At 33.7% G+C, this 144,179-nt stretch overlaps 6 protein-coding genes, 4 long non-coding RNA genes and 2 pseudogenes across 18 annotated transcripts; 6 read left to right on the top strand and 6 right to left on the bottom strand.

Annotated features, from left to right (window-relative positions):
- Window positions 1-952: 952 nt before the first annotated feature.
- LOC112020382 (uncharacterized) lies at window positions 953-1,393 on the bottom strand. Its single transcript, XM_024052944.1, has one exon. The coding sequence runs from the start codon at window positions 1,391-1,393 to the stop codon at window positions 953-955; it is 441 nt and encodes a 146-aa protein (XP_023908712.1).
- Window positions 1,394-8,978: 7,585 nt separating this feature from the next.
- On the bottom strand, window positions 8,979-10,603 carry LOC136063562 (uncharacterized). Its single transcript, XR_010625195.1, has 2 exons — window positions 9,447-10,603; window positions 8,979-9,307 (listed from the first exon to the last, which is right to left on the bottom strand). It is a non-coding gene; the product is annotated as an uncharacterized LOC136063562 (long non-coding RNA).
- Window positions 10,604-14,326: 3,723 nt separating this feature from the next.
- Window positions 14,327-22,452, bottom strand: LOC136063559 (uncharacterized). Its single transcript, XR_010625193.1, has 2 exons — window positions 21,993-22,452; window positions 14,327-14,655 (listed from the first exon to the last, which is right to left on the bottom strand). It is a non-coding gene; the product is annotated as an uncharacterized LOC136063559 (long non-coding RNA).
- Window positions 22,453-26,235: 3,783 nt separating this feature from the next.
- LOC112020381 (uncharacterized) lies at window positions 26,236-30,435 on the bottom strand. 6 transcript variants are annotated; one of them, XR_010625175.1, is made up of 4 exons: window positions 30,409-30,435; window positions 28,262-28,752; window positions 27,888-27,968; window positions 26,236-26,681 (listed from the first exon to the last, which is right to left on the bottom strand). XR_010625175.1 is itself a non-coding variant. In XM_024052943.2 (2 exons), exons 1-2 carry the CDS (start codon window positions 28,414-28,416, stop codon window positions 26,400-26,402), a joined length of 432 nt encoding a protein of 143 aa, XP_023908711.1. In that variant the 5' UTR covers window positions 28,417-28,531; the 3' UTR covers window positions 26,236-26,399. The 6 variants fall into 6 exon arrangements, 1 of the variants encoding a protein (XP_023908711.1); XR_010625182.1 differs by having other exon boundaries at window positions 26,236-26,676; XR_010625178.1 differs by having other exon boundaries at window positions 27,888-27,953.
- An 8,297-nt stretch (window positions 30,436-38,732) lies between these two features.
- LOC112035064 (probable leucine-rich repeat receptor-like serine/threonine-protein kinase At3g14840) lies at window positions 38,733-50,860 on the top strand (annotated as a pseudogene).
- A 16,297-nt stretch (window positions 50,861-67,157) lies between these two features.
- On the top strand, window positions 67,158-67,495 carry LOC136063561 (uncharacterized). The gene is made up of 3 exons (XR_010625194.1): window positions 67,158-67,205; window positions 67,302-67,370; window positions 67,446-67,495. It is a non-coding gene; the product is annotated as an uncharacterized LOC136063561 (long non-coding RNA).
- A 1-nt stretch (window position 67,496) lies between these two features.
- Window positions 67,497-68,037, top strand: LOC136063557 (uncharacterized). The gene is made up of 4 exons (XR_010625192.1): window positions 67,497-67,517; window positions 67,604-67,675; window positions 67,813-67,884; window positions 68,002-68,037. It is a non-coding gene; the product is annotated as an uncharacterized LOC136063557 (long non-coding RNA).
- A 2,567-nt stretch (window positions 68,038-70,604) lies between these two features.
- Window positions 70,605-92,751, top strand: LOC112025408 (probable LRR receptor-like serine/threonine-protein kinase At1g07650). The gene is made up of 42 exons (XM_065764205.1): window positions 70,605-70,923; window positions 72,480-72,657; window positions 76,320-76,391; window positions 76,488-76,556; window positions 76,632-76,703; window positions 76,787-76,858; window positions 76,997-77,068; window positions 77,185-77,256; window positions 77,338-77,409; window positions 77,527-77,598; window positions 77,687-77,758; window positions 77,984-78,052; window positions 78,722-78,787; window positions 79,513-79,578; window positions 79,695-79,730; window positions 79,893-79,933; window positions 80,128-80,504; window positions 80,570-80,765; window positions 81,105-81,245; window positions 83,000-83,225; window positions 84,290-84,361; window positions 84,458-84,526; window positions 84,602-84,673; window positions 84,757-84,828; window positions 84,967-85,038; window positions 85,155-85,226; window positions 85,308-85,379; window positions 85,497-85,568; window positions 85,657-85,728; window positions 85,954-86,022; window positions 86,692-86,757; window positions 87,483-87,548; window positions 87,665-87,700; window positions 87,863-87,903; window positions 88,098-88,474; window positions 88,540-88,735; window positions 89,075-89,215; window positions 90,128-90,246; window positions 90,386-90,596; window positions 90,713-90,950; window positions 92,009-92,159; window positions 92,398-92,751. The coding sequence occupies exons 1-42, from the start codon at window positions 70,800-70,802 to the stop codon at window positions 92,749-92,751; spliced, it is 4,875 nt and encodes a 1,624-aa protein (XP_065620277.1). The 5' UTR covers window positions 70,605-70,799.
- Window positions 92,752-105,285: 12,534 nt separating this feature from the next.
- LOC112025424 (probable LRR receptor-like serine/threonine-protein kinase At1g07650) lies at window positions 105,286-115,465 on the top strand. 3 transcript variants are annotated; one of them, XM_024058096.2, is made up of 24 exons: window positions 105,286-105,694; window positions 106,632-106,806; window positions 107,066-107,137; window positions 107,230-107,298; window positions 107,380-107,448; window positions 107,533-107,604; window positions 107,723-107,794; window positions 107,911-107,982; window positions 108,073-108,144; window positions 108,273-108,344; window positions 108,435-108,506; window positions 109,534-109,602; window positions 109,929-109,994; window positions 110,491-110,556; window positions 110,670-110,705; window positions 110,819-110,859; window positions 111,029-111,411; window positions 111,488-111,683; window positions 112,151-112,291; window positions 112,391-112,509; window positions 112,648-112,858; window positions 113,000-113,231; window positions 114,075-114,225; window positions 114,756-115,465. In XM_024058096.2, the coding sequence occupies exons 1-24, from the start codon at window positions 105,571-105,573 to the stop codon at window positions 115,107-115,109; spliced, it is 3,006 nt and encodes a 1,001-aa protein (XP_023913864.1). In that variant the 5' UTR covers window positions 105,286-105,570; the 3' UTR covers window positions 115,110-115,465. The 3 variants fall into 3 exon arrangements, with proteins under 3 accessions (XP_023913864.1, XP_065620171.1, XP_065620169.1); XM_065764099.1 differs by lacking the exon at window positions 105,286-105,694 and having other exon boundaries at window positions 106,693-106,781; XM_065764097.1 differs by lacking the exon at window positions 105,286-105,694 and having other exon boundaries at window positions 106,712-106,798.
- A 1,109-nt stretch (window positions 115,466-116,574) lies between these two features.
- LOC112025425 (dynamin-related protein 4C) lies at window positions 116,575-119,508 on the bottom strand. 2 transcript variants are annotated; one of them, XM_065764093.1, is made up of 2 exons: window positions 119,307-119,508; window positions 116,575-118,762 (listed from the first exon to the last, which is right to left on the bottom strand). In XM_065764093.1, the coding sequence occupies exon 2, from the start codon at window positions 118,738-118,740 to the stop codon at window positions 116,773-116,775; it is 1,968 nt and encodes a 655-aa protein (XP_065620165.1). In that variant the 5' UTR covers window positions 118,741-118,762; window positions 119,307-119,508; the 3' UTR covers window positions 116,575-116,772. The 2 variants fall into 2 exon arrangements, with proteins under 2 accessions (XP_065620165.1, XP_023913865.1); XM_024058097.2 differs by lacking the exon at window positions 119,307-119,508 and adding an exon at window positions 118,925-119,276.
- A 6,695-nt stretch (window positions 119,509-126,203) lies between these two features.
- Window positions 126,204-128,193, top strand: LOC112025415 (probable LRR receptor-like serine/threonine-protein kinase At1g07650; annotated as a pseudogene).
- A 2,081-nt stretch (window positions 128,194-130,274) lies between these two features.
- LOC112025414 (putative dynamin-related protein 4A) lies at window positions 130,275-137,115 on the bottom strand. The gene is made up of 2 exons (XM_024058089.2): window positions 136,251-137,115; window positions 130,275-130,880 (listed from the first exon to the last, which is right to left on the bottom strand). The coding sequence occupies exons 1-2, from the start codon at window positions 136,953-136,955 to the stop codon at window positions 130,275-130,277; spliced, it is 1,311 nt and encodes a 436-aa protein (XP_023913857.2). The 5' UTR covers window positions 136,956-137,115.
- Between the last annotated feature and the right edge of the window lie 7,064 nt (window positions 137,116-144,179).

Here is a 144,179-nt window from a genome sequence, read left to right as displayed (position 1 = left end):
TGGAATATAAGACTGATGTGACACAAAGCATAATAAGCCTAATCCATTTTTCAGCAAACCCCATTTTCTTCATCACTGCCTCTAGATATGACTACTTCATCCTATCGTACGCCTTGCTCATATCCGGTTGTATTGCCATAAAGTCATCCTTCCCATTATGTTTCTACATACTATGAAGAGATTCAAAAGCTACCAAAACATTATCAGAGATTAGTCTACTTTTAGTAAAAGCACTCTAGTGTTTAGTGATAATTTTTGGTAGAATTTGTTTTAGTCTATTTGCCAAGACTTTTGAGAAAATCTTGTATAGGACATTGCATAGACTGATGGGACAAAATTCTGAGGCAAATTCTGGGTTCTTGGTCTTTGGAATCAGGGTGATATAAGTGTGATTTAAATGTTCAAGTAAGGAAGTAGTATTCAAGAACTTAAGAACAGATTGACATACATCATCACCAACTAAATTCCAATAGTGCTGATAAAATAATGGAGACATACCATCAAGTCTTGGGGCTTTGAGAGGATCCATCTATTTGATTGCTTGTTGAATCTCCCACACCTTGAAATCTAAGGTCAGTTGGGCATTCATCTCTTCACTGATTAAGTTGTTAATGGAGTTTGTAGCTACTTCATTTAGTGGGAGATATGCCGTAGTAAATAGCTCTTGGTAATAGTCCACCAGACACTTTGCTATATCTTTAGGATTTGAGGTCCATACCCCGGAAGCATCACAGATCTTTTGGATTGAATTCTTCCTTTTTCTTTGTGTGGCTCGAACATGAAAGAACTTTGAATTCTTATCACCATTTTGTGCCCAAAGAACCTTGGATCGTTGAAACCACATCCTATTCTCCTTATCAATGAGTTCAGTAATTTCTCTTTTCAACTTTTGGACCCTGTGGTTTATTCCAGATCTCATTGCTTCTTTTTCAACTATTACCAATAATCTTCTCTATTTTGCTAATTCTTGCCTTACATTCCCAAAGTGATCACAATCCCATCTCTTCAACTCCTTGCCACACTTCTCTGTCTTCTTCATGACCTTGATAACTGGATCAGTAGAACCATATGATGGCCACACTGCTTCAACTACATTAGAGCATCCTGGATTTGAGAGCCATATCTCTTCAAAACGAAATGGCTTTGTAGACCTTACAACTTCTAGACCGTTAGGAACAATCCAAAGAGGGTAGTGATTTGAAGAATCAGAAGTAAGATGATGAACTCGAGTCCCAATGAACTTCATTAGCCACTCGTTTGTTGCTAGACCCCAATCTAACATTTCCCATATAGAGTGACCATCTGCAAAATGCTTCTCCCAAGTGAATGGTAATCCCACATAACCAAGATCCATGAATCCACACTCATCCATGACATCCCTAAATAACTGCATTTGAGTCTGACTTCTATTACTTCCACCTAACTTTTCAGTGCTTCGAGCAATCTCATTAAAATCTCCTGTGCAAAGCCATGGAAGATTGTATTTGTTGTTCAGTTGGTGAAGCTTATTCTAGGATTCAAAACATTTATGGGTAATTGTCTCCTCATAGAAACCAATAAATCTCCATGCCTCTTCTATCCCCTTATCGTCTATATGATTCTCCAAAAAAGTGTCAATACTCAAATCCAAGGAATTCCTCCAATATAAAGCTAGACCCCCACCTCTATTATTTCTCTCCATAAAGAACAATTTTTCAAATTCTATCTGTCATTGAATTTCTTTTAGCCTTGCTTCATTTGCCTATGTCTCAGTTATAAATACTATAGAGGGATTTTTTGCTTGGATCACTACTCCGATATCCTTTTTTGTACATAGGTTTCCAAGCTCACAACAAATCCAAACAATGAGACTCATTTGGATTGGCAGAGCTACTTCACAGCCTCCACCATTGAGATATCCTGATCTTCAACCTTTGAAACCTGAATCTTCTTCTTTGGTAACTCGGGTTGGCTTGATTTTTCCTGACTACTTGTTCTTTTAGTCAACACAGTTAATTGCACAGGTGTGTAATCTGAAATGATGTCACGTGCAATCTTTTTCCATTTACGTACAGTGGAGGGTTCAATGATACAATCCTCACGTGTTTGTGTTTCACATGTCATGTCAGAGCCCACGTTCAAATTTTCCAGATTTCCTTTATCCTTTCCTATGAATTCTCCCTTTGAAACCGTATCTGAAATCTCTAGGTGGTTATCCGATAGGGATTTGTTTCTACTTTCAAATTTCTGAATTTCCGAGTCTATCTCTTTCAATTGATTTTCAAAGTTATCGGCTAGACTGAGGATAAGAGATAAGTTGTGATTTGGATCAGTCTCCTCAGTTTTTGAAACTTCTCCATGGAGTGAATATTGCGATAAGTTGTGATTTTTGTTGAGTACATCTTACCTGGATTATGAGGAAGTGCTCGCAGCCAAGTACCATATCCTTGTTGGTCTACATTAAGCGTTCCTTTGCTGACCTGCCACTTCTCACAGTCATTCTCAGTGTGTGATATCATTCCACACCAATAACAGAAATTTGAAAGCTTTTCATACTTAAGACAGACCTAAACTTCATCCTTCTCGTTAGGTGCAACTCTGCGACCCCTACAGAGGGGTTTTGTGACATCAACTTCTACTCTCACTCGAATAAAGTCACCTCCAATCATTTCTTCCGAGTGTTTTGTAGATAGGACAACACCTATCTTTCCCCCCAGTTCCATGGCCGTCTCAAAGTTTAGTAGGCTAACTGGCAATCCATGCATCTGAATCCAAAACTTCATAGAGGTAAACATTTGGTTTTTTGTCGGAATCGAGTAGTCATAGCACTGGAATAGTACCACATGGTTATCAAAAGACCAAGGTTCCGTTGCTAAAACCCGTTCGGCATCCGTTTCTAGTTCAAAGACAAAAAGGAGAACATGATCACCTGCCTCCCTAATTTAAAAACCTTTCCGTGCCCTCCAAAGTGGTTTTGAAAGTTCTCCCCACTGCTTCCACGTTGAGAGCTCTTCGTGTCATAAACCTTGCTGCTAACACATGTTCGTTTTTCTTACTAAACTGAGATTTTGTCAGCTTAACTTTTCCCTCTTCCTCGCCAATCAGAGAAAGTTTTTTCCAATCCTTAAGAACTTCATCCATTCTCACACAAAAGAAAGAGTGCTAGAAAGAAGAGAAAATAGTGTAAAAGTAAACAATTTTTTGCGGAGATGATCACAGTACGTGTTTCCCCACCCCAAAAAGCTAAAGACCTCACAAGCCCTACTAATAACGTTGGAAACATAACAAAATTTAATAGTTTCTCCGCAATGACAGCATTTTTCTGGCTATTTATTTAATTAGACAATAAGAAAGAAAAAAAGAAAGTCCAAAATTCATCCAAAATGGTCATTAATTCATTCTAGTTTATTTCATAGGACTAAATTTTTTTTTTTTTTTTTGAGAGAAATTTAATAGGACTAACTTCAGTATGTTAGACTATTTCAGAATATAAACAATTGCTATAAGGAAGACAAAATTAAAGAGTACATTATAACCAGTAGTACAAGATTATTATTATTTATATTATATATATATATATAGGTGCCTATGAATCTAAATGTCGTGGCAAGCCATTTTCAAAGGTATGGGTGGATCTGAAAAAGCTCCGGTTGAAATTTGATCAAAAACAAAATTGTTAGCAGCCTCTATGTAGTGAATTCCACCCCAGTTTACTCTAACTAAGGGGCATTCACATGAACCAACAAATATCTGGCTTCCATTGACTGTAATTGTTCCTCCGCAGCCAACATTGCTGCTATAATTGTATATGCCACCATAGCCACAACAGGCAATGAGGGGGATTTCAAATCTTGTTATTTTCAACCAAACAATTAATAAACATGAAATTATGCTTCATTAATAAAATATTTTAAACTAATGAATAAAAATGATAAATGTTAATGATCATTTGAATCTACAAGATTGATCATCATTAAAAACAGGGACAAAACTACATTTGGACCAAAGGGTCGTGGCACCTTGATTTTTTTTTTTTTTAAATAATATGTATACAATTAAAATTAAATTATAGTATAAACTTAAGTTTTTATGGTATTTGGTTAAAAAAAATAATTGACAACTTATTAAAATTTATAGTTTTTTATTTTATTTTATTTTTCAAACTTTATTAAGCCGCAAATAAATTCAGTAGATCTTTGATTATTAACCAATTCAATCAACGATGAATTTTCCTGTATTCAAGTTACAAAAACAAATTGGCCCAAAGAGACCTCATGAAATAGAAGTAACCAACTGGCCTAAATCCATATATATATTCCCCTTAAAAAAAGGTTAATTAATACATGAACTGTCAGATGTGGATTCATGCAATTACTGCATTGTCATGTGAGAGGTAAAAGTTAATTGGAATTTTTTTTTTTTTTACTGCGTTTTTAAATGTTGTCAATTTGTGCATGAATCACTAGTGTTATGACAAAATCAATAAGGCAAAGCTCATCGTCTCTCTCTTCATAAAAAGAAAATATTTTGGATTGATCTAAGCATTAAAAAATAATAATAATGGTTAACTATGTCTATAGTTTAGTGTGAATAAAACATAAAGTTGAGTATTTTCGATTGAGTAAAAAAAAAAAAAAAAAACTATTTTTATGTCAAAATATTGGTCTTTTACATTTTCTCGAAGTTGTATTTTTCTCTCTTCTCAAGGTTATATTTTTCTCTCATTGTCATAATCATAAATTCATTTCAATTTTTTTTTTTTTTTTTTTTTTTTTTAAGTTTTTGGGTTTAGAAATTAGATAGTAGATTAAATGTGACAACAAAATTTATGGTAGTCTCTTGCTTTAGAATCAATAGAAATTACCATGAAATTTTGAGGAGTGATTGGGCCTAATTCACTACCAAGCTATGCCCAGTCTAGCTGAGGTTCTCTACCATCGCTAGCCAAGCAACCCTGGGATTACTTTTCACCTAAGGAGGCCTCATAAAGGGTATCTTGTGGAAGACAAGGAGGAAGCAACTCGAGTTAAAAGACAAAGAGCTATAGAATGGCATGGTGACGGGTGTAGGCAAGAGAGGAAGGAAGCTTCCAAGTAAAGCAATTATCACCTCCGCATTGAGTGCACCACAACAACCCAGCCTGTAGCATTAATGACAAAATGACCCTTGAATAGTATCCATACAGCCTCTATCCTACTCTACCACCTCCAGCCAAGTAAGAATGTGAGAAATATCTAGAAGTGGAATAGCAGCCCTTCGAGTGGAAGGCTGGGATGTAATCAAATGGCCATAAAAGTGGAAAGATCCCACATGAACATGGATTGGAAAAAAAAAAAAAAAACAAAGGAAAGAGTTGGAGAACTGAAATTGTAAAGTTCAATCAAGTGTAAAAATTGTCCTCAACCAGCCCGAAGATAAAATACAAATTTAGATGTTATTAAGACTTAGAAATACAAGAGCAAATCTGGAAGTTCATCCTTTCATTTTTTATTTCATCTAGCTAACATCTCAAAAAAGCCTAAGTGTTGGTCTGTATCCCTACTATATAATTTAATTGTATTGGGCCCAAGATCTATCGAAAGCCCAACCACCAAGGCTTACCTTGGGTTTTTGATCCCCTACATTTATTATTACTATTATTATTACCTTAAATTGATGTTAGTTTTATTTTTCATCTATTAATTTAATGTTGAATCTTTTTATAAATTGTCATTCTTAAATGGTTAATTTTTTTTTTTTCATACTTTGGCCACCAAAGGTTAAATTTTGGTTTAGCCCACCATTTTTTTTCCCACCATTGAAAACATTAAGATGACTCCTTACATGATTATTAATACTTTTATGTTATATAATTTTGGTAAGTGCACGTTTTACTCCCCAAGCCCAAATGAAAGGTCAATGGCCCAAATAACCAAAAAGAATGAATTTGTAGAGAGTGGACTTGGAACTGAACTTTCAATGAATTAAGTGGACAATGATCACAGTAGGTTAGTTGTTACAGGAAAGCATAAACAAATAGTTTGGACAAGAAAAGTCCTCCTTGGCCAAGTCCAAGGAAGGTTGTTCTTATATATTTCTTTTAAACTTATATAAAATTACAGTTTAGCTTACAGTCCTTTTTTCTACAAAATATCTGATGATCCCTTTGTAATGGGATTTTTCTCCTTTATATTCCCCTTCCTTACTTCATCTCAGCCCTCCACATGTAGATCAGATTGCTGATTTTGATACTTGTCCCATCAGCATCTTCCTGAAATCTTTATGGGTAGCTGTAAGGCTGAATGTTACTGTTTAGATATCACATCCACATTAATGCGGTTAAGGGGTTAGCTGCAAAGTATTCAATGCGGTAGTAGCAACTTTCTTCTCAAATATTTCCCAACTCTCTTTTGTCTTATCCCTATCTGATGTTTATCCTTGCTAGCATGATTGTCTGTTGCCTTGTTCTTGACGAAAAGTTGAACCTATGGCCTCTACCCTGTTTAGCCGAGGAGGTACTTCTCCTTGGACAACATTTCCAATTCCTCATGACCAAACTCCTTCCATGGACCATTGTCTTGCAGGCCTCCATTAGTATTACTTGTCCTCAGACCCAGTCCACGGCCTAATACCTATATCTGGACTCTTTATCCTTACAATTTTCAATATAAAGTATAAATTATCATAAGGCTTACCCTATTTCTTGGATTTACTAAAGGTCTATTTGGGATCCGTTTATTATTACTGAAATTGAAAACTTTTTGCTGATAATACAATAGATAAAGGTAAAAATTAGCTGAAATAGTACAGTAGGACTCATGAATAGTTTCAAAAAATTGTAATGGGACCCATAAATAGTGATAAAAATAAGCTGAATAATAAAATAAGTTAACAAAAAATAAGCTATTGAAACGCAACCTAAATAGAGAGTACTTGACAGAGTAGACATCCATATATGTGAATGCAGCTAAGATCCTTCCTGAGTCGAACTATGGCCTCCTTCAATTTGTGGTTGAAATATTGAGCTACATCATTATAACTTATAAGGCTTTGTGCAACCATAACTATCCCTTTGAGTTGATGGAAAATTGGCCAAAATAAGGAGAAGGCAGCCAATTGGTCCCATGTTGTGGATCCAAAACGATCTTGCTCCCAAGTTATATATATTCTACATGATAGCTTCACTTGATTAGCGCTAATAAAACAAAATTTAGTTACCAAATTTCATTTTTTTTAAATTTATTTTTTAGTATTACCAACTCAGCATCTCTTTTGATGTTTTCTAACCAACAAATAATCAACACCTGTCCCAAAAAATCCACATCAGCCTATTGTAGTGAACCAAATGAAAAAGACAATTTTATCCCTAAAAATTTTCAAACCGTGCCACTTTCTCCCTCGCTTACTAAACCTGAAATTCCAAAACCCATTTGTTTGTCTCTGTTTCTCAGGTGCTCCCTCTCCCCCTCCTTTTTCTCTCTCTTAAGTGCTCCTTCTCCTTTCTTTCTCTTAACTCCGAATTTTGCTGCCAAACATAGCCACTGCCAAGCATCCAATGAGATTGGAAGTTCTTTCTCTCAACTAGGATTTTGCTGCCAAACACAGCCACTGGCGAGCATCGCAGGTCCTATGAGGCTGGAAGTTGAATCCTTTGAAAACCCCAAATCAAGCATCACAATATCTGCCTAGCATCGCAGGTCCATCGTCGATTTTGAGAATCTGCCGCAAAGGAGTAATATTTCTTTTCATCTGCTTCCTTTCATACCTATTCACATCTTCTTTTTCATTTTAGTTTTATTTGTTTGCAACTACAGAATGGTTTTTTTCACTTATTAGTTGTACCAAAAAAGAAAGGCAGAGGCACATTTGAGTGTGGAAAGGAGATATTTTTTTAGTTTCTTTTTATTAATTTATTTGCAAATATAGATGGTTTTTATTTTTTTATTTTTTTTTACTTATCACCAAAATAAAATTTATAAAAAAAAAAAAAGAAGAAAAAGAAAGCAAAGACACATTAATGTGTGAAAATGAGATAAATGGGAATACGAACCTAAAACATGTTGCATATGTGATAGCCTAAATAGGAAGTTTATTTTTTATGTATATCCTAGCTTTTGTGAAACAAAGAGTTGAAGAAACAGGGTATAGAAACTGATTCGTATCTCTTTCAATTTGGCACTGGTGCAGGGATGTGATGCTTCTGTTCTTTTGGGCAACATATTTGACATAGATAGCTGCTTTTTAGATGGGATATCTAGCAATTTGGATAGTTGATATCTTTTGTAACAACTCTTTCAAATACCTTTTGTAATTAATGAAGCTACAAAAATATGTTAGATTCTATATTTGCATTTTGAGTAGCTTCTAGTTTAACACAAATTCTATATGAAAATAATGAATATTTTTAAATGTGATGGTTAAGTTCATTTATATAAGTTCATCTTTGAATAAGACAATTGTAGATGAATATTTTTACATGTCCTCCCATTTGGACAATTTGCAAATAGCTGTGGAGATGGATTTGGAGTTTTCATTTTCTTTTGTTTAAATTAACCTTACAAAGGGCATTTGCAAATAGCTGGTGGCTTTTGCAACTAAAGAGCATTATTGTCTAATAATGCCAGTTTCCAATACTCAACTTGGTCAATTGTCCATTGTCTTTTGTGAAGAAGTGAATACTTATACATTGTTGAAGAATTGAATATTTTTAGAAAGTGGAAGTGAATTACAATTATTGTGAAAGGCACACTTCTAAATAGGTAGTCATGCTATTTGCTTGAAACGTCAAGTCCAAACTCTCATTTTTATGTATTATATTCTTAGATGGATAATAACCATTGAAGTTTATAATGATCTCAAATCTACGTAAATTTTTCTTTACTTATTGATATGAGCCCACTCTTTTAACATTGGTATAATGGAATGGAAATTGTTAAACAAGTCCAACTTATTAATATGAGTTCAATCTTATAACATTGGTAAAATGGAAATGAAAGTTGCTGAACAAGTTGGCCATACCATTCATAACTAACATTCACCTTTGATGAAGGCTTATATTTGCATCTTCTACCTTTGCATAAATAAGTAGTATTTAACTAGAACCTACTAATACAAATAATCCATCATGTTTAAGTAACTTCAGTAGTTACAACAATTTTCCAAAACAATTGCTACAAGTTGAGTAATCAATTGTCTAAATTTTCAGCTATGCTATCTAAAAAGATGTCCAAGTCAAATATGTTATCCAAAAATATTAGTCCAAAATGTTGTCCCCCAGCTGTGCCAATTGCAGTAAAAAATATTGTCCAAAAATGCTATCCATCATACTTCAGAATCTTGTAGTAAGGTCCTAAAAAAAATGAAACACAATATTAGCAAATAAATAAATAACCAAAAGCACATGTAACATGTTAAAGTTTTTGTTTTTTCCTCTAAAATAAAAAGTTTACAGTTATACTTGACTCAAGTAAGACATTGAGGTGTAGAACCTGACGTTCCTGGTAGTAGGATTCACTGTATCTCAAGCTTGCTTGGAGGTGGTTCGAAGGCTAGCTCTCTCTTCTTCCTTTTCTCTTAGTTTCTTTTTTCTTTTCTTTTCCCATTTTTCCGGGGCTTGGGAGACACGAGAGTTGTGAGGGGTGTGAGATATGGAGAACCTTACAAAACATTGGCAAAGCTTGTCTCTGAATGCCGGGGAAGGTGATGAGTTGGGGCTGGATGATGAGCTCTCAACAATGAGCTTTACTATGGCGGCGAAATTTTTGACAAAGCGAGCACTCAATGTGGAGGCAGTGACAAAAACCTTCAGCCCTCTGTGGAGGTCAGTGAAGGGTTTTGAGGTTAGGAAGATCAGTGACCATGTTCTACTGTTTACTTTTGAAAAAAGGAAGAGGTGGAGAGGATAATGAGTAATGCCCCTTGGAGCTTTGATAAACACCTGGTGGTTCTGCAGTGGTATGACAGGGCAGTTTCCATCCGGGACCTAGAGTTCAAGAGGATTCCGATTTGGGTCCAAATACACGACGTTCCGTTTAAGTTTAAGAACAAAACTGTGGCGTTGAAACTCTGTGAAGTGGTAGGGGCGGTCTGCCAAAGTAGTGATGAGGGGGAGACGGATGGGGGGAGTTTTCTACGCATGAAGGTAGTTATTGACATTAGCAAACCTCTGTGCAGGGGACGACTAATATCTCTGTCCAAAGGCGAGCAAAGTTGGGTGTCTTTCAAGTACGAAAGACTCCCCAATATCTGCTACTGGTGTGGTTGTCTGAATCATATAGATAGTGATTGTGATTTGTGGATTGAAAGTGAAGGTAAGCTCAATAAGGAGAACCAAGCTTATGGCGCATGGATTCGGGCTTCACCGTATGTGAAGGGCAGAAACTCAGTCCTCAAAGTTCCGGGTTTTTATGCTGCAAAGAAAGCTGAAAAGAAAGTGGAGGTTGAGGCCGAGAATGTGGTGGTGCCGCCGGTGCTTCTGGTGGATGATTTTCTTCCCACGGTGGTGCAGCGACAATCCGAGGTTACAGCTCATTTTCAAGGTGCAGTCAACGAGGTTTCAGAAGTGTCAGAAGGGGAAGCTATGATTCATGATGGGGCTGTACTGGAAAGCCATGATTCAAGGGAAAGTTTTGATGAAAGGCTAGCTGAGATTGATAGGGACCTAAAGTGGAAAGATCCCACATGAACATGGATTGGAAAAAAAAAAAAAAAACAAAGGAAAGAGTTGGAGAACTGAAATTGTAAAGTTCAATCAAGTGTAAAAATTGTCCTCAACCAGCCCGAAGATAAAATACAAATTTAGATGTTATTAAGACTTAGAAATACAAGAGCAAATCTGGAAGTTCATCCTTTCATTTTTTATTTCATCTAGCTAACATCTCAAAAAAGCCTAAGTGTTGGTCTGTATCCCTACTATATAATTTAATTGTATTGGGCCCAAGATCTATCGAAAGCCCAACCACCAAGGCTTACCTTGGGTTTTTGATCCCCTACATTTATTATTACTATTATTATTACCTTAAATTGATGTTAGTTTTATTTTTCATCTATTAATTTAATGTTGAATCTTTTTATAAATTGTCATTCTTAAATGGTTAATTTTTTTTTTTTCATACTTTGGCCACCAAAGGTTAAATTTTGGTTTAGCCCACCATTTTTTTTCCCACCATTGAAAACATTAAGATGACTCCTTACATGATTATTAATACTTTTATGTTATATAATTTTGGTAAGTGCACGTTTTACTCCCCAAGCCCAAATGAAAGGTCAATGGCCCAAATAACCAAAAAGAATGAATTTGTAGAGAGTGGACTTGGAACTGAACTTTCAATGAATTAAGTGGACAATGATCACAGTAGGTTAGTTGTTACAGGAAAGCATAAACAAATAGTTTGGACAAGAAAAGTCCTCCTTGGCCAAGTCCAAGGAAGGTTGTTCTTATATATTTCTTTTAAACTTATATAAAATTACAGTTTAGCTTACAGTCCTTTTTTCTACAAAATATCTGATGATCCCTTTGTAATGGGATTTTTCTCCTTTATATTCCCCTTCCTTACTTCATCTCAGCCCTCCACATGTAGATCAGATTGCTGATTTTGATACTTGTCCCATCAGCATCTTCCTGAAATCTTTATGGGTAGCTGTAAGGCTGAATGTTACTGTTTAGATATCACATCCACATTAATGCGGTTAAGGGGTTAGCTGCAAAGTATTCAATGCGGTGGTAGCAACTTTCTTCTCAAATATTTCCCAACTCTCTTTTGTCTTATCCCTATCTGATGTTTATCCTTGCTAGCATGATTGTCTGTTGCCTTGTTCTTGACGAAAAGTTGAACCTATGGCCTCTACCCTGTTTAGCCGAGGAGGTACTTCTCCTTGGACAACATTTCCAATTCCTCATGACCAAACTCCTTCCATGGACCATTGTCTTGCAGGCCTCCATTAGTATTACTTGTCCTCAGACCCAGTCCACGGCCTAATACCTATATCTGGACTCTTTATCCTTACAATTTTCAATATAAAGTATAAATTATCATAAGGCTTACCCTATTTCTTGGATTTACTAAAGGTCTATTTGGGATCCGTTTATTATTACTGAAATTGAAAACTTTTTGCTGATAATACAATAGATAAAGGTAAAAATTAGCTGAAATAGTACAGTAGGACTCATGAATAGTTTCAAAAAATTGTAATGGGACCCATAAATAGTGATAAAAATAAGCTGAATAATAAAATAAGTTAACAAAAAATAAGCTATTGAAACGCAACCTAAATAGAGAGTACTTGACAGAGTAGACATCCATATATGTGAATGCAGCTAAGATCCTTCCTGAGTCGAACTATGGCCTCCTTCAATTTGTGGTTGAAATATTGAGCTACATCATTATAACTTATAAGGCTTTGTGCAACCATAACTATCCCTTTGAGTTGATGGAAAATTGGCCAAAATAAGGAGAAGGCAGCCAATTGGTCCCATGTTGTGGATCCAAAACGATCTTGCTCCCAAGTTATATATATTCTACATGATAGCTTCACTTGATTAGCGCTAATAAAACAAAATTTAGTTACCAAATTTCATTTTTTTTAAATTTATTTTTTAGTATTACCAACTCAGCATCTCTTTTGATGTTTTCTAACCAACAAATAATCAACACCTGTCCCAAAAAATCCACATCAGCCTATTGTAGTGAACCAAATGAAAAAGACAATTTTATCCCTAAAAATTTTCAAACCGTGCCACTTTCTCCCTCGCTTACTAAACCTGAAATTCCAAAACCCATTTGTTTGTCTCTGTTTCTCAGGTGCTCCCTCTCCCCCTCCTTTTTCTCTCTCTTAAGTGCTCCTTCTCCTTTCTTTCTCTTAACTCCGAATTTTGCTGCCAAACATAGCCACTGCCAAGCATCCAATGAGATTGGAAGTTCTTTCTCTCAACTAGGATTTTGCTGCCAAACACAGCCACTGGCGAGCATCGCAGGTCCTATGAGGCTGGAAGTTGAATCCTTTGAAAACCCCAAATCAAGCATCACAATATCTGCCTAGCATCGCAGGTCCATCGTCGATTTTGAGAATCTGCCGCAAAGGAGTAATATTTCTTTTCATCTGCTTCCTTTCATACCTATTCACATCTTCTTTTTCATTTTAGTTTTATTTGTTTGCAACTACAGAATGGTTTTTTTCACTTATTAGTTGTACCAAAAAAGAAAGGCAGAGGCACATTTGAGTGTGGAAAGGAGATATTTTTTTAGTTTCTTTTTATTAATTTATTTGCAAATATAGATGGTTTTTATTTTTTTATTTTTTTTTACTTATCACCAAAATAAAATTTATAAAAAAAAAAAAGAAGAAAAAGAAAGCAAAGACACATTAATGTGTGAAAATGAGATAAATGGGAATACGAACCTAAAACATGTTGCATATGTGATAGCCTAAATAGGAAGTTTATTTTTTATGTATATCCTAGCTTTTGTGAAACAAAGAGTTGAAGAAACAGGGTATAGAAACTGATTCGTATCTCTTTCAATTTGGCACTGGTGCAGGGATGTGATGCTTCTGTTCTTTTGGGCAACATATTTGACATAGATAGCTGCTTTTTAGATGGGATATCTAGCAATTTGGATAGTTGATATCTTTTGTAACAACTCTTTCAAATACCTTTTGTAATTAATGAAGCTACAAAAATATGTTAGATTCTATATTTGCATTTTGAGTAGCTTCTAGTTTAACACAAATTCTATATGAAAATAATGAATATTTTTAAATGTGATGGTTAAGTTCATTTATATAAGTTCATCTTTGAATAAGACAATTGTAGATGAATATTTTTACATGTCCTCCCATTTGGACAATTTGCAAATAGCTGTGGAGATGGATTTGGAGTTTTCATTTTCTTTTGTTTAAATTAACCTTACAAAGGGCATTTGCAAATAGCTGGTGGCTTTTGCAACTAAAGAGCATTATTGTCTAATAATGCCAGTTTCCAATACTCAACTTGGTCAATTGTCCATTGTCTTTTGTGAAGAAGTGAATACTTATACATTGTTGAAGAATTGAATATTTTTAGAAAGTGGAAGTGAATTACAATTATTGTGAAAGGCACACTTCTAAATAGGTAGTCATGCTATTTGCTTGAAACGTCAAGTCCAAACTCTTATTTTTATGTATTATATTCTTAGATGGATAATAACCATTGAAGTTTATAATGATCTCAAATCTACGTAAATTTTTCTTTACTTATTGATATGAGCCCACTCTTTTAACATTGGTATAATGGAATGGAAATTGTTAAACAAGTCCAACTTATTAATATGAGTTCAATCTTATAACATTGGTAAAATGGAAATGAAAGTTGCTGAACAAGTTGGCCATACCATTCATAACTAACATTCACCTTTGATGAAGGCTTATATTTGCATCTTCTACCTTTGCATAAATAAGTAGTATTTAACTAGAACCTACTAATACAAATAATCCATCATGTTTAAGTAACTTCAGTAGTTACAACAATTTTCCAAAACAATTGCTACAAGTTGAGTAATCAATTGTCTAAATTTTCAGCTATGCTATCTAAAAAGATGTCCAAGTCAAATATGTTATCCAAAAATATTAGTCCAAAATGTTGTCCCCCAGCTGTGCCAATTGCAGTAAAAAATATTGTCCAAAAATGCTATCCATCATACTTCAGAATCTTGTAGTAAGGTCCTAAAAAAAATGAAACACAATATTAGCAAATAAATAAATAACCAAAAGCACATGTAACATGTTAAAGTTTTTGTTTTTTCCTCTAAAATAAAAAGTTTACAGTTATACTTGACTCAAGTAAGACATTGAGGTGTAGAACCTGACGTTCCTGGTAGTAGGATTCACTGTATCTCAAGCTTGCTTGGAGGTGGTTCGAAGGCTAGCTCTCTCTTCTTCCTTTTCTCTTAGTTTCTTTTTTCTTTTCTTTTCCCATTTTTCCGGGGCTTGGGAGACACGAGAGTTGTGAGGGGTGTGAGATATGGAGAACCTTACAAAACATTGGCAAAGCTTGTCTCTGAATGCCGGGGAAGGTGATGAGTTGGGGCTGGATGATGAGCTCTCAACAATGAGCTTTACTATGGCGGCGAAATTTTTGACAAAGCGAGCACTCAATGTGGAGGCAGTGACAAAAACCTTCAGCCCTCTGTGGAGGTCAGTGAAGGGTTTTGAGGTTAGGAAGATCAGTGACCATGTTCTACTGTTTACTTTTGAAAAAAGGAAGAGGTGGAGAGGATAATGAGTAATGCCCCTTGGAGCTTTGATAAACACCTGGTGGTTCTGCAGTGGTATGACAGGGCAGTTTCCATCCGGGACCTAGAGTTCAAGAGGATTCCGATTTGGGTCCAAATACACGACGTTCCGTTTAAGTTTAAGAACAAAACTGTGGCGTTGAAACTCTGTGAAGTGGTAGGGGCGGTCTGCCAAAGTAGTGATGAGGGGGAGACGGATGGGGGGAGTTTTCTACGCATGAAGGTAGTTATTGACATTAGCAAACCTCTGTGCAGGGGACGACTAATATCTCTGTCCAAAGGCGAGCAAAGTTGGGTGTCTTTCAAGTACGAAAGACTCCCCAATATCTGCTACTGGTGTGGTTGTCTGAATCATATAGATAGTGATTGTGATTTGTGGATTGAAAGTGAAGGTAAGCTCAATAAGGAGAACCAAGCTTATGGCGCATGGATTCGGGCTTCACCGTATGTGAAGGGCAGAAACTCAGTCCTCAAAGTTCCGGGTTTTTATGCTGCAAAGAAAGCTGAAAAGAAAGTGGAGGTTGAGGCCGAGAATGTGGTGGTGCCGCCGGTGCTTCTGGTGGATGATTTTCTTCCCACGGTGGTGCAGCGACAATCCGAGGTTACAGCTCATTTTCAAGGTGCAGTCAACGAGGTTTCAGAAGTGTCAGAAGGGGAAGCTATGATTCATGATGGGGCTGTACTGGAAAGCCATGATTCAAGGGAAAGTTTTGATGAAAGGCTAGCTGAGATTGATAGGGACCTGACCCGGTTTGACAAGGAGAGGGACGTGAGTTCAGGGACTTCCAAAGAAGGAAATCTAGATGGGAATAAGGTTGAAAGTACAGTTAGGGGGGCTGAAGTCCCATACACGGCAGTGGAAAGCTCAAAGGCAAAAGCAAAAGTAGGGGTTGAGATGGTGACTACTCAAACATGTGAGAAGGAGGGGGTCTTGGTAAGTGTTCCTATTACCCAATCTGCTTTATCTGATATTTCTAATATTATGAGCTCTAGGAAAAGTAGTGTTAGGGTGGAAAAAGCCAAAAGGGTGAGGAAAAAAGTCCATGCACGGCAGGTTGAGAATGTTATTCCTAGGATAGTCACAAAAAACACTAAAAGGCTAGCATCTGAGGGGGATTTCAGTGAGTTACCTAATAAGAGGAGATTGGTTTCTTGCTTTGATCAAGATCAAAATATTTTAATGGTGGAGGCTGCGGAGCAGCCCCGCCAACAGCTATGAATATTTTATGCTGGAACTGTCGAGGACTTGGGAGCCCTCAGACAAAGCAGGAGCTTGGTGATTTAATTCGGGCTCATTCTCCCTCAATCGTGTTTGTAGCCGAAACATGGTTGAAAAAAGCTAGGCTAATTTATTTATGTGACAAGTGGAAGTTCAATGGTATGATTGAATTTTCAAGAGAAGGGAGAGGCGGAGGGGTGGTGATTTTTTGGAAGAAAGATGTGGATTTCTCGGTTGATTCTTACTCACCAAACCATATTGATGCGATCATTAATAAAGGAAAGGAGGGGGAGTGGAGATTTACCGGTTTCTATGGGGAATCCGAAACAAGCAATCACCATATTTCTTGGGCCACCCTAAGAAGATTAAAAGCAAAATTTACTTTACCTTGGATATGTGCGGGGGACTTTAATGAAATTATTCGAGCCCATGAGAAATTGGGGGGGGAGACATAGACCAAGTAGGCAAATGGAGGAGTTTAGGGACGTGTTGGATGAATGTGGTTTTCAAGACTTGGGTTATAATGGTAACAAATTCACTTGGTGCAATGGGCATGCGGAGGGGCATACAGTGTGGGAGAGAATTGATAGAGCAGTTGGAACGTCGGATTGGCTCTCTATGTTTCCGGCTACGAAAGTTGTTCATTTGGAATGTGGTACATCGGATCACAAGCCGATTTTGATTCACTTATTGGGTATACCCAAGCGAGTGAATAAACCTTGGCGGTTTGAGCAAATGTGGATGAGGGATGAGGGGTGTAGAGAAGTCATTGAAGATGCATGGTCCCATGCATATCATGGTAGTCCGATGAGTAGAGTGGAAGGTAAAGTGGAGAGGTGTCACAAGAACTTGAAGTGGTGGAGCAAAGTTGCCTTTGGTAATGTGACCCGTAGCCTTAGGGAGAAAAAAGTCCTCTTGAAAGTGGCCGAGGAAGCGGCTATAAGGGGTGGAAGTTTCTCTCGGGTTCAAAGGTTGAAGTCAGATATTTCGAAGCTTTTGGTTAAGGAAGAACAAATGTGGAAACAACGATCTCAGGCTCTATGGTTGCAAGAGGGTGATAGCAATACTAAGTTCTTCCATAGTAGAGCGTGTCATCGGTTTAGAAGGAATTGTATTGATGCTCTTGAAGATCCGAGTGGGGAGATGTGCACGGATGAGGATGGGATTTCCCAGATTTTGGTCAATTATTACCAACTCCTTTTTAATTCATTAAATCCGTGTAGGGTGGAGGAAGTCGTGGCTGGTGTGCCTTGCTCTGTAACGGAGGAGATGAATGCAGCGCTAAATGGGGAATATACTAAGGAAGAGGTGGTCACGGCTCTGAATCAAATGGATCCATTGAAGGCCCCGGGTCCGGATGGACTCCCTCCCCTTTTCTTTCAGCATTATTGGCCTTCAGTGGGCGCCGATGTGACGGAAGCAGTGTTGAGTTGTCTTGCTTCGGGTGTCATCCCTCCATCCATAAATCAGACTTTCATCACTCTCATCCCAAAGGTAAAATGTCCCACTAAAGTCTCTGAATACCGTCCTATTTCTCTATGTAATATTATCTATAAGCTTGTATCAAAGGTGATTGCAAACAGGCTTAAAAGGGTGCTACCCTTGATTATCTCAGAATCCCAAAGCGCTTTCCAATCGGACAAAGCAATTTCTGATAACATTCTTGTAGCTTTCGAGACTTTGCACCATATGAAGAACCAAAAATCCAAAAAAGGGGGTTTTATGGCTTTGAAGCTTGATATAAGTAAGGCTTTCGATAGGGTGGAGTGGAGTTTCTTGGAGGCCACTATGTTGAAGATGGGATTTGATGCGCGGTGGGTGGCCTTGATTTTGAGTTGTATAAATTCTGCTTCTTATTCAATTCTTGTGAATGGAGTTCCTAAGGGCGATATCCGGCCATCGAGGGGTATTAGGCAAGGGGATCCCCTCTCCCCATTTCTTTTCTTAATTTGTTCTGAAGCCCTCAATTGCCAAATGCAGCAGGCAGCCAGGTCCGAAGCTATTAGAGGTTTCTCTCTTTGCAAAAATGGCCCAAAAATTTCTCATTTGTTCTTTGCGGATGACACCCTCCTTTTTTGTCGTGCTACTAAGAGTGATTTGGATGTTATCCAAAATATTTTGGTGTTGTACGAGCAAGCCTCTGGCCAAAAGTTGAATAGAGAAAAAACTTCTGTGTTCTTTAGCAAGGCTACTCCGGCTGAAAGGAAGATTGAGATAATCAACGAGTTCGGGGTTAGTGAAGTGCGGGAATATGAGAGGTACCTTGGTCTCCCGGCGGTGGTGGGGAGGAATAAAAAGGCAAGCCTCAATTTCATTAAGGGGAGAGTTTGGAATAAGCTTTAAGGTTGGAAGGAAAAGCTTCTCTCCCAAGCGGGTAGGGAGGTGCTTCTAAAGGCGGTTGTTCAAGCTATACCCACCTTTGCGATGGGTTGCTTCAAGCTCCCATCCGGATTACTAAATGACATAGAAATGATGATTAGAAAATTTTGGTGGGGCCAACGGGGTGACCAACGCAAGATTCATTGGAAGAATTGGGAAACAATGTGCAAGCCTAAGGCGCTAGGGGGTATGGGGTTTAAAGACTTGGAGAAATTTAATGAGGCTATGTTGGCTAAATAAGTGTGGAGATTACTAGTTGATCATTCCTCTCTCTTTTTCCGGGTCTTTAGTGCGAAGTATTTCCCAAGTGGGTCAGTCTTTGATGCTAAGGTAGCGTCGGGGTCGTTTGCATGGCAAAGCATCGTTAAGGCCTCAAAGCTGGTTCAGTCGGGTTTACTTTGGCGAGTAGGGAATGGCTCTAAGATTAACATATACAAGGACAGATGGCTGCTTGGAGGAGCCCCGGCGTATGTTGTTTCTCCAAGAATTGAAGGGGTTTCAAATTGGTTGGTAGCAAATTTGTTAGAGCCGGGTGGAGGTGGCTGGAATGAGCAATTAGTGGATGACATTTTCCTGCCTTTTGAAGCCCAAAGAATCAAGAGTATCCCCCTGTGTGTCACGGATCAAGAGGACTGCCTCTCTTGGCCGAGAAGCAGGTCAGGCTCCTACTCCGTCAAAACCGGTTATCAGCTGTTGTGCGAGACTGAGATGAACTCCCTACCTTCCAGCTCAGATTTGGGGGTGACAAAATGCTTCTGGAAGAACATTTGGCGGCTGAAAGTGTCAAATAAGGTGAAGGTATTTCTATGGCGTGCTTGCTCTAGAGCTCTCCCAACAAAGATTAATCTTCAAAAAAGAAGGGTGGTGGACAACCCAACGTGTGACCAATGTGGCTGCATGGCTGAAGATGAATTCCACGCTCTTTGGGATTGCGAGAAGGTCCGTGAGGCGTGGACACCTGTCTTTGAGGAGGTGAGGAGAAAAGGTCAGCGCCTTCTTGTTATGAGCGACCTTGTGAGTTTTATCATGGCAGAAGGTTTATGTTTGGAGTTGTTTGCGATGACGGCGTGGCTGATCTGGATGCGGAGAAACAAGCTGAGAACGAATGATAATCCGCTGCCATGCTCCAGGATTGTCTACTCTGCCTCGGCTCTGTTGGCTGAATTTCAACAAGGAAAACAGAGCTCGGTGGGAAGAATCAATTCCAATCTGGTGCGGTGGCAACCTCCGTCTGGTTCTTCTGTCAAAGCTAACTTCGACGGAGCGGTGTTTGGTGGGGACCAAGAAGCGGGTATTGGTGTAGTCATTCGCAACAATGAAGGGCAGGTGTTGGCGGCGCTATCGGAGAAGGTGCGGATGCCAGTATCGGTGGAAATTCTTGAGATGTTGGCGGCTAGGAAAGCTGTTATTTTTGCCAGGGACCTCGGTTTCAGCCAGGTGTGTTTTGAAGGCGACTCTGAGCTTGTGGTGAAGTCCTTACAGTCGGGTTTGGTTTCAAATCCTTTGGTTGGCCATTTAGTAAAAGACATTATGTCTATAAGGGGGCACTTTCTGTCCTCAAATATCATCCATGTAAGGCGGCAAGGCAACAATGTTGCCCATGCTCTAGCTAGGGATGCTTGTCTTTCTTTTCCTTTAAGGGTTTGGATGGAGGAAGTCCCTCCAAATATCTCCTGTTTTGTTGTAAAAGATTTGCCTTAGTTTAATGCAGTTTGCTCTCCCCGAGTTAGGGGGTTCCTAAAAAAAAAAAAAAAAGTGAGACATTGAGGTACTTTCAAGAAGCATTCTTGTAGAGCCAACATGGAAACTCTAAAAATGCTGGCAGAGTAACAAAGCCATGTGCAATGAAGTTTAAGATGACATATCTGACATAGCAATACAAATGGTTTTTAATATTAATAATGTCACTAGAGCATTATTCAATAGAGGGAGACTGTTTGGAAAATACTTTACCATAATCAAGTTTAGAAAATTTTAGATACAAGATATGTGTTGTCACAAATGCAATCAGTAGAGCAGCAACCATTAAAATCTTGGAATATTGCTAAAACGAGGCAGGCTGAACCCAAGGCCACAACAGATGAATAATCTAGCTTCTCTGTCAACTCCACATCTCTATAAATAACTAAATCAACAAACATTTAACAACCTAACGTAATAAAAAGAAATTAATTCTCATCACAAATAACTCTGCAAGTTTAAAATGAAAGTAGCTACAAAGTAAGGGACCATTTTTTCCCTCTAACATGAAAGGTGCCTGGCTATTTATGTGAAAACAGATTGTAAGGATGGCCATAGCAATTCCTGAATGAATTCAATCACAAACTCAAATCATCAATTCATCATGAAAATCTAGCAGTGATGCTAAGAAAAACACTAGAGACCACTTCAAGAGCTTTTCTCCGAAAATTATAATCCAAATATTAATGAAGTCATACACTTCAAATGAACTTGTTCAAGACCAAAATTTCAACCGTTGTGTATTAGCAAATTTATATCATCATGTAAATCTAACTATTTTAGAAGGCAGAACCTTCACAAGGTAGAATCCAAGCATCATCCCCTAGACTAAAAGTAGCCTTTGCACCTTTGCATAACCAACATAGCAATTGATCATGTAAAACTATCATATTTCATTACCATAAAAAAACAATTGAATACACCACAACTTCAAAATACCTTCTAAACTCAACGAAGTACGAGATTAGGGAAACCACATATACTGCACTCAACAACCTTCACACACAAAATGAAGTTGTTCAAGACCAAAGATTTTAACCATCGTATCTGCAAAGCATTTATCAGCAAAATGAAGGCAGCAAACTATTTGTCACACAAAGAGAGGAGCTTTATGTTTCTACATATGAAACTATAACAAAAAACCCAACTTTAATCTGGGATCCAAAAGAACATTTAAAAAAAAAAAAACAACCCTTAACAATATATTATATATATTTTTTATTGATAGTTGTTTAAGAACAAAGGAGTGCATCCATGTCCATTGAGACATTTTATCAAACAGGTGCAAGTTTCCTTTCTACATTCAAACGTTCATCTGGATTTTCTTTTGTTTGTTTAAACATGTGTAATTTTGAGAAGAAAAAGCGTACAAGAAAGATGTGAAAAATAAAAAAGAGAAACAGAACAAGAGGAGGAAAAAAAAAAAAAACCTGACGAGATGGGTGTTGAAAGCAGCAAGAAAACTTCCGGTGTTGGGTGGTGATGCTAGAAAGAGAAGAGTTTGGAGGTTTTCTGACGAGACAAAAGCTGATCTTGCCGGAACTGACGATGTTCAACAATGTTGTGCCGGCGGAGACACTGGGCAGTGGCTGTCGGGGTTTGTGGTGGTCGGAACTGGATATTAGGGAGAGCGGTGCGGTGATGAAATGGAAGCTTGTAGTTGCAGGTGCAATGGAGTGTGGGTGTGAGAGGAAGAGCTGAGACAGGGAGAGAAGAGCTAGAGAAGGAGAGAGATAAGTCGGTGGGCGGGCTTTTGAAAAAATTTCAGGGTCAAGATGATCATTTTGTTTGGATTAATGGAGTATTCTTATGTAATTTTTGGGAACAGGTGATAGATAGAAAACAGCAAAATAAATTCTGAATTAGTAATACTGGAGCATGGTATATTTTCTCCGATCTAATTTTTTTGGAATTTTCAATTTTAGGATCAATAAAAAATTTCAGTTTTCGCTCAAATAATAAATTTTATATTTGAAGTTAATAGGAATAGAATATACACACGCTCAAACTCAAAAAGCTGACAAAGAAAAATAAAGTAGAGAATGAAGAGCAAAAATACTCAAATTATCTATATTTTATTTTCCCAAGCAATATTATTCGTATCAATAAAGAAGAAAATAATTTAAAAGTACATAAGAAGTTAATAACCCATGGTACAAGAATTTATTTATTTATTTTTATGTATAAGTGCCTAAGAATCTAAATGCTGTGATAAGCCATTTCCTAGGGTACGGGTGGATCGAAAAAGGCTCCGGTTGAAATTTGGTTGAAAACAAACTTGTTAGTAGCTTTTGTATAGTGAATTTCATCCCAATTTACTCTAAGGCGTTCACACGAATTGACAAATATTTGACTTCCATTTATCGGGAATTTTCCTCCACAACCGTCATTATTGTACGTGCCTCCGCATTCACAAAGGTTTTGAAACCTAGACTGTTCATTGAATCGTAAAAGGGAGAGATTAAGGGTTTTTAAAGTTGAACTGAGGTTGAACCAAAGTCTAATCGTAATGACATCATAATAAATTTAATAATTATTTAAATATAAATAAATATATTAAATTTGTAAATATTAGCAAAACTTACTAAAAATATCTTAAAAATTGAAACAAAATGCATAAAATAGTACATTATAAGGTTAATAAAAATAGTACAATATAAATAAGCATAAAAAGAAATTTTTATAATAATCCTTTAAGAGAAATCATTTCAATTAACTAAAAACGACTTTTAAAATAAATTCTTAAATTGCGTAGGTATTATTTTTAAATAAAAAGTTAATTTAGTAATATTCAATATGTTGAGAAAGATGACATAAAAGTTTAGAAACTATAAATCATGTAAATTTATTATAAATTTAATAATATTGCATATTAGCTCCCAAGAAAAGCACTCGGTTCGTTGATCATGACTTCAGTCTTGCTTACAAGGCAAGGAAATCAATACCGTTCCGGATGTCGTTTCGTTTTAGTCATGAAAACGAAATATTTCGATACCGATTAATACCGGTGTACCGTTTTGAAATTATCGCTAATTTGATATATTTATATATATTAAGTTAAATCCCTATAATTTGTAAAAGAAATTTAAATTTAGAAATAAAAAATTCACTTAATATGTTAAGCTTTAGTTAAAGTGTGAGCTAACTAGTAATATTAGGCCATTGATGTATTTACTATTCAGTTGATAATAATAATAAAATTAATGTCTTTTTCAATCTGCCGTTGGAAACTTCTAAGGTTTTAAAAAGATTTTAATTAAAAAAAATAAAGGTTTTTATAACTTTGAATTATCAGGTTCACGTGGGTTAGTGTCCCATCAAAGCCACACTGCCCAAACTTCAAATTTAAAGGCCATAAAAGCTACACATGTCCTCCAAAAAAATAAAATTTAAAAAGCTATTCCTTGAGCCTACCGTCCATAAAACCATAAGATAAAGTAAGAAATAGAAAAGAGGGAAGAAGTCTGGCTTTTGGAACTCTGCGCGAAGGAGAAGAAGATTAGAAGGAGGACTAGATGAGAGGATGAACGGAAAAATAGAGTCACTACCAGAACATCATGGCAACAGTGAGGATCTGAGCTATCTGGTTTTTTATTCTTATCCACTGATTTCGTTTATTTTGGTTTTTTTTTTTTTTAAATACCAGCCAATTTTTATTTTTCAACCGGAATCTGATATATTTCCCATTATGGCCGGTACAATCCGGTATGCCCCGGTACGGCTGGTCCTGGCAGTCGCATTTTTCTTTAATTTTTTCCTATTCTATGACCGGTTGAACCGACCTACTGTTCGTCCAGTTGAACCCCGGTTTGTCCGGTTCTCTCAGAACTCATATATAGCCGGTTCTCTATGCTGAAAAAACTAAATTTTAATTAAATTTTCGGTTTACCCCGGTCCGGGTTTCAAAACCTTGGACTCACAAGAAGCAACAAAGGGAATCTCATATTCTGATATTTTCAACCAAACAATTAATAAACTTTGAAATTTTATTTCATTAATAAAATATTTTAAACGAATAAATAAAAATGATAAATGTTAATAATCATTTAAATCTAAATGATCGATCATCATTATTAAGGATGATCATCATTAATAATAGGGATAGAACTAGGTTTGGACCAAAGGCCGGTGGCACCTTGGTTTTTTTTTTTTTTTTTTTTTTTTTTTTAAATACATGTTAAAAAATAATTATAGTATATAGTTTAGTTTTTATAGAATATAGTAAAAAATTTAAGTTAACTTCTTAAAATTTATGCCTGATTCCCTATGAAAAATCAAATTGGCCCAAAGAGACCTCTTGAATTAGAAATAACTGGCCCAAATCTAGACCCCTTAAAAATACAAGGGTTAATTTAATACACAAATGTGAGTAATTAGCATAATATTGAAGGTGTGGGACGTGGATCTATGCAATTAAAACAAATTTCTGCATACAAAAGAAAATATATTGACCAAAAGATATTTTTAAGATATGCAATTTGCCTCCAAATATTCACATGTTCAATTATGAATGAATGAAGTCACTAATCCATTTCTTGATACTTTTTTTTTACTAAAAAAGATAAGATAGCCTTCAATTATCACCTAAAAAAAAAGCATAAGATAACCTTTGTGTTGCAATCTCATCATCACAAGTTGTTTAGTTGACCTAGAGTTATATATTTTATTCCAAATCACATCTCACATTATTTTTAATTCTCTTCCACATTATAATATGTAAAGCTGAATGGAGATGATAATTCTTCTGATCATGTCACTTATATTTATTTATATAAAAGAACTGGTTGAAATTCCTCACAAGCTTCATTGTGCATCAGACATATGTTGGCATTACCAGAAAGGCAAGGGTCATCGTATTGAACAATGCATTAGTTCATTATTTTTATTCATTTTCTAAAACGTATAGTCAATAGCATATAGGAAGTGATTTTTCTGATTTCTCCACAATGAACGATTATCCCAAACACAAAATCAATATAAACCTTATCATATAAGCAATGTTCCTCACAGATAGACAAGATGGAAAGAGAAGCACACCAATATTGTTTTCCCAAAGATATATAATGAATCCACTTTACATAAATTTGGAACTATTGTTTTCTCAAAGACATTATAATGATAGATTGGTGTTAAATATGCAGAATTCCTGAGGAGTTTGTGGATCACCTTTTGCTTCCTTGCCCTATAGCTTCAAAATTGTGGAATGTGGTTTTCAATTTATTTGGTGTTCAGTGGGTTATGCCACTAAGAGTTTTGGATATGTTATCTTCTTGGCAAGTTCGATTTGGGCATCACCAGTATAAAAGAATTTGGGAAGCAGTTCCTCATTACTTAATGTGGTGTTTATAGCAGGAACGCAATGCTAGAAGTTTTGAGGACCGTAAAAGGACCATTCCTAATCCGAAGTTGTTTTTTCAGAATTCCTTATTTCATTGGCTGCCATCTTTGGGTTCCTTTTCCTTCACTTCTCTTTTAGATTTTATTGATCATTGTAATTTACATATATGACCATGATGGTCTCTAGTATACTCCCTGTATACAGTGTTTTTCCTTTTCAATAAGGTACGTTATTAATCAAAAAATTAATTAATTTGGAACTAAAAGAAGGCTTTTGAGAATTAATTGGCTAGCTTATGGTCATAGATGGGTGCACGAGAAACATACATTCATGCATCACGAACAAAGGACTAAAGTTTTTATTTCAGTAAATAAGAAGTCACATCAAAGTAGTTCATCAAAATGAGTTTCTTCATTGTGTATCTTGTATAGGTTAAGTGAGATTTAACCACTGAACAGAGAGAGAGAGAGAGAGAGAGAGAGAGAGAGACATGACTTACTCATTGTATATATTTGGGGATTTCACCTTTTCTTAGAAGGGAAAGAGAATACTCAGCAGTGTCAATAAGGTCTGCAATGTTATGCAGGGATGTCTCTTCAGAAGCCAACAGGAAGATAGCACGAACCTCTGCTTTCTTAGCCAATCTTGCTGCAAAAGTGAGTGGAAGCTTTGGGGAGTTGATGCTCCGCAATATCTGGCGATAAAGAGAGACAACTCGTCCTCTATTCCTTGCCAAATCCTCTGCTGTTGCCCATATGAGACCTTTTGCCATTTCTCTGCACTGGGAAAAATTTAATGCAGATTATTAGTGTCCCTCTTCTGACAGAAAGAACCTTCACATAGCAAAAATAGAAAATTTTGATTGTGTCCTGTTTTGGTTTTTAAGAGACCCCCAAAATCACACTAAAGTCTTCATAGATATGGTGATGAAATTAATAAGGCATAACAGCAGAAGTACTGGCTAGACTACAAGCGTAGCATCAACATTCAAGATATGGAAATGTACCCGGGTCAGGCTCCTCTCTCGTTAGAAACCCTCCCGTTCTCTCCCTTTTTTGTATAGATAAAGGACACGTGGCAATTAAATGATCTAATAGTTCAAAATAAGCCAACTCAAACTATCTTTATTTCTGCAATCTTCTACCCTTCGCCTTCCTCTACTCTCTGAAACATCACCATCGCTGGACCCATTCTCTCCTTGTTTTTTTACAAACTCATCATCGTTTCAAACTTCATCACTTATGAACTTGAGCTTTTCAAAGGAATCAACAAAAAGATCCCTTTTTTACTATAAGAATGCAGGTATAAAGGTTTAATACCACTTTAAAAAACTTAAGACTTGTTATAATCACAGCCAGAAAATTTTACAGAAATTCAACCCATTTGGCTAACTTTTACTGTCAAAATATGATAATGAATGATGAAATCTTTAATCTTCTCACCATTTTGCATCCTAAGAAGCAAAAATACCGAAGCAGCAGTAAATTGGGTTCTAAAAAAAATAAAATAAAATCATTCTCTGCCATAGTGTTCTTCTAATTTGAAAAACAGAGTGTAAAGAAAGCTAGTAGCCAAATCAATCTCCAGGCTTCTGTATGGATTTCATTTATAAGGATAATTACAAGCATTTGAAAAATGAAAAAGATTACAACAAAAATATATAAACTCTAGTTATCTGATGTTATGTGCAACTTTATCTTTTTCTCTAATTTTATCTTCAATAGCTTCAACAAATGGTGATTTACTAGGATTCATATTCTTAACACTTGTACCCATCAGAAACCCACAAAACAAATACAAAACAAAAACAGAAAAATTACTTCTCTGTTGTAATCCCATCTTCATAACCTTTCTGTTACCATTGACACCACAAAGAAATTACTCACATCGGAAATCACAAACAGAGGTTACCCATCCCTCAACCCAAAATCACTATTTAAGCCATCTTTGGCAGAGAAACCCAGGTAAAGTCAAAGTGAACGCTTACCCTCAATCCAGTCAAGCCAATCCACGAAGTATCGTGCTGCCACTGAGATCCTGCCGGAAGCCCTTCCTACCCAATATGCCACTTAAAAAACAATGAACTATCATTCAATTTCAAACAAAAAAACAATGAACCAGGACTGCCTCAAAGCATACTTGACACACACACGGTTGAGAGCAAGACGCACCAACTACCTTCCCTCCCACCAAAATAAAAGTAACTAGTATACATGGCTGAATTCAGCATCATTGACAACCAAAATTGTCACTAGGCTCTGCCCAATTGATAGGTAAGGTTGTCTCCATCTAAAACAAGTGTATGAAACTGAATATTTGCGTGAAACACTTCTTTTTGAACAAATCTAAGTCAACTAGTACCTGTCTACAAAATCAGTGCTCTGTTTCTGAACTCCATTATCATCAGGCCCATGCAATGCACTCTTGTTGAAGACATTATAATGTTTAAGGTCCACTTCCAGACAACCTCTCACTGCATCATAGCTGGAATTTTCTATCATCACCAACAGAATCATGCAGTTTACCTCATTTTATCTCCTATTACACATTTCTTCATCCAAGCAGAATTAAAATATTTGTATCATCTCTTTTTTTTTTTTTTTTTGGATAAGTAAATAAATTCATTAAAAATTAAAAATAGAAAAGCACTGCCCAAGTTCACAGGCTGTATACAATAGGGAACCAAAAAAAAAAATTCTCAGTTTTTTTTTTGCAAGAAGTTAAACTAACAAGGACAAATAAATTATCAGTTTTTTTTTCTTTTAAAGACGTGGAAGGCCCTTTGGACCCACTCCTGAGTAAACCACTGATAAAAAATTATCAGTGATGAACAAAGAACAAAATAATCACACCTGTCCACATTAGAAAAAACACAATTACAAACTATATAATGTAGAGCCAACAATCACTAGAAAAAGGAAAAAAAAAATACTAATTGTTTAACTGTACATATCAATAAATAAGATAACCCATCACAATTGCTTTTTCATTGACTAAATAAGATTTTCAACTAATGGTAATAATTTCTTATTTATGATAGTGCAGGTGCATGTGGTGATTGCTGAACTATCTGTCAACCAACATTCGCATGGTTAACTATACAAACTAGAGTCAGTTATTTCTCAAAAAAAAAAAAAGAGTCAGTAACTCCCACAGTCTAACAGGAAACAACTATCAAATGGCCAAGAGGCTAATTTTCTACATGGCCACCTAATGAAAATAGTGCACCACAATGAGATAATATTCTCAATTAAAACATTCAAAAGAACATTAACTTCACCGCAATATACATAGCTAATGCAAATTTGAGTTTTTTTGGGGTAACTGGGTAAGTTTACTCACAACGATACACTCTCTTATATGGAAATGAGGTATCATTTGAGCTAGAACTCATTGACTTTTCTCTATTTTTTTTCTCAGTTAGATTGAACCAAAAAAATTGCACAGCCAAAAAATCATGAACAAAGTATTCATAATCGCCAACTCTGATAATTTCTCAAGACATCATGACTAAAATGAGCAATAAATTCCTCATAACAAATCAAATGCAATTTGAACAATAAGACTCTAAAAACATGTGCACACTTAAAATGCCTCATTGAAGACGTTCATTGAACCTAATGAACAATAGCACAACCCTATCAAAACGACACAAGACTAAAACTAGCTCTACCGATGGGAAATTAAATCAATATAAAAATAGAAACACATCTATTCATAAGTATATAATATAAATGCTTACTTATATGCGTTTAACCCTTCAAACCCATTAAGACAGCCCCGAAAAAGACCAAAGCAGTACTCAGACTCCACTTTTAGTCCATCAAAAACCTCTTTCTTAACTACATGATTACCCTAAATGATATGAAAACCCAATTTTTTAAATATTAAGTTAAACCCCTCTAACCCCAGCCCTAAAGACCACTCAAATAAAGTCTCAGAATGTGTTTTAGGAGTTCAAATACAGTTTATGTGGCTTATTTTGATTTTACAAACTTGCTTTACCAATATTGCACTAAGCACAAGACTTTTCTAGGCCTAAAACCCGATTCTTACGAACTCCAAATAAATATAATTCTAAAATTACCTAACTTCTCACTAAACATCATTTTATACTACGCAAATAAGTCCCTAAATACTGTTTTTGAATTCCCAAACTTTCATCTTGAACACACCAATTTTTTGATATCTTAGAGATCCATTTTGAGAATTGTTGGCCAGCTTTAAAAGGAGTATAAAAACCTTGTTTTTATATCACAATGAAAATCATTTGAAAGTTACTCACATCCCAACTAAAAAGCTGCTACGGTCTAAAACTATGGACTTTTTGGTTTCAACAATCTGATGGAAGGCTTAAAATCCTAATTTCTCAACACCAATCCAAGCAATCTAAACAGAAATTTGGTATTTTTATTTTGAGCCCACTAAACTTTTTAACTAATCCAAACATTTCATAATCAAACCATTCTCCTTTTCTATGATTAATTTGTTAGAAATATGGATCTTACCTTAAAATTTATTGGTTGCCGAAAGTTTTTTTTCTTCCCAAGGTTGTTTTTTTTTTTTTTTTTTTTTTTTCTCACCACCTGCGAGTGAAGAGGAAAGGATGTGTGTTTTTTTTAAGAGGTTTTTGGGCTTGGGTTTTATTAGTCCCCCTTGTCGTAAGCTTTTTTTTTTTTTAATTTTTTTTATGGGCCTTATCGTAAGCTTTTTAGCCCAAGTCTTATAACAAAGGACATTGGACTCCTTATAAGATGTATTTCACTGTTTCAGCTCCACCGTAGACTAAGTGATATTTTACCTTGTGATTTTGGTCTGAGGTGTACGAGAAACAAGAGATTTAAACGTGTGAGAAAGGGAGAACAAGAGATTCAAATGAGAGAAAGAGAGAGAGGGTTCTAAAAAACTGGTGTGGTTTGTTTATGAGAATATGTATTATAATATATTTTGAATTTCAGAACTTTTCTGCTTGAATTAATCTGATAAAAAATGTGACATTCTTCTTGTTTATGATTACTGGATATTTGATTTAAGTTAGGGATAATTAGAGTAAATCCACCTGTAGTATAACCCGTTTTCACTTTACCTACCCGTGGTTTAAAACTTTACACTTTGCCCACCTGAAGTTGGTCCCGTTAGCCTTCCATAACTCACCTCTTCGTTTGCTGTTAGAAAAACACATTTTTAAGCAAAAACAAATATAAAAAGAATCAAAAAGTTAGGGTTTTAATATTTATGGAAAAACTCTAAAATTAAAGAAGGGAAGTTTGAGTGATGGTCAAAAGCAAGATTGTATAGTTTCTCAAGAACAAATAATGGAAGCTGTTTTCAAGTAATACCAAGTCAAGCCTCAAGAAAGCAGACATCCAGAGGTTTGTTGGCATCAAATCATCTCTTTCCCAACTTCCGGTATAATATCTATGAAAAAGCTCTAAAATGAAGATCGCATCCTGCAAGATAATATTCACAAAATCATCACTACTCATGCTCTGCAAACTGGTCTCTGCATAGCAACAACGAATCATTGCTTCCATCTCCTTTGTAGTGCTTTGGAACTTCTCCAATTCTATATTAACCTGCTACTTTATGCTTTTCCATGGTTTGCAATTTTTCATCGAAGTGGTGAATAGGGCCAATTGAAATAACCTTAGGAGTGTAAGCTTGTGGATTCACAATGCGAATGTGATCTAGAACTCTGGTGATACAATAGTCAATTGATGATTTTCATTTATTGTTATCTACCAACCATTTATTGTGATTTTCATTTCCACTTGAAGGGTTTGCTTCCTTGTGAGATTCAGTACTTTGATTCTGATTTTCTGTTGAAGTGTCTGCTTGTTGTTGAATTCCCCTACTTGCTGATTCTTCCATCTAGTTGCGTTTCTTAAATTTCATGATGACGAAGATATATAAGACTATAAGAGAGCAATGAAAAACCCTAGCTTTTTGATTCTTGTTATATTTGTTTTTGCCTAAAAATGTGTTTTTCTAACGGCAAACGGAGAGGTGGGTTACGGAAAGCTAACGGGACCAACCTCAAGTGGACAAAGAGTAAAGTTTTAAACCACGGGTAGACAAAGTGAAAACGGGTCATACCATAGGTGGGTTTACTGTAATTATCCCTTTAAGTTAATAGGAAATATTATTTACCATGAAATTTTTGCTTGAAGTGATGTGATGAATTAGACAGTATGACTTATTATCTTCCAGGTGTTCTCTGTCTGCACCCACACAACTGTTTGTTTCGTTGTTTATTTTGCTTTTCCATAGGTGGTTGGTAATATGAGTGTTTAGAAAGACCAGTTTGGTAATGTTGTTCATATTTTTGGAAATACGTGTGAGTGAAAAAGTGTGTGAAAATACGGGTAATATTGTTTAAATGTTGAAAACTATTGTTTAAACAACTGTAACAAACAGGCCCTGGTCTCGTAACTAGTAGCTTGTGTCATTCTGGAATGTAATTATAATTTTATATTTATGTTTCTTTCACTACAAGTAGGACTAGCACTTTGTCGTCGTCGTTTTTTTTTTGTTTTGTTTTTTTTTTTTTTTTTTTTTTAATTCTTTGAAAAATGACTCTTTTTTTTTAATTTTTTCCCCGGAAAACTAACTTTTCTTTTTTAATTCATTAATTCAAAGAATGGGGATTTGAATTTTGAATCATGAATGTCACCATATAAAATGGCAAATGATTAGAAGACATAAATTTGCATTTCTTGAGGATATAAGATTCAATGTTCAAATCCCAGCAATTGAATTTCCTTTCAGTTTTTTCATTGGACCTATGCAATGCTTGATGAGCTCTAGTCATTGGGCCCATTCTTCCTAGAAAACCCAATGTGAATGCTATAGTTAAATCGATAATGTTGCATACATGTGTACCAAAGTCTGCTGTAGCACGATAGCAATTCTATATATTGATGTATCAATTAAATATATAATGAAATTTAATGTCATTCCAAAAAATAATTTAATTTCAATTAAATAATATATTAAAATAATAACGATGTATAAAATCGTGAAGTTTGAAAAATAAAAGTGGCACAATATTATGAAATCAATAAAAATCAAATGTCTTTAGTTAATATCCAAACATTGTGATTTTTTTTTTTTCATAAAAACAAAGTGACATTCTTTTCAAATTCCTTTCTATCTACTCAAAACAAGTACTACAAGAAAAAATTGTTTATTGCAATGAAAAAATCATTGCAATAACATTAGATTTATTGCAATAGTTGATACGGGGTATTGCAAAAAAAATTTGAGGTGATAGATTTGTGTAACAACTTTTTTTATTGCATTAGACTCCAAATATATATATTTTGTTGCAATAAACAATTTACTGTTTCAAATATCTTGTAGGTATAGGTATAGGCTATTACTTCACAAATTTTATAGTAATAGATTGCAAATAATTGACCAAAATAAGTCGGATTAAATTATTACAATGATATTTTCATTGTAATAGATAATTACTTCATTTTTTCATTGCAATAGAATATGAAATAATTGATACTTAGTTATTACAATGATATATTTGTTGCAATTTCATGTTGCAATTTCGTGTTTGCCATTGCAATAGATTGTAAAAAAATTAATATCAAATTATTGCAATTAACTATATCAACTGTATTGTTTTATAGTTATTAAGTATTTCATACATATGTGCCTCAACGACTTCACATTACCTATCATATAAAAATAAAATGCATGATCAACAAGGGAATGTTGGAGCTAGGCACGATGTGCGAGGATATAAAAATAAGTCTCTCTCATGATCTTAGCTTGTCCAATTAATTTTGGATATGTGAGGAATATCACTTAGTTTGATCCCACTTGCTCTAATGCAAGCTCTATAATTTCTAATGAAACTCAATGCTGTCATACAATTAAATCATTGTTTTCCTTAGGCTTAGCATGACACTTATACGTGTCGTCAATGTTTTTACTTCTTGATAACCATACTTTTGTGTCTTGTTTGAAGGACTTCCTAGTAGAGTTGGCTTCCTTGGAAGTCCCAACTCACTGGGGTTCCACTTGTTTGGACCCAAAATATTTTGAATCTAGTCCTAACTTTTGTGATAGGATTGAGTAATTAGATGGTTAGATTAGGATTGCAGTCAAGAAAACATCAATTGATTCTTATTGCAAAGATAATTTCAACCTCTCTGATAATCATTGCGTCAATTGTTTGACTGCAATTAGATTAACTTATCTAAATGGGTTAATGCCGATTGACCATTCTAATGCAGAATCTTGCTTACTATAAGCTCAGCTTTATGCAGTTGGTTCAGTGAATATCCATGGCCCTAAGAGAAAAAATGTTGCAAGTTGTATTTTTCAATTGAATTGTACTATTGTAAATATGTATTATCATAGCTTTTGTACTAAAAATAAATATGCAAGTAGATTTGTAATTTTACCTTCTATTATACTCTTAACGTTAGGGACTTGGTTTTCTTTTAAAAATTGGGTTATTAGGAAGTATAAGATTATGTAAAAATTGGGCTCTTGGGTCTTGTATGCTTACACTTCTAAGTTTTATAATGAAGTTGGACAAATTACTATTCATCAATCCTATTAGGTTTGTTTTCTATCTTTTTATTTTTACTATTATTATGATTGTGGAATGCAAGTAGACTTATTTCTAGTGTTAAGAAACAAAAAATGGTAAAACTTATTGAACACATTTTATTCCATATAATCGTATACACACAAGTCACAATTTCAATGCAAAATGTGTGTGTACAGTTGCGTGAGATAAAGTGTGTAACAAACACCGGCCAAAAAAATATATAAAAATGGGTTTGGCTTGTGATGTTGTTTTCTTTTCTTTAAATTCTATTTACTTTTATTAATTATTATCATTATTGTTATTTGTTACGATTATATGATAGGTAATGTGAAATCGTTGAGGCACATATGTATAAAATACGTAATAACTATAAAACAATACAGTTAATATAGTCAATTGCAATAATTTGATATTAATTCTTTTACAATCAATTACAATAGCAAAAACGAAATTGTAACATAAAATTGCAACAAATATATCATTCTAATAACCTAGTATCAATTATTCTGTAATCTATTGCAATGAAAACATGAAGTAATTATCTATTACAATGAAGATATCATTGCAATAATTTAGTTCAACTTATTTTGGTTAATTATTTGCTATCTATTGCAATAAAATTCATGAAGCCATAGGAATATACAATGGTCTAGGTTAATTTAATAGCATATTAGCAAGCAAAGGCTTTTCCTCAAATTAGATGGTCCAGGTTCATTTTGTCAACATTCGCACAACAAATTTATGTTAGAGCATTTAAAATGGCAACAAAGAATAGTAAATATCATTAACAACGATGATTTGCAAGAAACTATTAAGGGTAAATAATGTATTTGGTCAGTAACTTTTAGGATGTATATATGTCTATCAGGGCATTGGTTAAGAAATTACGTATTTGGTTAACAAATATAACTTCTTTTTTACTTCAAAGGATTGAATTTCCCTAGGTTTAAGATGGCCTAGGTTAAGATTTATAACCAAACTTCAATGCTGTTTTGCAAAAAACTTGACCTAAAGGATGTACTTGACCATGTAAGCTGAACTAGAAGAAATTATGCCTACACTATGAATCGTTGGTTCATGAATAACAATCCTTTAATTTACATGGAAAGTTTATGGACATACAATGAAATAGTTCTAGCAAAAAATAATATTACTAATAGCGATAATAACAAAGCATTTTAGCTACCATTCAAAAAGAGATAATTGATTTTGAATAATGAAGCACTCTAGCCACCATTATTTTCATGGCCCATCAAAGTAATTTAACACTCTATTTTGAGATTTTTAACGGCATTCAAAATTTCTAGCAAAGCGCATTTTGAGAGAGAGAGAGAGAGAGAGAGAGAGAGAGAGAGAGAGAGATTATACCAACATTAGCGTCATCGTCAAAAATCACCACCGTGACTCATTGCCACTCACTGATCTCTCTGTTAGGGGTTTTTATTATACCAACATTAGCGTCATCGTCACAAATCACCACCGTGACTCATTGCCACTCACTGATCTCTCTGTTAGGGGTTTTTGATCATGAAAGCTAAAGGAGCCCCATGAATTGTCTAGAGTTTAGAGTCTTTTTATCCCAAATCTCTGCTAAACGTAGGCATTAGTATTTGGGGGTATAAACTATAAACTGAAAATGTTAAAGTGAGTTATGAAATTATATGATAAAATAGATGAGAATGATATGTAAAATGACAAATGTTTGAAGAGTATACGAATACAGGTGCCTAATTAAAGCAGAGAGATGCTACGTCCATAATATTTTTACAATATTTTCACAATAAATCACAGTTGGTTAGTGTTATTGGTTCAAATTTAAATATGACACTGAGATTACTTTTTGGCCCCAACAATGATAACCAGTAATAACTTACTATTTAAGATTTGTTGTAAAAATATTATGAAAATAGTAATAGCATGTCAACAACCACTCAAATATGATCAAAAAAAAAAAAAAACTACTGCAAAAGAGACCGCCAAAAAGAAGTTTAGATAGACAAGTACACCGCAATAAAAGCTATATTAATATCTCTCAAAGAGGTTTTTGAGTGATAGAAGACTGCATTTTTAGAGACGTGAGCTTTAAAAATCTTACACGTGTATATAAGGGCTTCTTCATTATACGTGTGGGCCAAAGAAGACAAGATAGGGCAGAAATCATCAAATCAAATAATAAGAACATAGAGTCATAGACTACGCATGTAGCTAGCACAGTTCTAAGAGGGTTTTTTTTTTTTTTTTTTTTTTTTTTTTTTTTTTTTTTTTTTTTTTTTTTTTTTCGGATAAACAATATGGTGTTGGTGTAGAGTTTAGCTAGTTTTGGGTTATTATTGTTGTGGATGAATATATATATATATATATATATATAGAGTCTGGCTCCCCTCCCGTTCAATTATCTCCCGTTCTCTCCCATTTTAAAATAAATGAATGACGTGTGGCACATAAATGATCTAAAGGTAGGAAAAAGGACACATCAAACCCCATTTATTTCTCAAGTTATCTTTTCTTCTTTGCTCCTCTCTTCCTTCTGCAACATCGCCTCTGTGCCGACCCATTGCCAATGAATTGGGCAAAGTAACACAACACAAAAACTCAAAGAGTTTTTAACAAATTCATCATTGTTTCAAACTACCTGAGCTCTTCAAAGGAATCAATAAAAAGATCATTTAAAAATATATATATATATATATCTATATATATTACATGAGTGCAAATATAATACTTTCAAAAACCGAAACTTGAGTAATAATCACAGCTAGAAACTTGTATATAAATTCAACTCATTTTGTCAACTTTTACAATCAAAATTAGGAAATGAGTAATGAAATCAATAACCTATCCCCACTAGAAAACCCATACCCAAAAAAAATTTTTTTTAAAAATCAACAAATATTCTTCCGCGTTGTGTTGTTATTACACCCACTAAAAAACCCATAGAAAAATCTTAGTATCACCGTAATTCCATAATCAAAACAACTATAATACCTTGCTGTCACCATCAATACCCAAAGACATCACCCACATCGGAATCACAAAACAGCAGCGCTTACAAATTACCACCAACTTTAACGTGGATATTCAATGACATGTTCGGGTGTTCCCACGATGCCGTTGCGTCTTTGACAAATGAAGCGAACTAAACATGTCTTTTTTTTTTTTTTTTTTAGTTTATAAAATAAAGAAAAAGTTATTGGTATATAAAATATTCTTAAAATTTTTATAGACAAAGAAAAAAAATTATTAACTTTTTTTTAGACTTTTTATATATTTTTTTTTATGAAATTGGTATTTAAACATTTCTAAAATAATTTATTAAAAAAGTCTTAAAGGAATGTAAATAAGACCCATAAAATATTACAGTAGTTTCTTTTTTACTATTAATAACTTGATATATACCATACAACTTATTAAAATTTTATTTTATTTTCCAAATACATCTTACAAATTTAATTTATTATAAACAAAAACAAATAAAAGTACTATACTAAAGATGGATGCAATGTAACCAAAATGATAGGCCTATGCTTATTGACTTTTAACGGTAAAATCTAAGAGCACTTGCATCAATTCTTATATAATAGAAAAAAGGCAACATTAATCAACCAAACTTAAAATTCACCTACATTAGCCTATGCAAAATTGTGTAAAAATCATGATTTTAAAAAACGGGCCAGTTAAAGAATCAAAATGGTCTGGTTCCTAGTTTTTACTGGTTGAATTGATGGTTTTTATAGTTTAATCACCGGTTTAAGGTTTTTACCAAACCAATTGAGGGTTTGGTTCTTGGGTGAACCAATTGGTTTGATCTGGTTCTTTAAAATCATGGAAAAAATACATTGTTGCTACACTAGCCGTGTAAATTTATTCTAACACTATTGTGGTTATTGTGTGTGAAGAAAGAGAAACAAATAAAAAAAATTAGATATTTAATTGAAATTTATATATATTATATTATATTATATTAAAAGCCAAAGTTCAGAGAAAATCCAATTATATTTCAATTGAATTCTCAAATTTGTGTCATGTGTCCCATCTAATTTATAATTTTTGTGTCAAGTGAATTATTGAGTGTAAAAAATGAAAAGTCTAAATCCAATTAAATTTTAAATTGAATTTCAATTGGAGTCTAATTTTGTACCACGTGTCTTTTTTTTTTTTTGGTAAGTAAATTATTGGGTGCAAAAACCAAAGAGTCTAAATCCAATTAAATTATATATATATATATATATAATATGATAAACCATTACATATTTAAAAATGTATGGTTTAAAAAATATATAATCTAATATTGTGGGGGGAAAAAGCCCAAAGCTGCCTAACGGGCCCGGAACCACCTGTTAAGGACTATTGCATTTTCGAGGATTGATAGGTGGTTGGGGCAGCCCATCTAAAGCAGGAAGCCCAGAAGCAGAAGGAGAGTGTCGTTTGAGGAGCTCACCATTTGTCCGAGGATGTCTTGCTCCTCGGCTATGATGAGCATTGATTAAACGAACGTGTGGAGGGTCCGACTGATCTTCCCAACGGTCCCAACGGCCATGATAGATCCTGGGTGGATCCGGAAATGATCAGAACTAAAAAATATCTGAAGGAGAAGCTGGTACCACCACATTTAATGCGCTGCAACAGCTTTTCTGGCCGCATTTATGTGGAGAAGACCCCTGAACAGTGCAATCTTAGCTACCGCCACTCACAAAGAACTAAAGTAGACACACGACGTAACATGCACTCGAGTGGATGCGTGGATGAAGAACAAGTGGACGATGGAGATGATAGGAAGGGATGCTATATAAAGAAGAAGAGTCCCTGATAATAGGGGATCGGAAAAAGGAATGAGAAAGAGAGAGAAAAACTTTACTGTAACTCTGAATATTATAATCACAGTTCATTCGATAAAACGCCTCTTCGGACATTCATTCATAGAGTTATCTAACCTTCAGTTTATGTTATCATCACTGCACGTAACCTAGCTAACTGTTTTGTGCTTCATATCCAGCCCAGCTCTTTCGATCCACTCTCTACAAATTCATTGTTCTGGGTTCGTTGAGCCTTTAACCCATATCCTTTGGGCTTAGGCAACAAAAACCGACCCTACAAATACCATGTATAATTTGAACATTTTATCAAAAAAATGTATGACTTGAACGATGTAATTGTGATTATTTTTAATTGTACCCATGCATATGCATGTAGTTACATATTAATATAGTGCAAAATAGATAATTTGACGTAGTATATTTTGAAAAGTGACTATGTGAAATAAAAAAAATTAAAAAAAAAGATAAATTCTTATATTAAAATAAATTTGATGTAGGGCATTTTTTATAGCAGAAGAAAAAGTAAATTCTTATGCTAAAAAAAACCCTATATCATATCATGTGACTCTAAATCATGATTTTCAAGAGTATGTTAGTTGTGTGTAGGAGTTATTTCCTTTTTTTTTTTTTCTAAGATGAAATCAAAAGTAAATGTTATCAATTAGACGCCATGAAAAGTAGAACACTAATAATGATTATTCCCAAATCAATATCGATGGGCCTTCCACGCATATGACAATTCAAAATTTGTTCGTATATTACATTTATTACATGTTTTACAATTTTTTTTTTCAAATTTGAAATATATTTCTTGAAGTGTCCAATTATTTTTAATCCTATAAAAGTTGTGAAAAATGTCATTTGTATAGACTTACTGATTTTAACTTCTTGTGAGCACACCCAATTTGTTCGTATATAGAAATTAGAATTGTAGAATATTATTGCAATTAACAGGGGTTGAGGTCTTGAGGCCGAATGGAAAATCTGTGAAGACCTTTATTTATTTATTGGGTAATAAACAGACTCAAATATTGAACATTAATACACAAAACAGAAATTAATTAATGGAAACAAAAAAATTGATGAGTCTGATGTAGTCCTATTTTGCAGTGCAAGCCCTTCGTGAAATAGCCACACAAGTGGGGAAGAATGATTGGAATTTTACAGTAGACCCATGTAGTAATGAATCAAGCTGGGCAACACCACATTCGAATTTGAGGCCATTGTACAACAATTCTCTTATCTGCAATTGCTCCAATCATTCTGGTGTTTGTCACGTGATTCATCTGTATGCACACTTCATTTCCCTTTCTGTTATGTTTTAAAGTAAATATTTGTCCAGCTTTAATTTTATCTATACAATTTATATATCAGGTTACTGACCTCCCTGAGGTTTTTCGTTATTATACTGAACTCGCCTTTAATTTATAATAAGACGCTCAACTCCCTGAAAATGTAAAATACTCTAGTTTAGAATAAGACGCTCACCCCCTCACAAAAATGTAAACTATTTACACTGACTAGATGGTTGATAAGTGAAAACTATGTGACAAGTTTCTGAAAAAGTAAAATGTAAAATCTGCTAACAAGTTTCTGCAATTTACACTTTTTTCTCTTGTAGCTTACTATCCTAAGCCTAGTAGCGTCAGAATGCTGAGAAGAAATACGAGTACTAAAACATAATCAAAAATCGAACTAGAGAAACCAATGTGAAAAATGACTTGCTATGTTTCACCGGCCTATCTAATCTGGAGTACTCTTACATGAACCCAAATGGCATCATGTTCCCTTCTTTACAATAAAAAGAATGGAGCAAAAATTCACAGGCTCAATCACATCTTGTCGCATGAATTGTATTCACACATATAAAAAGACTTTTAATGTTGAATTATAATCTCTACCCAGTGTTTTTAATCTACCACGAGTTTCTTCACTTCATAATCTGCAATTTGAACATCATATGTGGTATTTCCTTCCTTCCATACATACACAGTAGCATGAGCTGCACATGCTGTTTACGTAGTCTCAATAGAACTATTTCCTTTTCATTCAGCAATTGTCCAATTAAATCCATCTTCCCAACAACCAAGTTGTTTATTCAATGCAACATGCCTTAAGGAACCATCTTTTCCCATGATATTCTGGAGCGAGCACAATCATGGTATAGACGATCCCTGAATTTGTAAACCAATTAAGTTTCCACTAAGAGAGTAACTAGCACTAGCACACCTACTGGCACCATCAAGGTGCTGTAAAGCTCAAGTACTAGTCTTAGTGTTCTGATATATGCTCTTTAATCCTTGCTCTAGTGAAATTTTCAATTTTCTCATCTTCTGCTCAAACATATACGTGAAGATTCTGATTGTAATCCAAATATATGAGCTAGTACATTTAATCTGTTACCTATTTCATACAGCTTTCTTAAAGGGCAAGATCTCTATGGCGTGCTTCCACCATCCCTGGTGAAGCTACCCTACCTTAAGACAATGTAAGAAGAGTAACTAATTATTAGTTTTACTTATTAGCACCTGAATGAAAATTGATTTGACCTTCAGATCTAATAGCACACTTTCCTCTTGCTTGAAGTGATTTCACTCGAAACTACCTTTCTGGTACAATACCACCTGAATTGGCTTCTACAAAGTTGGAATACATGTAAGTTACTTATCAATTAGTGTCACAAGTAAGCCAGTAAATGCTCATTCTTTTTATTAAACTAATTCACTGCTGGTCCATTGTTGTAAACAATTTATCAGGACCAATCCCAAGCTACTTGGGAAACATTACCACTCTTATATATATGTATGCTCTTCTTATATCCTTCTTACTCCTCCTTTTGTTTAAGTAGTATTTTTTTTTTAGCTTAGCCCTTCTTAAACATTAAAGAAGATTGTATACTTTCAGGAGCATAGAGAGCAATCTATTTTCTGGAACTGTTCCCCCTGAACTTGGGAATCTGGTTAACTTGGAGAATCTGTCGGTGTTTCTTTCTTCCCTCGTATTCTTTTGCAAAACACAATTGTCGATTCATTTCTAAATTCTCAATGATTTACTTAGTCAATCGACAGTAAGTAAGTTGAACAAGTCTAAACTTATCATTTGGTGACTGCAGCATTTTTAGTGCTAATAATCTCACTGGTGAATTGCCAGTTGCTCTCACTAATCTAACCAAATTAATAGAACTGTAAGTGGTTGTAAAATTTTCCATTTCTATACTAAAAGTGATTTTATATTTTTCTCAGAAAATTTCAAGTTTCTATGCAATTTAGTCTTCTTTCAATTTTCAGCCATATGCAGTAGGATTAGCAGTAACAACTTCATTGGAAAAATACCTGATGTTTTCCAGAGTTGGAAACAACTTCAGAAATTGTATGCATTTTTTGCCCATAATTTTATTTAAATCTGTTCTAGTAAAACTTTTAGGTGTAATCTAACACATTGGAGTTGTATTTTCAATAGAGAGATCCAAGCTAGTGGTCTTGAGGGTCCCATTCCTTCTAGCATTTCTGTCTTGAGTAATTTAACTGAGCTGTAAGTTATACCTTCTAAGTATTGTTTTGTTGCATAATCTTTGTGATACTTTTATGTCATATTCAAATTCTTTATTGCATAATCCATTAACAATTATTGATGATCCAACTTTGTGCAGAAGGATAAGTGACTTACTTGGTAATGGTTCGGAATTTCCACCCTTGAATAACATGACAGGAATGAACAGCTTGTAGGTCATTCTTTTTGGTATAAGGTTATCAACTAAAATAATACAAGGTTATAGAAATTTTCTGAGATGACGTCAGTTTGTGTTGCAGGATGTTGAGGAACTGCAATCTCTCTGGACCTATCCCAGCATACACTTCACAAATGACTAGCCTTCAAACTTTGTACTTTTTCTATCCTTTCCATCTTCCTTATAGGATTTTCTTCTTTTGCTAAAAAACTAGTTAACTGCAAAAACCCAGATAGTTGGATTAGACCATGTTAATTATCTCTATTGAGAACATTATACCTGCATAAATACACGTGTGTAAGGTTTACTATATTTCATTTTAATTTTTTTAATAAACCTTCTTTTGTATCATTATAACACTTCTTTGTTATATCCTTGCAGAGATCTCAGCTTCAACAAATTGGAAGAAAATGTTCCAGATTTGAGTGGTCTATCTTCCTTGCTATATATGTAAGTTAGAGTCAAACTGTAAATCAAGTTTCATGTCAGAGAAGTTCAAATAAGAAATTAACATAAGTCATGTGTCATGATTTGGTTTTTGCCATATGTCCACAGTCAAAGATTCTAGGAATTTCTCTATAATTAAGGAGATTGTAGTGCTTATCTCTCACACAAATCTTAAATGAACCCTCTTAGAACTTCATGTTTTCTATGTGCAGCTATACTTTTTCCCAGCATATTTAGAACTTCATGTTTTCTATGTGCAGCTATACTTTTTCCCAGCATATTTTTAAAGTCCTATAAGTCAATAGAAAAAAGCTCTGTCAAACAAGGACATCACAGTGTAGGGTGGGTTGGCTTGGCTGGGGGATTTGCCTCTTGACTCCCGTGTGATACTTTGAGGAAGGCCCATTACATGTGTAATGCAAATCTAGGGGTTGAGTGACAACAAGACTAAAATAAACATTTAGATTCATGAGGGGACTAGAATACAAAGTATGATGAATAGGGGCCTTTCCTGTGATCCTATAGATAATGTCACTATATGAAAAAAGGAAATTTCTAGATTGTTGAACCATATAAGTATTTTTTCTATCGGAGTATCCTTTTTATGTTAATCCGGAGGCCTACTTTCTGAAACTTAGGATACAAGTCAAATACTCACCATCTCCCACAAGACGTCAGTTCACCGATGGATGGGCCTAACTTTCCTATGGCTGTGGCCATCAGCCTATTATGTCGCATCATAGCACCAAGTCATATATGTGGGAAACACTTCATATATACATGATGCATCATAGCACCAAGTCGACAAAAAGTATTTTACCTTTGAATTTCCTCCATTATCTTCTATTATTTTTTTATTTTTTTAATAAGTTTTTCTTCCATTAGTAATCTTATAAATCAGCTTTAACTATAACATCATTACTTTGCTATTTGAACAGGTTTCTGACAAGCAACTTGTTCACTGGGAATATTTCAAACTGGATCACTAGCAGAGATAGTGGCTAGTATACAATTCACCTTAAATTTTTTTATTAGTTTTGCTTGACATGTTTCCTTTTTATTGTTTAATTTTTTATGGAGTTTGTGGTTATTATTAAATTTAACAAAAATGCATAACATTCAAATATACATTTCTTTGGATTTTGATCCATCTTGTAACCTCTTTAGGATCAATGACAGATCTCATTCAATCATAAACAATAGGTGAATTGACCCAATTTCCTTGCAGCTTTGATTTGAATCTTGCACCATTCGACTCCAGTTAAAAAGACTTGTGGACAAATTTTTTTTACATTCTTATGTTGGTTATCTGTTCTCTGCAACATTATAAGGGCAGTAGAATTTTGAGTTGGCCAGACAAGTTTGTGGTCTGAACCTGATTTGACCTAGGATTAGCATTGACAAAAACATGGTGTTTAGTTTTAGAAAGTGCAATATGGTACATAGGTTAAACTCCGAATTTAGATACAGTCAATAATACTACTACTGTAAGTATTGTGTGGATTAGCCTAAATCATCCATTGTGTCAGATTAACGGCAGAAAGCTGCAAGGGTGATTAATTAATTATCAGCCCAAATGAAAATTTTTATCTGTCTAGATGTTTCTAAAATATTGAAATAATTTTCTTTTACAATTTATCTGCTGATGTTTATCATTTATAGTTGTACAAATTTTATCAGAATTATTGTAAAATGTAGATTTTTTTTTCCCTTTTTGAATTTATAATGACCAATTAACAAATATTATGTTTGTGTTCAGCCAAATAGATCTTTCATACAATAATTTTTCAGAAACCTCTGTGCCACCTACTTGTACAGGAAGCCAATAAGAACTTTTTCCTGTCCTTGTCAAATTCAATTTGGCCTTACATAGGCTTTGTGTACTTTTGTCTCTTCAAAAGCTTCCTAGCTTTTTTAATCCAACTATTTTCTCATTTCATCAGAAATTTTTTTCAGAGCTTTTCTGGACAGGACAACTCGTAAGCTCCTAACTTGTAAACTTATAAGAATAGAAAATTTTCGTCTTCTTTTTCTTTGATTTTGCAGAAGTATTTCCTTTTTTTATTCGCTTTCATTCTGCATAAGCTCACACTTCTTTCTCTTGCTACACCAATTAAGATTACTTGCCGAGTGTCTGAAGAACAATCCTTGTCCAAAAGGTGATTATATTACCGAAGAATCAAAACTTAGGGTGTATGCTTTAACTATGTTTTCGGCTTCTGATAACTCCTTGTAAATGTAGAAAACAATGCAGTTACATATTTCATCTCATATTAGGTAGCTATGCAACAAACAAGACAATATTGATCTTCTTTAGCTCTACGATGTTTGCTTCTATCTAATTTCCCTTACAAACCTACTTTTTTTGTGTAGAACAATATTCATTGGATATAAATTGTGGTGGAATTGCAACCACCATTGGAAACATAGAATTTGAAGAGGATCAAGACCCAGCAGGGGTTGCAAAATTTGTCACCGTAGGAAATAGTTGGGGACTCAGTAGCAGTGGGAATTTTTGGGATGTTGACAGTAACTCAAATCAATATGTAGCAACTGATGTATCAATACTCAGAATGAACAACTCTGAATTATACACGAGTGCATGGGTCTCTCCTCTTTCTCTCACATATTATGCACGTTGCTTGGCAAATGGAAATTATACAGTGAAACTATACTTTGCAGAGATATTATTCAGAGATAACAGATCTTTCTACAGTCTTGGAAGACGGATATTTGATGTTTACATCCAGGTAAAGTCATATTTGTTTTTCTGTTTGCATAGAAAACAATTTTATTGAGTTAATTTGTTACAGGAACAACTGGTCTTGAAGGATTTTAATATTGAAAATGCTGCTCAAGGTGTTGATAAAGCAAAAGTTATGGAATGTAAAGCAATTGTGAGGAACAAAGTTTTACAGATACGCTTTCATTGGGCTGGGAAAGGGACAACAGCTGCGCCACAGAGAGGAACATATGGTCCTCTCATATCAGCAATCTCTGTGGAAGCTGGTAACCAATTCTTTCACGCACGTTAGTTGGTGAACAATAAAAGCATAGGGATATAGTGGAAGTAGAACCAATGATTATTTGCCATGAGAACTTATTATTTAAAAAAAAAGATTCAAGTGCAACTAGTGGAAGGCATCGAAATTTTATCATCTTTTTTCAACCTACCCTTACACTGCTAATTTTGTATTTAAAACATCTATTCCTTCTTGTGGCTTGGTCTAACTATGCACATCCGTATGGTGCTACTGCTACATATGTTACAGAATGCGACTTCATATTCACTTTCCATGGATATTTGTTTGTTCTGCAGATTTTAGTCCACCTGGAAATAGCAAGATGAAGATATTAATTGGAGTTGGAGCTGGAGTTTTAGTGTTATTCCTCTTCTTTATGATTTTAGTCATTCTATGTTGGAAAGGCTACATAGGAAGCAGGATATCAAGAGAAAAAGGTAATTAGGATTCGCATATTCTGATGTAAAATTTAGATAGGATTTTTTTTATCTTCTCCAACTATTGCGAGAAGTTGGAACAATATAGAGAAATTTCCCTAATGCTTATATACAATTTCCGTTTATATGTTTTATCATTGTACCTCTTTTCATAGATGACAAATCAGCAATCCAATGTACAATCACGAAGGAAAAAATATTTTGTTTGATTGCAGTGCATACAAAGCTATCTTCATAATAGCTTTCCTGGAAATTTCCACTCTGCATAAATTGGACTCATTTGCCTCCAGTTATGATAAGAGAATGATCTCACGAAATCATGCAAAACTATGAGATCACTGCTTATTATAAAATATAAATAGAGTCATCTGTACATGGGAGATGAAATGATGGCTTAAGGTTAATGAGGAAAGCAAATGTCTAAGAAGGATCTGCCCAATCAAGCCTAATTTGTGGCCAACTCTACTCTACTCCTCTACAATCCAAACGGGCCCAAAATGTTTTCTAAGTCACATGAGAATTAGTTTTTTTGATGACTATTCATTTTTAGCTCTACAATGATCTTATTTCAATTTTCAAGTGTTAATAGAGGCACAAGGCACATCTCATCCTAAGATTCTTCAGGGAATTATTTTCTCTTTCATTTTGTTTTTTGACTCCCAATACACTTGCGATTCCATGACTGAAGTAGGAAAGAAATGAAACTCTAAATCTTGCTGCAACTTAGGTTTAAGTAGCTGATCAACTGGAGCCTGGAGCCTTCGTATGGCATTTGCTTTGTCTCATTCTCTCTAACTTTATCATATATAATATGCAGTGAGACATCTTAGCCCCACCTTTATATTCCTTTGACAGAGCTGCAAGGATTAGATCTGCAAACTGGTTTTTTCAAATACAGGCAAATCAAAGCTGCCACCAACAACTTTGATGCTGCAAACAAGCTTGGGGAAGGTGGTTTTGGAACTGTATTCAAGGTATCCTAGTCCCACAATGTCATTCTTTCTGATACATGTTTTTTTCTTTATTCTTACATAATAAAATACATACCTGAATATATATTTTTCTATTCTGATGCAGGGTATTCTGTTAGATGGTAGTATAATTGCTGTTAAGAAACTTTCTTCAAGATCAAAACAAGGAAATCATGAATTTGTGACTGAAATAGGCATGATATCTGCATTATAGCACCCAAATCTTGTTAGACTGTATGGATGTTGTATTGAAGGAAATCAACTATTCTTGGTATATGAATACATGGAAAACAATAGCTTGGCACGTGCTTTGTTCGGTAAGCTCAATATTTTTATTTGCATATTTTATATCTACTTTGGAAAGAATATAAGCCTAACATTCCAAATGATATGTATCAAGACCTAAGTTGATCTATCCCCATTGGACAATCTGTGGAAAATGCAGGTTCAGGTGAACACCAATTGACATTGGACTGGCCTACAAGGCAGAATATTTGTGTTGGCATAGCAAGAGGTCTGGCTTTCTTGCATGAGGAATCGATACTAAAAATTGTTCATAGAGACATCAAAACCACCAATGTGCTACTGGATAGGGACCTTAACCCAAAGATTTCTGACTTTGGTTTGGCCAAGCTTGATGAAGAGGAAAACACCCATATCAGTGCCCGAGTTGCTGGAACAATGTAAGCTACATTTTTTACTCCTTCCTTAAATTGTAGTCTACTTATGATTCTACTCTTCCTTTCCATTTTGGTCCCCTGACTTATTAGCTAAGGGTAACTAGTAACAGCGACTATATTTTATGTTTGTATGAGATGCTGCCCTAAAACTAAAAACCAGAACACAGCCGCATTTTAAAGTCTGTATACCAAAAGTTTTCGATATGGAAAGTAGTATGGAACTCCTGCATTTAGTATTTCTTAGGATTGATGCACAACCATACTTGTAGAGAGATTCAGATCAACATGATTCCAGAATTATCAACCAATTTTCATGCTTTGAAAACAAGTCCAAACGTGAAATATGTACTAATAATTTGCGGTAGTTTCATATACCTCAATTCTTGATACAACAAACAATCAGCTCTATTTCCTCATAAAATAAAAAAAAAATATACAACATAAAAAGTCACACACACACACACAGCCATTAGATAAATGCTAACTTTAAACACTGACTCCCTTAAATCAAGAAATAAATAGCATAGAGAATAATCTTGTGTTCAAATATTCTGCTTTCCCATACTGTTAATTTCTATGCTGTGGCCTCCATTTACAATAATTTCAAAATCTGCTCCATTGTTACCCAAGGAAAAAAAGAAATCTCAGATCTTGCCAAATCATAATAACTTGAGCTTAATGACCAAACAACTCGTGTGGCTCGAATGGCTGTTCCTTAGTTGTTGACCTAAAAATCTTCCTCACTCGTTTCTAGGAACTCAGTTAGGTGTACATGACTACATCAGTTGTCACTTGAAAGTTGCAAAAGAGACAATTTGATTCTTCCCTGCGGATAAATTTTTTTGTTATCTCTGATGGAATGAAATTTACCAATCAACTCTGGTACCCTTATTGATTGCATAATCTCATGCTAACTGCAAATGAAATATGAATTGGTACCTAAGTTTCTATTCATATTTGGCTTTGTTGAAGAGAAAAGACCAGTGCTTCATACAAGTGAACCATTAAGTCATAATATAATCTTTACTTTGCAGAGGATACATGGCACCGGAATATGCGTTATGGGGTTATTTAACCCACAAAGCAGGTGTATACAGTTTTGGGGTCGTTGCATTGGAAATTGTAGCTGGGAAGAACAACATGAAATATCGACTAAATGAGAATTATGTTTGCCTTCTAGATTGGGTAAGATCTTTGTTTTGCTTTTAGTATATGCAACAAAAACAGTCGGGAGAGCTGGTTGTTCTTTGTGCCTCCACCTAACCTGATCTATTAATCTAGCCTTGAGAAGCAAAGTAGCCTAAACTATGTTGAAAATTGCTTGACCAGTACACTTCAGGCATTAGTTCAGCTAGTTGACACGTTTATTTTGTTTCCTATGTACGTTTGGCTAATTTGTTCTCTTTTGGTAACTTGCTACTTTTCATTTCCATCATCTTCTCTATGCGTATTGCAGGCCCTTGTTCTGCAGCAAAGGGGTAATCTAATGGAGCTGGTGGATCCAAAGTTGGGATCAGAGTTTAATAAGGAAGAAGCAGTTAGATTGATAAAAGTAGCACTCTTATGTACTAATCCATCACCAGCACTTAGACCCAACATGTCTGCAGTAGAAAGCATGCTTAAAGGCCAAACAGCTGTTCATGAACTTGGCACGGATCCAAGTATATATGGCGATGAATTGACCATTAGAGCCTTAAAAGACCAGTTTGGTCAGATCCTACATCAACCGATGAGCTCAAATGAAGCTGAGAGCCTTATTCAATCATCAGATGCAACATGGGGTGGATCTTCTTCTATATCCACCCGGGATCTCTATTCAACAAATCTGAATTATCGATAATGTGACACTGGCTATTGACACCATTGGGAACTTCGCTGTTCACATATGCATCCTGTATGGCTGTATGTGCCCGTGTCCGCGTGCGTGGTATGCAGCTGGTACTAATTAAGTTCAACAAAATCCTATGAAAAATCCTAGCTATTGACACCATTGACCCCCTAAAAAAAATCTTAGAGCTGCCAATGTGAAAGACCATTTTTGCAAATCTGGACATTTTCCTTTCTTATTATTTATGAATAGAAGACTTTATTTGGTGCTTGAAACCTAAAACACAAATTCAGTCTTATTTATAATTTTATATACGTGGTCCTAGGCCTCCTGGTCATGTGTGTGGACCATGTGGTGAAGTGGGTGGAGTCGGTGAGATCTGTGAAAAGCATTAAAATTTGAGGCCAATTTGGTCATTCATTGAAACATGAGTTTTCTCTCTGATTTGGAGAGATGAATTTTTCGTGGGTTAGACAAAAAAGGATTTTCATATTTTCTCTCTTTATTAAACCAGACCCAAACCTATTTTCTTTTCTTTATCTTCCATCCTTCCTATTCTATCTCCAATCAAACATACCCAAAGTGAATGGGCAAACCATGGGGGATAAATTTTTTTTGCAAAAATCACCCTAAAACCTAGTAGTAGATTTGCTAATTGACCTTTTTCCTCGTGTCAACTAAGAGAAAGTGTGTTAGGGTAGTAGCTCCAATCACCATAAAATTAGGCATTAAGTTTGCCAACTAGTTGTTCCCTTGGGCTGGTTGGTGGGATGTATATACTACTTTAATATGTAGATGAATGGACAAGTAGCATAAAATGCGACGGTCGATTATTTAGCCACTATTTTTGGCCATAGTCCTTAATAAATCAATTTCTTTGTTTTTTCTAATTTTTTTTCTCTCTTTTAGGAGGTCTGGCTAACCTCGAATCTAGCCAATTTCATAAATTTCCTATCAATAACCTTCCATTTTCAAGACATTAACATTTGGTATTTACAACCAATCTTTCCTGAATCATGACAGAAATTCAATCTACTTCCCACGTGAATGAATCCATTACTAACCTCAAGAAAACCATTGATCATCACAATCAATCAACCAATAGCTGAGTTCTATCAATCAAGAATTGAGCTCCATTACCCTTGCATAGGAAGTTAACTGAAGCAAACGAGAGGAAACCAAAGCAAAATTTTCAAGAATCCGTGACACCAGGATGCATGGCAACACCAGAATCTGCATTGGTTGCATATTACATCCCAACCTGTGAATTTAGATTTTCCCAGATTCCATCAGCTTCCCCTAAAAAAAGGCCAAGTTTCATCGTCGCCATAGAAAAAACATTGTAACTGCACACAGCTCCCCCGCATTTTTGACCAGATTTAGATCTAAATAAAGCTTCAAAGAATTCCATGAAGTCTTGCTCCACGCTTGCATGCTTTTTTTTCTGTACCTTTCACGCTTGCATGCTTTTTTCTGTACCTTTCTTGTGCTCATTCACCACACAACTACTGTATATATTTGTGGGCTATTCAAATCCAAAGGCAATGCATCATTGCTTTTCTCTCACCCTGGAAGCATATCTGATAAGCTAGAGGAGTAGGCAAACACAGATGGAAGCCTTGCATGGGTTCATTCCACATCCACATGCCATTTTCTCATCTCATTGGTACAATATGCAGGTTTGGAGCATAATTATCTCCAGGCCGGCCCAAGGCCTAAGCCTAAGGCCCTATAACAAAAAGGTCCACCCTCTATTATAAAATAGCCCAATTTTGTATTTTGATAATAATTGTTTTTTTTTTTTTTAAATAATTAAACAAAAGAGTTCTTCAAAATATTATACCAATAGAAACTTAATTTAATAATCCTAAATTGTCTGGAAAAAAAAGGTTATAAATATGTCAAATTATAAAAAATAATTAGTTTTCCTTAACCTATCGAGCTTTTCATTTTATGGTTACACGCCAAATAATCTCTATCTCTCTTAACACCACATCCAAAAATTAAAAATTATATTACAATGTTACTTAAACATGCATAAAAGAAATTTGTTTTTTATTAAATTTTATGTTTTTTAGGAAGTTTAATTTTATGCTTAAACCATATTATTTGATTTCTAAATGAAATTAATCTTGGTTTGGTTAGAACTAATTCATCAAGTTATGTTCTTAATTTATCCAGTTAACCTTGATTTGGTAAATAATGTATTAAATAAATACTATTTAATTTATATTTTAATAAAATATCTTAATGTCTTGCTTTAATTTATCACCTTAGATCTCAAACTATATAGAGCTAGCCTTGATTCAGATTGTTACCTTGGCAACCAGATATTCATTCATACTTTATACCTTTACTTTTCTCACTACCCAAATTCCATTTGGCCCGTAACCGTAGCACTAGCACCTCTTTAACCATAAGGATGCTTCTCCAAGTATTAAGATAATCTCAAGCTTAGACTAGACTCAAAAATGCTTCTCCAAGTATTAGAGGGACTCAAGATCAGAAGGATGCATACATACATACATACATACATTCATGTGTGTGTGTGTGTGTGTATTTACTAGGTGTGTTCTTTTAATTTTATAATTGGACCCCCTCTTCCAAAACCTTAGGCCCCTTCCCCTCCAAGATTATAACCGCAACCCAATTATCCAACCCAAAAACTTAAAATGACAATAACAAATAGCATTATATCATATAAGCTATTGGATCATCAAAGACAGATATTCTCCACTATTGCTTATATATTTGCACCCAAATGGTGTCGTGGAAAAGGATATGATTTTCTATTGTGATAGTTACATATATCTACAACTCATAAAGAAGTGAAAAATATGTTGCAAATAATGCATCCAATTCATTTGAAAGTCTAAAATGCTGCCAAAGGTGATCAAAGAAAAGCTAGCAAAACATTGGAAGTTAGTTTCTTTTTCCATATATAATTGTGTGAATTAGAATGAATTTAGACCGCTGCATATCTACTTAGCTTTTGCAACTCTGTATGTCTTGACATAGGCTATACCTAGATTTTTTTTTTCTATGTCTTGACATAGGTTATACCTGGAATTTTATTTTCCTTCCTTGTCTCCCTGCCAATCTTTCTTACTTATGACTAAACTGTATGACTTGATTTGACTTGGCCAGCACTAACCATATTTAATTTTCCAATTTAACCATGATCAGAGTCTCTTGCCAAAATTATTTTGCTAAGGATTGGAATTATATATAATGGTACCAAAGAGTATTTTTACATTTATGAAGAATTTATTTACTGAAAATATATTGTTATAAACTCTACTAAAATAGAATTAGAAGGAATGGACTACAAGTTCTCTAAGCGTGAGAGGTCTAAACAGGAAAAAGTTGAGCTTTAACAGAGCACAAAAAAGGTCAAGGAGTCCTTGGGACCCCTTGAGTTTGGCTCTTCGCCATCCTACAAGGACAACCTTGCGGGTGAGATACTGGGTGCCTTTGCCCAAGCTTTCAACCTAAGTATAGACAATGAATGGTCGGCATCTAATCCTGTGGATTTGGGAGATGTGGCTGAGGGTATGATAGTAGTGACACTCAACCCAGACACGAGGAGGGCCATTTGGGCCAGGTGGACACACGCCTTAATAATGAAAGTATTTGGATGGACGGTGGGGTTTCATTATCTCCACTCCAAGGTGATGAGTCTATGGAAATTGGTGGGGAGGCTAGACTGCGTGGACCTAGGCAAGGATTTCTTCCTCATAAGGGTTGGTCTCGTAGAAGATTATGAAAATGTGATTAGAGGTGGGTCATGGTTTATTGGCAAGCATTTCCCCACCATCAGAGCATAGGAACCCAACTTCAAGCCTTTTAACGCCACCTGCAGCTTAGTTGCAGTTTGGTTAAGATTGTTGGAGCTCTCTATTGAGTTTTATGACCCTAGTGTTCTGAAAGAAATTGGGAGTGCCATTGGTCTAGTGTTACGAGTTGATTCACACATGGTGATAAAGGCTAGAGGAAGGTATACGAGAATTTTTGTGCAAGTGGATTTGAATGAACCCTTTACTAGGAGCATCCTTCTTGAAGGAATGGTCCAGAAAGTTCAGTACGAGGGCATAAACTCATTGTGCTTCTCTTGTGGTTGCATAGGTCACGGGAAAGAGGGGTGCCCTTATACTATTAAGGCAACCGCTCCAGACTCTATGCTAAAGTGGGAACCCATGCTTGAGGGAAAAGGGAAATGATACGATGGAGGAAAAAAAATTCCCAAAAGGCGGGAACAAGTAGCATAGACCCAAAGGATGAGTATGGGCCTTGGTTGCTTGTCAGGCACAAGAAAGTAGGGCAAAAAGGTGGAGTTCCACGTACCTTTAGTAGAAAAGTGGATTTGGGCCTAAAGCCTGGTACTAAGCCTCCTTCAAAAGGCCAAATTATTCGTGAGCCTCTCCCTAGTCCTAAAGTTAGCTCTAAAGTGGCTCGCAGGCTTGCGAATGGTAATAGGAGAAGGGGAAGATTTGACAACCCCAAAACAACATTGGATAGTGGGGAAAAGGCATTTCCTATCACATCTAAAATCACTCTACCCCAGGCACGTTCCTTCAGTTTCCTCTACCCTCTCAGTTTTTGTTTGGCTCAAGAAGCTCAAACAAGACCTCTCCTGGTCCAAGCCATCCTCCTTGCACAGAGATCGGTGGACCATCTGTGAAGAGTCGTCAACCTCGCCCATCTAGTGTAACAAGAAAGGAAAAGGTAAGTGATCATGGAAGCAAAGCAAAGACAAGAATGGGCAATCCTTTGAAAAGGGAAGATTATGACTTTGTCTCCAAAAATAATGGCATAGATAAGAGCAAGTCCAACAATGATTTGGGGGTGGTTCGATTTGGAAGAAATGAAAGCGTGAAGCCACATATTCCCTCTAACTCCAAAAAGCAAAAAGATGGGTTACCTACCCTTGTTGAATCCAACGTGGTTGAAGTGGGCATACCTTTAGGGGACATTTCCTTTAGACAGGCCAATGATGGTGGAAGCAAAAGTTTTCAGATAGAAAGCCCTACTACCACATTCATTGGAGCAAAGTTTAAGCGAATTGGGTCTGGAGGAAGAAGACATGGGAAGGAGAATATGGATATCCAGGTGGACACATCAATGCCAAGTTTCGGTCTGATGTTATGCTCGAGGAAGAAGCCTTTATGGATCTTAAAGCATGCAGTGAGACTTACAAAGGGGGTGACATGGCCCAAGAAGATGTTGAGGGAATTGGGATGGAGGTTGCTAAGTAGTATAGAGGCTCAGAATCAACTTGATACCAGTCCCCAACCCACAAATTTTTGCCTAATGAATATTGTCCTTTGGAATTGCAGAAGGGCATTAAACCCTTGTTTTCACACCGTTTTGATGAACCTAATCAATGTCCACTCCCCCTTTATAGTGATCATCACAGAGACAAAAGTGGGTGGGGACAAAGCAAAGGACATCACTAATAGGCTATCTTTTGACGAAGCTTTGCATGTTGATACTATTGGCTACTCTGGTAGCATTTGGGTTTTGTGGAACTCAGATGAAGTAAAGATTACTCAGCTAGCCAAAACTAAGTAGGAAATCCATGTTGAGGTTAATGGTACGTACCTCTAACTTTTCCTGGGTCCTTTTTTCAATTTATGCTAGCCCTAGATTAGAGAAAAGAAAATTGTTGTGGAATAACCTAATTGCTATTGCCTCTTTACATCATCTTCCTGGGCTTATGCTGAGGGATTTCAATGAGTTTTTTTTCTTGTAATGATAAACTTGGTGGTAACCCTCTAAACCCAAGACGTGTACAAATGTTCAGAGAATGCCTCAATTCGTGTGAGATGGTAGACTTAGGGTTTCATGGACTTAGATTTACCTGGGTAAATAAGAGAGAGGTGGGACATTTTATCCAAGAAAGGCTTGATAGGGGGTTCCCAACATTGAATGAAGGGAGTTATATCTTGAAGCAGCTATTCACCACCTGGCCCGCACCCACTCAGATCACTGCCCTGTTCTCCTTAAATTGGACAGCCTCCTTTATCAGATCGTTTTAGACCTTTCCGCTTCCAACCTGTTTGGATGTCTTATCTTCTATTCCCAAAGGTTGTTAGTGACTCATGGGAGGAAGATAGGGCCTTGAAGGTAAATATTGAAAGTTTTACAAGGGATGTGATAGTGTGGAATAAAGAAGTGTTTGGCAACATATTCCATAGGAAGAATCGGGTAGAGGCAAGACTAAGAGGTATTCAGTCTAGCATCGCTGAAGGCCCAAGTGCGTATCTATTGAACCTTAAGGAAGTACTGAGAAAAGAGCACTGGGAGATTCCATAACAAGAGGAGTTTTGGTCAGTTAAGTCCAGGCTTAATTGGCTTATTCAAGGTGATAGAAACACAAAGTTTTTTCACTCATCAACTCTAATTAGAAGAAAGAGGAATAGAATTGCTTGTTTAAAGGACAATCAAGGCAATTGGGTACATGACGAGAGGGAGGTGAAATCTTGATTAGGAAAGGGTTTTGTGATTTGTTCTCTACAAGTGCTGTAAGCGTGCAAAGGAACATGTGGAATATCCCTTCCTAGCCGTGCTTTTGAGATAAGAAGGAGGCAAATGGGCTGACCATGAAGTTGTCTTTGCAGGAAGTTAAAGAGGGCCTTTGGTGTCTCAAACCCCTCAAAACTCCGGGGCCAGATGGCTTCTATTCAGGATTTTTCCAATCATATAGGAGCACAATGGGTAGCTCTGTTTTTGAAGAAGTGAGCAAAATATTTAGGGACTCTACCTATATAAAACCTTAATCACTCTTATTCTGAAATGCCCAAGGGTTGACTGCTTAACTTCTTTTAGGCCAATTAGTCTTTGTAACACAGTCTATAAAGTTGTTACTAAGATTATAGTCAAAAAACTAAGACCAATGCTTCCTAAGCTTATCTCCCCCCCCCCCCCTCCGAATAGCCTTTGTGCCAGAAGAATGGGGTTGGACAACATGATTATAACTAGGAAATTATTCACTCCATGAGTCTCAAGAAAGGGAAGGTGGGCTATATGGCAATAAAAATTGATTTGGAAAACATATGATAGATTGGAGTGGCATTTCTTCAGGATGTCCTGAATTTATATCGGCTCCCAACCTCCTTATGGACCTCATTATGAGTGTATATCTAGTCATATATATCAGTGCTCTTTAATGGAGGTAAACTGGATCTCTTTCAGCCTTTAAGAGGTATTAGCGCAAGGAGACCCCTTATCTCCCTACTTGTTCATTATATGTATGGAGATTCTAGGGTTTCTCATCTCTGGAAAGTGTGAGGAAAAGTTATGGGATCCTGTGAAAGCCTCAAGAATGGACCAATTTCTCGATTTGTTCTTTCTAATAACCTGGTCTTATTTGCCAAGGCTGACATGAAAAATTGTAGGAACATCAGAGAAACTTTAAACCCATTTTGTGATCCTCGGTCAGAAGGTCACTTGATAAAATCCAAAGTGTATTTCTCCCCAATGTTGATCAAGATCACGTAGAAAGTTATGTGATTCTAGGCATGAACTCTACTTCCAACCTAGGAAAATATTGGGGGTTCCCTTTAAAATTCAGTTGCATCCTCTCAAGATTTCAACTTGTTATTGAGAAGTCCAAAATAAGCTCTAGGTTTGGAAATCTAGCTCTATCTATGGTGGTTGGGTGTTCTATCCCAAGCAGTCATTTTTGCCACCCCAACCTATGTCATGCAAGGCTCATACTTCCTCAAAGAGTCCTTAACAGCATAGACAAAATTAATTGAAACTTTTTGTGAGGGTAATTGACGAGGTTAAGAAGATGCATGTGGTGAGTTGGAAAAAGATTACAAAGCCGAAAGCAAGGGGGTCTAGGAGTTCACAATGCTAAAGGAAGGACATGTCTCTTGTTGCAAAGCTATGCTGACAGATGGAAAATTCCAAGAATGCAAACTGGGTAAAGTGTTGTAAAAAAAATACCAGGCCAGACTTGCAAGAAAAAGGGTTCACTCTAGAGTTTGGACAACTGTGATGAAGGGCAAAGAAGTGTCAATAAGGGGTCAAAATTGGACTATTGGTAGCAATACTCCTTAAGTTTTTGGCATGACAATGGATGGGTGCTGGCTGTAAGAAAGCTAGTGGAAGGTCCCCTAAACAGGGGGAGGACTCTTTGACAATCATGGATGTAACTTGATGGTGGTTGGAATTTGGCCATTCTATCCTTCAACTTCCCAAACTTTTTCTAAGTGACATCCTCTCTACCCCCTGCTAGATTCTGGTAAGGGAGGATCTAAAAAGTTGGATATCTTGCCTAAATAGAGGTTTTCATCCCAAGAATGCTTATTTTTTTATTGTTGAAGAAGACCTAAAGGTGGCTGATTTCAGTGGTAAATGGCTATGGAAACTCACCCCCCCCCCCCCCCCAAAAATCCATATCTTCTTGTGGAAATGCCTTCACCACAATTTGTCCGAGTACCCTCGCCCAGAGAGGTAATGAGGGTTTAGGTGGGTGTGGATACTACCCAGATATTGAGGATACTATAATCCATATCCTAAGGGACTACCCGATTGCTAAGAGATTTTGGAGGATGTCCAGATGCCCCCTCTCCCTCGAGCCTTCTTTCAGTGAGGATATGGACACTTGGTTGCAATGCAATGCCAAATCCACCAACCTGGCAATTGGCTAAGACTACTTGTGGAGCTCCTTCTTCCTTTATGGAATTTGGAACCTGTGGCTTTAAAGAAATAAAAAGGCTTTCAAGCAACAAGATGCTAATCCAAATCTCCATAAGTTTGTAGAGATGCAAGTTAGAGAGTTTATTTATTGTGTGGTTGATCCAAGTAAAGAGAGAGCAATGATTGAGAAGGAGGTCCGATGGCTGAAACCAGCAAATAGGTGGCTCAAGCTAAATACTAATGGCTTGGTGGTGGGAGCTAGTGGGTTAGCTGGATGTGGTGGAGTGAATATGGATAGCATGGGCTGTTGGGTTGGGGGTTTTGCAAAGTCCATAAATGTTACCTCCAGTATCGCAGTTAAGCTTTGGGCCTTAAGAGAAGGCCTACTCTTTTGTTTAGATGTGCAAGCCTAAGCGGTAGAAATTGAACTTCATGCATCCACAGCAATTTCCTTAATTGCTAGCAATATCAGTACTAATGGGGACCTTTTTGGTCTTGTTGATGATTGCAGGAAACTGTTGCTGCAGCTGCCTTAAGTTGTCTCATGTGTTCAAAGAAGCAAATTTCTGTGCTGATGCTCTTGCACATATGGGATTTGCTGCCTCTGCTATTGACTCCCGTTTTGTCCCCCCCCCCCTGTGTTATTCCCCTTTTGTACTCTAATTCAATGGGAATGTATCGTAATAGGCTATATACTGCTATTGCTAATGTATTTGGTTCCTAATGTTTAATATAGTTCATTGTTTACCCAAAAAAAATAAACTCTACTAAAATAAGATTAGTCACTCTCCACTATAGATATTAAATAAAATTTAGATAAACCATTTGTGAATATGTTCTTTTCAACCATTTGTTATCTTCTTTCTTTATCTTCTTTAAGCCTTTGTAGATTTTCTTCTACTATTCCTCACATAACTAATGTAGAATGAATACTGTTACACAATATTTCTTTCTCCTACTAAAACATTGCAAATGAAATTTATATTCCTATGAGAAGTAGCTAAGAGATGGAATTTTTTTATACATCTATTACCCTCCCTTAACCAAATACATTTCACTTTTGTCCCCATCATTACTTCACCAACCTTTTCTAACTCAAATTTTATTGATAGTTTGTTAATACTAAATAGATGCCTATTTAGAAATCTTGGCTTCGTCCATGTCCTCACATCACCTATGGTAAAATGGCATAAATGCCAAATTTTACCAACTAACCCTAAAAATCATCGACATCAATTTATGCATTTATTGCACAAAATGCATTTTTACTATTGCACTTGTGCAAATATACACAAGCACTGCAATTATACATTTCAGGTTTTTATTTTTATTTTTTGTTTTTCAAGAATGAGGGAAGATAGTAGATAATAGTTGTACCTTGTAGTGTGTGGAGAGAGAGAGAGAGAGAGAGAGAGAGAGAGAGATGAATTAATATTTTTTTTAAAAAAGAATTTTAATAGATAATTTGATATGGCTGTTTTGAAAAGTGGTTAGGTAAAAATAGAAAATGTAGAATTTTATGCTAAAATAGAGAGACATTTTTGCACACGTCATACCTGATGATTGATGAATACTCTAGTCAAAGAAATTAAAACAAAAAGTGGCAAAAAAATAGTCTTATTAAAAAAAAGTTCCGAAACCCCAGTGACAAACTCTCTTTTCTTTTTTCTTTTTTGCTGAATATAGATAAATAATGTAGCTTGATGTTTTTTATCGTCCCTTTTCATTCAACTTTGAATGAAGAACTCAGTGCATAACAAGTTGGGGGAGTTAATATAGCAAGAAATGCTCAGAATCCAGAGATGGACATTATCCTTAATACGCTAACACTGCTTCTATTATGCACCGGAGTATTCCAAGTTAGGGCACAAGTAGGGCGTCTTCCTAATGATGATGGCAATGAATTACGTCTTCCTGATGATGAAGGTAATAAACTATCTTTTTTCTTCTTCTTCAGAATAATTTATTAGTAAGTTGAGGTTGATAATGTCGTGATGAATTTGGATAACAATTATACATGCATTATTTTGTATTGCTTCACATGATTCTTGACATGAGTTGATGATTTGAGTAGTAGCACTTTAACAAATATATTGAAGTTATGATGACAATCTCATCAAAGCCCGGTGGTACATGTGGTATTTATTTATTGTCGTGCCATAGGATTGATGAGTCCCTATATGCATTATTGGTCCCATCTCAATTGGTAAAAATTTTTAAACCGAGGCATTATCCCTTTATTCTGTAATGTGAGTCTCTGATTAAGAATGAGAATTTAAAAAGTACAAGGGACCAGACCAGTGTCGTAGTTATTGTGGTTTTAGCTCTCTAACCCCCAATCTACCATGATCAATGGTATTGAACCTCAGTGTCGGTTTGGTCAAACACAATGTTAGGGACATGAAATTTTGACATGGAAATGAAATACCATCTTGTGATTTACGTGGTGGGGATGCACTTCTCATTATATTCTATCGATTGGGTTATACTTGCTTTGAATTTTTATCAACCAATTGGCTTTGGCAATGTCTTTGAGTAATTTCTAAATACAACTTACACAATAACTTTTTTAAATAAAAACCAATAAAAATATATAATCAAATCTACTACGCTAAAGATGAAAGCAATTAAAGTATCCAAAAAGATAACAATAAAAAGAAAGGGTTCAAATTGGGCCTACCGCCTATGTCTGATGTATTGAGGTTGAGTTTTACCTTGCAAAGTTAAGAACATTCACATCAGTCTTCTCAAATTTTTAATTAAACTAACCTAAAAATCACTACTATTTCTACTTTAGCTATCTATGTTTTTTATGCACAAACATCAATCTCAATACTCTATTTTTTTTTTTTCATTTAAATAATATATTTTATCTCTCCAAAATCCCATCAACATGAGAAATATTAGTATCACAAAAAATATCACAATTTTTGCCTCACAACTCATCACGTAACAAGTTGTAACAAAAATTGTGATTTTTTTTTTTTTTTTTGTGACACTAGCATCTCTCCATAAACAAACACCATATACGGATAAATGTTCTTGTTTTAATAATAAACTGTTACATTACCCGCTAACTAAATAAAATGTAAAGATTAAAATCCACCACTACTTGTCATATTATATTTAAAATAAAACGGCATGTCCAATTAAAAAAGTACTGAGAGTAAGCAAAATCTAAAAGATAATTATTGCAATTAAGGGGGTTGAGGGCTTGAGCTAGATATTTATATATTTATGTGTGAAAGCCCATTTCATTATTGTTTAACAGACTCCAGTATGGAACATTTATAAAACAAAAAATAAAGGTAAAAATGCAAAACTGGCCTTCTAACTTTCAATCCTTTTTTTTTTTTCTTCAGTTCTTTAACTTTCAATTTGGTACTCCGTTAAACCCCAGTTATATCCTGCCATTAATTGAGACAAAATGACGTCATTTTGGCTCTTTTTTTTTTTTTTTTTTAAATAATAATTTTGGAATTAAAAGAAAATTAAAAAAAAAACTGATATTAAAAAAATTTCTATTATTATATTTCTCTTCTCTCTCTCTCTCTCTCTCTCTCTCTTCTCTCTCTCTCTCTCTCTCTGACAACATGATCGACAGCGCTCAGATCGAATTCTGACCAGAGAAACAAAACCCTAAAATCTCTCCATCTCTCTCCAATTTCAATTCCTCCCAAACCCAAAAAAAAATTTTCAAAAAAAGAAAAAACCACCCAAGCTTTTTTGCTTTTTCTGAAAGAATTCGATACCAAAAGCAAAACACAAACTACGACATTTTGGCTCAATTAACGGCATGACATAACTGAGGTTTAACGAAGTATCAAACTGACAACAATTGAAAGTTAGAGGAGATGAAGAAAAAAAAAAAGGTTGAAAGTTAGAAGACTGAAATAAAAAAAAATAAGTTAGAAGATCAGTTTTGTATTTTTGCCAAAAATAAATTAATAAAGGGAAAAAAAATTTGATGAGTCTGAGTCTGATGTACTACTAACTATTTTGCAGTGCAAGCCCTTCGTGAAATTGCTATGCAAGTAAGGAAGAAAGATTGGAATTTCGGAGTAGACCATGTAGTCAAGACCCAAGCTGGTTAACACCACAACCCAGTTGGTTACACCACAAGACCCAAGTGTTTTATTCCATATAAGAGATGAGGCTAGTGTAATAATAGAAAACCTAAGGAGAGGTCAGTGCAATTTTCTTATTTACATTATTGTACTATACAACTTACTTATACTATGCTGGTTCATGTATGTTAAGTCTCTTATGGCATACTTCTTANACACACCTCACCACTATGCTGTCATTAGTCATTAGTTGATGTCTTCCAACTCCAATGAGCTATCTTAGCTGATGCCTTCTAGTAAACGGTGTTGCCAAAATTTTGTCCAAAGTTACACAAAGTTTTCATAAGTAACTGTGCAGAAGCTCATTATTTAAGTTTCACTAAGTTTTTACCAAAATTTGTCCAAAACTTGTTAAAGCATTTTCATAAAGATTTCACCTAGCTTTTTTCTGGAAACATTATTGTAGGGACTCAATTTGGATTTTCTACCCAACAAGCCCAAACAATAAATTTGTAGAAAATAGATTGAAGGTTTAGGCGCTGGCCGTCGTTCACCAAGCATGAACTCTCTTTTTTTATTAAAAAATACTTAGAACTATTTTTCAACTGGGGATGCTCCTCGGCCCATGGCAGCCCCTTTTTTCCTTTTTTTCCCCCCCTCCCCCCCCCCCCCCCGTGTTCGTGGTCTACCAACGGATTACTGTGCTGAGAGCCCTAGACTCTGCCTGGTGCTGATTAGCATCCACCTGTTGCGGGCCCGTCAATGGTTGCTGCGGTGCTCCCTCTTCCATTGTGAGTATCACACCTGCCTTTCCTTCTCAACAGATCAAGTTCTTCTCACAGACGGCGCCAATTGTAGGGACTCAATTTGGATTGGACCCAGAGTATGAATGAGTTTTCAGCCCAACAAGCCCAAACAATAAATTTTTAGAGCATGGGTACAAGAACTAGTACCGTTTGACAGGAAAGGTTATACTCATCAAGTAACAAGAGATATTTTAGGTTGATTCAATGAGAAAAACTCTCTTCGGCTATGTTTCAGTCCGTCTCTCTTTTCTTTTTTTATGGAATCTCCCCCTTCTTATCTCATTCGTTTCTATGTTATATACTCCGTTCTCTCCTCCACTTCCATTGTACACGTGTAGTTCTTATCTTGGGAGCTCCTTTCTGTCTCATCCAGTACCTACCGGAACTTTTGCTCAGTAGCCATAAAACTGCTTAGTCACTGTTCAGGTATCACCTCCACATTAATGCGGCCAGAGGGTTAGCTGGAGAGCATTTAATGTGGAGGTGATGGCCTTGGAAGATATTTGCTACCTTCCCCGACTCCTCCTTAGGTTTATACCTAATTTCCAGTTTAGATACAACTTGGCGGAGTCTCCTGAATAAAATGAAAGTTACATTCACCTCGGACTTTGGTGTCCTCGGACGTGCGTTATGCCGCAATATACAATATTCACTCCTTTCTCCTATATTATCCATTTAATAATAATAAAAAATTTTAAGCTATCCTCGGATAACTAAGCGTCCTCGGATTGGGCCATTGGGCCCCGACCCCACTTCTGAGGATTCCTATATCTTTTTAACTAACAGGCCCCACAATTATTTTAGTAAAGTTTCTCAAAAAATTTCACCAAAATTTTGTAATTAAACTACTAAGCAAGAGTTTAGATAAGTTTCAAAAATTTTTTTTGTAGAATCTCATTCACGAAGTTTCACAAAGTAGTCTACAAAACTTTGGGATGAAACTAGTTGGCAAAGTTTTTCACAAAATTCTCACCAACACAATGTGGAGAAACGTGGGAGAGCCATTTTTACTGAATTTTCATTAAATGAGGAAAACTTTGTGAAACTTCATTTGGAGATTCTTCACGAGTTTCGGTGAAAATTTTGTGTAAATCTGCAATCAAGTTTCAACTTGAAGTTTTAGTGGAATCTTTGTGAAGTTTGGACAAGAATTATAGCCAAGGCTTTGGAGAAAATGATGTTAAAATTCATACTTGAGTTTCCATAAATGATGTTTGCAAAAACTTTGTGAAACCTCATGACAAGTTTCTAGAAAGTTGTTGGTTAAAAGTGAAATCTTTGTGAAATTCTATGACGCAAGGATATGTATTAATTTTTTGACCAAACAGGTTTGTAATATGTAAAAAGGGCTAGGTTTGCTAAGATAAATTTGATAAGTAGACCTAGGGATTATTGGCATGATATTGAAAACCTTTGCAATAGAAAAGGATAAGCCTCCCATAACTGATTGGGAAGAAATGAAAGAAAAACTTAGAGAAATATGTTCCCACATCCTATCATCAAAAGAGAGTTTTGTCCAAACCCTATCATTGTAGCTTTTTAAATAAAAAAAACAATCTCAATCAGTGGGACAGACCTACACCTGGCAATGTAGCTCAAAAGATGAGATGAGTGCTCAAACAGTCTCTAGTTCTAAGTCTACCCCAACAACATTTTAAGACATATTGAAGGCCATCCCCGAAATTTAACAAGAGCATGCTAGGATTAATGCCCAACTACACTGAATAATGGCATCCACTCAAAAATTACCTAGCAAGCTTGAGGGTAAAGCTTCAGACAAGAGATATAGTAATGTTTTGCACCAAAAATTGGTTATGAAAAGGAGATGCATGTGCCAAGAAGTGCTTAATTAGTACACCCTCAACAATGTGTAGTTGACTTGATTCAACCTATTGGTGAGTCAATAGTTGATGAGACAAAAGTTCAGCGAAACAAAAAAACCTTTAAGGGTGCACATGATGTGATAGTAGATTTTACTGAATGTGTTACTGATCAACCTTCCATGGTGCATGAGGATAAACAATTTGACAAAGTAGAGAAAGTGAATACAATGGTGCTTCCTATGGTTCAAGATAAGATTGTGTTGATTCCACACATTGATTTTGTGATTCTAGAAGAGTCATGGAATGCAAGGTTTAGCCACTCTCCGTGCTCCCAAAGTAATTCTTAAATTAAGGCAAGTGCTGCATTTTGGAGTTCTACTCCTTCCCCACTTCAAAACTCAAAGTCGAGTTTTCTTTAACCAAGGGAGTATGATGCAAGAAGCTCTAAAGTCATATAATATTTTGTCTTTGAATTTGAATTTTGGATTGAGTTTTTAATGTTGAGGGTATTAAGGGATTTATTTAGTTATTTTCCATATTGGTGTAATCCCTAAACTCTATTAAACTAGTGCCCTTGTAACAGTGAAAGGCAGAAGATTTGGAATAAGAATTTTATGAGTTGACAAGGAACTCCTCTTTTGTTTGGTGGTGATGCCAAACACTATTATGTGGTGATGCCTAGGGTTCAGGTAGTTTTTACGTGGCTTGCTATGACTTGCTATGTTTTACCAGCCTATCCATAATTTGAATTGTCACCAATGTGAAAAATGACTTGCTATGTTTCACCGGCCTATTCATTCTAGAGTCAGTGACGACATACAGGAACCAAATGGCATCAGCTTCCCTTCCATAGAAGGAATGGAGCATTGGATCACAGGCTCAATCACATCTTCTTGTGTGAGTTGTGTTTACACATCTAGAAAGACTTGTTGGATTATAATCTGCACCTTAATATTTTTAATCTGACATCTGCACAAGTTTCTTTGAGAAGAGTTTCTTCACTTTGCAATTGGCATTGTGCACCTTATATATGTTATTCCCTTCCATACATAGATAGTAGCGATTAGCTGCACATGCTATTTAAATAGAGTCTCAATAGAACCATTTCCTTTTCATTCAGAAATTGTCCAATTTAAGTTCATCTTCAAAACACAATTTCGCATGTTGTGTGTATGGCTGTGTGTAGCAAGCTGTATGCAACAATAATAAACCATTCTGATATATGCTATTTAACTCTTGCTTTAGTGAAAATTTCAATTTTCTCATCCTTTGCTCAAACATATGCATGAAGATGATTTATATTCTAGTAGATTATGGTTGAAAAGATTCTGATGGGATTCCAAATACGTGGGCTAGTTCATTAAATCTATTATGTATTTCATACAGATTTCTTAAAGGGCAAGATCTTGATGGCATGCTTCCACCGTCTCTGGTGAAGCTACCCTCCCTAAAGAAAATGTAAGAAAAGTAACTAATTATTTGTTTTACTTATTAGCACCTGAAAATTGAGATTTGAGCTTTGGATCTAATAGCACACTTTACTCTTACTTGAAGTGATCTCACTCGAAACTACCTTTCTGGTACCATACCACCTGAATGGGCTTCTACAAAGTTGGAATATCTGTAAGTTACTTCTCATTTAGTGTCAATGGTTAACCAGCAAACGCTCATTCTTTTTGTTAAACTAATTCACTGCAGGTCTGTTAATGTAAACAATTTATCAGGACCAATCCCAAGCTACTTGGGAAAAATTTCCACTCTTACATATATGTATGCTCTTCTTGTATCCTTCTTCTTCTTCTTCTTTTATTTGATTTGTAGACCTGTTTTAACATTGAAGAGGATTATACTTTCAGGAACATAGAGAACAATCTATTTTCTGGAAATCTTCCCCCTCAACTTGGGGATCTGGTTAACTTGGAAAATCTGTCAGTGTTTCTTTCTTCCCTCTTATTCGTTTGTAAATCACATTTGAGGATTCATTTCTAAATTATCAATGATTTATTTTGTCAATCAACAGTAAGTAAGTTGAACTGGTCTAAACTTTTCATTTTGGTGACTGCAGCATTCTTAGTGCAAACAATCTCACTGGCGAGATTCCAGTTGCTCTCACCAATCTAACCAAATTAAGAGAACTGTAAGTCATCATATAATTTCTCATTTCTGTACCAAAAGTGATTTTTTATTTTCTCAGAAAAAAATACAATTTTTTATTTATTTATTTAATCTAGTTTCCAATTTGGGCAACATGCAGTAGGATTAACAGTAACAACTTCATTGGAAGAATACCGACTTTTTCCAAAGTAACTGAAGTGTTTACCCATTGACCCACTTTACCTTTCTGCCTTAGCAAATGTGATCTGAACTTGAACTGTAAAAATTGTGAGTATTGGACATAGAGGTAGAACGGACTAAATGTACCAGCAGGTGTAATACTGGTTGGTAGTTCGATAGTGGATGCATATGTGGCAAAATTTGCACCGTGTGTGAAGTTTGTCCTTAAGGAATCAAGGTAAGCGTACAGATGTGGGAGACCAAGACTCTTTGCTGTAACCATGCAATGTGATCAAACAGTGATAATTAGGCACAGTGCTTATAGTGGAAATTAAATTAGTTTTGACAATGCTGCAGACAGTAAATTTTACAATTTTTATCACAACTTATTGAGCAACAACATTCGCATCAAGTTGTAAAAAAATTATTGTCTATTATTTATCTATCAATTAATTAACAATAATAAAAACATCTATTATTACCTATCAATTAGCAACTGCCAAGTGATGACAAGATGGTTTTTTTTTTTTTTTTTTTTTTAAAAAAAAACTCTACTAAAATAAGATTAGTCACTCTCCACTATAGATATTTAATAAAATTTAGATAAACCATTTGTGAATATGTTCTTCTTTTCAACCATTTGTTATCTTCTTTCTTTATCTTCTTTAAGCCTTTGTAGATTTTCTTCTACTATTCCTCACATAACTAATGTAGAATGAGTACTGTTACACAATATTTCTTTCTCCTACTAAAAAATTGCAAATGAAATTTATATTCCTATGAGAAGTAGCTAAGAGATGGAATTTTTTTTGTACATCTATCACCCTCCCTTAACCAAATACATTTCACTTTTGTCCCCATCATTACTCCACCAACCTTTTCTAACTCAAATTTTGTTGATAGTTTGTTAATACTAAATGAGTTCAAAATTTGGTCTGGAATTGGCATAAAACACTGCTTTTACGCTAGCCAATGAAAATATGCCACGTCGTTATTTGACTTATTTTTGTGTTTCAACTCTCTCCTCTCACAGACCCACTCATCATCTTCTTCTTCTTTAGATTTTCTCTCTCTCCGTTCCCTTTGTTAACTCTTTCTTCTCATCTTTCTTTTTCATTTCCATACCATTAAATCCATTGCTTTCCTTCTCTTGTGTACTCATCTTCCCTGCACTGATCCATACATCAACATAGTGGCAGTGGACATTAAATCTAAGAGTTTCAGACAGAAACAAGTTGAAGGAAAAGAAAAGTAACACCAAAACTTATTCCGGCCTAAACTTGCATTTTGGCTAGTATTCACCGAAAAGCACCGAAATAGCCGAAACACACTGTATTGGGCCGAAATTTGTTCTGGAATTTGTTCTAATGGGTTTTGTTTGTTTATTGCTATGAATGTGTTAGAGGAGCTACTTTACATTCTAATTCTTTGCTTCTCTGTTTGTTTGGGTTCACAGTCTTAGAAATTAGAATAAAGTATGCCTATTTGGTAGTTTCAAAGTACCAATGTGAGTGAATGTGATACTCCGAACCTTTCTTTTTTTGGCTATTATTTTTTTATTAATTAATTTATAATATTACAAATTGTGTTTTGTGTTGTGATGGAGGATTTTTAGCTCTTCATATTAAGTTTAGAACTGATCTTGAATGAATTCAAGTGGCTCTAAATTTATAAATGAGATATTTCATGAATAATTTTTGTGGGTTTTGTTTGGTGCTAAATCTGGGTTTTTTGGGAGCTTAAATATTAAAAACTTTTACTTTTTGAGGTTGATATGCTTGTTTTCTGGCTCTCTTTTTTACTTTCAGATTTAATGCCCATTGCCACTGCGTTGATGCATGGATCAGTGTGGGGAAGAGCAATGGATTTGATGCTATGGAAAAGGGGGAAAAAAAAAAAAGACGCAAGAAGAGAGAGTTACAGAGGGAACGGAGAGAGAGAAAAATCCAAAGAAGAAGATAAGAATTGTGAATCAAGCCAAATAACAACATGGCATGTTTTCATTGGCTGGCATAAACATAAAAGTAGTGTTTTACGCCAACTTCGGACCGAATTTAAACTCATACTAAATAGATGCTTATTTAGAAATCTTGGCTTCGTCCATGTCCTCACATCACCTATGGTAAAATGGCATAAATGCCAAATTTTACCAACTAACCGAAAATCATCGACATCAATTTATTCATTTATTGCACAAAATGCATTTTTACTTTTGCACTTGTGCAAATATACACAAGCACTGCAATTATACATTTCAGGTTTTTATTTTTTTATTTTTATTTTTTCAAGAATGAGGGAAGATAGTAGATAATAGTTGTACCTTGTAGTATGTGGAGAGAGAGAGAGAGAGAGAGAGAGAGAGATGAATTGATATTTTTTAAAAAAAATTAATAGATAAATTTTTTTTTTTTGAGAATCAATTTTAATAGATAATTTGATATGGTTGTTTTGAAAAGTGGTTAGGTAAAAATAGAAAATGTAGAATTTTATGCTAAAATAGAGAGACATTTTTGCACACGTTATACCTAATGAATACTCTAGTCAAAGAAATTAAAACAAAAAGTGGCAAAAAATAGTCTTATTAAAAAAAAAGTTCCGAAACCCCAGTGACAAACTCTCTTTTCTTTTTTCTTTTTTCTTTTTTCTTTTTTGCTGAATATAGATAAATAATGTAGCTTGATGTTTTTTATCGTCCCTTTTCATTCAACTTTGAATGAAGAACTCAGTGCATAACAAGTTGGGGGATTTAATATAGCAAGAAATGCTCAGAATCCAGAGATGGACATTATCCTCAATACGCTAACACTGCTTCTATTATGCACCGGAGTATTCCAAGTCAGGGCACAAGTAGGGCGTCTTCCTAATGATGATGACAATGAATTACGTCTTCCTGATGATGAAGGTAATAAACTATCTTTTTTCTTCTTCTTCGGAATAATTTATTAGTAAGTTGAGGTTGATAATGTCGTGATGAATTTGGATAACAATTATACATGCATTATTAATTTATTATTGGTACTATGGGGTTTTACTTGGTAGTAAGAGTTTTTGTATTGCTTCACATGATTCTTGACATGAGTTGATGATTTGAGTAGTAGTACTTTAACGAATGTATTGAATTTATGATGACAATCTTATCAAAGCCCGGTGGTACATGTGGTATTTATTTATTGTCGTGCCGTAGGATTGACGAGTCCCTATATGCATTATTGGTCCCATCTCAATTGGTAAAAAATTTTAAACCGAGGCATTATCCCTTTATTCTGTAATGTGAGTCTCTGATTAAGAATGAGAATTTAAAAAGTACAAGGGACCAGACCAGTGTCGTAGTTATTGTGGTTTTAACTCTCTAACCCCCAATCTACCATGATCAATGGTATTGAACCTCAGTGTCGGTTTGGTCAAACACAATGTTAGGGACATGAAATTTTGACATGGAAATGGAATACCATCTTGTGATTTACGTGGTGGGGATGCACTTCTCATTATATTCTATCGATTGGGTTATACTTGCTTTGAATTTTTATCAACCAATTGGCTTTGGCAATGTCTTTGAGTAATTTCTAAATACAACTTACACAATTAATTTTTTAAATAAAAACCAATAAAAATATATAATCAAATCTACTATGCTAAAGATGAAAGCAATTAAAGTATCCAAAAAGATAAAAATAAAAAGAAAGGGTTCAAATTGGGCCTACCGCCTATGTTTGATGTATTGAGGTTGAGTTTTAACTTGCAGAGTTAAGAAGATTCACATCGGTTTTCTCAAATTTTTAATTAAACTAACCTAAAAATCGCTGCCATTTCTACTTTAGCTATCTATGTTTTTTATGCACAAACATCAAACTCAATACTCTATTTTTTACTTCATTTAAATAATATATTTTATCTCTCCAAAATCCCATCAACATGAGAAATATTAGTATCACAAGAAATATCACAATTTTTGCCATAACTCGTCATGTGGTAAGTTGTGAGTGGTAGAGATGTGAACCTCCATGAACCCATTATTTTCTTTACTCTACTCACAACTTATCACGTGGCAAGTTGTAACAAAAATTGTGATTTTTTTGTGACACTAGCATTTCTCTATAAACAAACACCATATACAGATAAATGTTCTTGTTTTAATGAGAAACTGTCACATTATCCGCTAACTAAATAAAATGTAAAGATTAAAATTCACTACCAATTGTCATAGTATATTTAAAATAAAACAACATGTTTAGTTAAAAAAATACTGAAAGTAAGCTGAACCTAAAAAGATAATTATTGCAATTAAGGGGGTTGAGGGCTTGAGCTAGCTATTTATATATTTATGTGTGCAAGCCCATTTCCTTATTGTTTAAGCAGACTCGAGTATGGAACATTTATAAAACAAAAAATAAATTAATAAAGGGAAAAAAAAAAATATTTGATGAGTCTGAGTCTGATGTACTACTAACTATTTTGCAGTGCAAGCCCTTCGTGAAATTGCTATGCAAATAGGGAAGAAAGATTGGAATTTCGGAGTAGACCCATGTAGTCAAGACCCAAGCTGGTTAACACCACAATCCAATTTGAGGCCATTGTACAACAATTCTCTTGTCTGCAATTGCTCCGATTCTTTGGGTCAATGTCACGTCATTGAAATGTACGCAGCCTTCATTTCCCTTCCTGTTATGTTTCAAATATTTGTCCAGCTTTAATTTATCTCTCTATATTTTGCATTCACCTCCTTTGAGGTTTCTGTTATTACACTCACCTCCACTTTAGTTTGGAATATTCTAAAATTTCAGATTTTTACCCTCCATTTAAAGGGTCCTAGTAGTAAATTTCAGATTTTTCTAAAAAAGAGATTTTAAAAGCCATTTTTTCATTCATCTAGGGGAGGTAAGTGTAAATACTAAATAATTTACATTTTAGAAGAGATAAGTGTTTTATTCCATGTAAGAGATGAGGCTAGTGTAATAATAGAAAACCTAAGGAGAGGTCAGTGCAATTTTCTTATTTCTATTATTGTACTATACAACTTACTTATACTATGCTGGTTCGTGTATGTTAGTCTCTTTATGTATACTCTAAAAAAATCTCAATGGACTTTGTATATATACTCTCATTAGACTCATATAATATAGATCTCAAATAGTAAAGAGGTAGTTGCCTAGTGATTGAGTCAAAATTTTGACTGCCAAAGAGGATTTATATTGTGGACGTAGGTTGTTAGGTGGAACAATGTTATGTTATTTGTTCTACTTCTCCGACCTTTTCTTTATCTCTCTTTTTATTAATCCAAACAATAATTCCAATTTTATTGGATGTCACCAAAGGCTGCCAAGTCACGGCTCACACACCTCACCACTATGCTGTCATTAGTCATTAGTTGATGTCTTCCAACTCCAATGAGCTATCCTTAACTGATGTCTTCTAGTAAACGGTGTTGTCAATTTTGTTATCCTTTGACCATTGTATGTTGCTAAACTAACCAGCACTATTACTGGTGTCTATCTCCCAATATGTCCATTTTTGAGCCACCATTCCTCAACTAATATCCATCAGGCCACCATACTAAGAAAGAATTTGGTGTTCAAAAACTTGTGAGCAAGATCTTTACAAAGTTTTCAACAAAACTATGAAGAAGCCCGTTTTTTGAAGCTTCACAAACTTTTCACCATCACATTGCAAAAAAACTAATTATCAAAGTTTCATAAATTTTTCATTAAGTAATTGTACAGAAACTCATTATTAAAGTTTCACTAAGTTTTTACCAAAATTTTGTCCAAAGTTTCACAAAGTTTTCATTAAGTAACTGTGCAGAAGCTCATTATTTAAGTTTCACTAAGTTTTTACCAAAATTTTGTCCAAAACTTGTTAAAGCATTTTCACAAAGATTTCACCTAGCTTTTTTCTGGATTCATTTTAGTAAAGTTTCTCAAAAATTTTCACCAAAATTTTGTAATTAAACTAGTAAGCAAGAGTTTAGATAAGTTTCAAAAAAAATTTGTGTAGAATCTCATTCACGAAGTTTCACAAAGTAGTCTACGAAACTTTGGGATGAAACTAGTTGGCAAAGTTTTTCACGAAATTCTCACCAACACAATGTGGAGAAACGTGGGAGAGCCATTTTTACTGAATTTTCACTAAATGAGGAAAACTTTGTGAAACTTCGTTTGGAGATTCTTCACAAGTTTCGGTGAAAATTTTGTGTAAATCTGCAATCAAGTTTCAACTTGAAGTTTTAGTGGAATCTTTGTGAAGTTTCGACAAGAATTATAGCCAAGGCTTTGGAGAAAATGATGTTAAAATCCATACTTGAGTTTCCATAAATGATGTTTGCAAAAACTTTGTGAAACCTCATGACAATTTTCTAGAAAGTTGTTGGTTAAAAGTGAAATCTTTGTGAAATTCTATGACGCAAGGATATGTATGAGTTTTTTGACCAAACAGGTTTGTCATATGCAAAAAGGGCTAGGTTTGCTAAGATAAATTTGATAAGTAGACCTAGGGATTATTGGCATGATATTGAAAACCTTTGCAATAGAAAAGGATAAGCCTCCCATAACTGATTGGGAAGAAATGAAAGAAAAACTTAGAGAAATATGTTCCCGCATCCTATCATCAAAAGAGAGTTTTGTCCAAACCCTATCATTGTAGCTTTTTAAATCAAAAAAACAATCTCAATCAGTGGGACAGACCTACACCTGGCAATGTAGCTCAAAAGATGAGATGAGTGCTCAAACAGTTTCTAGTTCTAAGTCTACCCCAACAACATTTTAAGACATATTGAAGGCCATCCCTGAAATTTAACAAGACCATGCTAGGATTAATGCCCAACTACACTGAATAATGGCATCCACTCAAAAATTACCCAGCAAGCTTGAGGGTAAAGCTTCAGACAAGAGATATAGTAATGTTTTGCACCAAAAATTGGTTATGAAAAGGAGATGCATGTGCCAAGAAGTGCTTAATTAGTACATCCTCAACAATGTGTAGTTGACTTGATTCAACCTATTGGTGAGTCAATAGTTGATGAGACAAAAGTTCAGCAAAACAGAAAAACCTTTAAGGGTGCACATGATGTGATAGTAGATTTTACTGAATGTGTTACTGATCAACCTTCCATGGTGCATGAGGATAAACAACTTGACAAAGTAGAGAAAGTGGATACAATGGTGCTTCCTATGGTTCAAGATAAGATTGTGTTGATTCCACACATTGATTTTGTGATTCTAGAAGAGTCATGGAATGCAAGGTTTAGCCACTCTCCATGCTCCCAAAGTAATTCTTAAATTAAGGCAAGTGCTGCATTCTGGAGTTCTACTCCTTCCCCACTTCAAAACTCAAAGTCGAGTTTTCTTTAACCAAGGGAGTATGATGCAAGAAGCTCTAAAGTCATATAATATTTTGTTTTTGAATTTGAATTTTGAGTTGAGTTTTTAATGTTCAGGGTTTTAAGGGATTTAATTAGTTATTTTCCATATTGGTGTAATCCCTAAACTCTATTAAACTAGTGCCCTTGTAATAGTGAAAGGCAGAAGATTTGGAATAAGAATTTTATGAGTTGAGAATGAACTCCTCTTTTGTTTGGTGGTGATGCCAAACACTATTATGTGGTGATGGCTAGGGTTCAGGTAGTTTTTACGTGGCTTGCTATGACTTGCTATGTTTTACCAGCCTATCCATAATTTGAATTGTCACCAATGTGAAAAATGACTTGCTATGTTTCACCGGCCTATTCATTCTAGAGTCAGTGATGACATACAGGAACCAAATGGCATCAGCTTCCCTTCCGTAGAAGGAATGGAGCATTAGATCACAGGCTCAATCACATCCTCTTGTGTGAGTTGTGTTTACACATCTAGAAAGACTTGTTGGATTATAATCTGCACCTTAATATTTTTAATCTGACATCTGCACAAGTTTCTTTGAGAAGAGTTTCTTCACTTTGCAATTGGCATTGTGCACCTTATATATGGTATTCCCTTCCATACATAGACAGTAGTGATTAGCAGCACATGCTATTTAAATAGAGTCTCAATAGAACCATTTCCTTTTCATTCAGAAATTGTCCAATTTAAGTTCATCTTCAAAACACGATTTCGCATGTTGTGTGTAGCAAGCTGTATGCAACAATAATAAACCATTCTGATATATGCTATTTAACTCTTGCTTTAGTGAAAATTTCAATTTTCTCATCCTTTGCTCAAACATATGCATGAAGATGATTTATATTCTAGTAGATTATGTTTGAAAATATTCTGATGGGATTCCAAATACATGGGCTAGTTCATTAAATCTATTATGTATTTCATACAGGTTTCTTAAAGGGCAAGATCTTGATGGCATGCTTCCACCGTCCCTGGTGAAGCTACCCTCCCTAAAGAAAATGTAAGAAAAGTAACTAATTATTTGTTTTACTTACTAGCACCTGAAAATTGAGATTTGAGCTTTGGATCTAATTGCACACTTTACTCTTACTTGAAGTGATCTCACTCGAAACTACCTTTCTGGTACCATACCACCTGAATGGGCTTCTACAAAGTTGGAATATCTGTAAGTTACTTCTCATTTAGTGTCAATGGTTAACCAGTAAATGCTCATTCTTTTTGTCAAACTAATTCACTGCAGGTCTGTTAATGTAAACAATTTATCAGGACCAATCCCAAGCTACTTGGGAAACATTTCCACTCTTACATATATGTATGCTCTTCTTGTATCCTTCTTCTTCTTCTTTTATTTGATTTGTAGACCTATTTTAACATTGAAGAGGATTATACTTTCAGGAACATAGAGAACAATCTATTTTCTGGAAATCTTCCCCCTCAACTTGGGGATCTGGTTAACTTGGAAAATCTGTCAGTGTTTCTTTCTTCCCTCTTATTCATTTGTAGAAGCCCATTTGAGGATTTATTTCTAAATTATCAATGATTTATTTTATCAATCAACAGTAAGTAAGTTGAACTGGTCTAAACTTTTCATTTTGGTGACTACAGCATTCTTAGTGCAAACAATCTCACTGGCGAGATTCCAGTTGCTCTCACCAATCTAACCAAATTAAGAGAACTGTAAGTCATCATATAATTTCCCATTTCTATACCAAAAGTGATTTTTTTATTTTCCCAGAAAAACTTCAATTTTTTTATTATTATTTAATCTAGTTTCCAATTTGGGCAACATGCAGTAGGATTAACAGTAACAACTTCATTGGAAGAATACCCGACTTTTTCCAGAGTTGGAAACAACTTCAAGAATTGTATGTATTTTTTCCCATAATGTTCACTTCTAGTAAAAATTTCAGGTGCAATCTAACACATTAGAGTTGTATCTTTAATAGAGAGATCCAAGCTAGTGGTCTTGAGGGGCCCATTCCTTCTAGCATTTCTGTCTTAAGTAATTTAACCGGGCTGTAAGTTATACCTTCTAAGTATTCTTTTGTTGCTTAATCCTACAATATTTTTGTGGCATATTCAAATTCTTTATTGCTTAATACATTAACAATTATTAATGATGCAATTTTGTGCAGGAGGATAAGTGACTTAATTGGTAATGGTTCGGAATTTCCGCCCTTGAATAACATGACAAGCATGAAAAGATTGTAAGTCATTCTTTTTTATATATGGTTTCAACATAAATAATACAAATTTATAAAAATTTTGCCTAGATGATGTTGGTATATATTGCAGGATGTTGAGGAACTGCAATCTCTCTGGGCCTATCCCAGCATACATTTCAGCAATGACTGAACTCCAAAACTTGTATTTTTGCTATCCTTTCCATCTTCCTTTTATGTTTTGCTTCTTTTGCTAAAACCCTGTTAGTTGCAAACCCTTGATAGTTGATTAGACCATGTCAATTATCTTTACTTGTACATATATATATATATATATATATGTATGTATAAGGTTTAATATATGTCATTTTAAGTTATTTATAAACCTTCTTTTGTATCAATATAACATCTCTTTCTTGTATCCCTGCAGAGATCTCAGCTTCAACAAATTGGAAGGAAATATTCCAGATTTGAGTGGTCTAGATTCCTTGAAATATATGTATGTTAGAGTCAAACTCTAAATCTAGTTTCATTTCAGATTAGTTCAAATACAAAATTAACAACGGTCATCTGACATTATTTGGTTTTTGTACTATGTCTACAGTTAAAGATGCTAGGAATTTCTCTATAATCAATGAGATTGTAGTGCTTATGTCTCACACAAATACTAAAATAAGCTTGTAGATTCATTAGGCGACTAGAATACCAAGTATGAGGACTAGGTGCCTTTCATGTGATCCTATAGATACTGTCGCTATATGTATTATGGAAATGTCTTGATTGTTGAACCATATAAGTATTATGTCTATATGAGTATCCTTTTTATGTTAATCCGGAGGCCTAATATCAGAAACTTAAAAGATACAAGTCAAATACTCATCATCTCCCACAAGAGTGTCAGTTCACCCCTAACTTTCCTATGGCTCTGGCCATCAGCCTTATTATGTTGCAACATAACACCAAGTCAAATATGTTGAAAGGCTTTATATATATATGATGCATCATAGCACTAACTCATCAAAACGTATTTTGCCTTTGAATTTCATCTAATATTTTCTATTATTATTATTATTATTATTATTATTATTATTTTTTGTAAGTTTTTCTTCCATCAGTAAACTTATAAATCAGCTTTAACTAGAACATCATTACTTTGCTATTTGAACAGGTTTCTGACAAACAACTTGCTCAGTGGGCATATTCCAAACTGGATCCCTAGCAGAGATAGTGGCTTGTATATAATTCATCTTAAATCTTGTATTGGTTTTGCATGAAATGTTTCTTTTTATTTTTCCCTTTCTTTTTTGTAATTCTTTATGGAGTCTACAATCATAAATTCTTTATAAAAAAAATGCGTATTGTTCAAATATACATTTCTTTGAATTTTGATTCATCTTATAACCCCTTTAGGATCAGTAACAGATCTCATTCAATCATAAGAAATAGGTGAATTAGCCCTTGTTGGCAGCTTTGATTTGAATCTTGCACCATGTGACTCCAGTTTAAAAGACGTGGACAAATTTGTTTTACATTCTTATGTTGGTTATCTGTTTTCTGCAACACAATAAGGGCAGTTAATTTTAAGTTGGCTGGACAAGTTTTGTGCTTTGAGCCCGAATTGACATAGGATTAGCATTGACAAAAACCAGGTGTGTAGTTTTAGGAAGTGCAATATGGTACATAGGTTAAACTGCTAATTTATATTTCATGTTATATGCAGTCGATAATACTACCACTGTAAGTAATGTTCAGATTATCCAAAATCATCAATGATGGCAGAGAAGGTGGTTAATTAATTATCAACCCAAATGGGAAATTTTATCTGTCTAGATGTTTCTAAAATATTGAAATCATTTCCTTTTACAATTTTGTGCTGATGTTTATGAGTTTCTCATTAATAGTTGTTCAAAGTTTTTGTATTTATAATGACTTATTAACAAATACTATGTTTGTGTTCAGCCAAATAGATGTCTCGTACAATAATTTTTCAGAAATCTCTATGCCACCTACTTGTACTGGAAACCAGTAAGAACTTTTTTGTCCTTTTCAACATCAATTTCAGCCTAACTGAGCTTTCTGTACATTTCTCTCTTCAAAATCTTTCTAGCTTTTTAAAATTAACTATTTTCTCATTTCAACAGAAATTATTTTCAGAGCTTTTCTGGACAGGACAACTCGTAAGATCCTAACATGTAAACTTATTAGAATAGCAAATTTTTGTCTTCTTTTTCTTTGATTTTGCAGAAGCCTTTCCTTTTTCTTTTTCTTTTTTTTTTCTTTTTTTTTCCATTATAATTTTGCATAAGCTCACACTTCTTTCTTTTGCTACACCAATTAAGACTACTTGCCGAGTGCATGAAGAACAACCCTTGTCTGAAAGGTAATTATATTGTCTAAAACTCAAAATGTCGGCTTTTGAGAACTCCTTGTAAATAAAGAAAAAAAATTCAGTTACATATTTCATCTCGCATTAGGCAACTAACAATTGAACTAACAAGCAATATTGAGCATCTTTTAGCTCTACAAAGTTTGCTTCTATTTAAACTCCCTTACAAACCTGCTGTTTTTGTGTAGAACAACATTCATTGTATATAAATTGTGGTGGAAATGCAACCACCATTGGAAAGATAGAATATGAAGAGGATCTAGACCCAGCAGGTGCAGCAAAATTTGTCTCCGTAAGAGATAGTTGGGGATTCAGTAGCAGTGGAAATTTTTGGGATGTTAACAGTACCTCAAATCAATATAAAGCAACTAATGTATCAATACTCAGAATGAACAACTCTGAATTATACATGAGTGCACGGCTCTCTCCTCTTTCTCTCACATATTATGCACGTTGCTTGGCAAATCGAAATTATACTGTGAAACTACACTTTGCAGAGATAGTTATCAGAGATAACAGATCTTTCTACAGTCTTGGAAGACGGATATTTGATGTTTATATCCAGGTATGTAGTCATATTTGTTTTTCTGTATGCATAGAAAACAATTTTATTGAGTTAATTTGTTACAGGAACAACTGGTCTTGAAGGATTTTAATATTGAAAATGTTGCACAAGGGGTTGATAAAGAAACAGTTATGGAATTTAAAGCAGTTGTGAGGAACAAAGTTCTACAGATCCGCTTTCATTGGGCTGGAAAAGGGACAACTGCTGCACCACTGAGAGGAACATATGGTCCTCTCATATCAGCAATCTCCGTGGAATCTGGTAACCAATTCTTGAAGTATGAGATTCTTATATTGTTGTCCAACTTCTTTCAAACTCATTAGATTGACGAACAATAAAAGGACAGTGATATGGTGGTAGTAGAACCAATAATTATTCTGTGAGAACCTATTACTCAAAAACTAGGTTCAAGTGCAACTTGATGGAAGAAATCAAAATTTTATCATCTTTTTTCTTTCTTCCCTTACAGTGCTAATTTTGTATTTGAAACATCTATATCTTCTTGTGGATTGCTCTAATTATGCTTAAGTCTACAGAGCTACATATATTATAGAATGCAATGTCATAATCACTTTCCTTTGCTATTTTTCTCTTCTGCAGATTTTGGTCCACCTAAAAATGGCACAATGAAGATATTAACTGGAATTGTAGTTGTAGTATTAGTGTTATTCCTCTTCCTTATGATTTTAGGCATTCTTTGGTCAAAAGGCTACATGGGAGGCAAAATGTCAAGGGAGAAAGGTAATCAAGATACGCATCTTCTGATGTAGAATTTAGACAGGATTTTTTTTTTTTTTAATTTTTTTTTTTTTTGCTCACACACCTCACCACTATGCTGTCATTAGTCATTAGTTGATGTCTTCCAACTCCAATGAGCTATCCTTAACTGATGTCTTCTAGTAAACGGTGTTGTCAATTTTGTTATCCTTTGACCATTGTATGTTGCTAAACTAACCAGCACTATTACTGGTGTCTATCTCCCAATATGTCCATTTTTGAGCCACCATTCCTCAACTAATATCCATCAGGCCACCATACTAAGAAAGAATTTGGTGTTCAAAAACTTGTGAGCAAGATCTTTACAAAGTTTTCAACAAAACTATGAAGAAGCCCGTTTTTTGAAGCTTCACAAACTTTTCACCATCACATTGCAAAAAAACTAATTATCAAAGTTTCATAAATTTTTCATTAAGTAATTGTACAGAAACTCATTATTAAAGTTTCACTAAGTTTTTACCAAAATTTTGTCCAAAGTTTCACAAAGTTTTCATTAAGTAACTGTGCAGAAGCTCATTATTTAAGTTTCACTAAGTTTTTACCAAAATTTTGTCCAAAACTTGTTAAAGCATTTTCACAAAGATTTCACCTAGCTTTTTTCTGGATTCATTTTAGTAAAGTTTCTCAAAAATTTTCACCAAAATTTTGTAATTAAACTAGTAAGCAAGAGTTTAGATAAGTTTCAAAAAAAATTTGTGTAGAATCTCATTCACGAAGTTTCACAAAGTAGTCTACGAAACTTTGGGATGAAACTAGTTGGCAAAGTTTTTCACGAAATTCTCACCAACACAATGTGGAGAAACGTGGGAGAGCCATTTTTACTGAATTTTCACTAAATGAGGAAAACTTTGTGAAACTTCGTTTGGAGATTCTTCACAAGTTTCGGTGAAAATTTTGTGTAAATCTGCAATCAAGTTTCAACTTGAAGTTTTAGTGGAATCTTTGTGAAGTTTCGACAAGAATTATAGCCAAGGCTTTGGAGAAAATGATGTTAAAATCCATACTTGAGTTTCCATAAATGATGTTTGCAAAAACTTTGTGAAACCTCATGACAATTTTCTAGAAAGTTGTTGGTTAAAAGTGAAATCTTTGTGAAATTCTATGACGCAAGGATATGTATGAGTTTTTTGACCAAACAGGTTTGTCATATGCAAAAAGGGCTAGGTTTGCTAAGATAAATTTGATAAGTAGACCTAGGGATTATTGGCATGATATTGAAAACCTTTGCAATAGAAAAGGATAAGCCTCCCATAACTGATTGGGAAGAAATGAAAGAAAAACTTAGAGAAATATGTTCCCGCATCCTATCATCAAAAGAGAGTTTTGTCCAAACCCTATCATTGTAGCTTTTTAAATCAAAAAAACAATCTCAATCAGTGGGACAGACCTACACCTGGCAATGTAGCTCAAAAGATGAGATGAGTGCTCAAACAGTTTCTAGTTCTAAGTCTACCCCAACAACATTTTAAGACATATTGAAGGCCATCCCTGAAATTTAACAAGACCATGCTAGGATTAATGCCCAACTACACTGAATAATGGCATCCACTCAAAAATTACCCAGCAAGCTTGAGGGTAAAGCTTCAGACAAGAGATATAGTAATGTTTTGCACCAAAAATTGGTTATGAAAAGGAGATGCATGTGCCAAGAAGTGCTTAATTAGTACATCCTCAACAATGTGTAGTTGACTTGATTCAACCTATTGGTGAGTCAATAGTTGATGAGACAAAAGTTCAGCAAAACAGAAAAACCTTTAAGGGTGCACATGATGTGATAGTAGATTTTACTGAATGTGTTACTGATCAACCTTCCATGGTGCATGAGGATAAACAACTTGACAAAGTAGAGAAAGTGGATACAATGGTGCTTCCTATGGTTCAAGATAAGATTGTGTTGATTCCACACATTGATTTTGTGATTCTAGAAGAGTCATGGAATGCAAGGTTTAGCCACTCTCCATGCTCCCAAAGTAATTCTTAAATTAAGGCAAGTGCTGCATTCTGGAGTTCTACTCCTTCCCCACTTCAAAACTCAAAGTCGAGTTTTCTTTAACCAAGGGAGTATGATGCAAGAAGCTCTAAAGTCATATAATATTTTGTTTTTGAATTTGAATTTTGAGTTGAGTTTTTAATGTTCAGGGTTTTAAGGGATTTAATTAGTTATTTTCCATATTGGTGTAATCCCTAAACTCTATTAAACTAGTGCCCTTGTAATAGTGAAAGGCAGAAGATTTGGAATAAGAATTTTATGAGTTGAGAATGAACTCCTCTTTTGTTTGGTGGTGATGCCAAACACTATTATGTGGTGATGGCTAGGGTTCAGGTAGTTTTTACGTGGCTTGCTATGACTTGCTATGTTTTACCAGCCTATCCATAATTTGAATTGTCACCAATGTGAAAAATGACTTGCTATGTTTCACCGGCCTATTCATTCTAGAGTCAGTGATGACATACAGGAACCAAATGGCATCAGCTTCCCTTCCGTAGAAGGAATGGAGCATTAGATCACAGGCTCAATCACATCCTCTTGTGTGAGTTGTGTTTACACATCTAGAAAGACTTGTTGGATTATAATCTGCACCTTAATATTTTTAATCTGACATCTGCACAAGTTTCTTTGAGAAGAGTTTCTTCACTTTGCAATTGGCATTGTGCACCTTATATATGGTATTCCCTTCCATACATAGACAGTAGTGATTAGCAGCACATGCTATTTAAATAGAGTCTCAATAGAACCATTTCCTTTTCATTCAGAAATTGTCCAATTTAAGTTCATCTTCAAAACACGATTTCGCATGTTGTGTGTAGCAAGCTGTATGCAACAATAATAAACCATTCTGATATATGCTATTTAACTCTTGCTTTAGTGAAAATTTCAATTTTCTCATCCTTTGCTCAAACATATGCATGAAGATGATTTATATTCTAGTAGATTATGTTTGAAAATATTCTGATGGGATTCCAAATACATGGGCTAGTTCATTAAATCTATTATGTATTTCATACAGGTTTCTTAAAGGGCAAGATCTTGATGGCATGCTTCCACCGTCCCTGGTGAAGCTACCCTCCCTAAAGAAAATGTAAGAAAAGTAACTAATTATTTGTTTTACTTACTAGCACCTGAAAATTGAGATTTGAGCTTTGGATCTAATTGCACACTTTACTCTTACTTGAAGTGATCTCACTCGAAACTACCTTTCTGGTACCATACCACCTGAATGGGCTTCTACAAAGTTGGAATATCTGTAAGTTACTTCTCATTTAGTGTCAATGGTTAACCAGTAAATGCTCATTCTTTTTGTCAAACTAATTCACTGCAGGTCTGTTAATGTAAACAATTTATCAGGACCAATCCCAAGCTACTTGGGAAACATTTCCACTCTTACATATATGTATGCTCTTCTTGTATCCTTCTTCTTCTTCTTTTATTTGATTTGTAGACCTATTTTAACATTGAAGAGGATTATACTTTCAGGAACATAGAGAACAATCTATTTTCTGGAAATCTTCCCCCTCAACTTGGGGATCTGGTTAACTTGGAAAATCTGTCAGTGTTTCTTTCTTCCCTCTTATTCATTTGTAGAAGCCCATTTGAGGATTTATTTCTAAATTATCAATGATTTATTTTATCAATCAACAGTAAGTAAGTTGAACTGGTCTAAACTTTTCATTTTGGTGACTACAGCATTCTTAGTGCAAACAATCTCACTGGCGAGATTCCAGTTGCTCTCACCAATCTAACCAAATTAAGAGAACTGTAAGTCATCATATAATTTCCCATTTCTATACCAAAAGTGATTTTTTTATTTTCCCAGAAAAACTTCAATTTTTTTATTATTATTTAATCTAGTTTCCAATTTGGGCAACATGCAGTAGGATTAACAGTAACAACTTCATTGGAAGAATACCCGACTTTTTCCAGAGTTGGAAACAACTTCAAGAATTGTATGTATTTTTTCCCATAATGTTCACTTCTAGTAAAAATTTCAGGTGCAATCTAACACATTAGAGTTGTATCTTTAATAGAGAGATCCAAGCTAGTGGTCTTGAGGGGCCCATTCCTTCTAGCATTTCTGTCTTAAGTAATTTAACCGGGCTGTAAGTTATACCTTCTAAGTATTCTTTTGTTGCTTAATCCTACAATATTTTTGTGGCATATTCAAATTCTTTATTGCTTAATACATTAACAATTATTAATGATGCAATTTTGTGCAGGAGGATAAGTGACTTAATTGGTAATGGTTCGGAATTTCCGCCCTTGAATAACATGACAAGCATGAAAAGATTGTAAGTCATTCTTTTTTATATATGGTTTCAACATAAATAATACAAATTTATAAAAATTTTGCCTAGATGATGTTGGTATATATTGCAGGATGTTGAGGAACTGCAATCTCTCTGGGCCTATCCCAGCATACATTTCAGCAATGACTGAACTCCAAAACTTGTATTTTTGCTATCCTTTCCATCTTCCTTTTATGTTTTGCTTCTTTTGCTAAAACCCTGTTAGTTGCAAACCCTTGATAGTTGATTAGACCATGTCAATTATCTTTACTTGTACATATATATATATATATATATATGTATGTATAAGGTTTAATATATGTCATTTTAAGTTATTTATAAACCTTCTTTTGTATCAATATAACATCTCTTTCTTGTATCCCTGCAGAGATCTCAGCTTCAACAAATTGGAAGGAAATATTCCAGATTTGAGTGGTCTAGATTCCTTGAAATATATGTATGTTAGAGTCAAACTCTAAATCTAGTTTCATTTCAGATTAGTTCAAATACAAAATTAACAACGGTCATCTGACATTATTTGGTTTTTGTACTATGTCTACAGTTAAAGATGCTAGGAATTTCTCTATAATCAATGAGATTGTAGTGCTTATGTCTCACACAAATACTAAAATAAGCTTGTAGATTCATTAGGCGACTAGAATACCAAGTATGAGGACTAGGTGCCTTTCATGTGATCCTATAGATACTGTCGCTATATGTATTATGGAAATGTCTTGATTGTTGAACCATATAAGTATTATGTCTATATGAGTATCCTTTTTATGTTAATCCGGAGGCCTAATATCAGAAACTTAAAAGATACAAGTCAAATACTCATCATCTCCCACAAGAGTGTCAGTTCACCCCTAACTTTCCTATGGCTCTGGCCATCAGCCTTATTATGTTGCAACATAACACCAAGTCAAATATGTTGAAAGGCTTTATATATATATGATGCATCATAGCACTAACTCATCAAAACGTATTTTGCCTTTGAATTTCATCTAATATTTTCTATTATTATTATTATTATTATTATTATTATTATTTTTTGTAAGTTTTTCTTCCATCAGTAAACTTATAAATCAGCTTTAACTAGAACATCATTACTTTGCTATTTGAACAGGTTTCTGACAAACAACTTGCTCAGTGGGCATATTCCAAACTGGATCCCTAGCAGAGATAGTGGCTTGTATATAATTCATCTTAAATCTTGTATTGGTTTTGCATGAAATGTTTCTTTTTATTTTTCCCTTTCTTTTTTGTAATTCTTTATGGAGTCTACAATCATAAATTCTTTATAAAAAAAATGCGTATTGTTCAAATATACATTTCTTTGAATTTTGATTCATCTTATAACCCCTTTAGGATCAGTAACAGATCTCATTCAATCATAAGAAATAGGTGAATTAGCCCTTGTTGGCAGCTTTGATTTGAATCTTGCACCATGTGACTCCAGTTTAAAAGACGTGGACAAATTTGTTTTACATTCTTATGTTGGTTATCTGTTTTCTGCAACACAATAAGGGCAGTTAATTTTAAGTTGGCTGGACAAGTTTTGTGCTTTGAGCCCGAATTGACATAGGATTAGCATTGACAAAAACCAGGTGTGTAGTTTTAGGAAGTGCAATATGGTACATAGGTTAAACTGCTAATTTATATTTCATGTTATATGCAGTCGATAATACTACCACTGTAAGTAATGTTCAGATTATCCAAAATCATCAATGATGGCAGAGAAGGTGGTTAATTAATTATCAACCCAAATGGGAAATTTTATCTGTCTAGATGTTTCTAAAATATTGAAATCATTTCCTTTTACAATTTTGTGCTGATGTTTATGAGTTTCTCATTAATAGTTGTTCAAAGTTTTTGTATTTATAATGACTTATTAACAAATACTATGTTTGTGTTCAGCCAAATAGATGTCTCGTACAATAATTTTTCAGAAATCTCTATGCCACCTACTTGTACTGGAAACCAGTAAGAACTTTTTTGTCCTTTTCAACATCAATTTCAGCCTAACTGAGCTTTCTGTACATTTCTCTCTTCAAAATCTTTCTAGCTTTTTAAAATTAACTATTTTCTCATTTCAACAGAAATTATTTTCAGAGCTTTTCTGGACAGGACAACTCGTAAGATCCTAACATGTAAACTTATTAGAATAGCAAATTTTTGTCTTCTTTTTCTTTGATTTTGCAGAAGCCTTTCCTTTTTCTTTTTCTTTTTTTTTTCTTTTTTTTTCCATTATAATTTTGCATAAGCTCACACTTCTTTCTTTTGCTACACCAATTAAGACTACTTGCCGAGTGCATGAAGAACAACCCTTGTCTGAAAGGTAATTATATTGTCTAAAACTCAAAATGTCGGCTTTTGAGAACTCCTTGTAAATAAAGAAAAAAAATTCAGTTACATATTTCATCTCGCATTAGGCAACTAACAATTGAACTAACAAGCAATATTGAGCATCTTTTAGCTCTACAAAGTTTGCTTCTATTTAAACTCCCTTACAAACCTGCTGTTTTTGTGTAGAACAACATTCATTGTATATAAATTGTGGTGGAAATGCAACCACCATTGGAAAGATAGAATATGAAGAGGATCTAGACCCAGCAGGTGCAGCAAAATTTGTCTCCGTAAGAGATAGTTGGGGATTCAGTAGCAGTGGAAATTTTTGGGATGTTAACAGTACCTCAAATCAATATAAAGCAACTAATGTATCAATACTCAGAATGAACAACTCTGAATTATACATGAGTGCACGGCTCTCTCCTCTTTCTCTCACATATTATGCACGTTGCTTGGCAAATCGAAATTATACTGTGAAACTACACTTTGCAGAGATAGTTATCAGAGATAACAGATCTTTCTACAGTCTTGGAAGACGGATATTTGATGTTTATATCCAGGTATGTAGTCATATTTGTTTTTCTGTATGCATAGAAAACAATTTTATTGAGTTAATTTGTTACAGGAACAACTGGTCTTGAAGGATTTTAATATTGAAAATGTTGCACAAGGGGTTGATAAAGAAACAGTTATGGAATTTAAAGCAGTTGTGAGGAACAAAGTTCTACAGATCCGCTTTCATTGGGCTGGAAAAGGGACAACTGCTGCACCACTGAGAGGAACATATGGTCCTCTCATATCAGCAATCTCCGTGGAATCTGGTAACCAATTCTTGAAGTATGAGATTCTTATATTGTTGTCCAACTTCTTTCAAACTCATTAGATTGACGAACAATAAAAGGACAGTGATATGGTGGTAGTAGAACCAATAATTATTCTGTGAGAACCTATTACTCAAAAACTAGGTTCAAGTGCAACTTGATGGAAGAAATCAAAATTTTATCATCTTTTTTCTTTCTTCCCTTACAGTGCTAATTTTGTATTTGAAACATCTATATCTTCTTGTGGATTGCTCTAATTATGCTTAAGTCTACAGAGCTACATATATTATAGAATGCAATGTCATAATCACTTTCCTTTGCTATTTTTCTCTTCTGCAGATTTTGGTCCACCTAAAAATGGCACAATGAAGATATTAACTGGAATTGTAGTTGTAGTATTAGTGTTATTCCTCTTCCTTATGATTTTAGGCATTCTTTGGTCAAAAGGCTACATGGGAGGCAAAATGTCAAGGGAGAAAGGTAATCAAGATACGCATCTTCTGATGTAGAATTTAGACAGGATTTTTTTTTTTTTTAATTTTTTTTTTTTTATCTTCCCCAAATATTGCATGAACTTGGAGCAATATACAGCAATGCCCTTAGGGCCTATATACACCTGCAGTTTATTTGTTTTTATTATTGCATCTCTTTTCCTAGTTGAAAAACTAGCAATCCAAAGTACAATTCTGAAAGGAACCATATATTTGCTTGATTGCAACGCATACAGAGCTATCTTGAGAATCATAATAGCTTTCCTAGAAATTTCCATGCTGCATACATTGGAGAAATTTGGTTCCAGTTAATATAATAAAATAATCTCACAAAATCATGCAAAACTATGAGATCACTGCTTATTATAATATCTAAATAAAGACATTTGTACATGGGAGATGAATTGATGGATTAAGGTCAATGAGGTTGAGCAAATTTCTAAGAAGGATCTACAAAATCAAGTGCGCCCGAAAAAAAAAAAAAAAAAAAAAAAAAAAAAAATATGAAATGTTTCTCAAAAAAAAAAAAAAAAAACTTTTATGAAATGTTTTCAAAGTCACATGAGAATTATTTTTTCTGAAATCTATTCTTTTTATAGCCGAATAATGATCTTATTTTGAGTGTTAAGAAGGGCACAAGGTACATCTCATCCTAAGATTCTTCATGGAAATATTCTCCCTTTTTTTTCATTTTGTTTTTGATTCCCAATACACTTTGGATTTCATGAAAGAAGTAAGAAAAGAAATGAAACTCTAAATCTTGTAACAATTGGGTTTAAGTAGCTGATCAACTGGAGCCTGGAGCCTTCTTGTGGCATTTACTTTGTCTCATTCTCTCTATAGTTAGCATATATAATATGCAGTGTGACATCTTAGCATCACCTTTTTATTCCTTCGACAGAGCTGAAAGGATTTGATCTACAAACCGGTTTTTTCACCTTCAAGCAAATTAAAGCTGCCACCAACAATTTTGATGCTGCAAACAAGCTTGGGGAAGGTGGTTTTGGAACTGTATACAAGGTATCCCAGTCCCACAATGTCATTCTTTTTGCTACAGGATTTTTATCTTTATTCTTACTTATTCATGATATCTGGAGACATATCTCATTACATAGTGTGAATTACATACCTGAATATGTAGTTTTCTACTCCGATGCAGGGTATACTGTTAGATGGTACTATAATTGCTGTTAAGAAACTTTCTTCAAGATCAAAACAAGGAAACCGTGAATTTGTAACTGAAATAGGCATGATATCTGCACTACAACACCGAAACCTTGTTAGACTGTATGGATGTTGTATTGAAGGAAATCAACTATTCTTGGTATATGAATACATGGAAAACAATAGCTTGGCACGTGCTATGTTTGGTAAGCTTAATATTTTTTATATCAGCTTTGGAAAGCATATAAACCTAACACTGAGAATGATATATATCAAGAAATAAGTTGATCCATCCCCATTGGACACTCTACGGAAAATGCAGGTTCAGATGACCAACTATTGACATTGGACTGGCCTACGAGGCAGAAAATATGCGTTGGCATAGCAAGAGGACTGGCTTTCTTGCATGAGGAATCGACACTGAAAATTGTTCATAGAGACATCAAAAGTACCAATGTTCTGCTGGATATGGACCTTAACCCAAAGATTTCTGACTTTGGCTTGGCCAAGCTTGATGAAGAGGAAGACACCCATATCAGCACCCAAGTTGCTGGAACAATGTGAGCCATGTTTTTCCCTCCTTCCTTCATTTTATAGCCTACTTGTGATTCTATTCTTCCTTTATTTTGGCCCCCTGACCTATTAGCTAACAGATAACTAGTAATGGACACTTTATTTTATATTTGTATGAGATGCTGCTGAAACTAAACCAGAACACAGCAGCATTTAAATTTTTCATATCAGAGAATTTTGGATATGGAAAATGCTATGGTGCTCCTGGATTTAATATTTCTCTGGATTGCGACCCAACCATGCTTGTAGAGATATTCATAGCAACGTGATTCCAGAATTATGAAACAATTTTCTTGCTTTGCAAACAAGTTCAAACATGGAACATGTACTAATAATTTGCGGTAGTTTCATATGCTCCAATATACTTGATACAACAAACAATCATCTCTATTTCTTCATAAAGTAAAAAATACACAACACAAAGCCATGCACACAGAGAGAAGAATCATCTGTCTATTCAACCATTAAAATTAATGCTTAAACACTGACTACCTTAAATTAAGAAGTAAATATCTTACAGATTAAAATAAATAAATAGCTTAGAGAAACTTGTGTTCAAATAATCTATTTTCCTATACTGTTAATTTCTATGCTTTGGCCTCCGTTTACAATTACCTAAAAATCTGCTCCATTGTAACCCAAGAAGGAAGGAAAAAAAAAAATCTTGGATCTTGCCAAATGATAGTACTTGAGTTTAATGACCTAACTTACCAAACAACTTGTGTGGCTAAAATGCCTGTTCCTTTGTTGTTGGGGCTAAAAAACTTCCAAGGTCATTTCTAGGATCTCAGTAACGTGTACATGACTACATCTATTATCACTTCCATGTTGCAAAAGAGAAAAAAAATTTCTTCTTCCCTGCTCGTAAATTGTTTTTGGGTCAATGATGGAATGAATTTACCAATCAATTCTGGTAGCCCTATTGATTTCATAATCTCATGCTCAATGCAAATGAAATATGAATTGGTACCTCATTTTCTATTGATATTGGGCTTTGTTGAATAGAAAAGACTAGAGCTTCATACAAATAATCTTTACTTTGCAGAGGATACATGGCACCAGAATATGTATTATGGGGTTATTTAACCAATAAAGCAGATGTATACAGTTTTGGGGTCGTTGCATTGGAAATTGTCGCTGGGAAGAGCAACATGAAATTTCGACCAAGTGAGAAATATGTTTGCCTTCTAGATTGGGTAAGATCTATGTTTTGCTTTTAATATATGAAACTAAAAACACAGTCTGGAGAGCTGGTTGTTTCTTTGTCCCTCTGCCTAACTTAATCATCCTGAACTGTTGACTTCTTCACTTCAGGCATTAGTTCTGCTAGTTGATATGTATATTTTGTTTGCTATGTACGTTTGGCTACTTTTTGCACTTCTAGTAATTTGCTACTTTTCATTTCCATCATCCAATTCTCTTTACTTATCGCAGGCCCATGTTCTACAACAAACGGGTAGTCTAATGGAGCTGGTGGATCCAAAGTTGGGGTCAGAGTTCAATAAGGAAGAGGCAGTTAGAATGATAAAAGTAGCTCTCTTATGTACTAATCCATCACCAGCACTTAGACCCAACATGTCTGAAGTGATAAGCATGCTTAATGGCGAAACTGCTGTTCATGAACTTGGCATGGATAGAAGTTTATATGGCAGTGACTTGAAGGTTAAAGCCTTAACAGATCAGCTCCTACAACAACCTGAGAGCCTTAATACTTCATTAAATGCAAAATGGGTTGGTTCTTCAATAACCACCAATGATCTCTATTCAATAAATAAGGATTCTCGATAATGTAAGTATAGTGTTGCCCCCACATCCATACAAAATGCTTGTTTTGATAACAAGAAACTATAAACTATATTCTCTTTACCAACTCTGGTTTGGTGTTGGCCAGTTTTTTTACCTGGTGTTTTATATTATAATATTTTATTTAAAGTCCCTTATTCTTAAACTTACAAAACTGATGGGGATGAATGTACTAAATGAATATTTGAATGGATAATATTAGGGATATTACAAATTTTATAACATGTGGCTTATAAAGATGACTCAACAATCACAAAATGTAATTCAAATATGCATTTATTTCGTTATTAAAGTTCACCCATCATATTCACTGCAACAGGGGTGGTGCTATTCTATATTCAGGGGGTTCAAATGAACACCCTGACCTCAAAAAGAAAAAAACAAAAAAAAAATTATATATATAATTTTTTTTTTTTTTGGGTTAGTTTAATACATTAATTTATTTTTAAAAATATTTTTGCATACCTTGACTTAAATTTTGCACACCCTTATTACAAGTATTTCCAACTTTAAGAGTAAAAAGTCAATGTTTGTGAATTGTAAATATCACTCTTTTTATAAATTTATATTATGTATGTGAGTGTGTCTAATATTGATTGTGTGCATTATTTTTTGTTATAATACTATTTGTGCGAATTATGATGTGTGTGGACGTTTGTGTGTACAATATAAATATAATATAAATTTTTATAATTTAATAATTACGAAATAGAGATGGTTTGTTACATGTGTGTGTATTGTTATCATGTTATAATAACTTTTTGTTATAAAGTTAGTAAAATTTAAGAAAAAAATTGTAAAGTTAGTGATTGTCTAAGCATTTCACTATATGAATGAGTGTGGTTATGTGCATTAATAATTAATACGAAGCTAATCAGTTTAGTTTGGTCATTTAGTTTAAAATATTTTATAAAAACAATAACAAATAGATAATAACAACTACATAAAAAAATGTTAGATAAACTTAACAAAATAAAATAATCATAGCCTCGTAGCTACCCACATTGGCAATAGATACTTATAATGAACTATTATATAACAATTTAAAATTTGAAAACTTGTAAAAGAAAATTGTAAAACTTCATGTATTAATTTTTTTTTTTTTGTCAATAATTCGATATATTCAAGTACTTTTTTTATTAAAAATTTTTAATGAGCCCCCCAAACAAAATTCTTGGAGCTGCCACTGCACTGCAACATCAATTTGTGAATGCTATGTAGTAAAATTTATATTATCTCTAACATTTTCCTATTTAAATTACTTTTTGTGATTGACGACACATCTATTCATAAGATCTATGTATTTAAATTTGTATTATCTCTTAACATTACCATTTTTTTTTTTTTTTTTTTTTGCCTTCTTAAAAGTGAAAGAAAAATGTACAACTAATTTTTTTTTTTTTTATTATATCTAACGTCAAAAAAAAAAAAAAAAAAAAAAATCACTTCTTGCCTCCACATCATGGCCTAAGTGTACTAGGGCCTAGGGCCGGAGAAATTTGGTTATTGTGAATTAGAGAATATGCTATAAAATGAAGCTAACATTTATATATATATATATATATATATATATATATATATATATATATCTATATATATCTAAAAGCTAAAACATAACATTTATTGTTGCTACGCTCTAGTTGAGCCACATCATTGTCATGTCACAATTTTTTTTTTAGTTTCCACTTCTCACCTTCTCTATAATCAATCATCTTTTCTCTCTCAACTTGTCATCTTTCTAACTTATCAAAAAAAAAAAAAAAAATCATCATCTTTCTATCATTAAATTCCCAACTTAGTTTTACACATTCTCCAACCTTTCCCCTCCCTCTTACCTTTTCATATCCCTACTACTATCTACCTTAACCTTCCTCTATTCTTTTATCTTCCTTTTATTTTTGGTTCTTCTTATTCCTATCCTCTTACTATAAATTTGCAATTCACTACTCTCGTTCTATACGTAGTTTTCCACACACAAAAGGTTATTTCTCTCTCCCTCTCTTTCTCATTTTTTTTTTTCATTTTTTGGTGGATTTATTATTTTTCTTGCATATCTACTACTTAGGTTCATGTGATATAGTTTTGTATTTTTAAGTTGTTATCTTTTTTCTTTTGTTTGATTTGTTAAATGTTATCTTATTGAATTATAAATATAGTATGCAAGAAATATAACGTTATTCAATTATAAAGCATGACTTCGATAATTTTGTATTATTACTATTTTATTTTTATTCTTTCTATTCTCATCTTATTTTCTATAAATTTGTTATTCTCTCTCATATTCTCTCCTGAAATAGTGATTATTTTCTCTCTTTATTTTGTATTCTTCCTTGCAACTCTACTTTAGGTTGATGAATTGTTTATTTTTTAAAACTATATTTTGGGTTAATACATATTAGTGTTGTATTTTTTAATTCCCCATTACAAGTAGTCTATCTCCCTCCTATAGCTTTGGTTTCATTTTTGTTTGAGTTAATACTTAGTTATTTTGGAAGTGATAGTTAAAATTATTTTAAAACACAATATTGATTATGCATTTAAGTGTTCCCATATTTGTGTAATATTAAGTGTAAGGGCCGGGGTTCAAATCTCTAGGAATGAGCTTTCACACACATATACACATAGATTAGGTTAGAATAGAATTTCTATCTTTTATAAAAAATAATAATTAAAAAAGTGCAATTTTGTTATGATTTTTTATTTTAAAGAATATGTACCACCTCATAAAGGAATAGTACCAATCAAACACTCTTAAAATAATAGCATTATTAGTTTTGTATTTTTGAATTCCCCATTACAAGTAGTTTATCTCCCTCCTATAGCTTTGGTTTGATTTTTGTTTGAGTTAATACTTAGTTATTTTGGAAGTGATAATTGAAATTATTTTAAAACACAATATTGATTATGCATTTAAGTGTGCCCATATTTGTGTAATATTAAGTGCAATTTTGTTATGATTTTTTATTTTAAAGAATGTGTACCACCTCATAAAAGAATAGTTCCAATCAAACACTCTCAAAATAATAGCATTATATATTTGTCATGATAATCTTCTTTAAGAGAATGAGTAATTTGAATAATTTATTTGAAACTTAAAAAATATAACATAATTTTAAAGAATATGTAACACTTCATAAAGGAATAATATTAATCAAACACTCAAAATAATAGCATGAGATATTGGTAGAGATAGAAAGATGAAATAGTTTTAGAAAATATTTAGCGTATTAAAGGTAACCTTTTTTTTTTTTTTTTTTTTTCTCTAGAAATATGACTTTGTTGTATTTTAGGTCCCAAGAGTAGTTGTTTCATTCTTTCTTTGGCTTATACATTTTTTATATATGTTTTCTATGCTTTTGATATTTGGGAGAGAAAGTTTGGATATTGAGAAAAATTTTCAAATTTCTAACATAGCTTATGTACAAAATTCTATCAATAAAAACTATATGGGAAAGGATATTTGATGCTTCACCTTTAAAGTTCTTGATTAATATTGTTTTGTTTTTCCTTCTTTCTTGCAACCCTACTTTAGGTTGACGAATCATTGTTTTTCTTATAGCTCTATTTGGGTTAATTCTTTTTGATGTTGTATTTTTTGAGTTCCTATCACAACTCTTCTCTCTTCCTCTTATAGTTTTATTTTAATTTTTGTTTGAGTTAATATTTAGTCATTTTGGAAGTGAAAATTTGAATATATATCAAAATGCTGTCTTGGCTATATATTTGAATGTGCTTATCAATTATTTGAGTAATATCAAGTGCAATTTTGTGATGAGTTTCGATTATCATAATAATTTTCTTTAAGAGAATGAGACTTTTGAATAATATATTTGAAAGTTAAAAGGTTTAGTTGTAAAGAAAAAAAATTTTAGAAACATATCAAATCGGTCCACTTCGGTTTATCAGGTCTACTTCGGTCCATTTTAGTCCAATCCATTTTATCTACTTCATTTACTTCGGTCTAATTTCATCCACTTCAGTCCATTTCGGTTCAATTCATTCCACTCCATTTCATTATGTCCATTTGGTCCACATCTATCTAGTTTAGCCTATTTCATCTAATTTAGTCTATTCTGTCTACTTCGGTCCATTTGGTCTAAAATAGTTCATTTCAATTCATTTCAGTCCAATTCAGTATACTTACTTAAGAATAGAAAAAGAAAAGTTATGGTTAAGAGTACTATCAATTATTTGAGTAATATCTGTAATTATAGGATAATTTTTTGTTATTATAACAATTTCCTTAAGAGAATAAGAATTTAAATAATAACTTTAAAACTTAAAAAATTTAATTGTCCCATAAACAATTAGGAAAATATAATGTATAATAACAATAATTAAAAGAATATGGACCATTTCAAAAAATATTAATAATATCAATAAAAAAAACATAAAAAAATTATTAATATATATATTTGTAAAAATAGAGTGGTGGAAATTACTTTTGATTTTTTTTTTTTAAATTTTTAGGAAGAACAAATTATCTACAATAAAATTTATAGAATAAATTATATATATTCAATATAAGATTGTTATGAGTTTTGATTATCATGATAATCTCCTTTAAGAGAATGAAAAAAAAAATGAATAATTTATTTGAAACTTAAAATTTTTATTTGTACAAAAAAAAAATAGCATACTATAACATAATTTCAAAGAATATGGAACACCTTATAGAGGAATAATATCAATCAAACATACCCAAAATAATAGAATGATATATTTATAGAAATAGAAAGATGAAAAATAATTTTAGAAAGTGTTAATTTTAGGAAGAAAAAAATTATTTTCAAAAATTTTAGAGAACAAATTATACATTATATTATAATTACAAAATGATTATCTATTCCCAAAATAATTACAAAATTATACATTAGGTCACTACTAATTATATCTAAAAGTTAAAGCGTAGTAAATTATTACTGCTAAGCTCTTATTGTGCCACCTCATTTGTCACATAATCATTCTTTTTCTTATTTATTTTTTATTCCTAAATTTTTTGAAAATATAAAATATATAAATAGATTGACTTTATACATTCATCTTGGACGGTTTTACTTTACATATAATTTTGTCTTTGTATATTCTTCTACTTTAATTTAAATGTTTATAACTAAATAATAAATTCAATGAAAAATCAAAAACCGAAAACGATGCCTACACACATCTATTTATACTATATATAATAATGGAAACTTTGCAATAAATTTTACAAAACTCTTTTTGCACCATGTCATTAGTATCTTTTTTTTTTTTTTTTCCCAATTTTTACTTTGTTCAACCTTTCATCTTCTTCAATTATTATTTTCTTAGTTCAATCTTTCATCTCCTCCAATCATTTTCTTCTTAAAATTTTCATTTGATTCCCTTTAAAGATTTTTAAATTTTCTCCTTTATATCTTCTTAAATTCTACCATTTTGCTTTATTCAACCTTTCATCTACTTCCATCCTTCTTCTTCCTTCTTAATTTTCATATAAATTTCGTATTATATCATTTCCACATCTCTCCCTTATTCCTTATAAGTTTTTCAAGATGAAAAATGACAATTCTCTCTCTCTCTACAAATTTGTTTCTCTTTTGGTGCATTTTTTTTCTTTCTTTCTACCACTTAATTTTTTTTTCCACTAATGATTATTTTTGTTATTGTTGATTTAATTGTCACGTCACATTTGTTTATCTTTTTGGCAAATTTGTATCAACTTTTATGCATATTTCAGTATTTTGGTATTCCAATTCCCAATCACATGTTCTTTTTCTTTATCTTATTGGTCTAATTTGATTTGGGTTAATAATTAGTTGTTTTTAAAGTTAGAATTTGATTCATTTAGATGTTAAACTATAAGACTTTATGAAGTTTTGTTTATTATTTAATCCTTTTGGGTTGACAAATTTGTAGTTTTTGTAGAGAAAATACTCTTAATAGTTGTATTAGAAGTACTTTATAGTGCCACTTGTTCAAACAAAAGCAAATGTTAGTCAAACAAAAATAATTGGATAAATGACATATTTTAGCTTTTGCAATTATATAATTGTGTGTGTGTATTTACAGTTTTTTAATTATTATTTTATAATGATGCATATAGAAACTTAATTACGAGATTTTGCTAATAATTATTAATTTGATAATCTTTTTGGGTGGACGAATTTGTAGTTTTTGCAGAGAAAATAATCTCAATTAATTATCAACAACAAATTGTCTTCTTAGTCAGTCCAATTAATCATTGTTAAGCAACAATTTATATGATTTTTTTTTTTTTGTTTGCAAAGCATATTCATTTGAGTATGTTTTGATTCACTATATATTTATTAATGTATTGATACCAATATATTCAAGAAGAGAGATCATGATCATACTTTGTATAATTCAAAAGAGATAGATTATTTTGTGATTAAAGATAACAATAAAATAGAAGGTTACAAGTTGAAGTTTTTTGAATGGATGGAAAACTCTATTTTCTCACTTCTTTCTAACTATGATTGGAAATTCTTAATCTCCACCATATTGTATCATTAGCGAATTGGCTCATAAATTCATAATATGAGTAAATGGAAATTTTAATATAAAAGGAAAGTAAAATAAAAAATATAAATTTTTTATTTATAGAGAACACAAAATTTCATTACTTAAAATATAAAGCAATATGGACATTTTTTATTTTCTATAAATACAAAAAAAAAAAAAAAAAAAAAATTGCCCTTTGTTGGTTTGGTAAAAGGTTATAGAGAACACAAAATTTCATTACTTAAAATATAAAGCAATATGGACATTTTTTATTTTCTATAAATACAAAAAAAAAAAAAAAAAAAAAATTGCCCTTTGTTGGTTTGGTAAAAGGTTATATAAAAAATGAGCATTTTTTAATTAATAGTTTTGTAGGGACTGGATCTGAGCACTTCTTCTGCTAGACGAGTGGACTCAGACCCAACTAGTTCAATACAATGAATTTGTAGAGAGTGGAACAAAGAACTAGATTTTAGTGCATGAACAACGGTCAATATGACGGTCACAACAATCAAACATAGATGAACTAAGATTATCTAAGAAAGTTTGTACTCGACACAGTCCGAAGAGCTTTGTGATAATTATCAAATGAGCATGGTTGCCTCCCCCCCTTTTGATCTGCTTTTCCTTATTATATAGTTCTCCTCAAATGATCTCTTTCTTCCACTTGTTGATCATCTATGCTTCTCTCTGACTACTTGTCTCATCAGCCACCTTACCAAACCTCCTGTGAGTTGCAGTAACCAAAGCAGCGCTGTTCAGAGGTCATTTCTCCATTAATGCGGTCAGGACGTTAGTTGTGCGCATTTAATGTGAAGGTGACAGTTTCTCCTTGAATTGCTCCTCCACCATGCTTTCCTGGATGACCCATCATGCTTGTCTTTTTCTTGGGGTGCTTAGGGAGGCCGCCTTTGGTAGTGTGCTGCCCTTCCTTTCTGTGGTCTCAGGTGGCGGAGGACAGGATTGTCCTCAGCGATATTTCTTGGCAACTCAGGCTTTCTACGCTTATCCCTGGACAATTCTTCATCCTCGGCGTAGGCCCTCGGCTTAATATAAAGTGGGTCGGGGTTGTCAGATTCTTAGACCGCACAAGTTTAATATATCTAAAATGAAATTCTCTCATGAGAAAAATACTTTGTTACAAATGACTAATCTTAATATATGATTTTACGAATATTTTAGAAAATAAATTATATATTATATTTCATTACAAAATAATCACATATTTTTGTACATTGCACTGATTTGCGACTAGTATATATATATATATATATATAGCCAAAGTTTGGAAAAAATCCAATTAGATCTGAATTGGATTCTCATTTTGCGCCACGTGTCATATTTAATTTTTAATTTTGTTTCAAGTGAATTATTGAATGTAAAAATTGAAGAGTCTAAAACTAATTATACACTAAATCATATATATATATATATATATAATATAATGAGAAATCATTACATATTTTTTTTTTAAAAAAGTATGATTTAAAATATGTATAAGTTAGTACCAATTATAATTTAAACCGTATAATTGTGATTATTTTTAATTATATCATTGCATATATACGCAGTTACATGCTAATTTGTGATAACTCATAAATTATTTCACGTCTAGATGATAGAATTTGTGACATTACGAGAGCTCAAGTCAATAGCGCATATATGTCTATAAATATAGCTTAATTGTCTCTCCGCATCCTTTTGAGAAAAGTGGTGTTTTCTAAGACTGCATTTATTCATAAAAATTGTGTATGTAGATAAAATGGAAATAGCAAAATCATCCAGATTATGATTGTCTTTCATTCTCCAAGTCTCCTAGAGTAGCAAATTCATGATGCATATGTGATTCACATAACGTGGACAGTGTGAACTATCCAATGGTCTAAAAGCATAGTGTAACCCTGCCTACAATAGCACCAGGCCTTATCGCCAGGAAGGCCTTGACTACTGTAACGTGTTTAAGTGATTTGGGCCTTTCTTCTCAAAAAAATATAAAAAAAGTAATTGGCCCTGTTGGTTTTCTTTTTAATAAACGACTTCTTTTTTTAATCACTAGAATAGAAAAAGATGTAAAAGTGTTATGTACACAACATTTTTACAAAAAATTTGAGTTTGAAAATTGTTACAGCTTTCTAATTTTAAATCTATCACTAAAATTACTTTTTACTTATTAGTAACAACAAGCAATAACCTGACACATAAGATTTATTGTGAAAATATTGTAGACATATTATTCTACTTAAATTTAATAAGAATTTGGTGTAAATCACTATGTTTACCGTATCAATAAAATATTGACACGTCAAACTTTTCCATAAAAGAAAAATAAGGAGTATCACTACACCAATTAGTTTTTTTGTGTAGGCGAGGATCAAACTTAGATCTCTTATTCAATGACAAAAAACTTTATCAGTTAAGCTAACTAGAATTCACATATGCCCTTTCACTTGATTGTATGACTTGATATTTTAACTGCTAATAAGAATTACACTAATGAAAAAAAAACTAATGCACAAAGATGCCTACGTATGTTGTAGTTTGAATTTTTCTTGAATTACAATTTACAAATTAATAGGATAGTTTCAACTCGATCACTCCCTAACATAAATTCCTAGCTCCGCCCTTGGATGAAAGAGTGAGGGTTTGATGTTGGTGAGGGGAAGAGCTTCTTGAGCACGTGAGCCCTTTGTAAACTATAAAGTATAAACATTCATTTATAGCCATCGACCTAGGCAACTACTGTTTAAAATTTCCCTTAAACCAAAGTTTCTTGCCAGTTTCCTAGGTTTTACCTCTCTGCTTGGGTTTTTTGTATCTTCATATAGGGGAGGGCTTAAGTTATTCATTCATCATAGGAAGGGTTTATGTTCTTTGCTCCTTCGTAGGGGAGGGCTTATGTTCTTGGGTTTATATGTGACATGTGAGGTTGACCTAGCTTAACTTACGACAACCTTGCTGGTGAAGGTGCTCTTACTAGTTGAGTAATTCCTCATACTAGCAAGTCGTTGACTGTACAAACTTTGTGCTCAACTGGATTTTTTTATATATTGTAATTCCATTTCTCACTCCACCCACCTAATCTATTGTACAATTAAGAATGAAGCTTGTAACATCATCCACTTTAGCATTATTCTTTCATGACAAACTTTGTTCTAATCTGCTCCGAAGTTGTCATTAAAATCAAAAGTATTATAACAATTAATTGAATGGTAAGCTATAATGTACTTGAATAGTAAGAGTTTGAACAATTGACAAATTCTTACTATTCAATTGTCAATAAAAAATATTAGCATAATTGAATAGTAAGAGTTAATTTGTCACATGATGGACAATAATTTGTCCATGCTGGTACCTCGTTTTGTTTTGAATTTGTTGGGCACAACTGAAATTGTTTATTTCTTCTTTTCAGGCAAAACTAAAAATAAAATTGTGTTACTTTAATTTGTTAGGTTTCTTTTGACGTGCATGTTCACTCAGATATCAAAATAAGATACGGAAACTGCCGACACATAGTCAGAAATTTCGGAACTATGCAATGAATTGGCCCCACAGCCATAGCTCACCACAACCGTGCAAAATAGAAAATTAAAAAGCGTTCACTGAGAAATCAAAATAAGACACGGAAAGTGCTAAGAACAGTGTCAATGAAATTGAGACCGGGCTCTTCTATTAATATTGGTGTTTTTTTTTTTTTTTTTCTGGGATGTATACAAAAAGGGAAAAAAAATCATGAATTATGAATTATCTCTACATATCACACAAGGTTGGTTAAACTTTGCTTATAAATTTGTGCATTTTAAACCATTAGGTGATGGTTAATATCGGGTAATATTTAGGATTTTTGAAAATGTTTAAAGATTTCCTAACATTACCATGTTTAGTTGCGAAATATTGCACAAGGGGATCAAATGCCGCATCTGAGTTCCCACTTGACCCCAGTTTGGTAAGAATATGGATTCCTTTTCAAACAATAGGTGGGTACCCACATCCTTACCACTGAAAAAAGTTACATTATTGTATTATAAATATCATTGAAGAATGCAAGAATTTAATTTCTGGGTATTCACCATGACTTATAGTTTATATTTTGTTTCTTATGCTATTTCAAAATTTAAACATTTTTTGAACTTCTACCTTGTATCCTTTCACAAAACTTTCATCCTTAATTTTTTTTGCCCCCCAAAAAAGAAAAAGAAAAATGGGGTGGGAAGAAGAGTAAAAGCTGAAAGAAATGTACAATGGTGCACGACAAAACCAAACTATCTTCAATGATAAAGTTTTATTAGTGAAAGCAAATATGAAAAAAATTCAACAGGACTCTTGATTTGAACTCGAAAGAGCCTAAATTTGACACGTCACCCACTTCAAAACTTTTTTTTATTTTTTATTTTTTGATAATCACTTCAAAACTTTTTAATCTGAACTCCATTGACCTGATCTGACCAACCTGTTAGCAAGGTCTAAGTGAAAAATTGTGGTCATACTAATCAAAGTTCGGATGGATTTTTTTTTTTAATTTTTATTTAGACCAATTAATCTTCACTGTTGAACTAAAATTCATATCACGCAACATTCAAGTACATATTGGAGGAGGATCTAATTAACTTTACGTATTCATGTCACTAAGCAAAAGGAAAAAAAAAATATAATGAGGATTATTTACTTTGGATTAGTTTTGCTGGAAATTTGATTTACATATTTGTTAAAAATTGGAAATAATTGATAAAATCTTAGTTAGATGATAAAAAACAATAATCAAAACCATAGAAGTGCTATTAATACTTTTTTTAAAATGGTTTATTAATAAATGCTCTAAGAATATCTGTTAACTAGGCCTAACTTTAAGAGGCTCTAAATCATGTGCATGAAAGTTAGCTGTGGCTTGGAGAGACAAAATTATACTATTCCAAAATGAAAAACCGTTGGTCTACATTCCTTTATTCATGTAATATTTACACCGTAAACTAAATAAATGTATATAATATTGTGGCCATCTATATATATATATATATATATATAAAATATCGAATAATCGAATGAGTACAATTCAAACAAATTTTTTTGGTAACTCTTATAGCATGTTTGGATGTTTAAAAAAGGAGGGGGAGTAGGGTAGAGGGAGGGAGAGTAATGCAATTATCTTATTTGGAAGTTTTTTAAAGAATGAGGGGGAGGAGTTTGGAGGGGTTTGAACTCCCTCTAACCCCCCAATTTTAATTCTCCCAAATTGGAAAGATTTGGAGGGGGAGTAGAGTACATAAACTATTGATAAAGTAAATTACCTAATTTACCCTTATTATATTAACAAAATTACACAAGAGGAAGAGCTAATTACTCCATTCCCCTTACTAATTTTAAAAACATCCAAATAAGGTGGAGATGAATCATTCTTCTCTACTCTCCTCCCCACTACTCCCCTCCCCTCTACTCTCCTACCTCTCTAAACTTCCAAACAAGCTATTACTCTTCACCTCTCATATAATGAACCGGATGGTACCACGTGTCATCACTCACTATTTTTCACAAACCTAGCATCCGGCGGGGGAAGCTGAAAGAGATAGACAATGGTAGTGGTACACGTAAAACCAAACTGTATTCTATGATAGAGATATTATTATTATTATTATTAGTCAAAGATTGTGGGGGCCTGGATTGTCATTGGATTTAGACCAATCTTCACCGTTGAACTTTAGAAGTCTGTGGTTACATCAACCGGGTCAAGTTTGTTACTTTGAATAGAAAAAGACCAATGTGTACGTAATTCAGACAGTGGACCACCTAGCCTACACAATTTAGTTAAAGTCAACAGTTGTTATATATATACTAATCAGTGGATGGCACAAGTGGACAAGTGTTTTACGCACAAAGTTTCCACAAAAAGTTGTAATACAACTCATAAAACTATATAGTAAAAGCAATATACGAACAAAAACTTGTAAACATATGCACTTTTAATTGAAATTTTCTTGATTTCTTATAAAAAAAAAAGAAAAAAAGAAGAAACCCATCGATTCCAATAAATATTCTGACACCCATAATAAAATAGTACTTAATGATTAAATTGTCATTGGCATGACACATCAAACATATACAGTTTTGAAGGAAAAAGAATAGTGCAGATTGGATAAGCTGTACACATGCAGTTTTGCCTTTAATGGGTCTTGCACAAAAGTGCGGCGTGTTTGCAAAGATTTAGGGAGAGATATTGAGAGAGAGAGAGAGAGAGAGAGTTTTGTAGAGAGTGTTTGAGAAAGTGGGGCTGTCAATACTCAATACCCAGTGGGATTTTTGGAGGGGAAGATGGCAAAGCTTGCTTGTATTCCAGTGACCATGTTTAGCTTAATTGGGTTTGTAATTGTGTTTATGTGCACAGGAGCAAACCAAGTTGAAGCACAAGCAACAGGGAGTCTTCCTGATAGTGAAGGTACTTTTTGTTTATATATATATTTATATGTTATTTTGGTAAGCAAGCTCAAATTGATGGAATTGGAAATCAGTATATTGAAGTTTCAGTTTTTTCATCTTAATGAAGTTTGTATTAGCTGTTAGCAGCATCCTTATTGCCTCTGTGTTATAACTTGGCCTCACGTAGTTAAAGGCTTGACATGCTTCTCATACTATTTAATTAGCCTTTTTAGCACTGCAATAAGACACCCCATAGTGAAACTGAATTTCAAGGATCATCACAGAGAAACCAAGACATGACTTTTACCTTCTTCGTCGCCATATCTGGTCACATGAAATGGGTCGATTGTAGAATTATGAAACCATGCTTTGGATTTGCTTTGAGAAACCAAATTAAATGAGACCACTCTAGTTATGATTCTTTCTCTTACAGAATCCCACATAACAGTTCAACTTTATTTTTTTTATAAAAAAAAAAATAATAATAATAATAAAAATAAGGGACCTAAGTCACTGATGGGATTGATGCATCATAAACTATCCTAGGACCACATTTGGTAATGAGAAGTTCTCTAATGTGCCAATTACTCAATCTGAACAAAACCATTCCATTCCCAATTAGGTGCTTACAGAATTAGGAGTAATAGGCCTTAACTTCAGCAATTTTACCCAACACAAAGAAAATTCCCTAGGTATTTTCATAGAGCATGAATTTTGTCCTTTCAATAAGTATTTGTTTACACCGGAAACCCACAACAAGCTTGACAGGGTAAAGGCAATGAGATATTCCTCATAACCGAGGCATTATTTGAATTTAGGATTTGAAACAGCTGTCTGGTTAACTTTTTTTCTCAGCTGCACTATTGGCACGTTCATTCCACTAATAGGCATACTTAGCAACTATTTAGGTAAGAAAAAAATCCTGGTAGAGAAGTTGATGTGTTTGATGTGTGCAGTGGAAGCCCTTCAAGAAATAGCTACACAGTTGGGGAAGAAAGACTGGAATTTCAAAGTAAATCCATGCAATGACTCAAGCTGGATTACACAAGCTTCAAGTCAGAGGCCATTGTACAATAATTCTATCATCTGCAATTGCTCCAACACAGGTGGTGTATGCCACGTGGTTAGCATGTACACTCCCTTTGCTCATATAACACAAAAGTTATTCTATTAAATTTTCTTATGAAGGTTAATGGAAAATAATAGCAATGAATATTTGAATAAGATGTGTAACTTAGTTGAAAATTAGATAAACACCTATTTCTTTATTTTGCTAAATTTTTCTCTCTTTTTTAGTCATTGAATTTAAGCTAAGTCATTACTTTGAAATTGTTACGTAAAATTGTAATCTCTGTCTATTTTTTATTTTACTTTAATCATTGTTATACAGATTTCTGAAAGGGCAGGATCTTGCTGGTATACTTCCACCATCTTTGGTTAAGCTACCCAACCTTAAGAAAATGTAAGAAGGGCTTCCAATTATTTGTTTTTCTTGTTAGCCAGCAAATTAGACTATAAGCTTCTACTTACAGCATACTTTCCTCTTGCTGACAGTGATTTGAATAGAAACTACCTTAGTGGAATGATACCACGAGAATGGGCTTCATTGAAGTTGGAATATCTGTAAATGACTCACTACACTTTCAAGTCCAAGGTTAGCTAGTAAAAGCTAATTATTAAACTAATGAAATGACTCAAGTGCAGGTCCATCAGTACAAACAACTTATCAGGACGTATTGACTACTTGGCAAATATTACCACTCTTAAAGCTCTGTATGCTCTGGTTCTCTATGTTAAATAATTTTGACAATTCATTTGTTAAAGCTCTGCTGTCTGTAATTTTGGACTGTATTTCAGGACCATCGAAAGCAACCTGTTCTCTGGCCCTGTTCCCCCTGGGCTTGCAAACTTGGTTGACTTGGAGTTGCTGTTAGTGTTTCTTTATCTTTAAATCACATTTGATTAGTCATTTCTGAATTCTCAATGAGTTTCATAACATAACAATAGCGTATGTTGAACTGGTCTTAAGTTTCGTTTTTTACTGCAGTGTTCTTAGTGCTAACAATCTCATGGGAGAGTTGCCAGTAGCTCTTACTAATTTGACCAAATTAAAAATACTGTAAGTGGTTGTAAACTTTTCAATTTCTGTACTATCTGTAACTCTTGATTTTTTTTGTTGAAAAATGATCAGGTTTGTATTTCATTCTATCTTGTTTCTATCTGGCCCATATGCAGTAGGATTAGCAGTAACAACTTCACTGGAAGAATGCCTGATTCCTTTCAAAGTTGGAAACAACTTCAGACATTGTATGTGATATTCCTTCAATTTTATGTAAAGCATTTCTACTTAAAAGTCTCAAGTTTAATCTAAATCCATTGTAATTATGTCCTCAACAGAGAGATTGAAGCTAGTGGTCTTGAGGGGCCCATTCCTCCTAGCATTTCGGTCCTAAGCAATTTAACAGTGCTGTGAGTTCCGTGTTCTATGTTAAAATTTATTGAGTTGCATAATCTCTACAATAATTTCATGTGATTTTAAACTAATAAAATTTATAGCCAAAGAAAATAACAGTTATTGATGGTGCAATATCATGCAGAAGGATTAGTGACTTACATGGAGCGGGTTCACTTTTCCCGAACCTACGTAACATGGGAGGCCTGATAAGATTGTAAGGTTTTTATGTTGTAAAATTATCTGCAATTAGAATAATACACTTGTTATTGCAATTTTGCTTATATGAAGTTGGTTTATGTTTCAGGATGTTGAGAAGCTGTAATATCTCAGGACAAATCCCTGGATATATATCAGGAATGACACAGCTGAAAATTTTGTAATTCCTCTGTTCATTCTTCTCTTTAATTTTTAGTGAATTACAAAAAGATTAATAACTATTGAGAAAAATATTAACACTTGAAAGGTATTAAAGTTCAAAATGTGTGGACTTAAGCTAGCAATTGATAACTTGCTAAATTCTAATTTTTGAGACAAGAAATTTTGAGACCTTTTATTCCTAGCTTGATAAATAGATTATTGTATAGTATTAGAATAAGTATCTGAAGAGATATGATCTGAATTTATTGCCTCTTTCATCTAGTGATTGTAATTTAAACTGCTAAGACAGAATGTTAGCCAAGGATATCTACAGATAAGAACGATAATGACATTATGATGTTTAAGAAGACCTTTAATCTCATTAATTTGGTATATACCATGAAAACCTATTACACTCTCCAACGTGGGTGTGAGAAACTGAAAATGTTATAGTACATAATACATTGATAGAAGTGTCAGGTGGAGCCCAAAATTCATGATAGGAAAGAAAGACTAGTAACTTAAAATTGAGAGAGGTCATATGAAATATGAATAATAAGTAAAGTTTGGAGGACTAGCTGTATACTTTTGTCAGTTTCCATAATATGACAGGGATTGAGACAATTTGTGAGGTCATTCAAGAAGAATTAAAGTTGAGACTAGTTGTTTAGGTGTTTTACACTATACATGAAAATTTGTTTTGTAGTGTGTGTAATTGGAAAAATTCTAGATGCTTGTACCCATGCTATTAGCTGCCACCTGTTTAAAGACCATTTGACTGGTGCCTACTTGAGTAACTCAGTACAGAAATGCCCTTGTCAGATACATGCTTAGTACTCTTCAATTATGAATGGAAACTATAATAGATTTATAGCTCCGTATATTAAGTATGTGAACATATTATCAGTCCTCCATCAATCTGCCATACCTAAATTTATGTTATTTTCTAGGTCCATTCAAATTTAGGGAACAAGCATGTCTCTAAGTTCACCATGTTGACTTGGACAGTTATTTAGCGTACTGACATCTGCTTTTTCCTTTTGCAGGGATCTTAGCTTCAACAGCTTGGATGGAAACATTCCAAATTTGGAAGTTCTAACTAGTTTGGACACCATGTAAGCAATCTAAATTCATGCGTTGGCCAGCTTACTGCCTGATCCTGGGGCCATTTATGTTAAGCTGGACGTACTATGTTGGCCTGCTTCCTAAAACAATTTAAACTTTTGAGATTGTTGATTTACCAACATAGCGTAAGAGCCTGTTTGTCTGAAAGGTTTTTGGAATGAAACATTATGGCACAAAGTCATATGTCTGAAAGGTTTCATACAAATAGAGTCGGCTCACAAAAGTTTAAAAATAAATTTTCTTTTATGTACATTTGAAACAGTTACAATATTTGTGTTTCTAATCACAATTTGATGATTTGATGCTCATTGGATAGATATCTGACAAAAAACTTGCTCAGTGGGCCAATTCCAGACTGGATTAAGGGCAGAGATAGCCGCTAGTATGTTTTCCATCTTAACTTCTACACTGAATTTGCATGATATTTCCATTCATTTATATTCTTTATTTGCAACAGTAGATAATGGTTCATTTCGTGACCTCTTTAGGGGTAAGATGCAGAAAAAATTCTCCACAGAATGGGTTAATAATCCCATTTTTCTTGCAGCTTAATTTGCATTTTTCTCCATGTAACATCACCTTGAAAGAACACCATTATTTTTTTTCCATTGTTCAATGTTTTTTATCTAGAAATGCTCAGTGGGAGTGGCCGAGTGGACCTAAATTGATGGTTAATATGGTCATAAGTTTGTATATAACTCTCAAATTTCCTCTTTCAACTTCTGTACATATTAGATCAATTGTAGCATTAAGATCAATTTATATCAAAATTCATGAAATATCAGATCAATTGTAGCATTAAAATCAATTTATATCAAAATTCATGAATATTTAATTTTATGTTTTGGAAGATTAAAGGAAATTATGTTTTCATGCAGTCAAATAGATATCTCTTACAATAATTTTTCTGAAAGCTCTGCACCAAACACTTGTCCAGACACCTTGTAAGAAACTTTTTCCTATTAAAATCAACCTACTTGAGCTTTCAACACTTTGCTTTATTCATTTACTTCAGTTTTTTTTTTTTTTGAAAAGTAACTCATTTGTTATTCAACAGAAATTTGTACAGAAGCTTTTCTAGTCGGGACAACTCGTAAGCTTCTAATTTATTTAACTTCTAAGGAGGGCAGATTTTATAATTTTATTTATCATTTCCTTTTTTTTAAATATGCTAATTCTTCTTCCTTATGCTTCATTTTAATCTAGAATTCTTACAGAATGTCTGAAGAATAATCCATGTTCAAAAGGTAAATATATGCTAGAATCAAACTAGCATTTTGATGCTTCAATTATCAATATCACACCTTACTCATCAATGATTTTGTTATTAATAAAACAAAGAAGATTAAATTATTATTGATAATTGAATATCTCCTGTTTTGTTTGATTGTATCTGATTACTTTGGTGCTCTCTAGATCAGTATTCTTTGAATATAAATTGTGGTGGAAAAGCAACCACCATTGGAAACGTCAAATATGAAGCAGATTTAGAGCTAGGAGGTGCAGCAAAATTTGTTCGCATGATGACGGATGATAGTTGGGGCTTTAGTAGCACTGGAGATTTTTGGGATGTTTGGAGTAGCTCTCTTGACTACATAGCAACAAATGAATCTGTACTCAAAATGAATGACTCTGAATTGTACATGGATGCACGCCTCTCTCCTCTTTCTCTCACATATTATGCACGCTGTTTGGCAAATGGAAATTATACTGTGAAACTTCACTTTGCTGAGATTATATTTAGAGACAACAGATCCTTTTTCAGTGTTGGAAGACGGATCTTTGATGTTTATATCCAGGTACTGGAAGTCAGTCAGATCATTTTTCTTCCCTAAATGCTATAGACGATAATTTAACCTAAATACGTTGTTGTAGGAAGAACTGGTGCTCAAGGATTTTGATATTGAAAAGGAAGCACAAGGAGTTGACAAAGCAGTTGTCAGGAACTTTACAGCATTTGTTGAGAATAAAATTTTGGAGATCCGCTTTCACTGGTCTGGGAAAGGGACAACGGATGTCCCAAAGAGAGGAACATATGGTCCTCTTATATCAGCTATCTCCATAGATGCTGGTAAGTACAAAAGTTGTATGTTCTGTATTCCTTCTTTTACATGGTCAGGCATTTCTCACTCTCACTCTTTCATTTTTGAGTTTTGAATGTTTCTATTTTCTGAAACTAGAAAGTAATATATTCTTATTGTATGGTGTATGGAGAAGCAGTCCCCAAAACTACTGGATGCAAAGTAAAATACTTGAAACAATGTTAATGTGCAGCTGGGTGGAAGACATACAAAGATTTTTTTTTTTTTTTCCTTTTTCCTCTCTAATTCCATTTTTTATTACCTAACCTGTGTTTTGAATCATATAATAGTATCTGGTTTTATCTTCTCAAAATAATAATAATAATAATAATAATAATAATAATAATAGTATCTGGTTTTACATGAGATCCACCTATGTGTATGCCTTTACAGTACAATGTACAAAACTGAATGCAGTTTTACAATCACTATTCTTTGCTACTTTCCTTCTATGTAGATTTCAACCCTCCTGATGATAGAAAAAAGAAGATACTCATCACAGTTGGAACTGTAGTTTTGGTGTCAAGCCTTATCCTCCTGATTTTAGGAATTCTTTGGTGGAAGGGATGTTTGGGAGGCAGGACATCAAGGGAACAAGGTAACTTAGAATTGATATCATTGACTAGTCAGAATACTAATGAAGCAGTCTTGTAAATTTTTAAGATGTATTCTAATATCTGAAACTTGTTCCATACAGAACTGAGAGGCCTAGATCTGCAAACTGGTTTTTTTACATTCAGGCAAATTAAAGCTGCAACTAACAATTTTGATGCTGCAAACAAGCTAGGGCAAGGTGGCTTTGGAGCTGTATACAAGGTAATCTACAACTCCATCATGGTCTTCTATCTTTGCATGAATGCATTTAATACCTTTTTCTCTTATTCCCTTCACATTTTCACTTGTCCAGATAGACCTCAAACATAACCAATATCGCAAATTATACTGTCAATGCAGGGCACTTTGTTAGATGGTACCATAATTGCAGTTAAGCAACTTTCTTCTAAATCAAAGCAAGGGAATCATGAATTTGTGAATGAAATAGGCATGATTTCTGGATTACAACATCCGAATCTTGTTAGACTGTATGGATGCTGTGTTGAACGAAATCAGTTATTGTTGGTATATGAATACATGGAAAACAATAGCCTTGAACACGCATTATTTGGTAAGCTTAATCTTTCATCTTTGGTATATTATTATTTTGACTTGAAAAGAGTAGGAGTCAATTTCCATGAATCATATAGGACCTATAGGTTGAACTAAAATTTGGATATCATTGATTGAGCTATCTACATTGCTGGTCCAGAGGAAAGCCGACTGAAATTGGACTGGCCTACAAGGAAAAAAATATGTCTTGGCATAGCAAGAGGTCTGACTTTCTTGCATGAGGAATCACCCCTGAAAATTGTTCATAGGGACATCAAGACTAGCAATATACTACTGGATGGGGACCTTAATCCTAAGATTTCTGACTTTGGGCTGGCCAAGCTTTACGAAGAGGAGAACAGCCACATTAGCACCCGAGTTGCAGGAACTGTGTGAGCTACCTTTCTTTCTTCCTTCATTCTGAACTTAGATTTTTCTTGTGTTCTTTTTTTGACAAATATGAATCTTAATGGCTCTAATTTCGAGTTGCTTTCCTAAAAGAAAACCAGAATAAGGCAGCAATTGAAGTCTCCATAAACAAGTTCAAGTATACACAGTACTATGGGAAAGTCCTCACTTTAAGTATTAGTAGGAGCTTTATTTATATTAGCCATATGCATATGCTACCCAATTGTACTCCTATTTAGTATTCCTGCTTTACAAATCATTTACATGATAGATACAGGAATAATCTGCAAAGTTAGTTTACCTCAGTTTTATATGTATTGAAGCAACATCTCAAACTTCTTATCAAATAGAAACTGCAGAATAAAACAGAAGGATGAGAAATTTCTGTTTTATTCAAAAATTAAATTTCATATGGTGAATGCTACCTCTAAATTTTTACCTTTTTATACAAGGATTAAGCAATATAGAGAAATTTTAATTTCTATTCTGCTTTCCTGTATGGCTAATGGTGCATGACTAAATCAATTATCAACTTGCAAAGTGGCAATATCAGTGGTAGGTAGAGAAATAGAGTCACCCCCTTCCAAGGCTTGCAATTGTTAACGGTACATGTCTTGTTTTAGGTGAAGTTTCTTTCATGTGAAACAAATTTGTGATTAAATAATGCTAGCTTTTTTAATGGCATAATTGCTTGCCAAAATGGAAATAAAATTATTATGATAGGAAATCTAGTTACCTAAAACTATTTTGTCATGGATTTGTTTGTTAGAGAAGCTTGTAACCTCATTCCAGTGAAACCTGACTAATCGAATGATCTTTCTGTGCAGAGGATACATGGCACCAGAATATGCATTATGGGGATATTTAACATATAAAGCAGATGTATATAGTTTTGGGATTGTTGCATTGGAAATTGTCGCTGGGAAGAACAACATGAAATATCGACCAAATGAAAATTTTGTATGCCTTCTAGATTGGGTAAGATAGATCTTCATCAAAATTGTCTTATAATTGAAACTAAAGGCGGCTTTGAGACCCTGTCACTTTTTTTGGGACTTCTTTATTTGGCCCTATATTGTGCGTTTATTTACCAATCCAGATTTAAGTGCCATTTTGCACAAGACTTATCTTCATTGAAACCAAATAACATTTACTAAGTTCTGATTAAAACATTTAAAGAGCTAAGCATTCCATATATACAATTTTCTTTCTTCTTTTTTTTATTTTATTTTATTTTTTGGTGGGCAGAGGGGTGACCTGAATAATGATATAAAATGAAAATGTTAAATTGAGTTAGTGTTGGCAATATAAGAATAGCATGAATCTATCACAAATTTCACTTTTATTTTCATTAGAAGCCTTTTTAGATATAGTTTCTTTTTAAGAACAAGTTTTTTGTATTTGGCTTTAGTAAATTATTATCTTATCGTTTAAGATTTGTATTGTTTTGCTCAATATATAATGCTAATTAATTTCTTCTTTCCATTTTCTTCTATATTCTTTTACAGGCCCTTGTTTCACAACAAAAGGGGAATTTGATGGATTTGGTGGATCTAAACTTAAAATCTAATTTCAGTAAAGAAGAGGCAGTAAAAATTATGAAAGTAGCTCTATTATGCACTAATCCATCACCAACACTTCGGCCTACCATGTCTGCCGTAGTAAGCATGCTTGAAGGCCAAACTGCTGTTCATGAGTTGATCATGGATCCAAGTATTTATGGTGATGATTTGAGATTTAAGGCCCTAAGAGAATACTTTGATCAGATCATGGGACAGGGCTCAGATGACACCCAGAGTATCATTCATTCATCGGATGCAACATGGATTGGCTCTTCCACTACATTATCGAATCAATCTTAATTCTGGGTTAGGTAACCATTACATTGGCCGTCAAGATGAAAAAAATATTGTCTAATGATAAGAAAATATATTGAATCCCCTGGTTGCAAAATATGTGTTTCATAAAGCTTCTTGTATATTCTTGTCAACTTAGGAAAAAAAAGAAGAAAATTTAAGAAAATAAGCTGTGAAATGAAGCTGAATATATATTTGAGTAGAAATTGCCCCTTTACATGATTAAAACATTTGATATGGCAGTTCATGCGCTGCTTCTGTGGCTTATCCTTCTAAAAGTGTCATCTTGGTACTAACTGTTAGCTCAAAGTGGAAGTTATATACAAAATTACATAATGTTTTGCATTACAATGTTCAACCAATCACATTGGTTCTACCACATTGAATTTATAACTGTGGAAGTGCAATTGACACTGCTATTTGATAACATCCATGCTTTCCGGGTTAATGGATGTTTTCCTTTGTATTCTTATGAGAAGTTTGAGGAAAAGAAAAATGTTCTCTGCTGCATGGGGGGTTGCCTGTTCATACGGCAACAGTTTTAGTCAACTTGAAGCTAGTGATGGTAGTGCCCCTTTTGGCAGAAATCTTGGGTTGACTATGTAAATTGGCCAATGTACTAAACATTGTTAGCATAGAAATACCTGAGCTCTAAATTTTTTTTTTTTTTTTTAAATGCAAAATATGAAATGACTATGAGATCCATATGAAATCCCAAACCCAGAAATCTATTCAATTTTAAGGTCTTGTAAGCTCAAACTCTAAATTTGGTTAGCAAATCATTGTCTTTACCTTCATACCATTAAGTGAGCCTAAATAAAGTTGACAATCAATTTATTAAGGTTGCTAATTCTAAATTTTTGCTCCTTAATTTCCATGGGTAGAAACATCCAAGATTCTTTCAACCGTACAAACCCAAAAGGAAGTTCTTCAACAGGGCATAGGTTGATTCAAGGGGGGAAAAGATTGAATCAACGAGTTATTATGATTTAGGTTAAAGCTTGATTGATTTAGATTAAGGCATGATTTTAAATGTAAATGTAGTTTCAGTTTGTTTCCATCAATAGGTAATTAATCTTTTTGTTTGGTTGCCTTAAACTGTTCCACATCCTGTAGTTATAGTCATAAGCCACTACCCAATTCCAAGGAAGTGATCCTCTATTTAACAGACTTCACCTCATCTACCCTATTATTGCAAATGACCATAACCAATCATTTCATTCTTCTATTATATATATATATATATATATATATTTAATAATCAAAGAATGCATTATAAGAAGTCCATAACCAATCATTTCATTCTTCTATTATATATATATATATATATATATATATATATTTAATAATCAAAGAATGCATTATAAGAAGCTAATTTTCTCAGAATGCTTCTTAGTATTATGAGGATTTCTTCAGTACTCTAAACATATAATTGGTTTTGTAATCTTGAAATACAGAGAACTCACAGATATGAAGAAATTAAAACTACTAAGTAGGTTCATGAAATTAAAATTGGTTCTCCCCACCAACAAAAAGATAATAAACTCACACCGTTTCAAGTGAAACAAACCAAATACATAGAAAGGAAAACAAAACCAAATACATATATTGCAAACTACACTGTTAACAGGAAAGCATAGCAATTATTTAAAATAACATAGCAAAGAGCCTAATCATTATAGGTACCGATCTTGTCCATGATCTTGGCAACCACTTCTTTGGACTTTTTAAGCAGCTGTATACTCTTGTTTATTTTCTGTCGCTTTGAAGCAACTGCAGGTGACTCCTCGAGCATCCTTTCAATCCCACCACCAGGTCCCATTAACTCATTAACAATCTCTGCTTCAAACTCTTTGCTGACCAAGTTCCCAATACTGAGCAGTAAATGTAGAGCCATACAGTCAACCAATCTCTTTAACACAATCTTCCAATAAGCTGTCATTCTCATCTTCAAATCAAAAGCCTGTTGTAGAACATGAGAATATTTCTTTAGATGACTAACGTCAATCTCACCGAAACCTTCAAGCTTTATTATTGAAGGACAATCTACGTTAGTCAAGACGTACGTCATGAAGGCATCCTGTTGAACCATTAATTTATTCCAATCAGATAAGTAATCTGGATTACAGGTATAATCCGTCTGCTTCTCCATTTCAACGATTTCCATGACCCAGTTGATAGAGCGCTCTTTCATCTTGGCTATTAGATTATGTCCAGCACGCCTGAAAGACAGCTGAAGCTGGTAATAGTGTTCAGAGTGGTGCATCATGACAGAAATAACAATTTCCTCAACATAACTCCAGACCTTCTCAGCAAAAATAGTTGGAATGCTAGATATGCCTTTCACCCTTTTCTGTAGGATCGTAAGGAAGGCAGAGCGGGGAAGAAAATTCGGCAGTCCAATACCCTTGGTTTCCTCCAAAACCATAATCTCATCCATCAAAAATTTCTCTGCAGGGTCACTTTCAGCATGCTTGTGAAGTTCATCGGAGAATTGGTTGAACATTTCAACCAACCGAGCAGTGCAATGCATGTTTTGCTCATCTGGGTATTCATCAAATTCTCCTCTCACAAGAATTTTCCTCAATGATTCTTTGGCTAATCCAATAATCTGCATGAAAGCTGTCATTGCCTCTGTAAGAGATGACATCTTCTGGGGCATTCTTTTCACCTCAGCAACGTTCAAGTTCAACTTGTCATTAATGCTCTTCACAATAGCTGGCAAATTTCTAGCTATACTAGCTGCTTGAATTTGCACCAGCTTATGTGCCAGGACAGGAATCCCCACAATAGATTTATCAATCTTGGAAAGCAGAGCATGTGATTCAAAAAGTCTAGCCTCTTCCACTCGCGCCTCTTCATAAGATTCTTCTCCTATCCGATTCCTTACGCAGACATAGCCAAGCCCAATATTGACATCATCAGCAGTAACCTTCTCAAGAAGGCCTTCAGGAGACTTGTCAGACTTAGTAACAACAGCAAGAGTCCGTTCACCAGTCTTGTCCACCATCTGTGACATCCTGATAGATTCACAAGTAGTGAAATCCACTGTTGCAGATAGAACATTGAGTATAATACTCTCTTCAGGAGTGATATACTCCATGATAATATCTTTTATCTGGTCATAGATGTTTTCAGGCTGACCATGGACTGGCACTCTAGTAATTCCAGGAAGATCAACCATAGTTAAATCAGGCACACCGTTTTTTCTCACCTCCAATGTCAAAGGAGCGTTGGAAATCCCCTTCCCGAACCCGGCAATCTCCTCTGTGGCTTGATTTATAGCCTCAGAAACATGTTCTTCATCAGTCCGAACAACTTTACCATTGAACTCCAAGGAAAGATCAGGTTCAGGAGTTGGCTGGTGCATGAGCCTCATTATGAGAGGCACCCTTGTGCAAATTCCCTGGCCACGGGGAAGGTTGATACCGGCAAGTGATTCAAGAACACTTGACTTTCCTGAGGACTGGTCCCCAACCACAACAATGGTGGGGAGCTGAATGCCTTCTCTTGTGATCATAAGGTGACGGAGGCTGTCAACTGTATCGAGGAGTGGGCGAATACGATCATTGTAGGATGAAATGATGGGTGCATCTTGGACTGCTTGAGCTACTACAAGTGAGCTTTCTTCTCCCATGTTTTAATAGAAAGGAGCAAAACTTGAGAGCAAAAAACAAGAGAAAGCTAGAGTGAGATATAGTGGATGTGCTATGGAGAAAATGGTATGTGATGCATAAGAGTGAACTAGGATGGAGTATTTTTATAGACTGGTCTCATTCATTAAAAGATGGGAAAGTAAAGAAATGTGGGGTCTTAATTACCTTCTTCTTGTGGAAAGAGTGAAAGAGTGAAGTGAATGTCTGCTGGATCACGGACCACTATGACTTAGAAACTTAGTTCACAAGTTCTAAACGTATAAATTACCTAGTTCCTTCAAAGAACATACTGAGTGTATAGTGTACAAAATTCATAACTAAAATCGTGTTTTGAAATCAAAACATAATTTCAGTTAAAATTGTAAAATCACACTCACTATTTCATAATTATTACTTAAATTTTATTTTCAAAATAAGATTTTATAAGTTGTGTTCAACTGTGCGTAGCAATTAAGAAAATATGTGTAGCAATAATTCGCGATGCAGGAAATAAAGAAGTTGAACACAAATGATCAGTAAGAGCTCCCTTTCCAATATGGAATTTTACCTTGGAGAGTTTTCCAAGAAGAAAATTGTTTCTTTGTTGTAAAAGATAGCCTTAGGCAAAGCAACTTATTCAAAAGAAAAAAAGGCAAAGCAACTTTTGTTTTTATTTTTTACAGATAGGAATGTAGGATAGCAACTTGAAAGGCTGAATGATGCGTATGCTTTAGTACTGTATGCGTTAGTGCGGTACGAGGTCACCAATGAAAGGTTTTGCCTTTACGTTAGTCTCCCTATTTTACGGTTTTTACCGACTTGTACGTGGTAACCAATGAATGGCCTTGCCTTCTTTGTGAAGTTTCAACGGAATATATCCCACGCATAGGAAAAGGTCTCTAATACAAGAAAATACACCCAATTCGGGTGTATGTTTCTCCCTCCTCACAGCTGGTGAGACTCACAACTGATGAGTCCCACCAGCTGTGAGGGGGAGGAAGCATACACCCGAAACAAAGTATACTTTATTATTTTACTCTTACAAACTCTGTACACCATTTCTTGAACTAAAATAGTCATTGCCCATATACATATATGAGTTGTGATACATGTAGTGTTAAAGTTTTACTACATTTGGGTTACTAATTGATGTGTTAGATGAAGACAAAATTCAAATATTTATTTATGGGATTGTTAAAGTATATTAATCACAGTTATTGTTACATTGTAGTAAAATCTGTAATATTTTTAACATTTTCCTGCATATATTGTATCACACAGTTTATTAAATGTACTCTAGAGACATCATCTTATCAATAGAATGTGTGCATGACCTCTTTCAAGGTTTCATATTTATATAATACTCATAGTTGTATACTTTTCTTTGTTCTTACTAATTTTTTCCTTCTATATAAACCTTGTGGAGACTCCAAAAGAGATCATAAAAATTGTAAATTATTTATAAAATGAGTTCGAGATAAAAGATCTTCATAAAACAAAATATTGTTGTGGCTTATATATTTAACATCTTCCAAATAGAATTCTTATTCATCATTCAACAATTTAGGGGTGTGTTCGTAAATCTGCTAGAACCAACCCAATTCAACCCAACCGACCAAGTTCGGTCAGTTTATAGGGGTTGGTGGGTTAGATTAGATTGTCAAAACAAAATTTTACGATGGGTCGAGTGGGGTGCGAGTTAATAGATTCACAAATTCGCCTAACCCGACTAGACCCACCTATATTTAATATATATATTATATAATTTTATTATTTACTCTTTTATTTATCATTTGCGTTGGGATATAACTATATGATGTTTTACTAGCTTTGAAGCACTAATAAAATATTTTGTGTTGGTTTGTTTCTATGCTTAGGTTTATTATTTTACAAATTTGCTCTTATTTATATTTGTGTTGTTCTAATGCTCAATTAAAAAAAAATTAAAAAAAAAATTCCAACTCATGGGTCCATCTTGATTCGGGTGAGCTGTGATGGGTAGGGTTAGACTCCTGTGATAGGTTGGATTTTTTCCAACCTAACCATGGTGGGTTGAATTAAAAAACCTAACCCATGCACATCCTAGGACTCAACATACATAGAAAGAGTCTTGAAGCACTTTTTCAATGGATAAAACTCATCCTATAAGCACTCCAATTGTAATTCAGTCATGTGATGCCATGAAAACCCCTTTTCTCCGCCTAGATAATGAAGAAATTTTTGGTCTTGAAGTACCATATCTTAGTGCAATCAACGCCCAGATGTATCTTACAACTTACAAAACCTGGCATAGCATTTTTAGTCAACTTGCTAATAAGATAGTTCTGTACCAACTTGACGACATTGGAATAAGATCAAGCATATATTATGTCACATCCATAGGACGATTTACATGTGATTATTTTATTCAAATGGATCTAATCCACAATTGGTTGGATATGCAGATGTAGATTATCTTTCTAATCTACAAAAAAGGTCAATCATAAATAAAATATTTATTTACTTATGACAACACTACAATTTCATAGAGATTTGTCAAGTAAACAATTTATGCTATTTCTTCAAATCACTAAGAGATTATCGCAATTGAAGTTTTAAGAACTCATGAGGGGGAGTAGATATTCAAAAGAATGTGTTGATTGTACTCTTTTTCCCACGCCTAGGTTTTTTCCCATAAGGTTTTTCTTTGCAAGAATTTTAATGAGGCAATTACAAGGCATTTGAAGAAACGCTAGAATACTTTACTATTTTTTTTACATTGATTTTTTTTTCTTTTCTTTTCAGATAGGCTTTTCCTTAGTAAAGTTTTTATTTTTTATTTTTTTTATGAGAAGGTTCCATTGTAAAGCTTTAATGAGACATATATACCATAGAAGATTAATTTATTACTTTTTGATAAATTCACCAATTCAAGACTTATTTTATGGGGTCCACATGTGGAGTTTTGTGGTTTTAACGGTCTAGTTATATGTGTTTAAGTGTTAGGTTTTTTAACTTAACTAGCCGCAGACCCACGCGATACATGGGAATATAAATATTATATAATAAGGTGTAATATATAAAAAGTAACAATTACTTGAAGAATTTTCTGTTTTAAAGAAAAAAATTACAAGTATTTTTCCTTAATTTTTTGATCTCTACAAATATATCATTTTATTATTTTTTGTGTGTTTGATTAATATTTTTTAAAAGTGAACCACATTCTTCTAACTTCTATTATAGTGAATTATATTTGTTTAATATATACCACTATCAGTTTTTTCAAGACTTTTTTCCCCTCCTTGTGAGTATGTGTGTTAAAATACTTAGTATTCTAAAAAAAAAAAAAAAAATTTGCTTAATATACAACTAAATTTTATAAGTTTCAAATTTATTATTTAAATTTCTCATCTCTTAAGGAATAAGAAAATCTATATCTATATATTTCTAAAAGCTGAAATGTAGCATTTATTATTGCTACGCTCCAGCTCAGTCACATCAGCAATCACGACATCTTTATTAAAAAAAAAATATTTAAAAAAAAATATTAATATCTAAAGATGACTTTACACATTCTAAAATAATAATTAAATACATGTAACTTACCAACTATAATAAAATATTAATATCTAAATATCTAAAGATGACTTTCCACATTCTAAAATTATAATTAAATACGTGTAACTTACTGACTATAATAATGTTATTATTATTATCATTGAAAACATGTAGTCATACAATATATTATTTATAAATAATAACAATATCTCAAATTTAAAAAAAAAAAAAAAAAAGTAGGAATTCTTCACTGGACATACCATCCTTTTCTTTTTTGTTATCCCTTCTCATAAGCATTTTATCAAACATGTGATATAGAATTACAAATGGTGGGATTATCTTCAGCATACCACTTTGTTGGTGGTAATTTATAGTAATAGAGACGTGATAGAAATAGAAATACCACTTAACACTCCAATATATTTAACATTATATACACACACATATATATATAATACTAAATATATTCAATATTAAAATATTCAATATTGGACATAAAAAAAAAAAAAAAAAAATCAAAATTGCATTATCAGCTTATGACCTTACACATTCTTTTGAATGAACATATAAATACTAAATTGTAAGGACTGGGTTTGAGCGTCACTACCGTGGGGTGAATGGACTCAAGCCCAATTAGCCCAATACAATGAATTTGTCGAGAATGGGTTTGAGAACTAGGCCTTAGCGCGCGGACAACGCCCAATATGATATTCACCACCATCGAACATAGACGAACTTCGAAGGTCTATCCTCGGCCCAATCCAAGGAACTCGGTCGTAGTATTTATTCCATGAGAATGGTTCCCCCCCCCCCCCCCCCCCCCCCCCCCCTTTTGACCTGTTTCTTCCCATTATATAGTCCTCCTCCAATGATCCCTTTCCTCCACTTGTTGATCATCTATGCCTCCCTCTGACAACCCGTCCCATCAACCGCTTTACCAAACCCCTTGTGAGTTGTAGCGACCGAGGCAGCACTGCTCAGATGTCATTTCTCCATTAATGCTACCAGAGCATTAGTTGTGCGCATTTAATGTGGAGGTGACAGTTCCTTCTTAAATTACTCCTCCACCATGCTTCTACGGATGGCCCCTCCTACTTGTCTTTTTCTTGGGGTGCTCAGGGAGGCCACCTTTGGTGGTGTGCTGCCTTTCCTCTCTGTGGTCTCGGATGTCCGAGGACATGATCGCCCTCGGTGATTTCCCTAGGCCACTTGGGCTTTCCGCGCTCATTCTCGGGTGATTCTTCATCCTCGGCATAGGCCTTGGGCTTAATATGAAGTGGGCCGAGATCGTCGGGTTCTTAGGCCCCAATAAATTATTCCTAAGTGCATTATGGCAAAATAAATTGTCATATGAACAGAATAGTAGAAAACACACCCAATATTGCATTATGAGTTTATGACCTTACACATTCTCTTGAACGGTCATATATTAAGTTATGCCAAAGTGCATTATGACAAAATAAATTGTCATATGAAAATGAATAGTATAAAACACACCCATGAAGAAAATAAAAGAAAACACACCCATCAAGAAACTCTAGATTTTCTTTACTAATATTGAGATGATTTCTTCGATCAAAGATAACAATTCAACAAAAAATCACCGTATCAATTTGGTAAGTATCTCAATGTGCTTACAATACCCTTGATCTTCACTCTATTTTATTTTTTTGGGGTGCATTTTAAATGTTTTCTACTTCTTCTTTTGAGTAATGGTTATCTTCCTTGATCATAGTTTACCAAATCACTTCCATCATATCGAAATACATTACCATCTTGCTAATTTCTTATTTTGTTTTAGTACATGGTCTTTTGCCTCCCATTTGTTTATTTTATTTTCTGAATAGCTTTGTTATTTTTCAAATTAAATACTACAAAAATTCTTGCTAAAATCCTTTAATCTCGTCTAAATATATGCTAATTTATAATTTCTTTCTTAGGATACCTTGGGAGAGGAAACAAAATATTATGATTCATAGGTATGGTGTTTCTCTTTTCCTTTATATTTGGGATTATACCTTGTGTTTCTCTTTTTCTTTGTATTTGAGATTATACCTAATCTTTATATGGTTTTTTCATTAATTTTTCAACAAAATACAATGCAAATAACATTATGGTAATTCCAACATACTAAAGATTTTTTTTAAAAAAATTTATTTTAAGATCTAATCTCTAAATCTTGCCATTTATAATTTTCAAGGAAATAATTATGGGATAATAAGGGTCTATTTGTGATCCACTTATTTTGCTGAAACTGAAAATTTTTTACTAAAAGTATTGTAGATAAAAGTAAAAGTTAGTTGAAATAGTACAGTGAGACCTATAAATAGTACCAAAAAGTGCAGTGGGACCCATGAATAGTAGCAAAAATAAGCTAAATAGTAAAATAAGTTAGTAAAATTAATTTTTGTCAAACGAACACTTACAATGTTTACGTATTGTATCCATTTTACGACTATGGGCATGCATGCAATATTTATTTATGTTTTCCATGGTTAACCTAATATCCATTACTTTTGATTTAAAAATTCTCTCAATTGAAGCATATACCTTGGTGTGACTTGTTCTTAGAAAATTCTACAACTTAATTCAAATCATGCTAGCCACACGCACACACTAACTATTATTACGTCACCTCAGTTAGCTTAAACTTATCTCATTTTCAAGGGGAAAAAATGCTTAAAAATATCTCTTTTTCTGAGTTGAATATGTTCTTTGTATTTATTAAGACATAGCACAATGATTTTGTACCCTTCTATATGAATTAAATCATCATACCTTATTTAGCATAAACTTATCTTTTATTCCAAGTTCAATTTGGCTACGGCATGTTGCTCTTCAATCCATAATTCTCCTTAAATATTTTAGTGTAATACTTATTTCTTTAGTACTTATTTCTTATATTCATCTGCGTAAACTTCTTACAAGTTCTTGAATTGATTAGAATTAAGAAGGTTATATCAAGATAATGGCAACAATCTTTTGTGTTAGCACTACTCAAAGAACCAAAACTATTAAACACAAAATTACTACCATAAATCTTTTTTCTTTAGGATAATAAGTGATAAATGGTTGTTAGTTTGTTTACATTTCTTTGTAAATAGTTGTTTTTGGTTATTTTGGGTGATGATGCAGGTATTACTAATCAAATTCTCTTACATTTTTTTTTTATTGCTAGAATTGTGTTTCACATATGTCACATTTTTTAGCAAGTGTTCTAAATATATATATACATATATATATGATTTCATTGTCAATTCTACAATCAGCAATGCAATACTCTTGCAGTGTAATTTATAATTTATTTCATTGATTGTGGACACCATGTAAGCAATCTAAATTCATGCAGTGGGCAACTTACGACCTGATCCTGGGGCCATTTATGTTAAGCTGGACATACTATGTTGGCCTGCTTTCTAAAGCAATTAAATCTTTTGAGATTGTTGATTTACCAATATAGTGTAAGAGCCTTTTTGTCTGAAAGGTTTTTGGAATGAAGCATTATGGTACAAAGTCGTATGTCTGAAACGATTCATACAAATAGAGTCAGCTCACAAAAGTTTAAAAATAAATTTTCTTTTATGTACATTCAAAACAGTAACAATATGTGTGTTTCTAATCACAATGTGATGATTTGATGCTCATTGGATAGATATCTGACAAGAAACTTGCTCAGTGGGCCAATTCCGGACTGGTTCAAGGGAAGAGATAACCGCTAGTATGCTTTCCATCTTAACTTCCACACTGAATTTGCATGATATTTTTGTTCACTTATTTTATTTTATTTGGGACATTAGAAGCATATTCTCTTAAGGTATTACACACAATGTTTTATATCTGAAAATGTATATATTTGAAATCCTAATTTGGATAATGGTTCATTTCATGACCTCTTTATGGGTAGGTTGCAGAGAACATTCTCCACGAAATGAGTGAAATAATCCCATTCTTCTGGCAGCTTAATTTGCATTTTTCTCCATGTAGCATCACCTTGAAAGAGCAGCATTATTTTGTTCCATTGTTCAATGTTTGTTATCTAGAAATGCTGGGTGGGTGTGGCCAAGTGGGCCTAAATTGATGTTGCTTTAGCTTTGATAAATCCAGTTTGAAGTTTAAGAAATGTCATATTATGGTAGATATATAGAACACAATTCTGTTATAGAATACATGTAAGATGTCTTTCTTAGAACATCCATAAGGATGGTATAAATCACTGAATTGGTTAATTGTTTAGCTAATTATGGAAAGAAGGGATTAAGGTTGTATTAATTGGTGGTTAATATGGTCATGAGTTTTTATACAACTCTCAAATTTCCTCTTTCAACTTTTTTACATATTAGATTAATTTAATTGTAGCGTAATCAAAATTGATGGATATGTAATTTTATGTATTGGAAGATTAAAGGAAATTATGTTTCAACAGAAATTTGTTCAGAAGCTTTTCTGGACAGAACAACTCGTAAGCTTCTAATTTATTTGACTTCTAAGGAGAGCACTTTTTATAATTTTATTTTTCATTTCCATTTTTTTAAATATGCTAATTCTTCTTCCTCATGCCACATTTTAATCTAGAATTCTTACGGAATGTCTGAAGAATAATCCATGTTCAAAAGGTATATATACATATTAGGACCAAACTAGCATTTAGATGCTTCAATTAGCGATATCACACCTTCCTCATCAATGATTTTTTATCAAGAAAACAAGAAGATTAAATTATTAATGATAATTGAATATCTCCTGTTTTGTTTGATTGTATCTGATTACTTTGGTGCTCTCTAGCTCAGTATTCCTTGAATATAAATTGTGGTGGAAATGCAACCACCATTGGAAACATCAAATATGAAGCAGATTTAGAGCTAGGAGGTGCAGCAAAATTTGTTCACATGATGTCGGATGATAGTTGGGGCTTTAGTAGCACTGGAGATTTCTGGGGTATTTGGAGTGCAGCACATGACTACATAGCAACAAATGAATCTGTACTCAAAATGAATGACTTCGAATTGTACACAGATGCACGCCTGTCTCCTCTTTCTCTCACATATTATGCGCGCTGCTTGGCAAATGGAAATTATTTTTCTTCCCTAAATGCTATAGACGATAATTTGACCTAAATATATTGTTATAGGAAGAACTGGTGCTGAAGGATTTTGATATTGAGAAGGAAGCACAAGGAGTTGACAAAGCAATTGTTAGGAACTTTACAGCATTTGTTAAGAATAAAATTTTGGAGACCTGCTTTCACTGGTCTGGGAAAGGGACAACAAATGTCCCTAAGAGAGGAACATATGGTCCTCTTATATCAGCTATCTCCATAGATGCTGGTAAGTACAAACGTTGTATGTACTGTATTCCTTCTTTTACATGGCCAGGCATTTCTCACTCTCACTCTTTCATTTTTGAGTTTTGAATGTTTTTATTTTCCAAAACTAAAAAGTAATATATTCTTATTGTATGGTTTACGGAGAAGCAGTCCCCAAAACAACTGGATGCGAAGTAAAATACTTGAAACAATGTTAATGTGCAGCTTGGTCGAAGACAAACAAATAATTTTTCTTATTCCTCTCTAATTCCTTTTTTATTACCTAACCTGTGTTTTGAACCATCTAATAGTATCTGGTTTTACTCTAGATCCACCTATGTGTATGCCTTTACAGTACAATATGCAAAATCGAATGCAGTTTTACAATCACTATTCTTTGCTACTTTCCTTCTTTGTAGATTTCAACCCTCCTGATGATAGAAAAAAGAAGATACTCATCACAGTTGGAACTGTAGTTTTGGTGTCAAGCCTTATCCTCCTGATTTTAGGAATTCTTCAGTGGAAAGGATGTTTGGGAGGCAGGACATCAAGGGAAGAAGGAAACTCTATTTTGATATCATTGACTAGTAAGAATACTAATGAAGCAGTCCTTTAAATTTTTAAGATGCATTCTAATATATGAAACTTGTTCCATACAGAACTGAGAGGCCTAGATCTGCAAACTGGTTTTTTTACATTCAGGCAAATTAAAGCTGCCACTAACAATATTGATGCTGCAAACAAGCAGGGCAAGGTGGCTTTGGAGCTGTATACAAGGTAATCTACAACTCCATCATAGTCTTCTATCTTTGCATGAATGCATTTAATACCTTTTTCTCTTATTCCCTTCGCATTTTCACTGGTCCAGATAGACCTCATACATAACCAATAGCGCAAATTATACCATCAATGCAGGGCACTTTATTAGATGGTACCATAATTGCAGTTAAGCAACTTTCTTCTAAATCAAAGCAAGGGAATCATGAATTTGTGAATGAAATAGGCATGATTTCTGGATTACAACATCCGAATCTTGTTAGACTCTATGGATGCTGTATTGAACAAAATCAGTTATTGTTGGTATATGAATACATGGAAAACGATAGCCTTGAACATGCTTTATTTGGTAAGCTTAATCTTTCATCTTTGGCATATTATTATTTTGACTTCAAAAGAGTAGGAGTCAATTTCCATGAATCATATAGGACCTATAGGTTGAACTAAAAATTTGGATATCATAGATTGAGCTATCTACATTGCTGGTCCAGAGGAAAGATGACTGAAATTGGACTGGCCTAGAAGGAAAAAAATATGTCTTGGCATAGCAAGAGGTCTGACTTTCTTGCATGAGGAATCAACCCTGAAAATTATTCATAGGGACATCAAGACTAGCAATATACTACTGGATGGGGACCTTAATCCTAACATTTCTGACTTTGGGTTGGCCAAGCTTTACGAAGAGGAGAACAGCCACATTTGCACCCAAGTTGCAGGAACTGTGTGAGCTACCTTTTTCTCGTCCTTCATTCTTAATGGCTCTAATTTCAAGTTGCTTTCCAAAAAGAAAACCAGAATAAAGCAGCAATTGAAGTCTCCATAAACAAGTTCAAGTACACAAAGTACTATGGGAAAGTCCTCACTTTAAGTATTAGTAGGAGCTTTATTTATATTAGCCATCTGCATTTGCTACCCAATTGTACTCCTATTTAGTATTCCTGCTTTACAAATATTTACATGATAGATATAGAAATAATCTGCAAAGTTAGTTTACCTCAATTTTATATGTATCGAAGCAACATCTCAAACTTCTCATCAGATAGAAACTGCAGAATAAAATAGAAGGATGAGAAATTTCTGTTTTATTCAAAAATTAAATTTCATATGGTGAATGCTACCTCTAAATTTTTACCTTTTTATAAAAGGATTAAGCAATATAGAGAAATTTTAATTTATATTCTGCTTTCCTGTATGGCTAATGGTGCATGACTACATCAATATGATCAATTATTAACTTGCAAAGTGGCAATATCAGTAATAGGTAGAGAAATAGTCACCCCCTACCCCTCCCTCTCTCAACCCACCCAATCAACATTAAGTGTAGTTTTTCAAGGCTTGCAATTGTTGACGGTACAAATCTTGTTTTAGGTGAATTTTCATTCATTCATCAGATGCGACATGGATTGGCTCTTCCACTACATTATGAAATCGATCTTAATTCTGGGTTAGGTAACCATTACATTGCCTGTCATGACAAAAAATTCTTGTATAATGATAAGAAAATATATTGAATCCCCTGGTTGCAAAATATGTGTGTTTCATAAAGCTTCTTGTATATTCTTGTCAACTTAGGAAAGAAAAAAGAAGAAAATTTAAGAAATTAAGCTGTGAAATTGTCCCTTTACATGATTAAAACATTTGATATGGCAGTTCATGCACTGCTTCTGTGGCTTATCCTATCTTGGTACTAACTGTTAAGTCAAAGTGGAAGTTACATACAAAATTACATAAAGTTTGGCATTACAACGTTCAACCAATCACGTTGGTTCTACCTCATTGAATTTATAACTGTTGAAGTACAATTGACACTGTTATTTGATAACATCCATGCTTTCTGGGTTGATGGATGTTTTCCTTTGTATGCTTCTGAGAAGTTTGAGCAAAAGAAAAATGTCCTCTGCTGCATGGGGGGTTGCCCATTCATACGGCGACAGTTTTAGAGGTCCCTGTTCCATTAACATTGTTAGAATAGAAATACCTGAGAACTGCTACTTTTTTTTTTTTTTTTTTTTCCAAAACCATAATTTCCTCCATCAAAAATTTCTCTGCAGGGTCACGTTCAGAATGCTTGTGAAGTTCATCAGAGAACTGGTTGAGCATTTCAACCAACCGAGCAGTGCAATGCATGTTTTGCTCATCTGGGTATTCATCAAATTCTCCTCTCACAAGAATTTTCCTTAATGATTCTTTGGCCATTCCAATAATCTGCATAAAGGCTGTCATTGCCTCAGTAAAAGATGACATCTTCTGGGGCATTCTTTTCGCCTCAGCAACATTCAAGCTCAAATTGTCATTAATGCTCTTCACAATAGCTGGCAAATTTCTAGCTATACTAGCTGCTTGAATTTGCACCAGCTTTTGTGCCAGAACAGGAATCCCCACAATAGATTTATCAATCTTGGAAAGCTGAGGATGTGATTCAAAAAGTCTAGCCTCTTCCACTCGCGCCTCTTCATAAGATTCTTCTCCTATCCGATTCCTTACGCAGACATAGCCAAGCCCAATATTGACATCATCAGCAGTAACCTTCTCAAGAAGGCCTTCAGGAGACTTGTCAGACTTAGTAACAACAGCAAGAGTCCGTTCACCAGTCTTGTCCACCATCTGTGACATCCTGATAGATTCACAAGTAGTGAAATCCACTATTTTAAATAACATTTACTGAGTTCTGATTAAAACATTTAAAGAGCTAAGCATTCCATATATACAATTTCTTTCTTCTTTTTATTTATTTATTTATTTTTATTTTATTTTATTTTTTGGTGGGTAGAGGGGTGACCTGAATAATGATATAAAATGAAAATATTAAATTGAGTTAGTGTTGGCAATATAAGAATAGCATGAATCTATCACAAATTTCACTTTTATTTTCATTAGAAGCCTTTTTAGATATAGTTTCTTTTTAAGAACAAGTTTTTTGTATTTGGCTTCAGTAAATTATTATCTTATCGTTTAAGATTTGTATTGTTTTGCTCAATATATAATGCTAATTAATTTCTTCTTTCCATTTTCTTCTATATTCTTTTACAGGCCCTTTGTTTCACAACAAAAGGGGAATTTGATGGATTTGGTGGATCCAAACTTAAAATCTAATTTCAGTAAAGAAGAGGCAGTAAAAATTATGATAGTAGCTCTATTATGCACTAATCCATCACCAACACTTCGGCCTACCATGTCTGCCGTAGTAAGCATGCTTGAAGGCCAAACTGCTGTTCATGAGTTGATCATGGATCCAAGTATTTATGGTGATGATTTGAGATTTAAGGCCCTAAGAGAATACTTTGATCAGATCATGGGACAGGGCTCAGATGACACCCAGAGTCTCATTAATTCATCGGATGCAACATGGATTGGCTCTTCCACTACATTATCGAGTCAATCTTAATTCTGGGTTAGGTAACCATTACATTGCCCGTCAAGATGAAAAAATCTTGTCTAATGATAAGAAAATATATTGAATCCCCTGGTTGCAAAATATATGTGTTTCATAAAGCTTCTTGTATATTCTTGTCAACTTAGGAAAAACAAAAGAAGAAAATTTAAGAAAATAAGCTGTGAAATGAAGCTGAATATATATTTGAGTAGAAATTGCCCCTTTACATGATTAAAACATTTGATATGGCAGTTCATGCGCTGCTTCTGTGGCTTATCCTTCTAAAAGTATTATCTAGGCACTAACTGTTAGGTCAAAGTGGAAGTTGTATACAAAATTACATAAAGTTTTGCATTACAATGTTCAACCAATCACATTGGTTCTACCACATTGAATTTATAACTGTGGAAGTACAATTGACACTGCTATTTGATAACATTCATGCTTTCCGGGTTAATGGATGTTTTCCTTTGTATGCTTCTGAGAAGTTTGAGGAAAAGAAAAATGTGCTCTGCTGCATGGGGGGTTGCCCATTTATACGGCAACAATTTTAGTCAACTTGTAGCTAGTGATGGTAGTGCCCCTTTTGGCAGAAATCTTGGGTTGACTGTGTAAATTGGCCAATCTACTAAACATTGTTAGCATAGAAATACCTGAGCACTACTTTTTATTTTTATTTTTAATGCAAAATATGAAATGACTATGAGATCCATATGAAATCCCAAACCCAGAAATCTATTCAATTTTAAGGTCTTGTAAGCTCAAACTCTAAATTTGGTTAGCAAATCACTGTCTTTACCTTCATACCATTAAGTGAGCCTAAACAAAGTTGACAATCAATGTATTAAGATTGCTAATTCTAAATTTTTGCTCCTTAATTTCCATGGGTAGAAACATACAAGATTCTTTCAACCGTACAAACCCAAAAGGAAGTTCTTCAACAGGGCGTAGGTTGATTCAAGGGGGGAAAAGATTGAATCAACGAGTTATTACGATTTAGGTTAAAGCTTGATTGATTTAGATTAAGGCATGATTTAAATGTAAATGTAGTTTCAGTTTGTTCCTATCAATAGGTACTTAATCTTTTTGCTTGGTTGCCTTAAACTGTTCTACATGCCGCAGTTATAGTCATAAGCCACTACCCAATTCCAAGGAAATGATCCTCTATTTCACAGACTTCACCTCATCTACCTGATTATTGCAAATGACCATAACCAATCATTTCATTCTTCTATTTTATATATATATATATATATATATATTTAATAATCACAGAATGCATTATAAGAAGCTAATTTTCTCATAATGCTTCTTAGTATTCTGAGGATTTTTTCAGTACTCTAAACATATAAGTTGGTTTTGTAATCTTGAATTACAGAGAACTCACATATATGAAGAAATTAAAACTACTAAGTAGGTTCATGATATTAAAATTGGTTCTCCCCCCAACAAAAAGATAATAAAACTACACTGTTTCAAGTGAAACAAACCAAATACATAGAAAGGAAAACAAAACAAAATACATATGTTGCAAACTACTTTGTTAACATGAAAGCATAGCAATTATTTTAAACTAGCCGCGAACCCGCGCGTTGCGCGTGATAATTATTTTTATGGTGGTTTTATTAAAACAAAATTTACAATTTAAACTAATCTAATAATGAGTAATGTATTTCGTAATTATATTTTTATTTATTATAATAACAATCATAAATGTAATATAGGATCAATCCAAAACACCAAAAAAACATGCACTAAAAAAAAATTAATAAAACTTAACAATGATTAATTGAACCAATATTAGGATAAAATTTTGTTTTTGATAATCTATTAAGGTTATTTTCTTTGTAGAAATTATAATTTCGGCCACTCAAAACATATTATCAAATAAATAATTATTAGCAAAATCTAAGAATTAAATTTCTATACATGCATTGTTATAAAATAATAATAATTAAAATAAAATTGCAAAAGTTAAAATTTGTCACCTATCCGATTATTTTTGTTTGGCTAACCTTTGCTTTTCTTTAAATAAATGGCATTATAAAGTACTTCTAGTACAACTATTAAGAGTACTTTGTTCATTACAAAGGATTAGAAAATAAACAAAAATTAGTAAAGTCTCACAGTTTAACATCTAAATTGAGCACTATAAAAAATATGCTATATAACAGAATAAATACCAAATTATCTAAATCATGCTATGTAATAGAATAATATTATATTTGTATATGCTATATTTAATTCTTTAGAACGCAATAGGACAACATTTAACATTCAAAGAGAATTTAAAAAAAAAAAATGAAAAAAAAAAAACAACAACAACAACAACGACAATTTAAAAAACTAAACTAAATCACAATTTAAAAAACTAAACTAAATTGCATTAACCCAAAATAGAGTTTTAAAGAATATAAAAAATTATCAACCTAAAGTAGAGATGCAAGAAAAATAAAAAAAATCTACAAAAAAATTGAGAGAGAGAGAGAGAGAGGGAACCTTTTTTTGTGAGGGAAAATTATGCATGGAATAGAAGAGATAGTGACAAATTTATAGTAAGAATGTGTGAATAAGAAAAGACAAAAATAAAGGAAGATGAAGAGAAAGAGGAAGAATGATATTAATGTAGAGGGTAGTGGGGAGATGAAAGGTAAAGGAGGGAGAAAGATTGAGGAAGTAGTGGGGAGATGAAATGGTAAGGGAGAGGGAAAGGTTGGAGAAGTGTAAATAAGTAATGGAAGTAAATAAATAAGTAGTAGGCTGCATTTATAGGACTGAAAATTGTAAAAATTATTTTAAAATTGTAGATAAATTATATTTTAAAAAAGAAAAGAAAAAAAAAGAATTACGTGGCAGCTGATGTGGTGCAACGTGAGAGTAGTAGCATTAAACGCTACGCTTCAGTTTTTAGTAATATATAGATGAAAGCATAGCAATTATTTTAAACTAGCCGCGAACCCGCGCGTTGCGCGTGATAATTATTTTTATGGTGGTTTTATTAAAACAAAATTTACAATTTAAACTAATCTAATAATGAGTAATGTATTTCGTAATTATATTTTTATTTATTATAATAACAATCATAAATGTAATATAGGATCAATCCAAAACACCAAAAAAACATGCACTAAAAAAAAATTAATAAAACTTAACAATGATTAATTGAACCAATATTAGGATAAAATTTTGTTTTTGATAATCTATTAAGGTTATTTTCTTTGTAGAAATTATAATTTCGGCCACTCAAAACATATTATCAAATAAATAATTATTAGCAAAATCTAAGAATTAAATTTCTATACATGCATTGTTATAAAATAATAATAATTAAAATAAAATTGCAAAAGTTAAAATTTGTCACCTATCCGATTATTTTTGTTTGGCTAACCTTTGCTTTTCTTTAAATAAATGGCATTATAAAGTACTTCTAGTACAACTATTAAGAGTACTTTGTTCATTACAAAGGATTAGAAAATAAACAAAAATTAGTAAAGTCTCACAGTTTAACATCTAAATTGAGCACTATAAAAAATATGCTATATAACAGAATAAATACCAAATTATCTAAATCATGCTATGTAATAGAATAATATTATATTTGTATATGCTATATTTAATTCTTTAGAACGCAATAGGACAACATTTAACATTCAAAGAGAATTTAAAAAAAAAAAAAAAAAAAAAAAAACAACAACAACAACAACAACGACAATTTAAAAAACTAAACTAAATCACAATTTAAAAAACTAAACTAAATTGCATTAACCCAAAATAGAGTTTTAAAGAATATAAAAAATTATCAACCTAAAGTAGAGATGCAAGAAAATAAAAAAAATCTACAAAAAAATTGAGAGAGAGAGAGAGAGAGGGAACCTTTTTTTTGTGAGGGAAAATTATGCATGGAATAGAAGAGATAGTGACAAATTTATAGTAAGAATGTGTGAATAAGAAAAGACAAAAATAAAGGAAGATGAAGAGAAAGAGAAAGAATGATATTAATGTAGAGGGTAGTGGGGAGATGAAAGGTAAAGGAGGGAGAAAGATTGAGGAAGTAGTGGGGAGATGAAATGGTAAGGGAGAGGGAAAGGTTGGAGAAGTGTAAATAAGTAATGGAAGTAAATAAATAAGTAGTAGGCTGCATTTATAGGACTGAAAATTGTAAAAATTATTTTAAAATTGTAGATAAATTATATTTTAAAAAAGAAAAGAAAAAAAAAGAATTACGTGGCAGCTGATGTGGCGCAACGTGAGAGTAGTAGCATTAAACACTACGCTTCANTCAACTTGTCATTAATGCTCTTCACAATAGCTGGCAAATTTCTAGCTATACTATCTGCTTGAATTTGCACCAGCTTATGTGCCAGAACAGGAATCCCCACAATAGATTTATCAATCTTGGAAAGCAGAGGATGTGATTCAAAAAGTCTAGCCTCTTCCACTCGCGCCTCTTCATAAGATTCTTCTCCTATCCGATTCCTTACGCAGACATAGCCAAGCCCAATATTGACATCATCAGCAGTAACCTTCTCAAGAAGGCCTTCAGGAGACTTGTCAGACTTAGTAACAACAGCAAGAGTCCGTTCACCAGTCTTGTCCACCATCTGTGACATCCTGATAGATTCACAAGTAGTGAAATCCACTGTTGCAGAAAGAACATTGAGTATAATACTCTCTTCAGGAGTGATATACTCCATGATAATATCTTTTATCTGGTCATAGATGTTTTCAGGCTGACCATGGACTGGCACTCTAGTAATTCCAGGAAGATCAACCATAGTTAAATCAGGCACACCATTTTTTCTCACCTCCAATGTCAAAGGAGAGTCGGAAATCCCTTTTCCGAACCCGGCAATCTCCTCTGTGGCTTGATTTATAGCCTCAGAAACATGTTCTTCATCAGTTCGAACAACTTTACCATTGAACTCCAAGGAAAGATCAGGTTCAAGAGTTGGCTGGTCCATGAGCCTCATTATGAGAGGCACCCTTGTGCAAATTCCCTGGCCACGGGGAAGGTTGATACCGGCAAGTGATTCAAGAACACTTGACTTTCCTGAGGACTGGTCCCCAACCACAACAATGGTGGGGAGCTGAATGCCTTCTCTTGTGATCATAAGGTGACGGAGGCTGTCAACTGCATCAAGGAGTGGGCGAATACGATCATTGTAGGATGAAATGATGGGTGCCTCTTGGACTGCTTGAGCTACTACAAGTGAGCTTTCTTCTTCCATGTTTTAGTAGAAAGGAGCAAAACTTAGAGAAAAAATGCAAGAGAATGCTAGAGAGAGATGTAGTGTATGTGTTATGGAGAAAAGTGGTATGTGATGCATAAGAGTGAACTAGGATAGAGTATTTTTATAGACTGGCCTCATTCATTAAAAGATGGGAAAGTAAAGAAATTTGGGGTCTTAATTACCTTCTTCATGTGAAAAGAGTGAAGTCAATGTCTGCTAGACCACGGTGGCTTGGAAACTTGGTTCACAAGTTTTAAATATAAATTACCTAGTTCCTTCCAAGAGCATATTGAGTTTACAGTATACGAAACTCACGGCTGAAATCCTGTTTTGGAACATAATTTCAGTTAAAATTGTGAAATCATTATTTTTGCTACTATTTATAGGTTCAACTGTACTTTTTGATATTATTCATGGACTCCACTGTACTATTTCACCTAACTTTTATCTTTATCTACAGTACTTTCAGCGAAAAATTTTCAGTTTAGCAAAATAAGCGGATCCCAAACAGATCCAGAATCTTACCATTTCACCATTATAACTTAAATCTTATTTTCAAAAATACAATTTTATAGGCTATGCGTTCAACTGTATGTAATAACTAAGAAGATGTGTACAACAATAATGCGCGAGTAAGAACTGCCTTCAAATTTTCAAGGATTTTACTAATGTGTGTCTTAAGCGCACACAATAAGAAATCAATTTAAAAAAAAAAATTATTGAAAATTGAAAAAATTTTGCTCCAATAAAATTTTTCTAAAAATGAATTTGTTAAAGCCACACATAACCTGACCCAATTTTAATACATGGAATTTTACCATCGAGAGTTTTCGAAGAAGAAATTGATTCTTTGTTGTAACAGATAGCTTTAGGCAAAGCAACTTTAGTGCCGTACGAGGTCGGTGACTTGTACGTGTTAACCAATGAACGTCCTTGCCTTCTCCGTAAGCATACTTTTTTGAGCTAAAATAGTCATTGCCATTTGCCCATGGTGGGAACTGGGAAGTGCCCATTTTGTGGGAAGCCAATACTTGCGCGACCTATTGGCAAAGTGAGGAGCTTCTCAATCACAAGAAAAATTCTATATGCCACATGCTACAACTTTTTGTTACAATGCCTCTCTGTTGCGATTCCACGGGTTTTGTCTCATCTCGTGAAGTTGTCTGCAAATAAAGCTTTAGCTACTATTTTTAGTTTTGTGTGTTCGAAGTTCAAGTGTTGTTTTTAAATTAGTGTTTGGTTTGCTTGTTGGGTTTTAGTTTGTTTTGTAAGTTACTGCTCCCTCAGTTAGCAGTGTGAACTCTGTTGTGTTTGTTATCCTTTATTTCAATTAAGTCTTCGCTTATGCCAAAAAAAAAATTATATGAGTAGTGATATATGAAGTTAAAGTTTTACTAGATTGAGGTTACTAATTGATGTCTTTCTCAAAAAAAAAAAAAAAAAGAAAAAAAAAAAGAAAAAAAAAGAGGTTACTAATTGATGTGTTAGCCATCATAAAGAGAAAATTTAAATATTTATTTATGAGATAATTGAAGTATATCAATCATAATTATTGTCATATTATTTTATAAAATTTTATGTAGAAAAATTTATAATATCTATAACATTTTCTTACATATATTCAATCACACAAATTATTACATGTACTCTAGATATATCATCTTATCAATAGAATGTATGGATGAGCATTTGCAAGGTTTCATATTTATATATCTCTCATAGTTGTTTGGTTTTTTTCTTTGTTCTTGCTTATTATTTCCTCCTATTTAAATCTTGAGGGGACTTTTGAAGAGCTCATAAAAACTGTCAATTATATATAAAATGAGTTCAAGATAAATGATATCCATAAAACAAAATATTTTTGTGGCTTATAAATTTAATATATTCCAAATAGAATTCTTATTCATCAGTCAACATTAGGGGTGTGGATTCTCAAATAAATAAAAAACATTAGGGGCATGAAGTTAAGCCATCAATCTGCTAAAACCAACCCGATACAATCCAACCCACCAGGTTGGGTCAGTTTGTAGGGTTGGTGGGTTGGATTAAATTGTCAAAAAAAAATTTGGTGGGTTGGGTTGGGTGTGGGTCAATTAATTCACAAACCCACCTAACCTACCTATATTTAATATATATTTAAAAACTATTTTATATGATTTTATTATTTACTTTTTATTTATCAACTAAGTAGGAATATAACTATGTTATATCCTACTAACTTTGAAGCACTAATTAAATGATTTGTGTTGGTTTTGTGCTATACTCAGGTTTATTTGATTATAAATTTGTTCTTATTTGTATTGGTATTGTTCTAATGCTCAATTAAAAATATAAAAAACTTTCCAACCCATAGGTCTAACTCTAACCTGGTCCAGGCGAGCGGTGATGGATTGGGTTAGACTCCTGTGATGGGTTAGGTTGGGTTGGATTTTTTTTAAGCCGATTATAGTGAGTCGGATTGAAAAAACCTGACTCAGTCTGACCCATGCATACCCCTAGGACCCAACATACTCATAAAAAGTTTTAAGACACTTTCTCAATGGATAAAACTCATCCTTTAAGCACTCCAATTGTAGTTCAGTCATGTGATGCCATGAAAGTCCCCTTTCACCGTCAAGATAATGAAGAAATTCTTGGCCTTGGAGTACCATATCTTAGTGCAATCAATGCCCATATGTATCTTTCAAATTACAAAACCTGGCATGGCATTTTTAGTAAACTTGCTAGTAAGATAGTTCTGCACCAACTCGAAAACATTGGAATAAGATCAAGCATATATTATGTTACTTCCATGGGACGATTTACATGAGATTATTTTATTCAAATTAAACTAATCCACAGTTGGTTAGATATGTAGGTGAAACTTATCTTTCTAATCTACAAAAAAGACAAATCATAAGCAAAATATTTATTTACTTGTGACAATATTGCTATTTCATAGAGATTTGTTAAGTAAATAATTTATGTTATTTTCTCAAATCACTTAAAGATTATCGCAATTGAAGTTCTATGTATTAATGAGGAATAAATATTCAAAAAATATATATATATATATATGATGATTGTATTTTGTTTCCTTCTCTTAGGTTTCATCGCACAATGTTTTTCTTTGCAAGGTTTTTAATAAGGCAATTATAAAGTTAGAGCATTATGAGAATGCTTTACTCTTTTTCCTTCGTCATTTGATCTTTTCAAATAAGGTTTCCTTAGTAAGGCATATTTTGAGTGTGTGGTCATTCAACAGGGAGTGTTGTACTTAAAGATAGCTTCAGGCGGAGCAACTTGAAGGCCACAATTCACTTTTGATTTTTGGCCTTTAGTGCTGTATGCTTTAGTGTTGTATGAAGTAAAGAATTAAAGGATTCGCCTTTACAGTTAACATAGGTTCTCTTTGTGAAATTTCAACGGAATATACATTATATATTGTATCACGCAAATTATTACATGTACTTTACTCTTTAGACATAATTAATATTATGCATGTTTTGAGAATAGCTTATCTAAATTTTTGTTAAAAATATGTTAAAGTATATTTGTACCTTGAAAAAAAGTGAAAAATATGAAAAAAGCTATAAAAAAAAATGTGAAGTTTTAAAAAGCTATGTATAAAAATTAAAAATTAAAAGCGAAGTTTATAAATTAATAACAAATAGTAGATGAGCACTTGCTAGATTTGATATTTACATACTCATGTGGTTATCCATTGCTTTTGTTCCATATGGTTCAAAGATCCCCTCAATTGACCAAACAAATATTTACGAATGTGTCATTCAACAATGTTGTTGAAATTTGAAAATTGGTATGAGGTGCTTTTTAAATTCATTATTTAAAAATCTTTATTATTGGTTCCTCAAAAAAAAAAATCGGTTATTATTTATAGACTTTGTATGTGTTTGGATCCGGATGAAATAAACTGCGTATGACTTTTTTTTTTTTTTTTTTTTTTTCTTTCTTTATTTCATTCGACAGGGAGTGTTGTACTTAAAGATAGCTTTAGGCGGAGCAACTTGAAGGCCACAATTCAGTTTTGATTTTTGGCCTTTAGTGCTGTATGCTTTAGTGTTGTATGAAGTAAAGAATTAATGGATTCGCCTTTACAATTAACATAGGTTCTCTTTGTGAAATTTCAACGGAATATACATTATATATTGTATCACGCAAATTATTACATGTACTTTACTCTTTAGACATAATTAATATTATGCATGTTTTGAGAATAGTTTATCTAAATTTTTGTTAAAAATATGTTAAAGTATATTGGTACCTTAAAAAAAAGTGAAAAATATGAAAAAAGCTATAAAAAAAAATGTGAAGTTTTAAAAAGCTATATATAAAAATTAAAAATTAAAAGCGAAGTTTATAAATTAATAACAAATAGTAGATGAGCACTTGCTAGATTTGATATTTACATACTCATGTGGTTATCCATTGCTTTTGTTCCATATGGTTCAAAGATCCCCTCAATTGACCAAACAAATATTTACGAATGTGTCATTCAACAACGTTGTTTGAAATTTGAAAATTGGTATGAGGTGCTTTTTAAATTCATTATTTAAAAATATTTATTATTGGTTCCTCGAAAAAAAAAATCAGTTATTATTTATATACTTTGTATGTGTTTGGATCCGGATGAAATAAACTGCGTATGACTTTTTTTTTTTTTCTTCTTCTTTCTTTCCGCACGCGTTTCAGCTTTAGGGGACAAAATATACTGTTCACGGGACCCACAACCACTTTATTCAGAAAAGAAAAATATTAAAAATGGGTCTCACAGCACTATTCACACATTTAAAAATTATTTTGCTATAGTGTTTTTAGTTTTTTGCAAAATAAACTATATCTAAACAGACCCTTTATCTTACCTAATGGCAAAGACTGGCTCCTTCTCATCAGTCACAAGTGAATGCTGTTTCGTTCTTGCTGTTCTATGGATTATACCCATTAACACGTCCCACTTACTAATGAGCAAGCTCTCATCTAACAATTCAGTTTATTCCTACTAAAATTAGATGACCTTCTGGGACATAATCAGTGTTCAGATTAGCTCATTAGAAGTTTTGTAATTGTAGCAAATAGCCTAGATACAAATAGTCATAAGAATATTAGTTGCATAATTGCATTGAAAGGAGGGATTTAGAGAATGACAAGACGAGAGGATTACTGAATCAACTGTCACAATCGAATAGCATTTGGTTATAAGCTATGTAAACATGGCAAAACTTAAGGGCTTGTACGCAAATGCCCGATCTGTCTTAGAACTCTGATTTTGTTAAGCAATAAACTAATAACTAGGTTCAAGAAATAAAAATTGGTTCTCACCAACTAAAACATGATAATACTACAACGAATACTACACAACTCCAAGAAAGGAAAACAAAACAAAATGCATAGAAAGCAAACAACTTTATCGTAAATAACATAGAAAAACAAACTAATCACTAATCAGCGTAGGTGCCAACCTTGTCCATGATCTTGGCAACAACTTCTTTGGACTTCTTAAGCAGCTGTATACTCTTGTTTATTTTCAGTCGCTTTGCAGCAACTGCAGGTGATTCCTATCCTTTCAATTCCACCACCAGGTCCCATCAATTCATTCACAATCTCAATTCCAAACTCTCTGTTAACCAAATTTCCAACACTGAGAGTAAATGTAGAGCCATGCAGTCAACCAATCTTTTTAACACAATTTTCCAGTATGCAGTTGTAAAGTTGTGATTTACAACTATGTGCTTTGTTGGCTTTTATTCCGTGCCAAATTTGATTGTAATTACTATCAATTGTTTATACCCTGTATTTGTTGTGGGAATTGTTGTAAGGGGTGTGTGATAGAGAGTGTGTGAAGACTCAAGCAATTTGGAAGCTGATGGAATCTCGCGGGTATCTCGCGACTAAGCTTCCCGCGAAGTGAAGCATGTGCCCTGCACATGCTGGAATGCGAAGAGTCATGACAGATGGAGACAGCTGTCTCTCGTGAGTATCTCGCGGGCAAGGCCTTCCCGCGAGACATGCTGTTCTGTCAGCCTGTACTGACTGACTCACACATTTTGCACCTATCCTATATAAACCCCCATTACCCACAAATGTTGAGGAATGCTTCAGAGAGAAAACCCTAGCCAAACACATTTGTAATTAGAGATTGTCATCCCCACCTTTCTCTATACACTTGCTTGTGGTATCTCCTCAACCCTTCCCTCTCCATTTCCACACCATTGAGAGGTTGATAGCCCAAACACTTACCACACCTTTGGAGAGTGTTGTGTGACGTTTTGGTGCTGCTGGGAAGCATTGNAAAAAAAAAAAAAAAAAAACCCCATTCTTTTTATTAAAGCACAGTAACAACAAGCATATAAGCACAAAATAATCAGAAAATCAATTCAATTCCATACTCAACCAAGATCAATTTCTCACAAAATTGAACAAGAAAAAAATCGAAAATTAAAAATTAAAAATTAAAAAAATCAATCCAATCGCTATGAATGCCACAAAGATCGAAAATCAAGCATAGAATAATATCAAATTAAATTGAAAAATAAAAACAGAAAAAAGAATAGGATTGAAGAATCACTCACCTCTTGGACATGGATAGATATTGGGAGAGAGAGAGAAAATTCGAAACCCTAAAGCTCGAGATCGAATTGATTTGAAATTAAGGGAGCTGAAAAGAGAAGAAAAAGAAAAGAGGAGAGAGAAAGAGAGAGAGAGAGAGAGTCTCTGTGAGAAGACTTAGGGCTTTTTCGCGGTACGTGTACTACTGTGTACGGTGTGTGAATTTTTTTGGGTTATTGGGTTTTTTGAGGTGAAATTACGGAAATGGCCCTTGGTGGGAAAAAGAGAGATAGAGTGTGTTGCTGGTTAAGAGTAGGGGTAGTAGTGGAATTGTGGGGAAATTTAAAAAAAAAAAAAAATGAATTTGATAGGATATGAACCTTTGCTTCTACTTTGTGATTGGTTGTGTATTGTTAAGACAGTAATAGGTATGTGATGTTTGAAAGAAGGTGTTTTTTTTTTTTTTTTTTAATTACAATTATACACCTTTGTTGGAAATATGAGTAAAACATAAATTCGGTTTATTACATTAATTTTAATTATTTTTAGAAATATATTGTTGTTTGTATTTTATTGGTTACTACAATTATGTATTTAAATTTAATTGTTGAATCTAATGCATTATAGTTAAGGATTGTATCTAAGTTTTAACCTATTAATGACATCATTTATAAA

Source organism: Quercus suber, unplaced genomic scaffold (genome assembly GCF_002906115.3).
Source record: "Quercus suber isolate HL8 unplaced genomic scaffold, Cork oak 2.0 scaffold_21, whole genome shotgun sequence".
Classification (NCBI taxonomy): domain Eukaryota; kingdom Viridiplantae; phylum Streptophyta; class Magnoliopsida; order Fagales; family Fagaceae; genus Quercus; species Quercus suber.
This window is presented reverse-complemented; position numbering and strand designations above follow the sequence as displayed.

Coding starts and splice junctions, on each gene's coding strand:
- LOC112025424 (XM_024058096.2), top strand. CDS start 105,571: ATGGCAAAGCTTGCTTGTATTCCAGTGACCATGTTTAGCTTAATTGGG. Junction 106,807..107,065: donor GTATGCCACGTGGTTAGCAT/GTACACTCCCTT, acceptor ATTGTTATACAG/ATTTCTGAAAGGGCAGGATC. Junction 110,860..111,028: donor GAATAATCCATGTTCAAAAG/GTAAATATATGC, acceptor GGTGCTCTCTAG/ATCAGTATTCTTTGAATATA.
- LOC112020382 (XM_024052944.1), bottom strand. CDS start 1,393: ATGCAGTTATTTAGGGATGTCATGGATGAGTGTGGATTCATGGATCTT.
- LOC112020381 (XM_024052943.2), bottom strand. CDS start 28,416: ATGATTCTGTTGGTGATGATAGAAAATTCCAGCTATGATGCAGTGAGA. Junction 26,677..28,261: donor AGCACTGATTTTGTAGACAG/GTACTAGTTGAC, acceptor TTCCCAGTGCAG/AGAAATGGCAAAAGGTCTCA.
- LOC112025425 (XM_065764093.1), bottom strand. CDS start 118,740: ATGGGAGAAGAAAGCTCACTTGTAGTAGCTCAAGCAGTCCAAGATGCA.
- LOC112025414 (XM_024058089.2), bottom strand. CDS start 136,955: ATGGAAGAAGAAAGCTCACTTGTAGTAGCTCAAGCAGTCCAAGAGGCA. Junction 130,881..136,250: donor CTGAAGGCCTTCTTGAGAAG/GTTACTGCTGAT, acceptor CTTCTTGAGAAG/GTTACTGCTGATGATGTCAA.
- LOC112025408 (XM_065764205.1), top strand. CDS start 70,800: ATGGACATTATCCTCAATACGCTAACACTGCTTCTATTATGCACCGGA. Junction 77,410..77,526: donor TTAAGTAATTTAACCGGGCT/GTAAGTTATACC, acceptor AATTTTGTGCAG/GAGGATAAGTGACTTAATTG. Junction 83,226..84,289: donor GAAGAGTCATGGAATGCAAG/GTTTAGCCACTC, acceptor TATTTCATACAG/GTTTCTTAAAGGGCAAGATC.